At 34.2% G+C, this 126,735-nt stretch overlaps 13 protein-coding genes and 1 long non-coding RNA gene across 22 annotated transcripts in view; 8 read left to right on the top strand and 6 right to left on the bottom strand.

Annotated features, from left to right (window-relative positions):
- Nucleotides 1-5,768, bottom strand: part of LOC109709930 — a 10,638-nt gene extending 4,870 nt beyond the window's left edge. Inside the window, exon 1 of the long non-coding RNA XR_002216239.1 lies at nt 5,582-5,768. This is a non-coding gene — a long non-coding RNA (uncharacterized LOC109709930). The remainder of the gene's footprint in view (nt 1-5,581) is intronic.
- LOC109710751 lies at nt 10,553-14,479 on the top strand. Its single transcript, XM_020233493.1, has 2 exons — nt 10,553-10,681; nt 12,137-14,479. Exon 2 carries the CDS (start codon nt 12,211-12,213, stop codon nt 14,146-14,148), a length of 1,938 nt encoding a protein of 645 aa, XP_020089082.1. The 5' UTR covers nt 10,553-10,681; nt 12,137-12,210; the 3' UTR covers nt 14,149-14,479.
- LOC109710724 (probable aquaporin NIP-type) lies at nt 16,317-29,315 on the top strand. The gene is made up of 10 exons (XM_020233463.1): nt 16,317-16,402; nt 16,573-16,794; nt 19,037-19,234; nt 20,521-20,582; nt 23,249-23,396; nt 25,765-25,890; nt 26,809-27,030; nt 27,695-27,892; nt 28,203-28,264; nt 29,096-29,315. The coding sequence occupies exons 1-10, from the start codon at nt 16,325-16,327 to the stop codon at nt 29,313-29,315; spliced, it is 1,536 nt and encodes a 511-aa protein (XP_020089052.1). The 5' UTR covers nt 16,317-16,324.
- LOC109710725 (probable aquaporin NIP-type) lies at nt 31,070-34,341 on the top strand. The gene is made up of 5 exons (XM_020233464.1): nt 31,070-31,195; nt 32,040-32,261; nt 33,201-33,398; nt 33,733-33,794; nt 34,140-34,341. Exons 1-5 carry the CDS (start codon nt 31,070-31,072, stop codon nt 34,339-34,341), a joined length of 810 nt encoding a protein of 269 aa, XP_020089053.1.
- LOC109710081 (protease Do-like 7) lies at nt 41,233-60,966 on the top strand. Of its 4 annotated transcripts, XM_020232500.1 has the most exons (25): nt 41,233-41,658; nt 41,759-41,829; nt 44,681-44,815; nt 46,150-46,208; nt 47,211-47,247; nt 47,649-47,774; nt 48,680-48,769; nt 51,212-51,277; nt 51,472-51,528; nt 51,640-51,705; nt 52,747-52,854; nt 53,017-53,097; nt 54,115-54,164; nt 54,291-54,456; nt 54,950-55,459; nt 55,557-55,739; nt 55,813-55,915; nt 57,368-57,538; nt 58,052-58,131; nt 58,249-58,362; nt 58,478-58,705; nt 59,317-59,532; nt 59,643-59,800; nt 60,105-60,216; nt 60,370-60,966. In XM_020232500.1, exons 1-25 carry the CDS (start codon nt 41,367-41,369, stop codon nt 60,541-60,543), a joined length of 3,453 nt encoding a protein of 1,150 aa, XP_020088089.1. In that variant the 5' UTR covers nt 41,233-41,366; the 3' UTR covers nt 60,544-60,966. The 4 variants fall into 4 exon arrangements, with proteins under 4 accessions (XP_020088089.1, XP_020088091.1, XP_020088090.1 ...); XM_020232502.1 differs by lacking the exon at nt 58,249-58,362 and having other exon boundaries at nt 60,370-60,712; XM_020232501.1 differs by lacking the exon at nt 51,212-51,277 and having other exon boundaries at nt 60,370-60,712.
- Nucleotides 66,032-73,084, top strand: LOC109710874 (protein WVD2-like 7). Of its 2 annotated transcripts, none has more exons than XM_020233662.1 (9): nt 66,032-66,293; nt 67,736-67,810; nt 68,326-68,982; nt 70,176-70,403; nt 70,586-70,629; nt 70,712-70,808; nt 70,935-71,006; nt 71,538-71,648; nt 72,390-73,084. In XM_020233662.1, exons 2-9 carry the CDS (start codon nt 67,775-67,777, stop codon nt 72,648-72,650), a joined length of 1,506 nt encoding a protein of 501 aa, XP_020089251.1. In that variant the 5' UTR covers nt 66,032-66,293; nt 67,736-67,774; the 3' UTR covers nt 72,651-73,084. The 2 variants fall into 2 exon arrangements, with proteins under 2 accessions (XP_020089251.1, XP_020089252.1); XM_020233663.1 differs by having other exon boundaries at nt 68,329-68,982.
- On the top strand, nt 73,573-75,040 carry LOC109711097. Its single transcript, XM_020233997.1, has one exon. It carries the CDS (start codon nt 73,669-73,671, stop codon nt 74,896-74,898), a length of 1,230 nt encoding a protein of 409 aa, XP_020089586.1. The 5' UTR covers nt 73,573-73,668; the 3' UTR covers nt 74,899-75,040.
- Nucleotides 77,422-77,874, bottom strand: LOC109710726 (leucine-rich repeat extensin-like protein 3). Its single transcript, XM_020233465.1, has one exon. It carries the CDS (start codon nt 77,872-77,874, stop codon nt 77,422-77,424), a length of 453 nt encoding a protein of 150 aa, XP_020089054.1.
- On the top strand, nt 85,743-89,765 carry LOC109709966. The gene is made up of 2 exons (XM_020232364.1): nt 85,743-85,899; nt 89,118-89,765. Exons 1-2 carry the CDS (start codon nt 85,845-85,847, stop codon nt 89,561-89,563), a joined length of 501 nt encoding a protein of 166 aa, XP_020087953.1. The 5' UTR covers nt 85,743-85,844; the 3' UTR covers nt 89,564-89,765.
- On the top strand, nt 93,895-94,615 carry LOC109711062. Its single transcript, XM_020233953.1, has one exon. The coding sequence runs from the start codon at nt 93,929-93,931 to the stop codon at nt 94,433-94,435; it is 507 nt and encodes a 168-aa protein (XP_020089542.1). The 5' UTR covers nt 93,895-93,928; the 3' UTR covers nt 94,436-94,615.
- Nucleotides 94,770-99,759, bottom strand: LOC109711063 (uncharacterized protein At1g26090, chloroplastic). 2 transcript variants are annotated; one of them, XM_020233956.1, is made up of 7 exons: nt 99,371-99,759; nt 96,991-97,134; nt 96,813-96,887; nt 96,536-96,723; nt 96,291-96,456; nt 95,523-95,924; nt 94,770-95,194 (listed from the first exon to the last, which is right to left on the bottom strand). In XM_020233956.1, the coding sequence occupies exons 1-7, from the start codon at nt 99,479-99,481 to the stop codon at nt 95,063-95,065; spliced, it is 1,218 nt and encodes a 405-aa protein (XP_020089545.1). In that variant the 5' UTR covers nt 99,482-99,759; the 3' UTR covers nt 94,770-95,062. The 2 variants fall into 2 exon arrangements, with proteins under 2 accessions (XP_020089545.1, XP_020089544.1); XM_020233955.1 differs by having other exon boundaries at nt 98,526-99,759.
- Nucleotides 100,015-106,385, bottom strand: LOC109711064. Of its 4 annotated transcripts, XM_020233957.1 has the most exons (9): nt 105,566-106,382; nt 105,256-105,418; nt 104,161-104,459; nt 103,580-103,732; nt 103,378-103,508; nt 102,850-102,947; nt 102,620-102,711; nt 101,002-101,138; nt 100,015-100,643 (listed from the first exon to the last, which is right to left on the bottom strand). In XM_020233957.1, the coding sequence occupies exons 1-9, from the start codon at nt 105,674-105,676 to the stop codon at nt 100,574-100,576; spliced, it is 1,254 nt and encodes a 417-aa protein (XP_020089546.1). In that variant the 5' UTR covers nt 105,677-106,382; the 3' UTR covers nt 100,015-100,573. The 4 variants fall into 4 exon arrangements, with proteins under 4 accessions (XP_020089546.1, XP_020089549.1, XP_020089547.1 ...); XM_020233960.1 differs by lacking the exon at nt 100,015-100,643 and having other exon boundaries at nt 101,004-101,128; nt 102,620-102,685; nt 105,566-106,385; XM_020233958.1 differs by lacking the exon at nt 100,015-100,643 and having other exon boundaries at nt 101,004-101,128; nt 105,566-106,385.
- Nucleotides 109,168-112,346, bottom strand: LOC109711065 (cell division cycle protein 123 homolog). Its single transcript, XM_020233961.1, has 2 exons — nt 111,186-112,346; nt 109,168-109,597 (listed from the first exon to the last, which is right to left on the bottom strand). The coding sequence occupies exon 1, from the start codon at nt 112,274-112,276 to the stop codon at nt 111,215-111,217; it is 1,062 nt and encodes a 353-aa protein (XP_020089550.1). The 5' UTR covers nt 112,277-112,346; the 3' UTR covers nt 109,168-109,597; nt 111,186-111,214.
- On the bottom strand, nt 116,600-119,931 carry LOC109710727 (benzyl alcohol O-benzoyltransferase-like). The gene is made up of 3 exons (XM_020233466.1): nt 119,727-119,931; nt 117,358-118,055; nt 116,600-116,852 (listed from the first exon to the last, which is right to left on the bottom strand). Exons 1-3 carry the CDS (start codon nt 119,898-119,900, stop codon nt 116,600-116,602), a joined length of 1,125 nt encoding a protein of 374 aa, XP_020089055.1. The 5' UTR covers nt 119,901-119,931.

A 126,735-nucleotide genomic window follows, 5' to 3' on the forward strand; every position in this document is an offset into this window, starting at 1 on the left:
AAATTCGAGTATTATTGATGTTATAGTGCAATACGCGCCTTATAATGGTGTAAGACCCAAGTGAACTATAAACAACTAACTATTGGCGGATCCATTAAGTAAACATATCCAAAAGCAACACATCCACTGTTAAAGCCTGCCATAATGAACACAAAAACTGCATGGACTTAGTATCACTTTGCATTTTCAAGGCTTACTACAAGCCCAACATTAACAACAAGAGCTTGATGCTGCACAACTGGATGACGAGAAGTAGTGGACACATGACAGCTCGCAAGGGAAAATGTGTACCTACCAACTATGCTTCTTACAAAGAAAAAGTAATAATAATCATCTGAGAGTAAATAGGAGGGAGACCAGTCTAATTGGAACAGCTTGACCACAATGCAACACTCTTCAAAGTGGGAAAGCCTCTTATCTAGAGCTCCGATCCATCATAAAAGTCAAGCAACAATGTTACCTGTACACCCAAAAAGTGTCTTTTCCTCAATCACATGCATATATCAGGAACAACGTTACCTGTACACCCAAAAAGTGGGTGTACATCTTACACCTCTCAATCCAACGGTTTAAACAACATCTTCTAGATTTTTAACTAAAAAAATATTGATAAGACATGTGAAATATCGGCCCTTAGATAAAAAGGTGTAAGATTTACATCCACTCTGTGGGCGTACAGGTAACATTGCTCTTTTATAAATTATATTATGATCAAACAAGCATAGAAGACGAATGTCTCTAGCCTGAGAATAGATCTGAAAGCTCCATTCCGACCTGCTATAATATCAAATCCAGAAGCTAATGCTTATATGTCACTATTCAAAATAGTCCATTAACCTAAAACAACTTCAAGCATCTAAAGGCTGTTGGGTTAAAATCCAAGTAGTTGTCCCATAGCACCTTACCTTATTCAAATCCAAATCCATTGGGGATCCAATGCCAATAAAGCCTGCTGACACCCATCTCCACATCTAAGGAACAATGTTGAACTATAGCTTGAACTCTAGGATGACGTAACCTGGCCTTCTATTCATAAAATCCCTATGTTGAAACCCCTTATGCAAGGAACAATTAAAGCAAACAATTGAGAAAAAATCACATAATCGAGAGAAGCAAATAGTCCTCTAGTTGGCTACAATATCACACTATCTCAATATTGAGCTATATTCACAATACCTAATACTACAGGAAGAGGGAAACAAAGGGAAATAACCTAACACAAATTTCCTACCAAGTCTTGGCAGGAAATATTTTAGATACTTTCTCTTCGGCCTCATTCCACCTGTTACGAGTGAACTCTTTCTTCCTCTTTCTATTTCAATATTCGTAGTCAAATAATTTTAACCACTAAGAAATTGAGAAAGTATACTCATCTCTTACAAAAAAAAAAAGAGTGACAAGGAGAAGGCAAGGATATTCCATCAACGAATTGAACAGCAGCCGCTATGTCACAACTCAAGAAATTCTTCGATTGCAATCCCTTTCTGCTCTTATATTTACTCTCTTCTTCCTATCTAACTAATGGCCGGTGATATTAACAGAGCAATTTTTATTACTGACAGAACAGATACATTGAACCTGATCATATTCACAAAGCAAATTTGATCAGATTCAATGCATCTACTCTGTCAATAACAAAAATTGTTCTGTTAATACCAACCCTTTTTACTTAAGACTACCAATTACTAAATTGAATCTCATCATTATTCAAAAAGCAACATTAACCAAATTCAACTCATCTACTCGAGTCAATAAAAATAATATTGCTCTATTTATGTCTTTGGCCTTTATGAAAATGTGCATGCTACTCTTGGTTCAATCAAACTAATCTGTACTCGTCCATTCTACATGGGCATAAAATATCGTGTGTATAGCATTTTTCTTCTGAAAGAGCAATTGCCCACAAGCATTTATGTGCACACCAATTAGATGAGGTTGTCTGCCTGTACTGGCCCTAGCATTTTAGTAAAATATAGCTTCATGATGTAGTGGGTCTAGTATTTTCCTTACTACAGAGAATCGCTAAAGTCATGTGCATCTACATGCACATTAATGTGCACGTACATGAGGTGGTGTTCTCTTATTTGGTAGTTAGTGATTCACAGGTTTGCGAGTAGAGGTGTCAAATAGGCCAAGTGGCCTGTAGGCCAATAGAACTAGGCACAATCATATGCATGTCAAACCTGCACCTTTTGTTTTCTATTATTTTTCTTCATATAATATAATTAAAACTGTTCAAATTTCAAATGATTTTTTAAAAAACTATCTAATAACTATCTAAAACTTATCTCAAGTAAAAATAACTATATACTTTTTAGAAAACAAATATTAAAAAAACAAATTAAAAATTTATAAGATTTGAAAAATAGAAAAAGGTTTGGATGGCCTGGCCTGTCCTGGCCTCCCATCCCTATTGGGCCTCCTGGAAACTAGACAAAGCTACTTTGGAACTTCATCCCTCCACTAAGTAGGGACTAGGACCATGTGTTTTTTTTAATCTTGGACCAAAATGGCCCTTCGACAACCAAATTCTTATGGTTGTACGTGGGTATTTTAGTTTTTTATTTATTTTAAATTTTAGAAAATTCTTTAAAACATCAAAAAAAATTAAAAATTAAAGAATCGACATGGAGCTCAGCCAGGCCCCACATGACTTAGCCCGACCTGAGCTGGGGGGCCGTGGTTGGCCATCGTTTCGAGAAATAAGACCTAACCTAGCTCGGCACTACACGAATATAGGGCCATGTCGTGTCGGACTAGCCGCTAGCTCATTTCAGCCCAAGTACATATGGATCGTGCCTACATTACACCCTTAGATGCAACCCTGATTCTACTAATCTACTAGCTTCTAGCTCTACATGCACATAAAGTCTTTGTGGCGTAGCATTTTTGAGATTTCATTAAAGTTAGTCTTCGTAGCACAGCATTTTCAAGATTTTATTAACGTCCATCTCTTGTTACCCCTTATGATCCTAAGATGCTCTTTTGCAAGGCCACCACACAAATAATCAATATTAATAAAAACCACCAACCAAATGCACCTAATGTTGATCCATATAGCACTACATTCCTTAGATATATTATTAAAATCTAACATTGCTATAAGAGCAAACACCACACTATGACATTGACCAAAATCAAATTGCAAGTCCCTTGTACAAGAGAAAATATCCCTACCAACTATACTAGCAGTCAAAAACCTTGAGACAATATCATTTCACCAATCAAAAGGTACATATTGACATTCTACCTTTCTCAATTCTTTCTCAGTGATTGCAAGCTCAACTTTTAAAACAAATTCTCTCTCAAATGCAAAAGTTTGTCTAGAGATCAAAGCTTTCTTCATCTAAATTCCCAAAATAATGCTACTATCTTATACATTTGCAGCATTATTGACAATATTATATCCTTATTTGGTCTATTACATGTTAAATCTAGGCTCCTGAGTTCTTTACCATGAAAAAGATTCCCATTATACTTTCAAATCATTTGCAGATACATTATAACCTTAAAAATACATATGTAAATACAAATATACAAGCACTCTTCTTTGCAGATATAAACAATTAAGTTACTATAGATAAAAACGAACTACAGTTGTCATCACAAAAATATACATAAATATACATAACAATTCCTCGACTGCTAGCACAGTTGGTAAGAATACTTTCCTAAGTACCAGAGATTCACAATATAATTTCCATCAATGCCAAAGAACGATGAGCACCCCCACCATAGTATGCGAACTTACCTATTATAATGACTTAACAATCATTACTAAAAGCTCACTAGTCACTAGAGACCTAGAACTGACCACAAAAGCCTATTCTATACAAATACACAATTCTTGCTATAAGCTACAACTATCTACAGGAAATGTCGCATCACTAACAAGTAACAACTACATAGTACGTGCTATACAATCCCTAGTTCATATCTAAGAAAGAGAAAGAGTTGTCTTATCCTATGTAGGAGAACTCAACCTTGATTATTAGACCTACTTACAATGGACTATGCATTTGAGAAAAGGAAATAAACATAGAAAAATCCAATTAAAATCATATGTTGCTCTTTATATCATGCATTTATCAACAATCTGATATGAGATACACCAAACAACATCTCTTAAACAAATAGAAAAGTAATCCCTAAATATTTATATTTTCCGAAATGTTCGTCAACTGCGCCTACTCTTATGTCCAAGGTACACATAGTTAAAAGCACTATGAATGATTGTGGTGCGATTGAAGTACCAATCGATCATTGCTCCTTGTTAGACTAAATGGCCTTTCTAAAAGTGCTCAAGTCTTCATCTACAGGTATAAGAGTTGCTATAAAAATACTGATAACAAAATAAAAAGTTTGCAGAAGGTCCCTCAACTTGTTTGCAAAAACGCGGGCCCTCATTACAGGGAGCTAAATGGATAGTATATCTTCATTTAGGATTGAGAAAAGTTTCAATTTGCCCCTTGTGGTTTAGCATTTTTTTAGATGGTACTCTGCGGTTTGAAATATTTCACTTTGCTACCCGGTGGTTTTACTTTTATTTCGCTGTTAAAACCTATCATTAAGTAAGATACTAAAGTAATAAAATTTATAAACCACAGGATACTAAAAAAATAAATTTTACAAACCACAAGGTGGCAATTATAGCATTTTACCAATCTATATTTTCATATAGTTACCTTGCGGTTTGTAAAATATATCAATTTAATACCCTACTTAACAACGGGTATTAATGGCAAGACAAAAGTAAAACCTTAGGATAGTAAAGTGAAACACGTAAAACCACATAAGCCAAATTGAAAACGTGTAAATCACAGGGGGCTAAGTTGACGCTTTTTCCTTTAGGATTTTCAACAGCTTAGAGAACCAATATGATTGTGACTTGTTACTTCACATTTTCACTGGCTTGTGACTTGTTACTATTCAACAGGAATTGAGAAAGTGGTAACAAGGTCCTGAGAGGGCATAAATATAATTTATGTTCATCAGTTGAACAGTCCATAATCAACTAAGAAAATGAAGGACTCTACCTTGATTGCAATGGAAAAAAAAAAAAAAACACTTTTCTTCACAAAAAATATGTATATATATAAATATAAAACTTTGCAATGGAATTACAGTGTCTAACCAGATTTTAATTTCAAAATTCATACTCTTATTCTGCAAAATTCTAACAACCATGATCATTCAATGAATAAGTTAGACATATATTCTAAGCTTCTTTTAGCTACAGAAACAAATATATCTTCCTAAAATCCCAAAAAACATCTCAAATAAACTCTGGGCTATATTTGAAACAATGGGTACATATAAAACTCAGCAACTTTTGCAGGGTACATAGGCAATTACCTGTAATTAGAAAAAGGGCATCAATACATAACTAAATAGTAACAACCAAAATCCAACCCAAAACCCCCCCATTAAATAAGATCTTGAAGCTCATCAGCTCACATTCTTATTCTAACTATTCAAATCACAAGAAAAATCAAGGATTAAGCACCATACACAAAATCAAACCTCAAATATTCAACCCAAGTCTCTGAAAAAAAAAAAATCAATGAAATTACTAACTCACCAAATACCCTGAACACACTGACATCAAAAAATACCATCAATTTTTGTGAGCAAAGGGTGAAGATATGATGTTGTGAAGGGAAAATAGGATGGTTTTAAAGCAACAGAGAGAAGAAGAGAGAGAGAGAGTGAATGAAACAAGAGTGGGGGTGTAGGTTCAAAAACAAAGCAGGATTTTGGGAAATGGGGAGTGGTTTTCTGAAACCACTGTCAGGCAGCCCCTGTTTCTCTGAATCAACTGTCGGTGGTTGACAGAACAATGATTCAGATTCTTATACTTTTTCTTTTTATGGCAGGAAGTGTTAAAATTTCCATGTGACATCAATCTACATGCATTCATGCAATGTACAAATATCTCAATAATATATATTGCATGGATTGAGAGAGAATATATGTAAAAAGAAATTAAAAAATAAAATCAAAATAAGCACTCAGACTAATACAAATTATGAAACAGTAAGCTAATAAACAAATATTTTGGAGGGTGTGAATTTGCAATTTCATCTAATATTAAAGTTATTATATTTAGATGTTGTTAAACAAGGTAGAGCAGTTATATTGGTTTTCTTACTATTTAACTAAAGAGTACATTATGAAAAATTAAAAATATTGAAATGAGTCCACATCTCGTTTTTTTTTCCTTTTTTTTTAGGAGTAAAGCCACTAGACATTTCACTAAAAAAATAGAGCTTGATTACAATATTTTATAGAGTTTTCGAAAAAAAAAAAAAATTTCTGTAGGGAGTTCCCTAACAATATCTTGTTAAGGAGTTATGATCCACTGTCTTATATCAGTTTTATTTCTATCCAAGAGTTACAATTCTTTTTTCAAATTTTTTTTTAAAAATAGGCTTTAGTATTAAAAAAACACTTAATGAATTTTTTAGATAGAGATAAAACTATTACGTGACGGCGAATCAGGGACTCCCCAATGAGGCGTCGTTAGAAGCTCCCCACTAAAATTTTATTCAAAGTTTTGGGAAATAAAATAAACACATTTCCATACGTAAAGAGAAGGGATTAACTTATGTAGAAAATAAGAGTGACAGCCCAAACCAAAATAAGAAAAGAAAAAGATATGTAAATCATTCCTCAAACTTAATAAAGCTTATAAACTTTAAGCTCATAATATAGAAAAATATAGAAAATATGATAGACTCCTAGACTGCACCCCGGTTTAACTTTCCGTCCTTCAATGCACAACAGAATGTCCTAATCTCTGAATCCGCTGAGCCATAATATGATGGATAGAACTGAAGTTGCTGGTGCTTGACCGATCAAGGGAGAGAGAATTTTTTAGTAGCAAAAAACCAGAGCAAAAGGAAGGCAAAGATCTAAATAATTGTGGTATAAATTATAGGAAAGAACAGCACAAAAGTACTAACGAAGAAAACTATAAAGAAAAATAAATAAAAATCCATATCTATTGGCCAGATTTTTGCCGAATACCTGACCAAAATCCAGCCAAGAGGCCGGCAAGGAGGAAAGTTGGTGGAGAAGTTTAGAGAGAGAAAAGAAAGAGTCTAGAAAAAGCTAAAAAATTTGTGTTTTTTTGCATCGCTTTTTAAATAACAAAATAAAATGATATAAAAGAAGGACTAATTGCATATAGATTCCTGCAAATATAATAAATTGTAAATATATCTTTACAAGATTCAACTTTCATATGTTACCCTACAAAAGTCCTGATATTTTTAAATATGTTCTTGCCGTTAGTATCCGTTAGAAAAATTTAGTTAATCATAGATTAAATAGTTAATCCTAGTTAGTTAATAAGGTGAATTGACCTTTTTATCCCTCTTCAATTAATAGTTGGGACTTTTGGAGGGATATATTTGTGATGCCAAAAAGATTATTTTACTTATAAAATAAATAGTGTTTTAACAGTAACAAATCATAGGAACATATTTGAAAATATTATGACTTTTGCAGAGACAACATATAAAAATTAAACTTTATAGAAATATATTTACAGTTCACTATATCTGTAATCTGTATAAAATTAACCCTAAAAAAGTCCATTTTATTCAAAACAAATAATTTATTACTATTTGAAATGAATTGAATTCTTTATAAGTAAAATCAGTAGAATAAAGAATTTCATTTCGACCTACTTTTGCTTTCAATTCAGTCGCAACAAATGGATCATTTGTGAAAAAACAAAATTCCTGAAGCGATTGCTATGGTGGACAACTATGATTAAATTTTAGTTCCCAAAATCAAAAACTCCAATATAAGAAGCAAGCACCTTTAAACAGTACTCACTGGTTTAAATTTTTGAGCTAAAAACAATATTACGAAAACACTAGAGAAGCACACTGATTTGAATATTTACTAGCTAGTCAAAATTTTTATTTTTATTTTTATTTATAGTTATCCAAAGTGTTAGGAAATCACTAAAAAAAACTTTCCGAGGTCTCAATTTTTACTAGTCAGAGCTTTTATTTATTATTAATTCAAAGTTAAAAATAAAAATAGCATTATGAAACCACTAGCCAAGCACACTAGCTTGAATATTTATGGGTCAACATTTTCTTCTTCTTTTTTTTTTTTTTGTTTCTTACAGTGATTAATTAAGAGTTAGTAACAGCATTGTGAAATCATTAACAGTGCCTACTAGTTTGAATATTTAGTGGTCAAAGCTTCGATTTATCATTATTTATAGTGAATCAAAATTAAAAACAACATTATAAAATCGCTAACAAATTCCACTGGTTTGAATATTTATTAGTCTAAGTTTCTATTTCTTACCGTTTATAATAATTCGGAGTAAAAAACGGCATTACGAAACTACCGGCAATCACCTGGTTTTTGATGCGTCGGATTGTTGACACCGACCATTAATCCCAAAAGTTCAGACGGTTAGAAACAACCAATTCATTTAAAATGTACAGACACAGTGCTTGCGAGTTTCGATTGTGACTCGGTCAACCAGCCTCACAACACTTCGAAAATGACTCGACCCAATTAGTCTCACACCATTGCGAACGTAATTCGGCCCAACCTAACCTCCCGCCAAAGAGCAAGATGCCAACTCATTGAAGCCAATAATCTTCCATCCAGCACCTACACAAATTCGCAGCATGCAGAAATTGAATCCGTGACCTCTTGCTTTGATACAACTTATCGGATTGTTGGCGCTAACCATTAATCCCAAAAACTCAAGTTGTAAGAAATATACAACAAATTTACTTAAAGTGTACAAATACAGCGCTCATGGTTCTCGATTCTGGCTCAGCCCAATCCAGCCTCATGCCATTTCGAACCTGACTCGGACTAACCTGGTCTCCCGCCATACAGCAGAATGCTGGCCTATTTAAGCCAACATAATAGACCATATTATGATTTGAGCTTAATCTAAAGAGACTTGCAACCAATGCAAATCACTTGGGTTGGCCCTAGCTCATACCGACTAGGTCTAGACTCGAATCACACAGCTAAATCACAGCTGTGCAACCAATTCTCAAGCAGATTCCTAATTTTTCAGATAATTTTAAAATAGTCTTTATTTTATATCTCTTCATATAGGGATATATGCACTACAAGTCCCTAAATTTTAGCTCATTTACATATAGCCACACAAATTAAAAAATTTTATATTTGACATCCAAACTTTTTGAACTCCATCAATTTTTAGAGCAACTAAAATATTAGTCAAATAGTGAACGAACAATAAAAGGCCGTTTTGGTTCCGTTAAATTGATTTATCCTTAAATCAAATATCATTTTGAAAACAAAAATCATTATTGTTAGTGCTTCTATTTTTCAGTGTTTTAGATTTTTTTTTTTAATTGAGTTTGACTGTAAATTGATTCATATAGTGTTGAAAATTTGCTAGTATTTCTTTTCTAATTATAAAAAATGAAACAGAATATTGCAACTGAGTCAAACCAAATAGCTTGAATTGGTTTTGGTACTGCTCATATTAGGAATATCAACGGATCGGATTCGAGGTGGATTTTCAAAAATCCGAATTCGAATCCGAATCCGATGGATTTGTAAGATCCATATCGAAATTATAAACCTGAACCCGACCCAAAATCTAAAACACTAATCCAACCCCGAACGGGAAAAAATTATTTTTTTAATATTCAAAATATATTATATTAAATCTAAGTTGTTTAGAATACAAATTCAAGTATATATATTATATACATTATAATGTAAAATTAATTTGGGTTAGGGTCGGATACAGTCAAAATCTATGTCTTAATTCAAATTTGTCTGATTTTTATTTTTAATATTCATATCTAGAGTCAGGCTACTATACTCTTATGATTACGATCGCTCTCGTACTCATAAGTTGTTTCCGATGATAGAGCTTCCGAATCGATGATCCATACCGTTAAACATTATTTAGAGCATTTACAATTTCTAGAAATCAAATTTTATAAATTTTCGACATCATTTAACTTACGATCAAAAGCTCACAAAATTGATACTTACTAGTTTAACGTGTAAAAAATTTAGAATAAAAATCGGAATAGGTTGAATTTTTTATCAAAAATTCTATTCACTATCTAGATAAAGATCAATAACTCTGATCTTAAATTGAAGAGTCCGATCATCCATTTTTAGAATGTCGTTCGATTTTGATCGTTTATTTTATGCCCGCTTGATAGACTTCATTATAATTTTAAAAAAAAACAAAATTATTTTTCAAAAGTTTCAAATATTCTAAATTATATTTAACGGAATGAATCGTTGATTCGGAAGCCCCATCATCGAAAATAATTTATGAATACGAACGGCTCTATATTCATAAGGGTATAGTAGTCCTACTCTTCATATCTAAAAATATATCCATTTTGTATCGAATAAATCCACTTCGTTCATATTCGGATAAAATTATGGGTATCCAAACCCATCCACATTCCAAGTTTAGATGGTTGTTCGCTTCGGCTCAATAAAATTTAACCAAACCGACAAAATTTAATTTTAAACCGAACCGAACCGAACCGGACTAATTCTTCCCCTAAAATTAAAGTGCTCCAGACTTCTGGAAACTCCTCCGAGAAGTTGTCTCGTCTTTCTTCTCTCGAGTGCAGAAAGTCGCCCTCCCTCCGCACCCCCGCCCGTCCGCCGGGCTGTCTGCACTCCGGTGAGTTTGTTTTCTTCCCTCCCCCTTCTCTTTCTCATCTCATGAAAATTTTCGTTATTATCGAATTAGGGCACTTTTTCAACACACAAATTTCACCCCAATTTTTTTTTTTAAAAAAAAACAGCAAGAGAAAAACAAATAATATTTCTATGATAGGTTACATATAATTGTCAATTTGTGATCTATAAGAAAATTTATTTAGATTTGTGCGAGTTACAGTATAATTGAAATTGGTCGTGGAGACGAGATTGAGATATATGCGAAGGATTTTAGGACTTAGGGCTTGGTGTTGGTAAAGAGAAATACATGGATTCATATAATTGTGGCCAATGATTTTTAGTATATGATATAGCACATTTGATAGGAAAAAAAAAACAATTACTTTACTTTTGTTTTAATAGTTTCTGTTGAATTTAAATATTAAAACATCGTTGTTCTTCGGCGGCTTAAGCTTTTAGAGAAGACTGTTTTTTCATATAATTTAACATGGCATCAGAGCAGAGCAGAGTCCCACTATGCTACTATCATTATTAATTTCCTCTTATTTAGTGTTAAATATAAATATTAAAAAATTAAAAAAATGGTTGTTTGGTATAATTTAACATAGTATCAGAGTAGAAATTCCTGAGCTCGAGCCCTGCTAGACTACTAGCATTATTAATTTCCTCCTATTTATTCCAAATACACGCCTTGGGCCTATCAAAACGTCTCGAGGCCAGACGTGAGGGAGAGTATTGAATATATATATTAGAATATCATTCTCTGGCAGTTTAATCTTTTTGAGAAGAACGGTTGTTTCTTGGAAGTTGGTGAGATATGTTGTTCGACTTAGTTTAATCGAGCTTATCGTGCAGCACCGATGTCTCATCCGATGCATTTTATATAGTTAGAATGCAATCGGAGAAGTTGAGTTTGTTGTAGAGTTGAATGAAATTAAATTAAATAAGCAGAGAATCAGATCACAATTGATGCCCGTGTCATCGGAAAAGAATCTAAACATGCAAAGGAGTTCAAATGAACAACTTCAACAAGGGAATTGTCTAAGCGCGAAGGAAAAGGAAAAAAAGAAGAATTTTTTTGATAGGGTTGATTTCAAGAAGTCAAATCTTTATCATTGCTTTCTTAAATTTTAAGGCAGCCGCGAGTATTTAACATTTACTCCCGTGTTGCGTGTTTGACTCATTTGCTAGTCTGCCAGTTCTTTTTATTTTTCTTTCCAGCCTCAATGAATGCGCTCGTGCTTTCATTTTTTGCTTTATTTCTTGATGATAATTGAGAAATTGATCAGCATGCGTTTGATATTCCAAAGTATCAGATAACAAATAACCATATAATATGGATTTAGGATGCTTCTCGTGTTAGCTAAATCAATGCCGTTCCATTTACTTGCTCCGTCTACATACGAAATTTTATAGAGGTTTTTGGATTGAAATTTATTCCTTATTTTTCCTGTAGATCTTTGAGGGGCATCTGGCGTATCTTTGATCTTTGATGGGCAGATCATTCTATGTAGATTTGGTGGTAAACACATGGCTTCTACTTTCTACTCCCACTTGCAAAGCTATTGGCCGTTTTCCATTTTCAAGACCGATGATTTGAAGATCTCAGCACGGTTGGTTCGGAAGCTTTCTATCCCGGAAGCGACAAAAGAGTTTGTTTTTGCCGTCCACGAACCTGATTCGAAATCCGTGGTGTATATTTTGGCCGCTCAGAACTTGTCGCACCAGTCCGCCTTAGATGCGGAGTATCTGATAAAAGAAGTTCAGCCTAAAGCCGTAATAGTTCAGGTTGCCCCGTCCGCACTACCTGATATCCAGTCCGAGGAAAAGTGCTTAAAAGATGGGCGGGCAAATAATGTGCCCGCCTCGGCTTTTGAAGTGCTTAAAAAATCCTTCTACGAGAAGATGAACAAGGAGCAATATGAGAAACTAGCGGGGTGCCAGGTCTTACAAGAAATTTTCGGGATCGGATTTTATGGTCACTTTTTGTCCGCGAAAAGAGCTGCGGAAGAAATCAATTCATGTTTCCTCTTACTCGAGTCTCCGTATGAGAGCGCTTGCTCTGAAACTCATCCGAATGATGCTAAAAGCGAGGATGCAAGCACAGGGTTGTACCTACAAACGAACTTCTTTGTCCCTCACCCTGGGAAAGCGGCTTCAGCCGTGAGCTCAAATTTTAAGCGGCTTTGCTTCACCGACCCACTGCAATTGCGCAAGGTGAAATCACTAGCCCCATCTCTTGATCTGTTAGCAATGGAAACAGCTTCGTCGAATTACGTTTCGGAGCAAAAGCCGGAGGAGTGTAAGCCAATGGAGGTCTATGAGGCTCCGCCTTTTGCACAATCAGTATACCCTCTACTCTCCGATCTCTACAATATTTTCATCGATCTTCCGTCTATGGGAAAAGCTCTCTTTTCCGCGCAGACGATGCTCGCTCGTATTAACGAAGGAGAGCCGGTCGATGCCCAGATTTTGTCAGATGTATACGCCTTCAGGATCGCAATCGAAGGTCTCAGAATAGCCCTGAACAATGCCGCTCGATCTCACATCGACAAGGTGGAGAATGGCAGCTCACCGAAGCTGGACTTCAATGCCCTTCCCCATGAAGATAAGTGCCATGCGCTTTTTGCAGAAGCACTTAAATCTCAGGCCAGAAAGTCCGGATCGGTGGTGGCTATAGTTGATGCCAGTTGCTTAAGTGGTATTAGGAGGCATTGGAACACGCATCTGCCTTTAGAGGTCGCGGGTTTCGCTGACAGTTGTTTTGCAAATTATGATTATAAAACTAACGACGATCACCATTCCAATGACGGGAAATTGATGCAAAATACAGATAAAAGAGGGCTTTTAGCCGATAACCCTGTGGTTGCGGTCGGTGCCGGAGCAACGGTGATTCTCGGTGCTTCTTCTCTATCTAAAGCCGTCCATGCATCTACTCTCTTCAAGCTTGCCGCTTATAAAGTACCCGTTGCCCTAAAATACAGTTTAACACAATTACAAAGAACGGCCGCTATTGGACTTAGTAAAATCCTCGCCCCCTCGAAACTCATCTCACCGGGAATCGCGAGCGCGGGGGCAAAGTCTTCCGCTTTGAAGTTCACAGCTTCCGCCGAGAAAATACGTGCGGTGACCCACACCGTTGTAGCTTCAGCCGAAAGAACTAGCTTGCTGGCGATGCGGACCGCATTCTACGAGATTATGCAGAGGAGACGGACGCAGCCGGTCAGGTTCGCTCCGTGGCTCACATTCGGTTGCAGTGTGGGCGCCTGCGCTGGGCTTCTATTGCATGAGGATGCGATCGAGTGCGTGGCGGAGTCGATTCCTGCAGTCCCGACAATCGTCTCCTTGGGTCGCGGCCTTCAGAGCTTAAGGGACACCTCTCTGGAGGTGAGGGGGACGAGCGGCACGAAGATCCAGGAGGCTTTGCAGTCACTGATGTACAATCTAAAGAAAATGAAAGTTCAGTGATGTTATGTAAAGAGCTACATGTTTTCCGGTGCAATTTTTGAGACATCTAAAGTGGAGTTTGTGTAGCTTCGATGATTTTGATATTGTCAGATAGATTCATTGAACCTGATCATTACCTAGTAATTGAATTTGATCAGATTCAATGAATATAATCTATGATCTATTTGTGGATATAAGGTACGTGGGTCTAAAAGAATAGTGACCACATCTGTGGATTGAATCATGAAAGATACATTGTACATACCATTTTTGTTTACAAAGTACCTTCAATATAGCTTTGTATTTTTTCGTTCCGCGCTTGTTGTTAGTGTTTTAAATCTCTTTTATCGAACTGCAGTGTGTTCTCTAGTTGTGATTTAGTACTCAATTTCTACTTTTGTTGTTAAGCTAATACCGAGTCATTGTCGATTTTTCTTTTTTTTTTTTTTATGTAATTTTTGTGGGTGAGTCAAAAGGGGCTTAATACTTTTTTATTGATTTGTTGTTAGAGCCAATTTGTGGTAGTATTGATGGAAGGCACTTAGGATTCAGCAAAAAGTGAATGCACTAGTAATGTGTGTCATCAAAGGTTTGAAACCTAGGTTTTTAGTGTCGATCCGCACAAAGCTCACTGTATGTCTGTATTGTACCGTGTCAATAAGATAATAGCGTGATACAATTCCTGTGCTCACTGTACCATGCCATGTCAATAAGATATTGGCGTACCATATCAATAAGATATTGACGTGGTACAACTCCTCTACCAACGGCACGGCTCGAAGCTCTATTTTAATTGGCCAATAATAATCTCAATAAAGTGCAAACGATTTAATAAACATGTATAATAGATAATTAAAATATTTTATGTTATCCTGTGTCTATATGCAGATATTTTTTCTGATCTGCATGTATCGGCACGACGAGTTTTCAACAAGGTCCTATACCAAGACACTTAAATCCTTGCGTGAAACTTTTTTAATTATTGATTTGTGTTAGAACCAATATATGGAAATATTGATGGAAGGCACTTGAGGTTAAGCAAAAAGTGAATGCACTAGCAATTTAATGTGAATAATAAAATAATAAACAATCTCATTATTCTTAAAAGAGAAGAGTAATGAGTACATAATCTTGAGGTGCTGCTTTGATGATCTTATTAATCCCCCTTTTGTCCCCTACTTTTAAATGATTGTTATATAAAGCCAATTAGGGAAAATTGTATGTAGACCCCCTCAACTATATAGGTTTTTGAAACAACCCCCTACCTCAGCTTTTAATCATTCTTATTTGAGTTTTATACTTAGTTAAGCTAAAAAAATTATGAAATACAATGACTCTATTAGCTATTAAACATTTGGTCTACTTTGTTTGCTAAAAGTGATTAAAATTATTAAATTCGGTTCTAATTTATCTAAATATGAAAACTCAAATAAAAAGGATTAAAAGTTGAAGTGTCTCTATCAAAAAAAAAAAAGGGTAAATTATACAAAACCCTCTTATAAATACCCACTTTTAAAATTTTTTTTCCCTAACTTTCAAAAATTGATATTTTACCCCCTCAACATTTCACGTCTTGCATCTAGCCCCCCTTCGTCTAAGGCTTCGTTTGAGATTGCGGGGAGATTGCGTTACGTGCGGTGAGAAACGACGATGAAAAAATATCATATTTGTTTCCGTACATAATATTGTGTTTCGCATATTGTGGTTAGTCGGTTACGATAATTTCTACGATCCCATCGGAGAATACAGAAGTATATTTCTATATGCTTTTTCTCAACTCCATTCTATCTATCCATCACTATTTCGTCTATTTTTTATGATTTATATTGAAAATATCATTCAAAATAATAAAAATATACTAAAATTTTTCCTTTTCTTATAGAAAACATAAGGGTAATTTAGTCAATTTGCCCTCCCTATTAACGTCATAACTTATTGAAAATATTTTTAAAATTTTAAGGAGGCAAAATATAGATTTTTGAAAGTCACGATGATTTTCTATAATTTAGCCCAAAAAAAAATCAAAGTTGTGGGCCCCATTTCAAAATGTCATATGGTTGAGTAAGTATGTAACATTGCTTCACACATTGATTCTCCTCTCTCTTTATATATTTCTATAAAATCCTTTACACTCACTACTCACACTCTATTCCATATTTTGCAAAATATGGCTTCATTTGAAGAAGATATCAGCAAGATGGAGGATAGAAATGATTCAATCAGCACGAAAAACTCAAGTTTTTGCTCAGTCACAATTGTTAACATCGCGCAGAAGGTACGGTACGCATTCATTTCAGGGGCGAAGCCACGATTCTATCTTAAGATGATTCAAATATTTACTCCATATGACACAGCGAATTGCACCTGCATCTAGATAGATAGATAGATAGATTGATAGAGTCTATATCAATTATTCTAAATTCTCGTCTTTTACAATGCCGATAGTTGATCGCGGAGATCTTCGGAATGTTCGTCATCATCGTTATCGGGTGCGGGTCGGTCGTGGTGAACAAGATGTATGGCGCGGTGACGTTTCTCGGGATATGCATTACATGGGGTCTGGTTGTGATGGTCATGGTCTATTCGCTTGGTCATATTTCTGGAGCTCATTTCAACCCTGCAGTCACCTTGACCTTTGCTGCCCTGGGGAGGTTTCCTCTAAAGCAGGTTTTTTTTAGTAATTATTCTTCAATTTTTTTTCCACATAATTGTTGGATATTTATTATTAACTAAAATAGATTTAACTTTTGATTCCGCCCCGTGATTATAGACCAAGGAGATTAATAAGTTGGGTGGGGTTACGGTCCAAAATAGACCTAACGACATCCGACAATAGACCTAATGTCCAAATATGTTGAGTCAGGTCGAAACCCGTGAAGTGTTGTGGTTAAGCCCTCAAGTGCTATGGATACACGCTTCCCATCAGCATGTGCTTTTGGGATTCTTCGTTAGCGTTTACGATCCACAAGTGGTACCAGAGCCAGTAGTGTGGGTGGTTCAATTTCCACATACTGCATAACAGTGCAGGTGCTGAAATAGACCTTACGGGAGATAAGTGCCAATAAGTTTGAGTAGGACTATGGTCCACAATAGACCTAACGGTGATAGACCGAGTAATAAACCTACCGTTCGTGTGGGTTGAGTCAAGTCAAAACTCGTGAAGCGCTGTGATTGAGCTCTTAAGTGTGATAAAATGCACCATTCCTATCGGCACGTGTTTAATTATGAGATAATTGATTAGCGTTTAGGATCCACAATAATTACCTAAGCTTTAGAGAGCTAGGTTAGGAACAATTATGAGTTTTTCTTTCTTTCTTTCTTTTTTAAAAAAGCAAAGGTCTTGTTTAGTTACGCCTATCATTTTTTTTTGTTTTTTAAGATTAAATTGTATACCATTGAATGCGCTAATAAATGCTTGAGTTTTTGCTATCAACAATCTATAACATTTGTTTCTCTAAATAAAAATTGAATGATAATTTTCCAAAATTAACTTTTTTTTTTTTGAGAGATAGGTAGCACGCTACCCGCTTCGTTTATTTCATTTAGAAATAAACTTAGCTGGAAATATGAATCAACTAGGATTCGAACCTGGGTCTCGGGTACCAACCACCAAGCCCTTTACCACTTGCTCTAGGGACGGTCGGTCCAAAATTAACTTTTAATTAAGATTGTTGTTAGTAATACAATAAAGCATGCCATTCCATGATAGTTTAAGATTTTAGAAAATTAGCTGCTTCATATATTAAAATGCCTCTAACACTTAGGGAATTAAATTATTTGATAATTGTGACCTAGTTTAACCAAAAACTGAGGATGTTTGGTGAATGAAATATGAAATACACATCCAGAGATTCATCATCTCTTTTCAAAACTAGGTATATATGAATATGCCTCTAGCTCTGTGCTTTTGGAAGCACAGAGGTCTCTAGATTTATAAGTTGTTTTCGCTGGTGGGACATTGAATTCGACGATCGGCTACATTAAGCATGATTTACACTATTAGAACTATTTAAAAATCAAATTTAATAATTTTTCGACATAATTTACTAAGTGATCAAAGGGTCTAAAAAATGACTATTTTAATAACCGATGTGACATGTTTAGAATAATCCATATTAGGTTAAATTTTAGAAATTTAAGTCTTTTATCAATATTTTTATAGAATTTTTATTTTCAGCTGTTTATTTTAAAACTATTTGTCCATTAAGTAACAAATTCCAAAAGTTATGAAATTTGATTTCTAAATAGTTCCAACACTGTAAATCATATCTAACAAAACCGGTCGTTGAATCAGATGTTCCATCATTGAAAATAATTTCTAAGTGCGAAAGCCTCCGTATTTTCGAAATTATAGTAACCTTGTTCCTGATAAATAAAGCTAAGCGATAATTGCTTATATACTCCTCAAAACTTCAAAAACATCTAATTTACTTTCTTTTTTATTTCTAATATATCCCTTATATGTTTCTCCATTATTCAAAAATATCCCCGCAGTTACCACCTGTTAAGTTATCTCAGGTTAAACGTGAGTTAAATATCTACAAGAATTAAAAAAGATCAAAATACCTCTTTTACTTTTAACTTAAGTACAAATAAGAAAAGTTGGTGTGGTAGAAGGGTATATTTGAAAAGAACAAAAATCAAAATATTTCTTTTGCCCCTAATTTGATGGTATATTTAAAAAGGTAAAATAGTAATTTCACAGAGATAACGGCTATTGCTAACGGTTGACTAACAGAATTTAACTCTAAGGAGTATATTTGAAATAACTTGGAACGTGAAAAAAAGTATTTTTAATATTAGCTTTCTAAGAGGCGTAAATCAGAAAGTCAGAAATATTCTAGGAGTATATAAGCATTTGCCCCTAAAACTAAATATGTAACTCGAAACTAATGCATCTGCTATGCAGGTACCTCTTTACATATTGTCGCAACTCGTAGGAGCAACTCTGGGAAGCTGGGTATTGTTCTTGTTACTGAGCCCAGGACCTGAGCACTTCTACGGAACGACTCCGATCGCGTCGGATAGACAATCCTTATTTTTGGAGATTATAATTTCTTTTCTTTTAATGTTCGTCATCTCCGCCGTGTCCACTGATGCTAGGGCAGTAAGTTCTTCATGCTAAACTGCAGAAAATCTCTTATAACTATCGATACTTTACTTTTGTTTCTTCTGGCTTTTAAAAAGTTATGTTTTATCTTTAATTTCAAGTTGATGCATTTAACCCTCCTCCATCGGGCTTCTGTCACTATTCCGTTACCCTTTAAAATAATAAAAATATGGTAATTTTTTGAGTAGGTCTTGTGTGCTATTAGGAGCACTGAGGTCTCTGTACTCTTAAGTTGTTTTTTTATGATGGAGCTTCCGAATCGACGATCAGCTCCGTTAGACTTGATCTAGCGTATTTAAAATATGTAGAAAATAAATTTTGTGATTTTTCGATATCATTTATCTAGCGATCGAAAGGGTTTAAAATCAATAATTTTTAATGGTTTATATATACCGTTTGCAAGTTTAACAGTATAGAAGTATTCAAATTAGATAAAATTTTGACATAAAATTTTTTATATTATTTACAGTAAGATCAATATCTCTAATCAAAACTTTTAGTGCTATATCACTATTTTTTGTGAGATTTTTATTTTCAGCCGTTGATTTTGAACCCTTTCGATCGCTAAGTAAATGATATCGAAAAACCCCAAAATTTATTTTCTAGATACTTCAAATAAGCTAGATCAAGTCTAATGGAGCCGATTGTCGATTCGGAAGCTCCATCATCGAAAACGACTTAGGAACACGGAGGCCTCCATGCTCCTAATAGCACACAAGACCTACTCAAATATTTTTTCTTATTGAATAGATAAAGGTAATTTCATTAGTTCGCCATCACCGTTAACGTCGTGACCTTCTGAATTGCATGAAGCATACTGAGTAAGGCATATAAAAATAAACAACATATTCAAATTTTAAAGTTAGAGTCATATTGACCGATTAAATTCAAACAAATTGAAAGATTGGATAGTAAAGTCAAAGGGCTGGAAAGTTGATTAGCCAACTCAAAATGGTTCATAGTTCAGATAAGTTCTATATGTTTTTGCTGGTTGTCAATTCTACGAAATGGAATTTGAGATTTATTCTTAAAAAACTTATTTAAGTTATTTGCAACTAGATCACTAGCTACAATTCCATATAGGAACCAAGAACTATACCTCAGGTTGTGGTTAGTTTCGGATTCGAATAAATCTTACCAGATTCTATCTTAATTGGATCCCTAAATCAAAATTTAACCATTTCAACACTATGGATTGGCTTAACAAAACCATTAATTATTCGCGTAGAAATGTAACATTCTTATTGTTCATGTTTATGTGTATGTAATTACTTGTGCTGCAGATAAGGGAATTAGCAGGAATTGTTGTTGGATCTGCAGTAGTAATGCTCTCTGTTCTAGCTGGGTAAGCTTTGATTAGTTATATATCTTTAATTTTGCTAAATTTTACTACATTAGAGTTAAACAATTTAGGATTCGTTTGAGATTGTGGGAAGATTGCGTTACGTGCAGTTTATCTTGATTATTTCTGTACGTAATATTGCGTTCCGCATATCGCGATGAGTCGGTTATGATATATTTTCTGTGATTCTACCTGAGAACGCAAAAATAAATCCCTAAATTCTTTTATCCCAACTCCATTCTATCTAATAGCGTCAGATAGGCCTTAATACCAAACTAAGCCTTAGTAAATTTGGTCTACAAATTCTTGTGATTTACAAAATTTTAGCAAAATTCTGTGTAGTATCGAATTCTTAGACCTCTAGTATTGGTTCGACTAGAACCGCTAGAAAAGTGTTGTTTCGATGATGATGTTAGAAGAAGCAATATCAAATTTTTATTATTAAAATCCTCTCTTAGTTTTTTTTACGGCAAAAGCAGAAGCTAGGAAGGTTGGAAACTTCAACATTTGAAGCTCTAAAAAAGCTCATTTTACTTTTCTACGATGGCAGAAGCTTTGAACTTTTTTGTTTAGCCGACACTCTAGTGCAAGTGCTTTAACTAAAAACAAAAGAAAGAACAAAAATAGGGAAAATTTTATAAACCTACCCGGTGGTATACATTTTTATTTTAGTATCATGTTATTTTAACCGCGTTATTTAAATACTCTCTGATTTAAATTTTTTGCTTTATGTTACACCCTCTGTTAAAACAGTCATATACCACGCACTTGCGCACGCGGAAATAGATTGCCACATTTTCACCGTTGGGGACCCACCAAGAATGATCAGGATTAACCCTTGTGGGATATCTCCAACACACGTACACGTAGGGGTGGAAACGAGCCGAGCTCGAGCGAGCTTACCTTGGCTCAAATTCGGCTTGAAATTAATTTCGAGCCTAAATTTAAGCTCAAGCTTGGATTGAAATTAATTCGAGCCGAGCTCGAGCCTAATTTCGAGTCGAGCGAGCTCGAGCCCTAAACGAGCCGCTTGAAATTCTAAACATCATACGATCAATAGTTTAATTTGTATAGAATATTATCTATAATTTGATACAAAAATATGTTTAATAGTTCAAAGTACAAAATAATTCTATGAAATATAGTATTATAATATGAAGAAAAATAATTTATAAGTTGAATACTTAATCTTTTCAGACTCACATATCTTCTCTTCCGCCTTCAATCTCCATATTATTTATTTTTATTTATACAGTCAAAAATAAATAAATTATATAGATAAATATTGGATTAAACTATCCAATCATATATAATTAAAATTAAAATTTTATATAAATAATAACTTTTTACTTTAAAATATTATATATATTTTCTCAAGCATACAATTAATAGTAAGGTAGGTCAACGGGGCATATATTGTTATTTGTTGGTAACTTGAAGGGTTTTTCGGCTTGGCTACTTAGGGTGAGAGACAGAAAAAAAAAAGAGAGAAACATATTGAAATTTTAGAGCTCTGTGAAAAAAAGATAAGAAAGAAAAATATATAAATTTAATAAAATCTTGCTCGTTTTTGTCTATTGGGTTTTTTGGTTTTTTGGCAACAATATGACCCAATTTTAACTAAACTCAGGTTATTCACTCGCAGCTATATATAATTAAAAATATATTATATTTAATATATTTTTAATAATATATATATATTATATATATATATATATAATATATATATATATATATATAGAGAGAGAGAGAAAGTCTGACTACTATACTATCGATAATACCAAGTCCTTGGTACTAATGAGTTTTCTACCGTTAGATTTACCCTTTGATTATTTCCACCCGTTAGATTATACTATTAAACAAACCACCCACTCAATCTTAGATGACAACTATCATCCTAACCGCGCATCTTTTCATCCAACGGACAAAAACTCAATAGTACCAATGACTTGATACTATTTATAGTATAGCAGCATAATTTATATATAATAATATATATATAATATATAATATAGTGTAGAACTACTATGCTATCGAAAATAATTCATATATATATATAGATATATATATAATATATATATTGTAGAACTACTATACTATCGAAAATATAGAGGATTGATGTTTCCGAATTTTTGACCCTTTAATTAAAAATTATATGGTTGCGATGATTGCGGTCCCCCCTACGATTAAATAATACCCCTATGATTGAGTGGTCCCTGCAAGGTAATAATAGTATTAATCCAAACATAAAAAATGATTAATGTATGTATGTATATTTTCGAGCTTTTCGAGCCTAATTCGAACGAGCCGAGTAATACTCAAGCTTGACTTGAAATGAATTTCGAGCCTTTTTTTTTTGTTCAAGCTCGGCTCATTTAATTTCGAGTCGAGCTCGAGCGAGCCAAATATCGAGTCGAACACGAGTCGAACGCGAGCCGGCTCGCTCATTTGCCAGCCCTACGTACACGGGCACGTGATGGGTTTAACAGAGAAGTTAACAGAAGGCATAACGGAAAAAGTAAATAGAATCCATAGGGTATTTAAGTGATACAGTTAAAACTACAGATTATTAAAGTGGAAGAAGGATAAACCATAGAAGGATATCTGAAGTATTCTTGTAAAAGTAAGTGGACACTTACTGTTCCTTTCTTTTTTATTATTTTTCTCAGATTGATTTCAGGGGCGTCGATGAACCCTGCAAGAAGTATAGGTCCAGCCATCGTAATGCACAATTATAAGTCTCTCTGGATATATATTTTTGCTCCAGTAATCGGCATGCTCGCTGGAGGTTTTACTTATAACTTCTTTGGCACTATGTCAAGGAACAACAATTTATAGAATTGTTGACTGATGAAGTTATCTTCCAAAAATCACTAGGTTTGCTTTTTTTTTTTTCCATAATAATTTTGCCATGTATGTTGTATTAAGATTGATCTGATTATAACAGACATAAAAATATTTTCAATTATCCCCTTTTTTTTTTTTTTCAGATTTCATGAAAATCTAGTGTTTTCAGTTTCCAGCTTTCTTTAGGAAAACGAAAGCATTAGTTTTCCATAAATTTTGTAAAAAAGAAACTTTTCAAAAATAATTAGTTTCCAAACGTGAAAAGACCGGAAAAGAAGCTTTTCACAAAAAAAAAAAAAATTTGAAAATTTTTTTTACGCTTTTTCGAGAAATCAAACAACAGGCGAAAGCTAGTTTTCCAACCAGAAAACTATTTTTGCTAAAGTATTTTTTGAAAAACCAAACACCCCCTTACCTTTATAAATTACTTATTGTAGTATCAGTTACCAAATACCAATCCCACACACATGGAAAACTCATCAGCATGATAGAAGTGTGGCTCATCGTAACAACCACTCATTTTTCATGCATGCATGCATGCAAAAAAAAAAAAAAAAAAAAAAAAGTCTTTTTCAAATATAAATAAATTTCTATCCTCAAATTTTATGGACAGCAACTCCGATAATAATTTGGCTTCGTTTGGAATTGCGAAAAAAATTACGTTAAAAATACTCTATTTGTTTCCATACGTAATATTCCGTTCCGTATATCGCCGGTTACGATATATTTTCTGTGGTTCCATTGGAGAACGTAAAAATATACCCTTATACACTTTTATCCCAACTCTATTTTATTTAATAGCATCAAATGAGACTCAATACCAAACTAAGCCTAACTAAGCCTTACTAGTCTTGCACTTCCACAATAATGTGGCTTGAGCCCTCGACTTTCTTAGCTTAAAAAATAGTATTAGCTTGTAAAATTTGATGCTACTTTTAATTTTAACTAAAAGTGCGTTTAGGTTCCCAAAAAATATTCCAGAAAATAATTTTTTTTGTTGAAAAAAATATTTTCCGTCTATTTTGTTCATGACAAAAAGTAGTTTTCTTAGAAAAGTTGTTTAGATTTTATGGAAAGCTAGTGTTTTTGTTTTTTAAAAATTTTTATTCAAAAAACAAAAATTGTGAAATTTTTTTTAAGAAAAGCACAGTTTTTCGCAGTTTTGAATTTACAATTTTTGATTCTACCTTTTGTTACGAGAAAAAAACGATTGGGGGCAATTAAAGCGAGCTATTTTCAAAAGTTCGGATCTTAAATGTCGAATTTAAAGTTTGAATATGAAAATAAAACTTGGACAAAAGTTCAGGGACTAGCGGTGCAATTTTTCCATTTCAAAATGTTATACAATTGAGGAGACGTACACCCACTATATTTTTCAAGGCTAAAAACCCATTTAGTACTCAAAACTTTAATAAATTATTGCAACTAAGTTCTATAATTTGATTCAGTTTACTAATCATTAATATAATAATGCTAACATGAAAATTATATAACATCTTAATCAGATCACTTCCATATTAGCGGCATACGAAACAGTTCGTTAATTAAATTGGATTGTGGAACTTAATTACAACAATTTAAAGAGTTCAATTTGAAATTTGTAACAAATTATAGTTTAAGGAGCAAAGTCACAATATTCCTCATTGTTTGAGGACTAAAAGTGCAATTGAGCCACATTTTTTATTACATTTTTGAAATTTCAAATTTAAATAAGTAGAGAGAGAAAAAAAAAAAAAAAACTCACGCTTTTGTGGTGGAGTTTGTTATTTTGTTACGTGTATGAGAGAGAGAGAGATAAGCGTAGTGAGGATAAGAATTATCCCACATATTCAAATCCAATCCCGAATAATTCGTTCTTATCCACAATATATTTTTAAATTCTAATTATTTGAAATAATTTAGGCAAATTGATTGACAATTTCAACAAATTTAAAAATTTTACTAACTTTTTAGCAAATAAAATTGAATCAATTAACGGCTAATAACTAATAAAGTTATTAAATTTGATAAAATTCTTAACATAACAAACCAGAAAATCACAAATCAAAAATATTAAAAGTCGAGCTAAACCGGTTTAACCACTGATTGAACCAGCCAACCTTGAACCAGTAATTTTTTTTTCCTTCATTAATACTAATTTTCAAAACATTGTTATTATTCCCAACTTTGTCTCTCCTCTTATTTCATTTCATTATTAAATCCCAACTAAATCCCCACTATTTTCTCTCTAACTTAAAACTCTAAAATACAACATCTCCTCCTACAAAAAATATTTAAAAAAAGCTCAAAGTTTGAATTTTGTTCTTCTTTGTTTTTTTTTTTTTCTCGCTTCGAATTAATGGCTTCGCGGTCCGATCGCATCGAAGAAGATACTATAAGCAAGATGGAGGAAGGGGGTGGTTCCTCCGTCGGCATCGAGGGCTCGAGGGTTTGCTCTCCGACAGTCGTCGCCTGCATACAAAGGGTGCGTATATTTTGAGTATTTCGTGTGCACTCTCATTTGATTCATTCTCAATAGCCATGGGATAATTATCTTAATTAGGCTCGTAGTTTCTGAATGATGAGAACTAACTACATAGCATCTACATCGATAATTCAAGCATTGTAGGAACTATCTGTAGTAACGAACTTATAAAATGGATCTCTTTATCATAAACAGATTCGTTGTTACTTATTATTTGAATACGAAAGACACAATAAACTTTTGATAAAAGTTATATCTTAGTGAGAGTGGGGGTCATATTAGTTCTTCAAGTTCCATGCATACATTAGATCTTGATGTGCATCTTATGGATTTGAATGGATATTTTTTAAAATAATTCTGTAAAAATGTCTAATTATCAAATAACTCTTTCAAAATTTTATTTAACCAACTAATCCTTTTTTTTGCCAGCTCATACAGTACTATATTGGACACACAAAAATGGTGAATTTTTCACTATATTAGAAAACGGTGAATCACAGTTAGATTATTATCGTTTTTTATTGAGATTGCTAGGATTGAATATGATTATAAGAATTTTTGTTTGATCGTTAGGGTTGTCGGGATAGACTGTTAGGATTTTTTCGTTTGTTGGAATTATATGTGATTTGTTGAAACTTTTATACAATTGTTAAGATTAAAAATATACAAAATAGAAAGAAATGGCAAAGTATTGATTCATTTTTTAATGATTCACCATCTTTTAAAATTTATTAAAATTACCGTCTTTCAATTATTCTTCCACCTTGGCTAAAATTATTTACCCAAATAAAACTTCACAGAATCATTTGACAAATCATACATTAAAAAAAAAGTAAATTAAAAATATCCAAATTGAACGGATCTCAAAGATGGTTAAAATCTGAATCATACGCTTTTTTTTTTTTAATGAAAATTTAGTTGATTGCCGAGGCCGTGGGGACTTTCTTCATCATTTTTATCGGGTGCGGATCGATTGTGGGGAATAAGATATACACCACGGTGACATTTCCGGGAATATGCATTGCTTGGGGCCTCGTCGTGATGGCCATGATTTATACAGTCGGTCACATTTCCGGAGCTCACTTCAATCCAGCCGTCACCATCACTTTCACAGCCCTCAGAACATTTCCCGTGAAGGAGGTACAACATTCTTTTTCTATAAATATTTATTTTTTTTATTTTTTCTTCTAATTTAATATTTTAGTCTCCGTTCGTCGGGATTCTATTGTTATTCTGTATTTTTCTTACAATTTATACCACAATACTCTTAAATTGCAAGTTCTATCAGTACCAATAGGGTTAATCTTATACAGGTCCCTGCAAGCATAATAAATAGCAAATATATCCCTACAAAGTTCAACTTTTATATATTGTTCTTGCAAAAGTCCGGACATTTTTAAATATGTCTTTCTGATTTGTTACTATTGGATAACCGCTAGAGTATTGTTTATATTTTTAATTTTGTAATCACAAATATATCCCTCACAAAACCATAATAGTATAATATAAAAGGGTAAAAATGTCAAAAATTAATCAGGATTAAGTATTTAACCTATGGTTAACTAACGGATTCTAACGATAGGGATATATTTAGAAATATTAGGACTTTTGTACGAATAATATATAAAAGTTGAACTTTGTAGGGATATATTTATCATTCACTATATTTGCAAGGACTTGTATGAAATTAACTTTTTTTCTTATTGTGAGGATTATGTGTAATACACGATTTATCAGAGGGATAAATTGCATTTTCGCCGAGTGTTAAAAAAAAAATTTAATTAGCCTTATTTGTCTTGTGCAGGCACCGCTTTATATAGTAGCGCAGTTGGTAGGAGCAACTTTTGGAAGTGGGGTTTTGTATTTATTACTAAAACCTAAGCCCGAGCAATTTTACGGAACGACCCCTGTAGGATCAGATATTCAGTCTTTCGTGTTAGAGATTATTATTTCATTTTTATTAATGTTCGTTATCTCCGGCGCATCTGCAGATACAAGGGCAGTAAGTTTCTGTTACATTCAAAATATAGAGGCAAAGTATTCGTGAAAAGACAAAAATGCGGTTTACGGAAAAATTTAGACACTTTAACCATATTATTTAGGAAAATAAAATGTATATATATCTGTATTTTTTCTAGCGCAATATATACGATATACCGATAAGAGTAAATTGCATTTGAGCCTAATAAAAAATTGATATTATTAAAATACATATAGATTGGTTTTCTAGTAGAGACCAATATTTTTATGAAAATATTATTTTTTTTTTGTAACATCTTTAAATTTGTTTTATTAATTCATTTTTAATGTAGATTGGAGAATTGGGAGGACTTGCTGTTGGCGCTACAATACTAATTGCCTGCCTTGCAGCTGGGTAAGCTTTAAGTTGGAATAATTGCATATATATCCTCACAAAATTGGCATATTGCATATTTACCCCTCTAAGCTTCAAAATATTATATAGATGTATTCTTGTAAACTTAAAAATTTTGCAAACATCTCCCTCGATATTTAACTATATTAACTATTCCCCCCCCAAAAGATCGGTGGAGGCGTTACTGCCGATGCGATCAGATTGAGCTCTATCTATATTTGCCATCCGTTTAAGCTCGCCCGATTTTCTAAGAATACAGGCAAAAAGGTATACTCAATTTAATTTCCACCATGTTTGAGCACTTCAGGATACATTTGTAATTTTTTACCATCCACTCAACTCTAGAGGGCCCACATCATCCTAACTGCACATTTCTTAATCCAATGGCCAAAAACTTGGTAACACTAATGACTTGGTGCTATTATAGTAGCCTATATATATATATATATATAGAATTAGGCTGGAATACTATTAATAGCAAAACGCTCTTTTTGCTATCAAGTTTTTAACCCTTGGATAAAAAATTGTAGGGTCAGAATGATATTAGTCGGTTAGAGTTGACTGGTCCCTTAGGGTTAAGTGGTCCCCACTGGATTATAGTATTTAATCCAATGGTTAGAAATAATGAAAAGAGTTGATCCAAAGGCTAAAAAACTGATAGCAACAATGGGATTTTGCTACTAATAGTAGCCCAATCCAACTATATATATATATATATATATATATATATAACATTCTAAATTTATTCTAACAATATAGGGTTATATTTTTTACTTGTCCCTACCTAAAGTATATATTAAGTTTGCGAAATTTTATTATTTTTATTTTCAGGCCTATTTCGGGTGCATCGATGAACCCTGCAAGAAGCATAGGTCCAGCTATTGTCATGCACAATTACAAGGCTCTTTGGGCGTATATTTTTGGTCCGGTGATCGGCATGCTCGCAGGCGGCTTTACGTATAAACTCATCAAGTTTACAGATAAGCCGTCTCAGAATGTTACGAAAAATAGTCCCTTCCTTAAAAACATTAATTCGAGTAACGATGATTAGTCAAGAATTATCAATGAAACAATTTGTCTCTTGTTTTTTTGTGAGTTTGTAGTTAATTTTAACAAATAAGTTTAACAAAAATAAGTATGTATCATTAGACTCATGGGGAAATAAAGAAAAATATAATTTCTTAAGCATGTATTTGTTGATGTACAACTATTATGCTCAATTATTTATTGGATATAGTATATTTTTGGCCATTTTGTTATTAGTGCAACTTTTAGAGCCCGGCTAAGTATGATCGCCTTTATACTTATAAATAGTTTTTAATGTTGATGTTCGAATCGACGATCCATTTCGTTAAATAGAATTTAAAATATTTAAACATTCTAGAAACTAAATTATGTAATTTTTTGACATTATATATCTTATGATCAAATGATCTCAAATTTGATATTTTTAACTCTTGTTAAGTAGCGTTCTCTATTTAACGGTGTAAAAGGATTGGAATCGGTTAAGTTTTTTAGGATCCCACAAAAAAAGTGAAGCACATATCTCTTTGATGGAGAGCTCCCCAGTAATCCTTCATTAAGGAGCCATAATCTGTAACCATGTGTTACTTTTATCTTTATCCAAGTTATAATTCTTCTCTCTAGAATTTAATATTTTTTTTTAGTTTTAGTATTAAATACACCAAAAGAATCATTAGATGAAGGTAAAACTAAAAAAAATAGGGAGTTTCCTACAAAAGTATTATCCATATTTTTGTTGTTTTTTTTTTTTTTTACTTGTTTCAGCGAAAGTGAAGAGGAACGAAGTTATTTTTCTCGATGATAAATAATTAATTTTTTTCGTTTGATTTGTCATAAGTTAATTCATCCGCGACTCCACTTTTTCATGGCGTCGTAATTGACTTCATCTTGAATTATAACAAAATCAATTACAAAGCAAATAAATAAATAAATAAATAATTGATATAACTTTGTTCAACCTTTAATGTGCTTATGTGAAAATTTGGATAAAAATAAACAAGAAAAATTAAATTATTATGGTTTCGAGAGACTTCACAAAAGTCTCTTTAAAACCTTGTTATTATCCCCAACTTGGTCTCTATATTTTTTTTTATTTATATTTTATAGGAAAAACTTTAAAAACCCCCCCTGTGGTTTCATAGTTTCTCACTTTGCCCCCCTGTGGTTTAAAGTGTGTATCAATTTGCCCCCCTGTGGTTTCGTTTTTATCTTTTCGGTAGCTTTTTCATTAATATTTCGTTAAATTATATACAAAAAACTTGAGATATCTATCTAGATTTATCAAATATTCACTTTAGTACCCTTTAATTTTAACTTTATTACTGATTTAAGGAAAAAAAATAATGAAATTGATAAGAAAAAGAGAAAAACAAAACCACAGGAGGGCAAATTGATACATTTTAAACCACAGGGGGGCGAAATGAGAAACTACAAAACCACAGGGGGGGTTTCTGAAGTTTTCCCTTTTTTATAATATTATGCTCACATCGATTAGTTGAATTGGTTTAATCACTGATTGAACCAATGAAACTTGAACTAGTATTTTTTTCGATTCCTTAATTAATTCTAATTTTAAAACATTGTTATTATCCCCAACTTTGTCTCTCCTCTTGACTAGTACTCCATTACCAAATCCTACATATAATAACCCAACTAAAAAATCCCCTTTATTTTTTCTTAACTTAAAACTCTAACACAACATCTCCTTCTACAACAAAAAAAATTTAGAAGAAGCTCAAAGTTTGAATTTGTTGTTCATTTTTCTTTTTTTGATTCGAATTAATGGCTTCGCAGTCCGATCACATTGAAAAGGATAGTATAAGCAAGATGGAGGACGGTGGGGCTTCCTCCGTCGGCGCCGAGGGCTCGAGGTTCTGCTCTGCGACGGTCGTCAACTGTGTACAAAGGGTGTGTATCGTTTTTTTAGAAAGTGGTGGATCATTCACCGTTTTCAGTAGGGTGTGTATCGTTTTTTATATGGATTATGAGAATTTTTGTGAGTTTGTTAGGATTGTATGTGAATTATTAAAATTTTGTTTGATTGCTAGGATTGTATGAGTAAATATTTAGGTTTATATGAGATTTGTTAAAATTTTTATACAGTTGCTAGAATTATATGCAGAAAATAAAAAAATAATAAATAATTTATTTTTTTGTTAAAGCAAAAAACGTTCTAAAGTCGGTAAACAATTTACCGTTTTTCAGTTGTTCTTCTCCTTTTGCACTGAGTTGGATGAAATAGAATTATTTGGCCAAATAAAATTTTCACCTAGCCATTTGATAAAGATGGTCAGAATTTGATTCGTACTTTTTTTTAGGGTTACTTTCGTACATGTCTTTACAAATATAGTGAATCGTAAATATATTCCTTTAAAGTTCAACTTTCATATATTGTTTCTACAAAGGTCCTGATGTTTTCAAATGTGTCTCTGCCGTTAGGATTCGTTAGAAAAAATTAGTTAACCATAGGTAAAATATTTAACTCTAATTAGTTAATGAGATGAATTGACATTTTTACCCCTCTTCAATTAATAGTTGGGGACATATTTGTGATGGCAAAAATATCATTTCGCTTATAAAATAAATAGTGTTTTAACGGTAACAAACTAGAGGGATATATTTGAAAATATTAGGACTTTTTTAGGGATAACATATAAAAATTGTACTTTATAGGAATATATTTACAATTCATTATGTTTGCAGGAATATGTATAAAATTAACTTCTTTTTTTTTTTTTTTATGAATTCTTAGTTGATTGCCGAGGCCGTCGGAACTTTCTTCATCATGTTCATCGGATGCGGGTCGATTGTGGGGAATATGATGCACAGCACGGTGACATTCCCGGGAATTTGCACCGCATGGGGCCTCGTCGTGACCGCCATGGTTTATGCAGTCGCTCATATTTCGGGAGCTCACTTCAATCCGGCTGTCACCATCACTTTTACTGCCCTCGGAAAATTTCCCCTAAAGGAGGTGTAACATTTTTCCTCGTCGGTTAATTTCATACAGGTTCCTGCAAATATAGTAAATAAGAAATATATCTCTACAAAGTTCAACTTTCATATGTTATCTTTACAAAAGCCCTAATATTTTCAAATATGTTCCTGTCGTTAGAATCCATTAGAAAAATTTAGTTAACCATAGATTAAATACTTAATCCTGATTAGTTTTTGATATTTTTACCCTTCTTATATTATACTATTTTGGCTTTTTGATGGACATATTTAGGATGGCAAAATTGAAAATATAAACAGTTCTTTAATGATTCTCTAACGGTAACAAATCAGAGGGATATATTTGAAAATATTAAAACTTTTGTAGGGACAAGATTTGAAAGTTCAAAATCGTATATTTTTTCATCCAACCACCCACTAAACTTAAGAGACTACTATTATCCTAATCGTATATTTTTTTATCCAAAAATCGAAACTCTAATAGCAATAATGACTAGGTGCTATTAATAATATCCTAGCCTACTTCTAATACCCCGTTAAATGATATAGTAATTACACTAAGCGGGGCTAGCACTAACAAAATGTTATCAAATGATCATCTGAGTGCAAATTACTAGTTTTATTAGTATCAGATTATGTCCGTGCTTTTATTTTTCTCTTTTTGTTATCTCTCCACTAATTTTTTTTCATTAAATTAATGACAAAGTTAAAACTCAATAGTACTAAAGTGAATATTCGATAAATTATAGGTGAGATATCTGAAGTTTTCTGTATGTAATTTAACGAAAAATTAACGGAGGGGCTAATGAAAAGAGAAAAATAAAACATAGGGTATTAAGTTGATATATTTAAACTATAAGTTACTAAAATGAGAAAGTACAAAACTACATGGGTGAAATTTAAAGTTTATCCAAAAAAAAAAATGAACAACTTAATTAGCCTTATTTGTCTTGTGCAGGCACCACTTTACATAGTATCCCAGCTAGTAGGAGCAATTTTTGGAAGTGGGGTTTTGTATTTGTTACTAAACCCTAAGCCGGAGCAATTTTACGGAACAATCCCTGTGGGATCAGTTATTCAGTCCTTCGTACTAGAGATTATTATTTCATTCTTATTAATGTTCGTTATTTCCGGCGCATTTGCAGATACAAGAGCAGTAAGTCTTTGTTACATTCAAAATATAAAAGCAAAGAAGTATTTGTGAACAGACTAAAATACAATTTACCTCCGTGAATATATAAAGTTTCGCGCATAATTTGAAAAAAAAACTTTAAGACACTTTAATCTTTTTGAATGAGGAAAATTTTCTTTTTAGCACAATGTATGATATACCGATGGAGTAAATTGCATTTTAGCCTAATAAAAAATTGATAATATTAAAATACATATAGATTGGTTTTTCTAGTATAAATAAATATTTTTGTGAAAATATATATATATATTTTTTGTAACATGTTTAAATTTGTTTTATTAATTCATTTCTAATGTAGATTGGAGAACTGGGAGGAATAGCTATTGGAGCTACAATACTACTTTCTTGCCTTACTGCTGGGTGAGCTTTAAGTTGGAATAATTGCATACAAATCCCTACAAAGTTGGCATATTGTACACTTACCCCTCTAAACTTCATAATAGCATTTAGATATATTCCTGTAAACTTAAAAATTTTGCAAACATATCCCTCGAGTAGTATTTAAGAGAATACGGGTGAACAAGTATTTTCAATTTAAAATTTGATTGTTCGAATACTCCAGGATACATTTGTCATTTCTTAAAGTTGATAAGGATATATGTAATATTTTAAGTTTATTCTAACTTTGTAGGGATATATTTTTGTCTGTCTCTATTTATTAAAGTATATGTTAAGTTTGCCGAATTTTGTTACTCTTATTTTCAGGCCTATTTCGGGCGCATCGATGAACCCTGCAAGAAGTATAGGCCCAGCTATTATCATGCACAATTACAAGGCTCTTTGGGCGTATATTTTCGGTCCAGTGATTGGCATGCTCGCAGGCGGCTTTACGTATAAACTCATCAAATTTTTAGATAAACCATCTCAGGATGTTACGAAAAATAGTACCTTCCTTAAAAACATTTAAGTTAAGTAATGACGATTAGTTTAGAATTATCAATGAAACAATTTGTCTCTTACTTATTTGGTGAGTTTGTAGTTAATTTTAACTATAATAAGTATTTATAATTAGACATGGAGAAATAAAGAAAAATATAATTTCCTAAGCATGTATTTGTTGATGTACAACTATTGTGTTCAATAATTTATTGGATATAGCGTACTTTTGACAATTTTATTTTTAATGTAACTTTTATAGAGTCCACTATTATACTATTATGAGTATACTCATGAGTCATTTTCGATGATATAGTTCCGAATCGACGACCTACATCGTTAAACATAATTTAAAATATTTAAATATTATGAAAACTAAATTATGTAATATTTTGATATCGTCTGCCTTACAATCAAATGATTTCAAATTTGACATTTTTAACATTTGGTAAAGGAGCGTTTTCTATTTAACGATGTAAAAAAATTAGAATCGGTTGAATTTTTAGGATCCCACAAAAGAAAGAAAAGCATATCTCCTAATGTTTTTTTAGAACAATTTCAATGGGGAGCTCCGATGCTTCGTTACGAAGCCTTAATTCACCACTACATATCACTTTTATCTCCATCCTATCAAATGAATCATTGTATGAAGGAAAAACTAATGCGTGGCACCGAATCTTAATTTTTTTTGCTTGTTTCACCGAAAGTGAAGAGGAATGAAGTTATTTTTTGATAGTAAATAACTACTTTTTTTGTTTTTTTTTTTTTTTACTTGTTTCATCGAAAGTGAAGAAGGATAAAGTTCTTTTTCGATAATAAATAACTATTTTCTTTGTTTGGTTTGTCATAATTTAATTCATTCATGACTCCACTTTTTCAAAACGCCATAATCGATTTCATCTTGAACTAGTCTAGGGACCCGTGCGATGCGGCGGATAAAAATATTTTAGTAAAAATTTATAGATTTAATAAATAGATAAAAATGTGAAAAAAAAATTAATAATATGAAAAACACAGAAAAAAACTTTTAGATCGAAATTACAATCTAACGGAAAATAATGTAAGAAATAAAAAAAAAGTAAGAAGTATAGAAGTAAGAAAATGATTATATAGATAGTCTGAAGAGATATTTAGAATATCGTGAAAAAAGTATAACAAATAATAAAAGATAAATTGAAGAGGCTCAAATTTATATTTAAATAATCATATAAAAAGATTTATCTGTTCTATTATCTTTCCTAACTCAAATCAGATTTCTCTTAAATACCAACTATTATTGTGTTTACCTATGGATATCAAAATTTTAATGCCACTATACAATTAGTACAGAAGGCAAAGGAATTGAAGAAAAAGTAGCAAGAAATATATGACAGCCATGTAAATAAATTTTGAAAGTAATAATAGTTAGTTTTAACTATCTAAATTGTAAAGACCCATTTTCATACATCCATGAATCAAACAACCTATATATTATTTTTAGTATGTTGATACAACATGACAATTTAATCAGTGTTCTTAATAATTTTACTCTGTCAATTTTTATGTAACTCAAATAACTTATTTATGAATAGTAGTGTACAATAACGAAAAAACTTAAGGAATAAAATTTTCTTTCTTTATCATTTATTATAAGACAATGCCTTGTAAAAAGTAGAAATTAATGAGGCAAGAAGCCGAAGAGGTAACGATTTTACGGAGAAGACGAACGGGCACAGTGTGGAGGAGCAAACAAAGAGCGAAGTGATGGAAGAGTAACATTTAATAAGAGGGAAGCCGAAGAGGCAACGATGTTACGCGGAAGGTGAGCGGACACACTGTGGTGGAGCGGATGAAGAGCAAAGCAATTGAAGAGTAAAAATCGGGAAAGGGAGAGGCTCTAGAGGTGGGTCCCATGGGCAACGAGAAAGGGAGAGGCTCTAGAGGTGGGTCCCATGGGCAAAACTTAAGGAGAGCATGCCACGTGGACTAGTAAATAAATTTTAAAAGTAATAATAGTTAGTTTTAACTATCTAAATTGTAAAGACCCATTTTCATACATCCATGAATCAAACAACCTATATATTATTTTTAGTCTGTTGATACAACATGACAATTTAATCAGTGTTCTTAATAATTTTACTCTGTCAATTTTTATGTAACTCAAATAACTTATTTATGAATAGTAGTGTACAATAAAGAAAAAACTTAAGGAATAAAATTTTCTTTCTTTATCATTTATTATAAGACAACGCCTTGTAAAAAGTAGAAATTAATGAGGCAAGAAGCCGAAGAGGTAACGATTTTACGGAGAAGACGAACGGGCACAGTGTGGAGGAGCAAACAAAGAGCGAAGTGATGGAAGAGTAACATTTAATAAGAGGGAAGCCGAAGAGGCAACGATGTTACGCGGAAGGTGAGCGGACACACTGTGGTGGAGCGGATGAAGAGCAAAGCGATTGAAGAGTAAAAATCGGGAAAGGGAGAGGCTCTAGAGGTGGGTCCCATGGGCAAAACTTAAGGAGAGCATGCCACGTGGACTAAGATTATGGAGAATAATAGTGTTTTATAGATAGATTATGACGAAATCAATTATGAAGAAAAAAATTAATAAAAATTAACTGGTATAACTTTGTTCCGTCTTTAATATGCTAATATGAAAATTTTTACTTAAATAAATAAAAAAAAATAATTATGGTTTCGAGATCACCAACTTTCTATCAATTAAATAACGATGAAAAAATAATTTTCTCGTGAACTTCAGTTCAATTCTAATCTCATACCTAACCCAAACGCGGGAGACTTTAAAATCCTTTTAAGGTACATCGTTTTCCACATGAAGGTTTTAGATTAGGATTAATTTTGTACATGTCCCTATAAACATAATTGTGAAAACAACTGTTGTACTCTAAAAGCTTAAGCTGTTAGAGAACGGTGTTTATATATTTTAATATTTAACACTCCCCCTTACGTCTGTGCTGGAGACTTTTTAGTCGGCTTATGATGTGGGCTTGAATTAAATGGGGGAAAATTAATATGCTAGGAGCCTGGCGTGACTCGAACTCAGGACCTCCTCTCTGATGCCATGTGAAAACAATCGTTGTACTCTAAAAGAGAACGGTATTTATATATTTTTATATTTAACAATAGTGAATGATAAATATATTCCTACAAAGTTTAACTTTCATATATTGTTCCTATAAAAGTTCTAATATTTTCAAATATATCCCTTTGATTTGTTACCATTAGAGAATCATTAGAAAACTGTTTATATTTTTAATTTTGCCATTACAAATATGCCCCTCCAAAAACTATAACAGTGGTAAAAATGTCAAAAACTAACCAGGGTTAATTATTTAACCTATGGTTAACTAAAATTTTCTAACGGATTCTAACAGCAGGGACATATTTGAAAATATCATTATTTTTGCAGAAACAACATATAAAAGTTTAATTTTATAGGAATATATTTATCATTTACTATATTTGTAGGGACCTGTATGAAATTAATCCTAGATTAAATTAGATTTTTATTTGATAATATTGTATGCTAGCCTTTTATCTATATATTTTTTTAAGCAAATGATTTTATCTTTTTTAATTTACGTTGTTATTTTAGGTAGTCATTAATTAATATATTTTTATTTACCAAGCATAATTAAAGTTATTGAACTTAATTCAACTATTTTAGCTTACTATAATATTTTCTTCCATATAGCACCCCGATCACTCTCAAGGTTCCACTCAGGGTTAAAGTCTTTATGTGGTTAGCAGCAAGGAATAGGATCTTTACAGCTGATTCACTAGCTAAACGATGTTGGCAGGGACCATCCATATGCGTGTTATGCTCCGCCAACGAAGAAAATTTGAATCATCTTCTCTTTGGATGTAATTATGCGAGGTCCCTATGGAATCTGCTCCTATGTAGCACCCCGGTCACTGCTGAATTAATGGTCAACCGAGTTGGGGACATCTTGACCAGATGGGTGCGCGGCAGAGAGTCGTTGTCAGGAGCATCAAAAGCACTTTTCAACCGCTGCTTTGTTGGAGCCTGTTGGGAACTATGAAAAGAGCGAAATTCATGGATCTTCAGTAATCCACACTCTACGTATGAAGAAATGGGAACGACTGTTGTTTCAGTCGCAGTAAAGCTCTAGAAGTCTATTTTGAGGTCCTAAGTGTGCTTCGTCTGATTGATTTTACCCTTTGTTTACTAGTGATTCCGATGTATCTCCGGAAGGCAACTCAATGAGCCTTCTTGGGCAAAACCGGGCTAAGCTTAGCTGTTTTAAATTGTACTCCCTTTGTCAAATAGGATACAATCCTGTTTAATCAAAATAACTAGTGTAGTTAACCGCACGCGGATAGATATTATCAAAGCAATTATTTTTTTAGTCATTGTTGATCATCGATAATATTTTGGAGAAATAAGTCTAAAATATACAGTTCATCAAATACATAGAAAATGATACTCTAAATATGAAATGAAGAACATTAGTTTAAATAGTTCGCAAGAATTGGTAAAAAACTACTAAAAAATAATTTTTTATCTGTATTCACTCAACAATCTATACAATTAAACTCAAAGTCAAGAAGCAAGATATAAAATCTTTAGAATTAAACAGCATACAGGAAACATGAATAACGTAAATAATCGTACATACAAATAAATCACAGGATATGTCCGAAATTTACGGGTTCTTCCTTGTAGGGAGGAGCAATAAGGGTACCAAAGGCTGAGATCCTCCTTGTCGATGATGTTGAACCTCTGGTGAAAATACTTGTGAAGAACCTCCCCAACGACATTTGATGCCTTGTTCGCCACCTCAAGAATCTGATCTATAGAGTTGAAAATTAGATTGATCAAAGACGAAATCAATAGAAAATAATGCGAAACCCTACCAATTCAAGGCGATTTTGAACCGTGGGCGAGATTTGCCAAAACTTCTTGAGCATTCGTAGAGAGAGAGATTAGTGATGGATAAATACTGCTAATAATTCAATAGAGATGAAACGATTATATTAACAAAATCTCTAAAACAAGGTTCTTATCAAGGGTCTTGATGAACTGGTTCAAAGTGGGGAGCACCTTCAACCTCTGCTTGAGAATCCTACTCTGCCACTGGATCTGCATCACCTTCGGCCACTTCACGAAGCAAATGAAGTCCCTCTTCGGCTACAGGGCTCTGCCGATCCTGAAGGGGATCATTCCATGACGCCGCTTTGAGTATAGCTTCGGGGGGTACAAAAGAGGCAGAAATCCTAAAAGAGGGAGTGTGAGAGATAAAGAAAAGAGGGTTTATAAAGAGCGTGTGGAAAAAGTGCCAACAAATCTCACATGATCTCGACCATTGGATATATTGATGAGGAAATGATCGGTTTATGTCGATCGTTCGATTGAAGATTTTAAGGGTTTGGATTAAAAATGATGTGTGGTGTCTTTTTGCTAAGACTCGTAGTAGTTAGGGAAGAATGGGGAGTTATAGAAAGGGGGGAAGACGGAGGGACGCGAGGAGAAGAAGGGAAGAAGGGAAGACGGGAAGACACATGAGTTATATAGAGAGAAAAAGAGAATATGGTGGCTGTGGAGAAGAATGAGGAGTCATAGAGAGGAGGAAGACGAAGTGACACGAAGAATGAGAAGTTATAGAGAGGAGGAAGACGAAGTGACACAGGGAGGGGAAGAGAAGACGGGGGACACTGGGGTTACATAGAGAGAGAGGATAAGCAAGCCATCTAAATGTGAAAAAAAAAACTCTCAAAGCAAGGATGTTGCGCCACGTCAGCAAAATTATTGGGAAATAATATATGTTTATAGATTATAGATTATAGAGAGGAGGAAGACGAAGTGACACAGAGAGGGGAAGAGAAGACGGGGGACACTGGGGTTACATAGAGAGAGAGGATAAGCAAGCCATCTAAATGTGAAAAAAAAACTCTCAAAGTAAGGATGTTGCGCCACGTCAGCAAAATTATTGGGAAATAATATATGTTTATAGATTATAGATTATAGATAGATAGATAGATAATAATAATAATAATTTTTTCTTCCATTGATTTAAATAATTAAATACAAATTTAAAAATTAAAGAAGAGTCCATTTTTAAAAAAGCAATGTAAAGGGAGTCTCATACATTTTTTTTAAATTTTTAATTCGTGATCCAACAGATTTTGAAAATTCATATCCAAAATCAAATCCGAACAAAAGTTCAAAATCTGAATCTGGACCCAAAAATCTATAAATTATTTATAAATAGTATATAATATAAAATTAATTTGGGTTCGAGTTCAACTTGGGGTTTGGGTTCGGAACGACAAAATTTAAATTTATTAAATTTTTATTTTTTATATCTGTATTTAAAATAATTCTGTTTAGTATGGAATAAAAATGTCCACTGGGGTGAAAAAAACAATTTTGAGACCATACTTTTTAATATTTTATTTAAAAAAATATTAATTAGTAAAAATACTTTTTATATTTTAATTAAAAATATTAATCATAAAATAAGATATTATTAAGTGTAGTTCATGAAGCAGGTGGGCGGCGGGGTGGAGTCAATGATATCTAATTAATAATAATTTCTTAAGGCTCAAAATGCATGGAGACACCCTCAACTATTACAAATTCGAAAATTCCCCCTACACTTTATATTTCGTATTTATTCTTTTAATTTGAATTATTCTGTCCATTCAAATTAAAAGTTTTATCGAACTTTACACACTTAATTATTTTAATGAATTTAATTAACTAATAGTAACTAATAAAATCATTAAATTTAAGCGAAGAAATTGTTGAATGGTGTATTTCAAAATAGACGATAGGTGAAGGGTAGGAGTGCATTTTTACCTACGAGTGGCATTTCCGTAATAATAACATAGTTTAGGGGCACTATTCATTCCCCAAACAAGAAGCGTCTTCACACTTTATTATTATTATTAGTGTCTTCGAATTGAGCTCTCTCTTCGTTGTACCACTCTCTCCCTCTTCCGCTCCGGCGATCGCCGAAACCCTAGCCCTAAGCCTAGATCGAATTCGCTGATCCATAACCCCAAGCTCTCGCTTCCGCGTGCCGCGGCTCCATGGGGGAGGGGGCGGCCATGGAGATGACGGGACCGGAGGTGGCGGATTCGTCCTTGAAGGAGGATATCGCCATGGAGATCGAGGCGCCGCCGCTGTGCCGGGAGGAGGGGGCGGCGACGGCGGAGGATTGGCGGAGGGCGCTCGCCAGGGTCGTCCCCGCGGTGGTCGTGCTCCGCACCACCGCCGTGCGCGCCTTCGACACGGAGTCCGCGGGGGCGAGCTACGCCACCGGGTTCGTCGTCGACAAGGCCCGCGGGATCGTCCTCACCAATCGCCACGTCGTCAAGCCCGGTAACGACCGCGATGTCGCGGGGATTGGTTCGGGAGCTTTGGTTGGGTTTCGCTTGTTTCGTGTTCTTGATCGGGCTCTTTTTGGTTGGTTTCTATGCAGGGCCGGTGATCGCGGAGGCGATGTTCGTAAATAGAGAGGAGATCCCGGTTTACCCTATATACAGGGATCCCGTAAGATTCATGCTTTTGTTCTCGATTCTTGATGGTTTTGATCCTTCTCATTCTCATTTACCATTGGTTCTCTTTGTGATCAGTTATCTTTCTTTGTGAGAAACCTTTGAATGATAAAGTGCAAGATAACAAAGTTAGTTTGCTCGGAGATTTCGCATTCAAGATTGGTACTTGAACCTTTTACGCCTAGTTTGGGATTGCGGTGCCAAAAGCAGCCGCTTGTGTGCTTTGAAAGGTCCAAGAAATTCAAAGCTGCTGTTCCTTCAGTGCCATATTTACGGTGGAGCATGCAAGGAGGGAAGATTGAAAATGCTTTTGGATTTTGGAAACCTTCCAATGTATAAAAGCGGGTGCTTTTGACAACACAATCCTAAACTAGGCATTAGTTGGTGAAATTGGGTAGTAAATAGTTCGGAATGATCGACTAACTGTACTTCATGTGTGACATTAAAGCAATTGGGTGAGAAGATAGTCTCCATCGGGGGCACTTGTGCAGCTCTAGTTGAGGCATGTTTAAAATTGGTTCTTTAAGAGTTGTGCTTTTGTTCTTGATGGTAGATTCATGCTTTTGTTTTTGATTCTTGATCGTAGCTGGTAGATGGTTTTCTTGAATTTTGATCAGAAGTTATTTCCATGCAGTGCTGATGTTTCTCGTCACAATTGGCTGCCTATGTGATTGGTGGTTCTAGTTTGGAATGATTGACAAACTGTAGTTCATGTGTAAGACCATTCCGCTAGAATGCAAAGGATAGTCTGGTGAGGCTATTCTCAAGTTGTTTTGTATGGTCAACAGTGGCAGTTCTGGGGAGCTGCAGTTCAGTTTTGAAGTATGATTTTGTTCGGAGATCATGTGTTTAAATTTAACATGTTGAGCTAGTGTAGACTTGTGTGTTGGTTTTTTGTTATAACGAGATCAATTTTGTGATTAGGCTAGGTAAGCCATCAGGTTTAGTTCGAGTTTCCAATAACTGATGAAACTAAAAAAGTTTTATGAGGGATAATTGGCCCTTGACACCCTTTGTTCTTGAAACGTTTAATTCACCAATAAAAGCTAATGAGTAGAGCTTGTTCAGACAACATGTTGAAAGTCAACATCGTTATACAAAGCGTTGAAACGTCTAGGCAAGCATGTGTCGATTAGTCGGTGTGTTATACTATTTCACATTCTAAACTTTTGACAAATTTTCATTATTAGTTCTTTGATTAGTTAGAGGGGCTCTGTCTAAGTCAAAAATCTTATTGGACAAACTTGGACTTAGTTATTTTGATTATGTTTTGTTTTTGTGGAAGTTTGCTACCCTTTGTCCTTTTTTTGGCGAAAAAAGAGCTATTCTCAGTCAATCCTTTTTTTCAAATTAATTTACTGATCTATTTCGTTGCTTGGACCAAGAATGACTCTTGGATGAGCTGGCTTTTCATCTTAAAAAGCTTACTCTAAGATCGACTGATTGAGTTATCTGGAAAAGGTCCCTTGTAGAGTGAGTAGTTTGTGAAAAGTCGCTCTTAATGTGAGTTTTCAGTTGGTTTTGCTAATTGGAGAGACATCATAAGTTATGATGCACTCTAGGAGAAGTCCCAAAGTGAGTTTTCTTAGATGAGTCGAGCAAGTTCAGCAAATGCTGTCTTCGACGGTGAATATCCTTGAAAACTCGCGTGCAGCATATTTTTTTCCTGAAAATTCGTTCCTAGAATGTATTTCCATTTAAAACTTTCTCCAAAAGTGCCTTTCCTGAAAACTAACTCCTAGAATGACTTTTCCTTGAAAAACACTACTCAATTTGAGTTTTGCTATAAAACTTAAAGTCAGCTCATCCAGAAACTTAATTCTTGGAGTGAGTTTAAGTCAGGGAAACGGAGGATAGATAGCAAATAAAATTATATGGAGGATGAAATTAGGCATAATAATTGTAATAAAGGAGAATATACCTGACAAATTGTCTAGAATCTTATTGCAGACTATATAAAGACATATTTATAGTTTTATACTCAATAATAGAAAGTTATGTACTTGATGAAGTGATTTGTGAAGCTTTCATTCTAGGCCGTGGCCATCTATTTTTCCTTCTCTCTACCTCGTTCTCATCTTTCTAAATCTCTCTATTTGTAGCATCCTATCAAAGTGGATTTGCGTCAGAAGATCATAATGCTAATTGGTTATTGTTGCGTACTCCCTAGTTGGTTCATGTATATGAGCATGAGCTTGATCAAGTATTTCTTAATTGCAAAAGTACAAAATATTGGTTTAGAACAATCAGTCTAGCTTATGGGCCATGTTGTAAGGTCTATATGTTTATTATTTATTTCCAAGGCATGACGTTGTCAAGAAAAGCAAGTATACAGTAACAGTTGGTCTTCTTCTATGGTATCTCTTTTCACTCTTTTGTGTTTGTTCTCTTTTAACTATATTTTAGTCGCGTAATAATATTTTTGTTATTCTAAATTTTCTACTTGGAGGTACCCTGCATATTATACCAAGCCAGATACATTAGCTTATTTTTTTTTGTTTAATATGTCATTTTAGGTTTTCACATTTAGCTTAAGATGGTTGAACTAACTTTTAGTGATAAGGCAATAGTTACAGGAAAAGATGACTCTTTCCTAGAGTCTATAGCAACCTCGTAATGCGTTAATAATAGATGTAATAGATATTGAGGATGAAGATGAGCAGACCTGCTTATTCTTTACCATTTTATTCACTTAGAGTAGGTTAGTTTAACATGTGTTTTTTTTGTTCTTTTCATGATAATGTAGCTGTTGGCATATTCTTTTCTTGTTGTATGCTAACATGTGCCCATTTATTTTGTCCTGCTGAGTAATTTGTTTAACCGGTTTTGTGTTTTCTTTCAAACAGGTGCATGATTTTGGCTTCTTTCGCTATGATCCTGGAGCAATCAAATTTCTAAAGTACGAGGAAATTCCTCTTGCACCTGAAGCTGCATGCGTTGGACTGGAAATTCGGGTTGTTGGTAATGATAGTGGTGAAAAGGTAACTATGATATTGTTAATTGATTGTATGCTTAAGAGGAATGTATGATAAATGCTCTAGAGGAATGGGTATTGCATGTGTTGTTCTGGTAATGCTTGAGAGGAATGTTTGCCCTCTAAGGTGCAGGCTGAAAGTGCTATGGAGGAATCTGGTTCTTTGTTTTCATGTGTTGGGTTGTTTCACCAAAAATGGTGTATTTGGAGAACACACCATTTTTGGTCACCTATGTGCCAAACTAAGCACAGGCTGTGTTGACTATTGGATCATATTTTCTTAACTTTTAATGAGTTAGGGTGTGTTTGGTTCCACGTAAAATTGTGAAAAAAAATTTCGGTGGAAAAAAAAAATTTCGGAGGGAAATAAATTTTACACTCTCTAGCGTTTGGTTTGTAGGAAAAAAAATAGTTTTCCATTATGGTTGTTTGGTTGAAAGAAAAAAAATATAAATAAAAAATTATTTTTTATATATATATATATATTTGTTTTCTCTTATTGTATATATTATATATTATTGATATATAATAATTATCATATTACATATACTAGTATTATAATTTATATTTATAAACAAAATATATTTAAAATATATTATACATTAATTAAGTATGTAATATAATATATAATAGTATATATTTAATACTATAAAATAACTAAATAAGTTATTATGTATTTATAAATAATATTTATATATAAATATGTAAAATATTACACAATAATATATTTAAAGAATAAAATTATATATATATATATATATATATATAATGGAAGAGGGGCAGAGAGTCCATAGGTTCGCCGTGGACTCTCTCTCACGCGGTCCACGAGGTGAGGATGACCTCGTGGACCACGTGCTCAAAAGGCTCATGAGCTGCGATTTTTCATCAATGAGTTTTCATTTTTCGCGGATGGCAGGCGGAAAACGAAAACTCATTTTTTTCAGAGAATCTGTAAAAAAAAAACGGGCAACCAAACATCGGAAAAAAAATTTTGAACCGAAATTTTTTTTTCGGAGTAGTTTTATAGGGAACCAAACACACCCTTAAACATTTTGTAGCTTTGGTATGTGGTGTTGAATGGAACAATGCTCTTTGGTCAATTATTGTGTCAAAGACTGAAGAAGGTTTTTATTTTTTTAATATTTACCTATATGGTTGTACATTCTCCCATTCTCCACTTAGTTTGGGTTGTAGGTTGTGTTGATAATTGTAAATTCTATCACTTTCTCCATACATGGCAGCATGGCGCTAACTTGCCTCCCATTCCAAAAAGCCCTATGACTCTCTCATTAAATATCTGATTTGTATTTTTATTGCTTATGTAGTTTCAATATTTTGCAGGTTTCAATTTTGGCAGGAACACTTGCTCGGCTTGATAGAGATGCACCTCACTACAAGAAGTATACTTCCATTTGTTTTATTATCCTTAATTTCACTTGTGTCTATATGATTTATCTTTGTTTTCATATATTTTGCTGTGCATGGAGTTTTTCTTGTTCTATGATTATTGGTTTGGTACTAAGAAAGAAATTTGCTAGTGCGACATTGCAAATGCATTTCAGTTACAGACATGTAAATACATTATCAAAACTTGCTGTGGAGGGAGTTTTTCTTGTTCTATGATTATTGGTTTGGTAGTTAAAAAGAAATTTGCTAGTGCGATCATTGCAACTGTATTTCAGTAACAGACTTGTAAATACATTATCAGAACTTTTGATTTGCATAGTTCAGCTCTGCTTATTTAAGTGTAAGTGCTTGCATGCTTCAAGCATGCACTTACAGACAGATACAGTTCATAAGCTTCATTTGCGAACAGAATGATCAACATGCCAGCATATCAAATAAATGCAAGTTCCCTTGGGATGTTCTATATTGTGCTAATACTGCTAGTTTATCTAGATAACAATGCAAAATGAAGAGAGATTAAAATCTTCTACGGTCTAGACCTTTCCAACCATGTTGATCATATTTAATGATGTTCTACTCATAAACTTCCTTCAAGGATGCACACATTGATGCTTGATGAGCTAGAGAAACATTCAAAGCCTTTTAGTGGCTGGTAGGGCCTTACTTCCATTTCATAACTTGTCCTGATAAGACTTGCTTCATTGTGATAGTTGTGTGCATGAGAAGTGAACATCTAAAAACAAATCAAATTTTTGTATAGTCCTTTTGGATCTTGTAGGTCATTTCAATTATGTTTTCGGTTTACGGCCATTATCCTTGGTAACTTACAAACAAGTGCATCTGTTATGTATTTCTTGGCAAACACATTTACAGTTTCTTTTGTATTTTCACTCCTGTCTTGCTTTATAGTATCTGTTTTATGACTTCCAAGTTCATCTTATATACAGAAATCTCTTACTTTATACCTTTTGATCTACCTTTTTTTCTAATGACAGGGATGGATACAATGACTTCAATACTTTCTACTTACAGGTATGTCATTCTAGCTAATCAAGAAAATCTATTTTCTTTTTTAACTGTAAAGTTATTTTATTCGTTCTTTTTTAATATGCATGATACCCATTCTCTGTATATTTTCTTAGATAGATTCTATTTATTTAATCTTGTTTCATGCTTATTTATTTTCACTTCTTTGCCGTTCCATTTATTCTTTTTGACTTATTTTACTTGTTCATTCTCTTTGTATATGCATCATCTCTGCAGTAACATAGTAGTGAATGATGTATATTATTGACCAACAATCCTCCCTTGTTTTTGGATATGGTCTTATGGAGGAGTTTAGCTATTGCATACTTGGTTATTTTAGTGCATGAAATTTTTGCTCCATTTTTGCTGGTTTCGTTTAGTCATATGCTGGGAACTTTGTTTTGTAGGCTGCTTCTGGCACTAAAGGTGGTTCTAGTGGTTCACCAGTTATTGACTGCCATGGAAGAGCTGTTGCCTTAAATGCTGGAAGCAAATCTTCTAGTGCTTCTGCCTTCTTTCTTCCTTTAGAACGAGTAATTCTTCCTTTCTGAATAAAATTTGATTCCTTTTGACATTCAGCATTGGGAGCTTCGTTTTGGGCTGCCAAATATTATATATCTGCAATCTTTCTATAGATATGACTTTATTGTGATATGTCTGCCCTCGGTTGTGATTATGGTAATTTCATTCCTCCCTCCACCGTGCACACTCTCATCGCTCTTTTTCGTATATCACTTTGTATGACAACAATTGCTACTTCACTAGACAATGAAGGTTCTATCATTTAAAGGTTTCTTGCAACTTTTGACAACCAATATGAACTTATATTTGAAACTGGGAGTTTTACTTTTCAAAGTTGCTTCAAAATAGGGCTTTGTTTGGGAGCTTTTATTGAGATCAATTTGCTAGTTTAGTTGTATGCTTCTGTAGAAAATCTTGTTTAATACTTTTCTCTATTATTTTTCTTTTTATTCTAGTAGCTTAGCTAGATCAACCTTTATGTGCGAATAGAAGTTTAGAGATATTTGCTTCAGAAACATGTAACTACCTTAGTCGTCTTCTTTGGCTTATACAGATTGTGAGTAGATGGTTTCAAGTTACAATAAAATTTAGCTTTTTTGGTGATATATGAAGTACTGTTTGATTTTAATGCACTTTAGCAGCTAGTTTATGATGATGTTATGATGATGGTATATTGCGCCTTGTGTTCATTTTGTTTTTCTCTTGTATCTGTTTCATACTTGTCCCCAACAAGCTCTTCGCAACCTGTACATATGTAACCTATTCCATGTTGTCTATTTTAAGCGCGACATAGACATTTTAGCTCGGCAATTTATTCTTTTGAGCTTTGATAGATAAACTACTATGTCTTTATTGAGTTTCGTTCATTTGGCTATACAAAATGTTCTGATTGCTATTTCTTTCGAGCTGCATATAGGTTGTGAGGTCATTAAAATTAATACAAGATAGTTGGGATGCATTTCGAAGCAAGCCAGAAACTATCTCAGTTCCTCGTGGTACGCTTCAGGTTTGTTTTAGCTCATTAGTTTTCCTTTTTGACAATGTTGTAAGGGAGTAGTCATTTTGAAGCCAGCCAAGGCAGTTCCCTTGTAAAAAATTAGTAGTTAATTCTTGGGTAACAAACTGTCAAATTTTATGTGAATGTTAAATATTTTCAATTGCATAATCATTTAGCTAATTGTTTCTCTTTTCCATTTGTTTACACGTTAGTTGTTAGTCTTTTCATCCTAAAGAGATGAGGAGGGGCACGTCTGTAAAATGCTAGTCCTAGATATGCTATTGAGTTTGTGCTCGTTTGGAGACCAGATACATAGAACTAGGAAGTGCTATGACATGACATTAATGTACACATGCACAGGCAGGTGGATAAAAATTATATGGGCATTGTCGATTCGGAAGGGCGCCGTGTGGCGAAGTGGCGCCCGTCCATCTGCCTAAACTGTATGGAGTGGTCCCTCAACTATCAGCCATTTTGAAATATACTCTTCGGTTTTTTTAATTCCTTTACTTTTTTACTTTTTGCTTTAATTTTTTTAAAATCCAAAAGGATTGAGACAGCCCTTTTGGATTTATAGTATTAAATTTAATACTAAATTTGATTAAATTTTACTATTAAATTTGATATCTAAATTTGATTAAATTTTACTGTTAAATTTGATAGAAATGATATAATTATTAAATTTGATAAAATTTTTAACTAAATTAAAGATAGAATTCCAATAAAAAAATAAAAATGAAGTAATCTAAAAAATTGAAGGGCATATTTCAAAATAACCAATAGTTGAGGGAGGTCTCTATGCATTTTAACCTAGAATTTTGCTGGATGGGAGCCGCTTAGCCATGTGGCACCTATCCGCATCGTCCCCAAGCTATCTAGTTTGGGGACGATGTCCATATAATTTTTATCCCAGACAGATGCACGTGCACACTTCTTCATGGTCAGGAGTCCCTGCAACAAAGAACAGTATCATGTAAGGCACTTGTACACATGGACAGGTAGTAGGTGCCCATGGGCATGCGTGTGAGTCAAGGATCAAAGTGCCGCCCCGTGCTGTACGGGCATGTGTGTGAGTCAAGGATCAAACTGCCGCCTCGTGCTGTACAGCACGGGGCGGCATGTACCGTGTCCCCAAGATAAGGGCACGGTACATAGGGGGCCTCGGACCCCCTCTGTTCCGCGGCACGCTGTGCCATGTCGGATGAGACAATGCAACACGACGCAATGTGCCGCGGCACAGTGCCGTGCTGTTTTCTTTTCTTTTTTTTTTTTCTTTTTTGCTTTTTTTTTGCTTTCTGCTTTTTTTTTCTTTTTGTTTTGTTCTTTGGGTTACCTAAAGTATTTTGGTTACCCCGTACCCCCCCAAAGACATTGCAAATCGAAGATCTACTTCTTCATAAATTATTTTATTAAAATTTGTCGCACTGTGAATTTTTGCTGAATTAGGGGAACAAAATTGAACTCAATAAACAAATTTTAAGGCACATCAAACATAAAAGTTTATTTTGCGTTAGAAGATTAAAAATACTGATAAAATTAAAAGCTAAATTAAATCAATTGATACTTAAATTTATTTAATTTAGTAAATTTTTTTTTTCAATTAATTTTTAAAATTAATATTTTGTATTTTATAAAAAAAAGACTATAATATGGTCAAAAGAAAGAAAGAAAGAAAGATGTCTTTGCATTTTAAAAATTCTAACTTATAGAAATTTCTATTATACATCAGATATAGTTGTATTTTACATATAAAAAAGCTTACAAGTATGTTAATTGATGAGTATAGTAAGCTATACATAGTAAATATTTATAATTATTTGATTAAATCTTTCAAAATAATATTATAAAAGCTTATTGGAATAAAAAAAAACTGAAATAAGTCCGTGTCAAAGCGTGCCAGTAGGAGATCATGCGTATCCATCAGCACGCAAGCGTACTACTATGTCTAGGCATGGAACCGTGCCGGTGCCGTACCGTACTAGGTGGACAGTGGCACGCCCACGTGCCACGGCACTTTAAGCCTTGGTGTGAGTGCCTGCATAGAACACACAATAGGTACACGTGTGACATGCATGCATGCACAAATGCTTGTACAAGCACACACTATATAAAATGATTGTATTAATCTTTATACACATTTAGATAAAGCATTAATTTATGAAACCTTCTGCACTTATAAATAAGGACACTACCTATTGGTTCTGACTTCAGTGCATAACAGAATTTTGTCTTAGAAGCATGATGGAAGCTAGAACATGTTAACTAGTCCTTGACAAGTTTCTTGAAAAGTCACTTCATTCGATCTGTTCTCTAGTAGGTCCAGATTGGTAGTGTTTGCTTCTGTTCTAGTGTTTGCCACTGCTGGCAAACCAGTCTTCCTAATATGTTTAGACTCTGAACTTTTATCTTTTTGCCTTTTCGTTTCAATGTATCTAATCTCTTGATATTTAGATGACATTTGTACATAAAGGGTTTGATGAAGTACGACGACTTGGACTTAGAAATGAAACAGAACAAGTAAGTTTCTTTTCATTGAATATATATTACCTTAGGTTGACTTTCCCCCCTTTTTATTGTAACTTTTAAAGAGTCCACCTGTCTGTAAAGCCTCTAGATGGTGATTTCCTATTTGATGTCTGTTTAAATAGCATGTTTTTTTTTTTTTAAACTTAAACCCATGTTTACTCGATTCTTTCCTTCCTACCTTTTAGATGGTGAGGCTTGTTTCTCCTATTGACGAGACAGGAATGCTGGTTGTCGATTCTGTGGTGAGTGTTTATTTTAGCTATCTTTTAGTTCTCTAAAAATTCTCATGTTTATTGTGAAATAGTTCCTCTCATGTACTTAAGAGATTTTACAACATTTTACAACTTTTTTAGGTGCCTGGTGGTCCTGCACATAAGCATTTAGAACCTGGTGATGTTCTAGTCTGTCTAAATGGGGAGGTAAGTGCTTGATTGCATATGTTATTTGATTACTAACCTAGCATATTCCATAATTTAGCTAATTACGAGGTTTTATAGTATATTTTCGTTCTAATATTTTTGTTCATAGTGCCATTGAGATTGATATGAATGATGATCTACACACACACACACACACACACACACACACACACACACACACATATATATATAGAGAGAGAGAGAGAGTTTCATTGAGCTATTAACGGTAGTAAACGGCTTGGGTTACTATCGATTTGTTTTTGATGATAGAGCTTCCAAATGGACGATCGGCACCGTTGAACATAATCTAGACCATTTAAACTATCTAGAAACCAAATTTCATGCTTTTCTGACATCATTAACCAAATCAAAGGGTCACAAAATTTGTAATTTCAATGGCCTATATGGTGCGTTTACTCGTTTGATGATATAGAAGAGTCCAAATTAGCTGAATTTTTATTAGAAAGTTTTTCAACCTATTTAAAATAAGATCTCGACTCTAGATCTTGAATACAAAAATCATATCACCACTTTTTGAAGAATATTCATTTACAGCCGTTCATTTTTTATGTCTACTTGATGCACAAGGGAACAACATCGGAAAAGTATGGAATTTGGTTTTTAGAAAGTTTAAATGGTGTATATCATGTTCAACGGTGCAGATCGTCGATTTGGAAGCTTTGTTATCGAAAACTAATTGGTAGTAAACCAAGCCGTTTACTATTGATAGTAGCCTAGCAAAACTCATACATGTATGATAGTAGCCCAGCAAAACTCATACACACACATATATATGCAGTGTATTGTGTCTGTACATGAAATGGCGATGCATATGCTTTTATTATATCCTTTGTTTTGATATTAGTAGCAATTATTATGGTTTTTATGTTAATGTTGGAAAAGTAGCTTGTATATATAGCTGCATGCTGTGAACATAGCTGCATCCCTGTTCTTCAATTTACTTTGTAGGGTTATATTTATATCTATGAATAACTTGGAGAAAAATTTGTTGTTTTGTCAATGTTTGACAATCTAGTGCAGGTTGTTACCCAATTTCTTAAACTGGAGACTAGACTTGATGACACCGTTGACGGGGAGTTGGATTTGCTTATTGAAAGAGGAGGAGTTCCATTAACGGTGAAATTGAAGGTATGTTTGAAATTCCTCATGTGAGGTGGTAGAATCTCCTTTCACAAACAACAAAATTTTTTGTTAGGGTTGGAGTAATGGTTTTGTAGAAGTTAATGCTGGTTATTTTTTCTGTTTTTTGGGGTTTGTTATGCTGACAATGCTAGTCTTTTGGATCTTTAGGTTCAGGATTTGCACTCGATAACTCCGAACTACTTTCTGGAAGTGAGTGGTGCCATTATCCACTCGCTCTCTTATCAGCAGGTAGAAAGATGTCATATTTAAATTTATGTTTCCCCATACTACCAAAGTGGTATTTTCTGCTTTGTTTGATATTGTTGCAGTTCTTTTGCTATATGTGTCAACAGGTAGACTTACCTATTCTTGTCATTGTTGGCTTGCAGAGTAACCAGGCTAGATGCCAAAGGGCATTTTCTTCAAAAATCCAAAGAAGAAAAGTTACTATGTTCTTGGTTTCTTTTGTGAAATAAACTTAGTAGATGTATAGAATGCAAGCACTCCATTCACTTCTACATTCCGTTGCGTAGAAATTCTATTTAACAAAATAAAAGAACAGCCACATTCAGCTCTCTTTTTTTAAGTTTAGTTTTTTATTTAGTCATTACAATATACAGCAACTTGTTTGTTGTTTCTGAAAAATTCCTGAAAACTGTGAAGTGTTAGGCTAGGAAATGACAGGAGAGATGGTTCCTAAAGATTCTAAACAACCGGTATAGTGAACATTATTTTACTAATATAACAAAGAACTATCAGTCAGTATTATGGTGTCTTGATTTTTATTTGGTTAGTGCATCTGCATGATCAATGTTTCACATAGAAGTATCACCCCACATTAAAATCATTTGGATCTAGGGATTTAAAGATCTTTCTTTGGTAATGTTTTGTTTCTTGAAGATGTGACTTGTTCTTTATTACTAATGATGTTTTCTTTTATCAAATCAAAAATTTCTGTTTATCTGTTATATGACTACACAAAATTGGGCTTGCGTTTGATTTGTATTGTGGGAACTGAGGATAACTTCTGAAGTTCTTATCTTCTGTATGCTTCCTTGCTTTAAATATGGAAACTTGACTAGAACTTCACTAGACTAAGTCTACCTTTTGTATTAGTTCGCTTATATTTCATAAATGTTAATGTATTTTTGAACTTCAATAACATGATCATTTTCTCTTAGCTCCCTAGCTAATCTATTTATCTTTGCATGAAGACAAAGCTGCATTTCTCGTTTTATTCAGTCTTTCCTACATATTTCAATGCAGGCTCGAAACTTTCGCTTCAAATGTGGTCTTGTATACGTTGCTGAGACAGGGTAAGCACTCTCAGAAAATGCTGGTATTTCTCAAAAAGATCTTGTTAGTTAATTGTTTTGCGTGTACTTATTTAGCATGCTTTGCTTCTGCTGATTGTGCAAGTATGGTCAATCTATGAATTGCAGGTATATGCTTTCTCGAGCAAGTGTTCCGCGCCATGCCATTATCAAAAAGTTTGCAGGAGAAGAGATATCAAAGTTAGATGATCTTATCTCTGTGCTCGCCAAATTATCTAAAGGTGCTCGAGTGCCTTTAGAATATGTAAGCTACACCGATCGCCATCGGAACAAGGTGGGCTAAACGGTATTGAGAACCATTTTTGAAAACAAGCAAATACCATTTACCTTAACTTTTGGTTAGTAAATTGAGCTGGTTATATGCTGGGTGATGGCTGCCGTCACTTACAAGAGCCTTTGTGTATGTTTGTGCCAGTTCTGCCAAGAAGCTCATTCCTTTTCTTTCTTGCTTGTTCCTCTCTCTCTCTCTCTCTCTCGCTGTGTGTGTGTGGGTGGGTGTGCGTGTGTGAGAAATCTATCAATACTGGATGTGGGGTTTGGCAGACCCCTACTTGAGCTTGGAAGAAAGAATAAAAACGAAGTTGACAGTTTGCATGTATCAACCTATCAGATGTACACATTCCACCCTTGAGAGAAACTCTTGACTTTTGTGTTTTTGTTTTTCCTTCCTTTCGTTTTGTGCACAATTGGATCTTTCTTTGGCTATCAGCCTTGTTTCCATCCCCAACTTGTTTCTACTAACACTCTTTTCAAATTTCACTTTGCAGTCAGTGTTAGTGACCATTGATCGTCATGAATGGTATGCCTCTCCTCAGTTGTATACTCGAAATGACAGCACTGGATTGTGGACTGCTAGACCGGCAATACCATCAGATTCACCTCTATTAGCTTCAACCATTCATGTGGGACCAACAGATCCAAACTCAACCCAAGTGTACCCAATGGCTGAAACTGTTCTGTTGGAAAATAAACGGCAACATGGGGATGCAAATTCAGCAGATGGATGTAGTAGAATGCAAACCGATGATGAAAGTTTTGTTGAGGGATCACACCCTGGTGAAGATCCTGTTGTTGAGAAAAAGAGGCAAAGAATCGATGAGGATTCAACAGTAGAAGAAAGTATTTTCTCTAATCGAGATTTCATTAACAGTAAAGAGCAGACTTTTGAAAATCGTGCTAGTGCAGAAAATACAGATCTTTCACATGATCAAGGAACACCGCTGAGTAATGCATCAATGGCTGAACAAGTGATTGAGCCCTCCCTTGTAATGTTTGAGGTCGGGAGCAATTTGATTTGTTCAAATTGGACTTTTAAGAAATTCTCTTCTTTTTCTTTTTTTCCCTTACGTATGTAGTACTTTAAATGTATTGCAGGTTCATGTGCCTTCATCATGTATGCTTGATGGAGTGCATTCCCAACACTTTTTTGGAACTGGGGTTATTGTATTTCACTCGGAGACTATGGGTTTAGCTGCTGTTGACAGAAACACAGTGGCTGTGTCTGTTTCTGACGTGATGCTTTCATTCGCTGCATATCCCATTGAAATTCCTGGAGAGGTAAAAACTTGCTTTACAAATTCAAAATATTACCCACTGATTTTAAGAATTTGACAGTATTAATGGCCCTCAGGTTGTTTTTCTGCATCCTGTGCACAACTATGCACTAGTTGCTTATGATCCTTCTGCCCTTGGAGCAGGGGCTTCTATTGTTCGTGCAGCTAAGCTTCTTCCTGGTTAGTTTACATTCTGCAGATAAGATGTTGTTTTTATTTGTGCTGGCTATATATTTTTACCTTGTGTGTATTCTTTGCTTTTTAAGTCAAGAGCAATGCTAAATTCTTCTGCTCAATTTCTCATTTAGAAATAGGTGCCATGCTCATATAGATATCAAAATATCAACGGTTACTAAATTCAATACTACACTAGAATAGTTTTTGCTGATTTTGGAACTATAGTTAAACAACATTAATCAGGTCACTGTTAGTTGTCTGAATATTCTCTCTTCTTTCCTATATAAGTAGTTATGAGTAAAGTTTTATTAGGTTCTTTTGCTATCAAGATATTGCAGTTATCTGCAAATAATCATCATCATCATTGGGACCATCATGAAAGCCCTTGTGCTTCCTCATTCTGATGACTCTACTTCTTCAGTGAGTATTTAATGATAGGCATGTTCAAGCAGTATGATGTTTCAAACAGTTTGTTAGAAGCATGCGTATCATGTGATTACTTATTTTCTTTCGAAACATGCAAGTCTAATTCATGCTCGTCTAATTTTGAACATGAATTCCCTTCTTTTTTAGGGCTATCAAAAGAGCATAATTTTATCTGTTTCAAATCTTAGCTCTTGAAAAGCAGATTACGGTGAAAATTAGATAAATTGGTTCATGTCTTTTTGCACCCTATGGTCTTCTTGGTCAAACATCACAAGGGTGGGAAAATGGTTTGTCCTTTGTTCTTTTATTGATTACTTGTGATTTACAAGTGCCTCTGGATTTCGCTCTAGATTAAATATTTTTCGAAAATTTTCATAGTTGAAACTTGAAACAATTAATGACTGGATTTGGCCTAAGTGTGACACTAGATAAAACTCTTTAAGAAATAGTCTCATAGTTGAAACATGAAACAAAACAAGGTTTAGCCGGAATCATCTTATTTAATGGAATTTCATCCTCCTTTGAATTCATGGGTTCTGGTTGTCTTTGCCTTTATCCCTAGTCATTCGGTTGCATCGTGCCAAATATTGGTCTTTTATTGTACTTTCACCAATCAAAATTTATCATCACATACTGATTACAACTTATATAGGACAGATAGGTGCAGAATTTTCTTAACTATCACATACTGATTACAACTTATATAAGATAGGCAGGTGCAGAATGTTCTCTTTGCCTTATTTGGAGCAATTACTTTTGTCAACAAGAAGTTGGTTATATTCCACTCACAAAACCTCATAAACATTGGTGTCTGGTCATCAAGTGTAAAGCTTGTTTAAGAAAACTTTAGACTCAGCTTTTTTGATCTTTCTTCACGAATGGTTTGTAACTTGATTGATTAGCTTCTTATTGGTTGAGTACAGTGTCTGCACTTTACATAATTGTAAGACTAACTGGAAGCCTATTATAATTTAGGATCTTCTGAATTATTGATATTTGATAGATTATTCTTTGTAATTTATCTTTCAGAACCTGCTTTACGTCGGGGAGACTCGGTTTATCTAGTTGGATTAAGTAGGAGTTTACAGGCTACATCAAGGAAATCGATTGTCACCAATCCTTGTGCTGCTGTAAATATCGGATCAGCCGACTGCCCACGTTATCGAGCAATAAATATGGAGGTTGTTGAGCTTGATACTGGTAATAATCTTGTTTTTGGTTCATTCCTGGATGTGAGTATAATTAGGTGTGTGTATTGATCAGTGTTTTGTGTGTGTGTGTGTGTGTGTGTGTGTGTGTGTGTGTGTGGTTTTCCTGTAAACTGAACCAGACAGAACAAACCAAAATAGTTCAGTTCTGTTCTGTCTAGATACTGAATGAAATCCTCTCTTTTACATAAAAGTTTATTAATTAATCTTGTCCTGTCTATTAAAGCTTTGACCTGATAGATATAGTAATTAAGCATTGTGCCAGTCCGATCATTGTCTAACATCTAATGTCACTCAGGTTGAATATTTTCGGTTAATTCATTTTATTTGTTTTCTTTCAGTTCTCAATATGCAAAACCAAACTAGGCCAACTTTTTACTAATCGAACTGAACAGAATCAGCTGATTGACCTGGTTCGGTTTGGATCGAATAGTGCGCATCCCTAGTTATGATTTTAGTACCTGTCGAAAGTTGATCATCAGTGCTGACCTCAGTTTTATTCTAGATTTTGGAAGTACCTTCTCTGGAGTTCTGACAGATGATCATGGAAGAGTTCAAGCATTATGGGCGAGCTTTTCTACCCAAGTATGCACTTCCCGACATCTCACACACTACATTTATGGATTCATGGGTCGCTTGTTTTGATCTTTTCTTGCTGACAAATTGCAAACGCAACATATTTGGCACCGTTTATTGTTCTAGAAAAAGTGCCGACGCCGAAAGCGAGCTGTATCTAGTGTCACTGGTAGTGAAGACTTTGCACTACTGAAAGCTCGCAAAGAAATAATACAAGTTGTGAGGGAAAAACGTAAACAAGTGCGTGCTAAACTTGTTTATTTCCTCGGATGAAAGAGTAAACATTAATTATTAGTAATTATTGATTATTTACTGTGAAGCTCACTTGGAAGTAAATTCAATGATACTATTGCAGCTGAAGTACGGCTCTAGCTCTTCGGAGGATCATCAGTTTGTTAGAGGCATACCTATCTATGCAGTTAGTCAAGTCCTTGAGAAGATAATTGTTGGCGCATCCGGACCTGTTCTACTAATCAATGGAATAGAGAGGCCAATGCCACTTGTCAGAATTTTGGAGGTGGAACTTTACCCAACTTTGCTATCTAAGGCAAGAAGTTTTGGATTATGTGATGATTGGGTTCAGGTATACGATATGCTTATTCTTTTTATTTTTTTTCGCTGGTATTCTTTATTGTACTTCCATGATGAATCTTTTATAGTACAAGGACTTGCGTCTCTCATTGTACTTCCACGATGGCTTTTTGTCAGTTTCTTCCTCGTATAATATGCGGACCTTTAGAAGTATATCCTTGCAAAAATTCTTTTCTCGTTTTAGCCCTTGTAAATTCTGAATTTTCATGTATACTCCTAAAAAATTGGAACTCTTGACAGAATACCAGTCTTATGATGCGGGAGTAATCCATTTCATGATAGGAAGTTGATTTTTGCAGCCAACAGTTTTTTGTAGTACGTGGGTATATAGGTGAAGGGCATACATGAAAATAGTGAATTTTCAGGGATATACAGGTAAATAGATAATCTTGCAGGGCTATGGAAACGTAGATATGTCAACATAAATTGCATCTAGTGCTTTTTATTTAATATAGTAATGTGTATTATTCGTTTGTTCGGTGCTTATTGTGTGCTTAAATGTTTAAAGTGAGATGTCCCTAACCAATGATAAGTAGCTACTCGGAATGTTAAATTCATATGAAGCAAAATGCTCTCGGCTACTGATCAATCCTCTTGTTGCAGGCTCTTGCCAAAAGGGATCCAATTAGAAGGCAAGTGTTGCGTGTCAAAGGTTGTTTGGCCGGATCAAAGGCTGAGGGCCTCTTGGAACAAGGGGATATGATTCTGGCAATTAACAAGGAGCCGATTACCTGCTTTCATGACATAGAAAATGCTTGCCAAGAGCTCGACATATCTGAAGGAAATGATGATGGGCTCCAAATGACTATTTTCAGACAGGTGCAATAGGGCTCTCTCTCTGTCTCTCTCTGTTTGTCTCTCTCTCTCTCTCTCTCTCTCTCTCTCTCTCTCTCTCTCAAACCATTAACATTTGTATTATTTTCACATAGGGCAAAGAAATTGATCTAGCAGTTGAAACGGATATCCGAGATGGAATGGGTACGACCCGCATGGTGAATTGGTGCGGCAGCGTTATTCAGGATCCTCATCCCGCAGTCCGTGCACTAGGTTTTCTTCCGGAAGAAGGTCACGGTGTTTATGTGGCTAGGTAACGTATTCTTTCCTGCATTTTGGATATTGTGATCTTTCCAGAAAAACTTGAATTTATTATATTGCCGCTTTTAGACTTTCACTAATTGTGGGAAGCACCTGAGGATTTCTTGAACCACATCAGTTTGTTACAAAGAAAATTTTACAAAAATAGTACTTGAACGTCGAACATCTTTCTCAGTGGCTCATGTCTCAAACTATTCTCCCAAGTGGCATATCTCACTGTTTCAAGATGCGTTAATAATTTTTTTAATTAATTAATTTGTTTGTATATTTATTTATTTGGTTGTTTATTGGTTCAGATGGTGCCATGGAAGTCCAGTACATAGATATGGCCTCTACGCCCTCCAGTGGATAGTTGAAGTCAATGGAAAGCTCACACCGGATCTTGAAACCTTCATACAAGTGGTAACGGTACGTTCATTATAGGTGACTAATAGTGATCTTTCATTTTCACTTATTTATGTTAGTCGATGTCTAATTAGCAGCATCGTAAACTAGAATAAGATTAACCGCTCGAATAAACCCCAAAATTAAGAGGATGTTGCGACACTTTTTTCGTCACAGGGGTTGGAACACGGCGAATTTGTCAGAGTAAGGACGGTTAGTCTAAACGGGAAGCCCCGCGTGCTTACTCTGAAGCAGGACCTTCACTACTGGCCCACTTGGGAACTCAGGTTTGAACCTGAGAGCGCAGTGTGGCGCCGAAGGACGATAAAAGAGATTGATCCTAGCGTATAGAATGGTTTATTTCTATCTGGTGGTAAAACCATTTACCACAATCAGCTCTCAGATCATGATATGCTGAAAAATTAATTTTAAAAGAAAGGCAGAGATGTGCTCCAGTGCATGGAAGGTGTGGCGGAGGTCATCATCGACTACAACTCCGGCACGAGACATCACATTCAGGTAATATATTACCTTGCCATGGGCATTTACGCCAATCCAATATTATTTCGGCTGGTATTCTATTTTCCTCTTTCCTTTCGTTTTGTCTTTCTATCGCCGTTCTTCGATCATGTACAATAAATTTTAGGTTTTGAAGGTGTGAATCTCTATGCCATTGTTGTATGCTTAGATTGTATGCTTATAATTTGTAAGTTTGGTCCAATAAGGTGACAAAATGTAGCAGGATTAATTAAACGACAGCTTATCTTTTGAAGATGATTTGTTTGCGGGTAAGTTGAAACCAAATGAGTAAACTTGCACCAGGGTTCCTCAAATCTTTTCGCGCAGTTTCAGTTTGGTCCTCAAACCGTTCAGTTGTTGTGATTGAGTCCCTGATCTTTGCATTCTACTGCAATCCGAGTCCTGTAAAATTGCTGTGCTAAAATAGTCGGAGGTGCTTGCGGGCGGATAAGTCACCTTTACTCTAATTGTGTGTTTGAATTGTTAAATGTTGTTGCTTTTAACAAGCAATTCAATGCAGGGATTAAGCCGGTCAGGGACCTCGCTGGTAGTAAACGTAAGGTTGAGGACTAAACTGAAACTATGCTAAAAGTTTGGATGCCTCATTTGGTTATGCTTTTATGTATCCATTTTTGTTTTGAACTAAAATTTTATACAGTTGAATTGAATTGTTGAAATGCTGATTGCAACCAGAAGCTATAACTAAAATCTTCGACATGCACTGCACAAATAGAAGCTGTACCATCACAAAAATAATTTATTATTGCAGGAGAACAAAAAATGCAAAAAATTTAATAAAAGATTACTTCTTGTAATTTTTATTTAACCCTCTTGTGTGCTTGTTCGGAACTTTTCACCGTAACAAAGCATAGAAAGTGGTAAAACATTTGTTCCGACGCTTGTTGGCTTTTCATCAAACAAATCGAAGTCAAAAGACAAATTTTTCATGAATTTTACTTTCAACTTAAAAAGTCATTTTCCATTTGAAAATTTGTTACGGATAAAAAAAACACGGCACGGGAATGAGAGGTGGTGTGTGGAGGGTTGTTTAGTTGGATGTAATTATAATAATAATAATATAATTAAAAATGCATGCATTGAGAATGTAATAGTCACAATTACATATATCTCGTTTCGGCGGATATAATAGAAATCATTATAACTATAAATAATTCATGTAGATGTGTGCGGTTCCAAACCGTATTTTATAAATGGGACGGTGATATCACTCAGATGTAAAAGGAAAAAAAAAAATAATTTCTCATTTGAAGGATGATTTTAACAGGCAAGGTTATGTACAATGTAAAATTACCTTTTCCGACTACTTCAGTGGAAGCTACGATCAATTTTAACTACTGCAGTCGAGTCTTTCTCGTGCAGTTTTGGTTGTAGCGGTTGAATTCAAATGAGCCAAATTAAATACTGTAAATAGATCGGCAAATAATTAAAACTGCAGTATAGTTGTAACTACATACATACGGTCGGACAGAGTCTCCGAAGGGAGCATGTGAAGTCGGCAACAAGCACATGGTTTGGCCGAAGAACTCGGCGATTCTCTCATCTGTAACCAAAGCAGTTAACAAGATTCTCTTATCAAACTATTTCTGAACAACAATTTACATAGATTTCGAAAAAAAAAAAAAAAAAAAAGTCTATCGTTTTTATTGTTAATCTCTCTCTCTCTCTTTTTTCTTTTTCTTCTTTTTTTTTTTCTGAAATACAGAAATATGCCTTACAAAAGAGTTTGATATGTATATTGTATATGTAATATGTATACTGTATATGTATTTTCGATGGAGAGATGATTTTATCATATTTTTTAAATAATAGATTTAAATCGCAAAATTCGTGAATTTTTCTATGTGCAAAAAAAAAAAAAAAAAAAAAAAAAAAAAAACTTTATCTTAGCTCCGACTCCAAGCTAAATTGTGTACTGTGGTAAGATGGTAATATTTGTACAATTTTTTTTTTTCCTTGTTAGGTAGGTAATATTATGTCGTGAATCTTCTAAAATGTTTTTTTTATTTATTATTACTGTGTTGACATTCATGACGCATTGTGCCTTGCGTTAAATCTCGCATTCAATATAAATTCGAATACTAGGTTGCATGTGATGTAATGCTTTTCCTTACCTATCATTTTAATCTTTTGTTTTGAATTTGAATTCCTAAGTATGATGTTGAAGTTGAAGCTACATCTCTCTTACGATTCGCAACGTATCTAATTTTTCATCAAGTATTTCGAGGTAAAAATGTTTGTGATCATGATTAGATTATATTATATTATTTCAGGCATATCGCAAAGTTGGCCGCGAAATTTTTAGTGAAATTTCGTTTAGGTTACTGAACTTCAATTTGTTTCATCCTCAACGACCGTATGATCGATCGTCACCGTATGATTGATTTTACCTCTACGTTGTGGAATTTTGTTCCGGTCCGGCCATTGGCGGTCGGTGCGCCGACGTTCCCTCGACATCTCCCAACACAACCAGTCCTGGCTCCGGCGATCCCGCCGTCATCGTCTTCTCCGCCCTTGCCACCACCACCGCATTGTCGCTGGTTTCCTTCCTTGCTGGACCATGCCTCTCTTCGCCTGATCGTTTTATCGGTATATTTCTGGGCCGACTATTTTTTTTCCTCTCGATCTGCACCATAGTTAGCTAATTCGGATTCGGCAAATATTCGATACGGCCAGGTATAATTCGAATAAAATTCGTATCTCAATCTTCGTTGAAAAATACGGCTTAAAAATCGGATTCGCCAATTATTCAGATACGCGATGTATACGAGAATTATGCATTCACCTATTAAAAATTCAGATCAAAACTTCGGCTATTAAATTAAGTTTTTTTCTTTAAATTTATGCTACTAGCATACATAATTATAAATTCTTAATAATATAAAAATAGAGATTCACAAAATAAAGTAAATTAAGTAAAAAAAAAATTAATAACAAATTTTGTTGTCACCTTCATCTTCATCTTTTCGTGATCCATATATTCTGAAAGTTCATGAAGTTTTTTAATGATTCGTGAATAATTCAACAATAATCCGGAAAGGGATTTTATCTAAAAATTTTGCGCATTTTTTGGCCAAGTAGGTCGGCATACGCGAATTATTCGCGAATAATAAAATCTAATCCGAAAATGCACGCTTTATTTTGAATTTTTAGAAATAAGTCTCGTACGAATCGTTTTATTTAAATTTTTAATAATTTACGAATAATTCACGAATTAACTGACTATGATCTGCATTAGTTGGTTGTACAGATCTCTCCAATCTTTGGGAACACTCCTTCAATATTGTTTGTGTTCAGTCAACGGTGTACTTTGTTTGACCAATTGCACTCTTTTTTTACCGATTAATAAAATTAATTAAAAGAAAAATAAAAATATGATAGATCCTCAAATCATACGAGGGTCACGTGCATTGCCCCACACACCCCCCAATTTTAATTAATTTCCTCATGGGTCCCACCGAACACCCCATCAAACGGGTAAAATTGCATGGAGACCCCTCACCTATACCCTTTTTTGAAATGGACTTCTCATTTTTATTTGAGCTATTTTATTTAGTTAAAGGATAAATTACAGAAAATTTTAATACTTGTTTTTTCACTTTCTCTTCTTGTCATTCAAAAATCTATATTTTATTTTCTTAAAAAATAAAAATTATTTATAGGGGGATACGCTGTGATAAAATGACTAGATTATCTCTCATCTTCTTCGGGGTGGGCGTAGACAGAGAGGCAGGCGAGTGCGAGACGGCGGAGCGTGAGGCGGCGCGGCCGAGAATGAGGAAGGAGGAGGGTTTCAGAAATATTTTGGATATAAAAAATAAGATATAAATGGAACCCTAACAGAATATTGATGGCGTGGTCAAAATGAATATTTTTTATTTTTTAAGAGGACAAAAAGTGTAGCTTTTTGAATGACAGGAGGAAAAAGTGAAAAAACGGTTATTGATGGGAAGGTTTTTTTTATAATTTAACCATTAATTAAATTAATATTTTATTATATTATATATTTTTATTTAAATAATTATAATTAATTAAATTATATTTTGGTAAATTGAGCAATTGTACTATCTATTAGCCAATAATTATTTTAATTTTAGCTTCTAATAAATTTAGTTGATATTTAACTTAAACTAGTGTAGGGCCCGCGCTTCACGGCGGATAGATAATATTTTATCAAATTTAAATATTTTAATTTATACAAATTTTAATAAATAGTTTATAGTATTTCAGCAAATTTAAAAATTTTAATTTATACCCAATCCAAACAAGCCCTAAGTGTATTAAATATGATGCAAGAGATTATTTTCTGCCTATATAAAAATATGCACTATATCATATATAGGTGATAATAAATTATCTGTAGATGAACATATCAAATCTTAGTGGCATAGTATATTAAAAATTAATATGGTCTTTGCTGAAATACTATAAAAAAAAAAAAACTAATTGGCTATATTGGGAAAGTAAGAAAAAAATAATATTATAAACAAAAAATCTGACAAATTTTTCACTCTACTCTAGTCGATATTTATAGTGTACTTATAATTAAAAATTTTATAACTGTTATCTATGAAAAAGAAGAGACAATATCGAAGAGGTGCCAAATTTAAAAAGTATTATTGAAAACTTTATTTAAAAATTTCACTCTTAGAAAAAAAAATACGGTCAAATTAAATGTGCATTAATTTAGAAATTTTTATTTGTTTAAAGTAGAGCATGAAACTAATTACTTTTAGTTACTAATCATGGAACCCAAAAAATTTATTATATACATGAAAACATTGGATTAATTATATGGATTAATTATATATTAAACTATAGTTATTATTGTGATTATATATTCATATCAGTTACTAATCATTAAGTTTCTCATTTTGTTCTTTCTAAATATGGTAAAAGTTATAGATTATAGAAAAGAAGTGGTTTAATTCGAAGAGTGGTTATAAGAATGAAAGATAACTTTCCACGTGACAAGAAATATTGTGGTTTCATATAGGTTATTTATAGATTATTTAATTTTAACAAAAAAATAATGATAAAGTGCCAATTTCAAATACACTATAGTTGAGGGGGTCGCAACACATTTTTCACCTATCCACGTTCTCCAAATCAAAAAAAAAAAAAGAAAACTACATTAATTAATCAACGACTCGGATGCAACAACCGCTCCCTCTCACCCTCTTTCAACCGTGGGATCAACAACGCCGTTTTAAGACCGTTATTGTAACGGTTACGGAGAAACGGATTAACGGCGTTAGCGAAGCGAAATAAGACAAAAAGAAGAGAGAGAGAGAGTGTAGCGAGAAGAGAGAGAGAGAGAGAGAGAGAGAGAGAGAGAGCGATTTCTCTCTCTACACCCTCCCCCGCCCCCTCTCTCTTGCGCTCTCTCCACGCATCTTCGTGGAGATCTCGATCGAGATTGGGATCTGAATCCGTAGATTCGAGTGTTTTCGTGGTAGATCCGAAGTGGTTTCGGATTCGGACGTGGTTTTTTGGTGGAGATCGAGGGAGAGCTTTCGATCGAGCTCTGAATCGTCGGATTCCGCCGAGATTAGGATTATAAGGTGAGATTTGTAACGAAATTTGTTCTTATTTGGGAAAATTTAGGGTATTCTCGTGTTTTTTTTATGAACTTTGGGGTTTATTGTGAGGGTTTTGCTCGGGGTGAGTGGGTTTTAGTTCAATCCTTGCGCCGCATTGCGTGTGTTGGTGGTTGGATTTGGTGTTCTTCGTTTCAATTCTCTGTTTTCGAGTGATTTTAAAGAGTTTTTGGTAAATTTTGGGATTTATGTGGTGATTTTGTTTGATCGATCGGTGGGAAATGGAGATTCTTAATGCACTGTGGAATTTTCCCTTAAAAATTGGATTTTGTTTTGCTAAGTATCTTTCTTTTTAGGTTAAAATGTGTGGAGACCCCTCAACTATACCTCATTTGTAAAGGGACCCTCCATATGTAACTTTTTAAATTAAATTTATTACCCCTCAACCTCTTAATTTGTTCCTTTTGATTTGATTTGAGCCAATTCCATTTGCTAAATTGGGAATTTTGTTAAATTTAACTGTGAATATGAATGTATCCTTCAGAGATGAAACTATAAAATCAGTTAACAAATTAATGGTTAATAGCAAATATAGTCGTTAAATTAATTATAATTTTCAAGTTAACTAATTATAATAACTTAAAAAAAAAACAATTAAAAATTTTAGTAGTATCAATAAAAACAAAAAATTTGTTGAGGGGCATGTTTCTAAATGACTTTGTATTTGGAGGGGTTCTTACTTTCTTAGCACATGTTTACTATTCTTTTTCAATTCAAATTATTTTTCCAAGTCCAACTAGATGTTCAGCAGAACTGGCTTAATCAAGGATTTAAGCGCCGCGACATAGGACTGTGTCGAGCACTTGCCAGTAATGTACGGTGCATACCGTACCATACTGATATGTGTCGTTCGCAAACATATCTATTTGCTGACACATTATGGCATAAAATATTTATTTTCTTTGAAATGTAACTTCTTGCTAATTTCAGAAGAAAGAGAGTTTTGAGTTGTGTCATTAGCACAGTTGTCATGTCGTGCTAATATATTATTGGTGTCAATATATTGTCGGCTTGGTACGGCACAGTAGGCACAACCCATGCCGATGAGCACTTAAATCCTTAGATGTAATTAATTTGGCTTTTGCCAGTAGGAATGGAAGATTCGCAGAAAATACTGTGAATGTCCAATAGTCCTGTATCGGACATTGCCGGGACTGTAATTTGGAATATAAAAACTAGCGCATTAGTGAAGATGATTAGCTCTTAAGAATTTTGGGCAAATGATTTAGGCACAACAAATTGCTAAGACTATTCACCTCAGTTGAGTTTTTATAGATATATTGTGTAGAAATTGGAAGTGATGTAGATTGATTCTAGTTGTTTACTTATTTATAATAGAACTTCTTGAAATCCATATGAAGTGTTTAAATTAATGGCTGGAAATGTTTGTTCTTTTGTTCTTGCAGGCATTCTTAATATATGTAAAGTTCGTTTCCGATTGTCCGATGGCTGGGGAAGTTCAAGACTGCCTCACCTATCAGGTATTTTCTTGTCTTTCTTTTCTATTGTATGGAAAAAAATAGATCAAGAATTTGTTAAGAATCAAAATGGAGGAACAGGAGGAGAGAAAGCATTGATTTTTTTTTTTTTTAATTTCTGTTCTTTGCTATTGTTGATGTTCTTATGCTGTTTGTTTATTTGTTTTCGTAATTGCTCAACTTTTCATAGAATATTGGACATTAACGTTGTAGCCATCTCTGATTAAATCTTGAGATAGATAATTGATGGGATTTACTCATAGTTCGTTCTATATGTTTTTACCTATGCGCAAAAAAGAATTATCTTTTGTAACTGCTACTGACTAATTAGGTTTTGGTAAACATGTACGGAGAACCCACGAACTGTAGGCCATTTTCATTCTGAAATAGGCTCACAAACTGACTTGTTTTCATTGATAAGCCGCAATTTCTGGCCATTTTCTTGCTTCAGCTATTTCTTTAAGTTATAGCCTATCATTCATTTTGTCTCTTTTAGTCTGTAATTTTATTGAAAATAGCAGGCTGATAGTTTACACACTGGTTCTGTATCATTCGGACGCTTTGAATCGGAGCCCTTGTCATGGGAAAGAAGATCATCGTTTTCGCACAACAAATACCTTGAGGAGGTCGAGAAATGCTCGACACCCGGCTCAGTCGTTCAGAAGAAAGCGTATTTCGAAGCCCACTTCAAGAAGAAAGGGCTTCTGTATCCGGCTTCCCCTGGGAGCCTGTACGCGGTCGGAAATAACGCTACTGAAAATGGTAGTCACGACCATCCAGACCACATTGAAGACTGGGAAAATGATGATGATGGAGACGAAAATCATTTTTCTCATTTTGACGAGACGCCAGCTGTCTCAGACGAGCACGAAGAGATGGGAGGTGAAGAAGAAGAGGTGATCTCACCGGCGATGGCCTCACCATCCAAATATTCACAAAAACAGGATTTATGTTATGATAAGATACGTGAAGACGCTGCAATCGATGCACAAAATAAGAATGATACAGTTAGAAGTCAGCATGAAATTTTTAGCATTCCTTCAGATCAGAAGGCCGGAGACGAGTCTGGCGGAATTGTGGAAGAATCAACTGAAAGAAGGGACATTACATCTAAAAATACTACAGTTAGCAGAAAGAAAGATCCTGGTATGGAGAAAAGAGAAAATTCTCATAGGGTAAGATTGCGAACACCATTCCTCACTTTTTTCCTTTTTTTTCCTTCTTATTTATTTGTTTAATTTTCTTTTGAAATATTCAGCTTTTTACCTATCTAATTTAAACCACCATTATCTAAACAGTCCATTTCCTCCCAAATTAGTGCTGGGGCATTTTTATTATACCAATCCATGGATTTCTCGCAAACACCCTACCCTGCAACTTATTCAGCAAATCCTTAGGCTCTAGGATTCACTATCTGAAGTATATAAAAAGCGAGTTGAGCTAGAATGCTATTGGTAGCAAACGGACTCCATTGCCACTCATTTGTTTTCAATGGTAGAACCTCCAAATCGATAATCGGTACCGTTGAACATGAACTATACCATTTGAAGTATCTCAAAATCAAATTTCATACTTTTTCGATATTATTCTCTTGTTATTCAAGTGGACATAAAAATGAACGGCTGAAAATGAGTATCCTCTAAAAAGTGATGATAGAAATCTTGTAATGAAGATCGAGAGTATAGAAGTATACATCTTGTTCTAAATAGTTTAAAGAATTTTCTAACCAAAATTCAAATGATTTGGATATCTTTACACCGTTAAACTAGAAAATGCCTCATATTTATCATTAAAATTACAAATTTTGAAACCCTTTGATCATTAGGTCAATGATATCGAAAAAATTTGAAATTTGGTTTCTAGATACTTCAAGTAGTATAGATCATATTCGATAGTGCCAATCGTCGATTTGGAAGCTCTATCATCGAAAGCAAATGGGTGGCAACGAAGACAGTTTGCTACCGATGACATTCTAGCTCAACTCTATAAAAAGCATTAATTCTAGTGGCCTCTCTGCCTCTGTTGAAGCTTCTGTAGAAATGCCTTTTGTGTAGAGCTGTATCGGAAAAAAGCATAACACCTAGCCGTTGTCTTTTCGTTGGCAAAGCTACCGAACACACGTCAGTTGCTTCTCTTAGTGGCGAAGCAGAATCTTGAAGCAGGTGAAACAGGAAGTAAATGTATTTTCTTTTCAAGGCCAAGTAGGATTAGTTAAAATCTTCATGATGTTTAGGTGCTCTAGTTTAAGGTTAATAAAGAGAGATTCGTGTTTAATATAGTTGATATTCTAGAAACAACAAGTTCTTTTTATCTTTTACTCCTAAATTTTTAATGCATTTGCGTTATCTGTTTTGTACTTTTATTTCAGGAGAAGAAAGCAGTGGAACTTCGATCTTCAAAAGTGAATCAATGGAGCCAAATTCCGGTTACAAAAGGTTCAATTGGGCCTTCGAATGTTAAGAGTTCTCTTTCTTCTTCCAAGCTCAATAAAACTTTGGATAAAGTAGATGGAGAGAATAAAGTTAAAAAAGAATCCGAAAAGCAATCATCGTTGAGGATCTCACTATCTTCTAACTCCAAAAATCAAAAAGCAATGGTAAGAAATTGATCTGCCAATATATGCAATATATATTTTCTAGTGTTGAGATGAATGGATTATGTCTCAGTAGATTATGTCTCAGTTCTTACAACAATTTGCTTGTAGAGCTTGTTTTAGTTGAAGCTACACAGTGTCTTCGACTTTTCCACCATTTATGAATAGTTTTTGAAAACTTGCAGGATTCGTCAAATGCGAAAGCTAAAGTAAAACCAGAGAATAGAAGGTGCTTAATGTTTTATTACATCTCAGAGAACTTGTCTTTTCAAATATCTATTTTCTCCTGAGTGTTTGCGTCCGTTGGCTAGGTCTATGCATCTTGCGAGTTCAATCAAGGCGGAAGTCAAACAAAGTACTGCTGCTTTTAATTTTAGAAGTGACGAAAGGGCCGAAAAGAGAAGAGAGGTAAGAGATTTTAGATTGAAATGGTTGTGCTCTTTGTTTGGACTATGTTATCTTTGTGTTTTGTTGCTGTCAATTAACTTTTGTGTCGTAATAGAATGGCTTAAATGTTTCTACTTTGTTATGTAGTTTTACATGAAACTGGAGGAGAAACTTCATGCTAAAGAAGCAGAGACGAATGAGATCCAAGCCAGAACACAAGTATGAGAAATAGTTTCTATCAATTATCCAATATTTATGTCCTTACCAATTATTATGTCGCTGAGAATCCTTTGTCGGCTTTATTGTTTGTTCTACAACCTGTTTCAACAGGGGGGGTGTTTGGTTTTCCGCAAAATAGCTCAGAAAATAGATTTTTGGCTGGAAAATTGTTTTCCACCTGTTTGGTTCCTAGGAAAAGCATTTTTTGGATTTTTTTTTCCAATTTTATTGAAAACTAGTGCTTTCGTTTTTTGAATTTTCTATCTGGAAAACAAAAACTTTGGAAAATTGTATTTTTCATTAAAAACTATTTATCAGGAAAACGGTTTTCCATGCTTTTCGAAGGAACCAAACAACCCCCTACGTGTGATTATGGTGAATATATGAAGATAGTTTGCCAATTATTAGATCTTGAAAAATTTAAAGATTTTCTTGTTATCTCATTGGTGAATATCACCCTTGCATCATTCTTTTAGCTTCAAGTTTTTACATTTTTTAGCAATAAGAGGTATTATTATTTATATCTTATAGGAAGAAACAGAAGCCAAGATAAAGCAGCTTCGGAAGAGCCTAAACTTCAAAGCAACCCCTATGCCTTCTTTTTATCACGGAACTACTCCAAGAATTCCCGGTGCCAAAAAGGTATCTTTCTATTATCAAAATTTACACAGCCTACATATAACTGTTCAACTCGCAAGAGAATCTTCACTTTACCCTTTACCCTCTCACAGAAGTGCTATTATCAAAATTTACACAACCCGCATATAACCTCTCGATTTACAAGAAAATCCTTCACTCTACCCCCTCGCAAAAGGGGAGTTGGAATAAAGTGCTAATAATGTAGGGGCTGTTTGGTTCCTCGGAAAAGTGTGGAAATTTTTTTTTCAAGAAAAAGCTTTTCATGAAAAATCCATTTTTTAGTTTTTTGTCTGTTTGGTTCCAAAGAAAACTAAGCTTTTTTGGAATACTTTTTTCATATTTCATGGGAAACTAGGGTTTTCGCTTCCCCAAAATAAAAAAAAGTTTTACAAAAAAAGCTAGGTTTTCATGAAATCTGGACAAGGGGTTTTCCAAAAAGCTAATTTTCTTCGGAACCAAATGGGTGAAAAAAAAGGAAAACGGGTTTCCCATGGAAAACTTTTTTCTCGAAAAACATTTTTTTCATATTTTTCCGAGGAACCAAACAGCATAGATAAGGGAACTTGGTTGCACAATCTCCGCGTTCCACTAAGATAACTGCTATTTACTAATATTTCATTAGTTGTATTTTAATTTCTTTTGGGACAGATACTGATTTGAAACTTCCTGATCTAACATGCACATAACTTCTATCTTTTTAGCAACCAACTACTACTAACCCAGTTGTTAACTTACGAACCTCAGATGCCTGCAACCGCGAGAAGTTCTTCGAAGTTGCAAACGAGAAGTACAACTTCCGGAACTAAACCTTCACCCCGAGACAAATCCGCAGCACATCCAGAACTGACAAGCAAAGAAAGATCTTCAAGTGGTGAACCTATTGTTGCAGGGAAAGGAGACGGCAACACGAAGAGGGGGGAACGTAGTAGAGTAAGGAGCAGCGGTGCAGGGAAGGCGATGAAGAGCATCGGTAACGGTGATCTCGCCGTCGATGTTTCCTCCTGAGAATGAATGCTCTGGTCCTCGTCGTCAACCATTTTTCTAGGGTTTTTCGCATGCATACTACCCCCTGAAAATATTGGAAATGTTGCAGATATCCCTGCAAAGTGCGTATTTGTGCGCGTAGCTCTAAAATTCTTATTTTAAGTAGGTGTGGTTGTCGGAGGCGCGCATGCAGATACCAACTTCGCGGGGGGGGCTTACACGATGCGATTTCTCGTATTTGCTGGGGTTATGTATGTATGCGAAGAACGTAGGAGACAATAAAAGAGATTCCTAGTCATGTTAGAGATTCTTAGTCATGTTATTTGTAGCCAGAATAGAGAGAATACAAGTAGAGGTGATCATGTTCAGGTGTTGTGTTTGTACTTATTCCATCCTGAATCTAAACTCTCTTCTTGAATTCAATCTTTTAGATCTTTCATTTATCTTCTTTTCAATATCAATATCTACACTGATCTTATTGATTTTAGGGTCTTTTGCTTATTTACCTCTTACTATTATTTAAAATTTTTAAATTTATTAGAAAGTTACCAAAATATTTTTCTAAAATCCAATCCTATTGGTAAACCCTAGAAAAATGGGGATATTGTCCCCTGATTTTATTCAGGGATTTTCTTTCGGGTTTACGATCTACGAGAAGTTTTGAGGAAAAGCTGAGGAATTTATTTTCATGAATGTTTAAATTAGGAATTAAATTAGGAATTTTACTATATTTATTAATAATTTTTGATTATATTTTAATAGATGAAATTAAAATATTTAACTACTAACCACCTAAAAGAGCCATTAAATTTAATAAACTTTTTGAAAAAAAAAAGACCTTGCTGAAGGGGTTATTTCAGATTATTTTTGAAGTTGAGGGGGATCCATACATTTTCNAAAAAAAAAAAAAAAAAAAAAAAAAAAAAAAAAAAAAAACCTTTTACCTCCGACTATATATAACGGTGCTCTCCCTAGTCCTCGGTTCCTCTTGCTAAAACCCTAACCCTAAAATCCCTACACTCTCCAAAACCCTAAACCCATGACCCTCCTCGACTCGATCACTGCCGCCGCCGCCACCGCCGCCGGAGATGGCGCCGGTGAGGCCCTCTCCGCCGCCTTCGACTTCCCTATCGTCCTCAACCCCGACGACATCATCCCCCACCTCCCGCCCCTCCCCCAAACTCCCAGTGGCGACGCCTCCCTCGTCAAGCGCGTCTCCGGGTGGCGCATCTCCCCCTCCGACGCCGACCTCGCGGACCTCTCCGCCCGCCTCGCCAAAACCCTAGTCCGCAAGCTCGGGAACCCCAGATCCCTCGACCGCGCCGACTTCCTCCGCCTCCTCGGCTCGTTCCTCGCCCGCTGCGCCGAAAGGATCGGCCTTTCGATCCAATCCGAGCCCTCGGCAACTTCAGATGAGGCTTTCGTGCGTTTGGGTGTCGGAAAGTTAGGGTTTTTGATCGGGCGGGAGCTCGCAAGGCTCATCGCCGAATCCTGCATCGTTCTCGATCTGTGGGGGGTGTTGGAAACTCTAATTTCAAATGGTATCTTGGGGCGTGTCAATTCGGTTAATTTGGTCGAGAAACTCGTTGAGAAGAAGCAATCGGAGCTTCTCGCTCTCTATGTTAAGCACGTTTCGGACCTTCGATCGTCGGAACTTGTTGCATTATTGAAGTATTACCTATCCCCCTCTGAGGATTCTTACGAAAGTATGATTGGGATGAGGAAGAAATTGGAAAAGGAGGCTTTTTTAGCCATCCAGAAGGCGACTACTCAAACGGGTTTGCCTAAAAAGGTATCGAATTTGGCTAGAGACGCTTCAGTTGTTCTAATGATGGCCCATGACGGGTTCTCCGCTCCAGAAATTTGCTTACATTATGTGCTCGGATCGTCTAATGTCGATGGGCTTGTGATGTCCTCAGCGATCTCACAGCTCGATGGCTCGGAAGTTTTAACTTTGATTAGGTATTGTATGAAGTGGTTGGAGAAGTACAAGAAGTTTCCGGAAGCAGGGCCGTGCCCTTCGGCGGGGGCTGTGTTGGGATTGAGCGTATGCGAGAGTATTCCTTCGCTCGAGAGTGTCGTGAGGGTTTTAGGGCTGGTTTTGGATGTGCATTTCTCGTATTTGGTGTTGAATTCAGCATTCCATGATGAGGTGAGAGCTCTGGAGGAAAAAGTTAGCTCTTTGGCGTTGGAAGCTGATTTGTGTTGTTCGTTGGATGAGGTTGTCAAGCACTTGCAAGCTGAAGCAAGTAGGGAAAGAGGTTTGTGACTTGAGTTGTACCAGAGCTTGTTCTACATCGGTAATGATTATTTCTTTGAATGAAATAGTTTTCTTTTTACTTGTTCTCATATCGTATATTATTTCTAGTATATTTGCATTATTTCGGCGAATCCCACCTCTACATTAGCAACTCTAGCTTCTTCTCACTATTTAGGTGATATGTTTATTTCCGTCGGCTTCGCCATGCAAATGAAGTGAGTGCTTTAATGGTAACAGGTTAATGACTTTTAGGTTGATTTTTTTACTTAATTCTCTTGTACTAGTCTTACTCATGATGAGGTATCATACGAATAATCAAAGGATTATGTACGAGTATTGTAACAGGAATTTGGGTAAAACTTTGGAAAGATAATGGATATGTGATGAAACTTGTTAATATACCGTCGAATATTTGAAGGAGGTCGGATAGAGCACCAATTTGAAAGAATAGTTTAATCTGAGTTGAAGGTGCCGTGAGATGAAACAGAGGACCAAAAGATAGGTTTAAGTAGTAAGAAAAAGTTTATAATAGCCAGACACTTTTGTCAAAATCTTTTGTTCTTCTACGTTGCATGATTTGGCTAATTAAAAGTACAATTGTTCAGTAGTTGATCTGGAAGCATCGACTGTTTGTTAAAGGATAAAATAATGACAATGAAACACCCTAACATGTGTTTTTGAAGTTAATAATTAGTGTAAGCTCAATCTGGGAATCATGACTGGGCATCTAATTCTAGTGAAGCTTAGATTGCTAAACTGAATCTTCTTCTGTGCAAATTATGATCTGTTGAATACAGTATTTCAAATGCTTACTATGTTTATATGAAACTCCCAAAATTGCAAGATTGTATCATCTCAAAGGAACATTTGATTTAGGCTCTCTCATATATGTCAAACATTTTAGTTTACAAATCTGTATTTGTTATTCTCTGAAGTGATAGTAATGTAAGGTCCATTCCTGGTCCCATCTGGAATTTATCGATTTCCGCCGTGTTTCAATTCATTGGATCAGTGACATAGGATAACTTAGAGATACTAAGTAAGATGCAACTCAGGATTGGGAGGCGACAAGAAGTAATAGGTTCGACATGTAACACTCTTGGGAGCGAAAAATAATAGATTTTTCGCACTTCCGCACCAGTGAGTAGGTTAGGTCACACTTTTGTTTCTTTTGCATTTGATTATGAATGGTGAGGTAGCTGCAGGTGTCTCACTAGAAAACATACCAACTTAAGGTTTAACCAGTTTGACAAGCTGAGAAATCTCGTAAAACTGTTCAGTAGACATTGGAGAGTTCAGCGACTCAGAGGCGTAGTATCGAGCGTCCACTAGTCATAATTTCCAAAGAGTTCTTTTGCTTCTGATGTCTGCGAAGCCCTTCTCGACGCGACTTCATTAAATCCTTTTGGTTTCTGATATATTCAATGATCAAGAAATTCACACCTTTGATGTAATCTTCTGTCACTTTTGGTCCTCAACTTTTTTGATGTGTCGCTGATGTGGCAGAAACATTACAGTATTGTGATTAGTGTCAAAATGTTGTATTATTACCACATCATCGACACATCGGCATTAACTCAACTAGATTAGATTATGGGACTTAGATTACCGCAATCTACAAAGCTCGAGTTAGAGATTGCGGCAAATTAAAGTTTGAGGGCTAAAAGTCGAATTTAGTCAATTTTTAAACTTAAATGTGATGATGATTCCTTGTGCTAATATTAACCTTATGATCTCCAATTTTCTTGTATCATAGTAATAGGGCAATGAACTATAATACATTTAATAATTTCTAACAACTTATATCCAGGTGCAGTTGCACTTTGAAATTAGTGCTGATCCCCCCATGTGCCTGAGAAGTACATGGTCAAAAATGTGCATGAAAAGGTGGGAAGTGAAGGTGTGCATTTCCCATCTACAAGCAATTGAACAGTGTATCAGAAAGGTAAAAATGCATGGAGACCCCCTCAACTATAGCGCATTCTAAAATAGCCCTTTATGTTTTTTTTTTTTTTTTTTTTGACAAAAATTTCCCTTGATTGAGGTCTCTTCAATTCTTTTTAAATAACTTGAAATAGCTGGGGGGCTATTTCAGAAAGGAAAACATGGTTGAGGGGGTCTCTAGATATTTTCACCTAATAAAAAATTCACACTTATCTCATATCTCATAACTGTACATAGCATACAATAATGAAACTTTCACTTTTCAAACTTGTACAATAAACTCTTCATTATTATTATTACAATTAAAGAAGAATATAATTAACAAAAAAAAAAGTACCAACATTTTCCCTTTACTAATTCATCTGCTCCATCATTTGCTTTATCATAAAATTATATTTATTTTAAACTTTAGTGAAAGACGCATTAACAAATTAAAAACTAAAGCCTCATTCTTGGCAATTTACCATTTCATTTAACAAATGATAAACGGTGGAGATTAAGTTTCTATATGTAATTTGTCAGAACACCTTTCACCGGAGCCAAATTTAGTGAGAAAAAAAAAAACGAGCACAGTAATAAAATAGAATGCTAAAATAGAATCAAACTCGCAAAAGCGGCGGCGAAGATCGCCGTCGTTCCACCGAGAGCACGGTCGACGGTGGCTTGACCCGTCGAAACCGAATCCGGCGTCCTATAATACCAAGGGAACCAAGGCAGGATAGGGTTAGGAGGAGGGGGCGCGGGGAGCGTGCTCGATGGAGGCGTGTAGTACGGGAAATATCCAGGCGGCGGCGGAGAAAAGCCCTCGCACTCCGGTGCGCCTGGCGGAGGAGGCGGGTAGCTGTAAATTGGCTCTGTCGGGGCCGACGGTGGCAGCGGAGGGCAATTCGTGACCGCTGACGGCGGCGGCGGCGGGGGCAGGCAGGGATACGGACATTCTACGGGAAAGTCATCCCCTGATACAAGTACAGAAGGTATGGAGATTGGAGCAACCACGAGGAGCGCGAGGCTAAGGGTGAGATAGGAGAGCACAAAAGCCATGAGAGAGAGAGAGAGAGAGAGAGAGAGATGCAATGTGGAGAAGGGTATAGTTGGGGGGTGGTGAGCATTTTTTTTGTCTTATAATGCATTGGATCAGGGAATGTATTAATTGTTCAAAATGTGCACCAGCTAGTAATGTGTAAACGGACCCGGAAATTCAGAAACTATGTTGCTTGCACCAGGTGTATACGTACGCTACGTGAACCACAATTTTAAAATATAATCCAACAAATTTAATCTACAATACCTAAAAAATTTGTATATAGAGAGAGAGTTGAGCTGGAATGCTGGATTTCGTTGCCATCCGTTTATTTTTGATGATAGAGTTTCTAAATCGACGATCGGCACCATTGTACATGACCTATGCCACTTAAAGTATCTAGAAATCAAATTTCAAATATTTTCGACATTATTGATCTAATGATCAAAGAGTTTCAAAATTTATAATTTTACAGTCGATATGAGATATTTTTTATTTTACGGTGTAAAGACATCTAAATCAGTTAGAATTTTCGCTAGAAAATTTTTTAAACTATTAAAAATAAGATGGAATGGGACACATATGATATTGTGACCACACAGTTCCTAGATCAATTTGTGTAATAATAAAGCGGTGGGGTCAATTTGAGGCTCAAGTTACAGGGTGAGGGTATTAATTAATTTATTTATTAACATGGAGGGGAACCACTTTTGAGTTAGGAGTTATATCAAATTGGGTGTACATGATTGTAGTAGTTGCATGTTATTACAAGCAACGTAACGTACACGTGAGGACACGAAGGATATGAAGGGAATGGGGTCAATGGAGGTTAGGTTTTTCTTTTTTAACATTTCTTCTTCTTCTTCTTCTTCTCTTTCTTTTTTTTTTTTTTTTTTCAATTTTTAAGAGATTGTATAGTAGTTACAGTTATATACATCTTGATCTGTTTGATGTAGTAGAAACCGCAGTAGTTATAGATAATTTGTTTAGTAGAATGCAGTTGGGATTAGAGAGTTAAGCTTACCTTCTGTTTAAAGCTGCTCTGTTCAATTGCTTGCTGTAGTTGAGACTGCGTCCAATTTAGGCATAGTTCCAGCGGTTGGAGTCGAGCCTTTTTCTACAGTTCCACATACATCAATTGAGCTCAACTGAATCAAACCAAACATCGTATATAGATTTGTATACAATTATACTACAGTGCAGTTACGACAACATGAAATCAAGCAGCCCTTGCTGATAACTAGGGAAGACAGAATGGGTCTCCCACCTCCCGCTCAATTTCTTGTCGGATTGGAGCGGATTTAGAACAGGTTAACTTTAATCCTATTTTTGACCTCCACTTATCACTTTATTTGGACGGATCAGGGCAGAAGTATATTTTTGGCTGATTTTTGACGGATCTGGACAGATCAAATGAAGAAAAGAGTTCTCCACCTCCTGCTCCATTTACTTGGCAAATTCATACGGATTTGTGGCGGGTTACATTTTTTTTATTTTTGGTTCTCACTTACTGCCTTATTTGCAGCAAATTAGGGTGGGCGCTCCACCAACCCAGATACATTTGCATCAGATTGCAGATATTTTCTCAACAAATGTTCTCACATATCATTGTGAAGGGGCATTGCCAGGGTAAAGTATATACGTTTTGAAGGTTTCTTCATGCATTAAACAAATAAAGCAAAAGTGAGCTTTACTTAAACAATTATGTGGACTTCATCTAGATAAGTCCATGTACGAGATGGGTTAAAAAGGATTTTTTTTTCTCTTTTTAATTTTGACCATGTGATTAATAGGAAGATCTTAACTAATTCAAATTTAAAACCTATTTAATTGGAATAATTTGTTTGGTATTGTTAAATTGGGTAAAATTCATAGTCAAAAGCTTGGCATTTAGGTTAAATTTGCCAAGATTGAAAGGCTCTTCCATTTGGGCGAAAAATTAGAGAATTCGAAAGAATTTAATGAATAAAGCATCAACATATAGCACTAAAACTATATGAAATTGCAAATTTTAGTGTAACAAATTCAAAGCGTAATGGACACATAATTAATAATAAATATCATATGAATTATTTGGATATGTTGATTAATTTTCAGGAATTCGCTAACTGTACAGAGATGCTGCTTCAGAAGCTAGAAATAAGAAAAAAGAATAGTTATAACAATAAAAGCTTCTTTATTCTAAGTAAGTTAAGAAATTAAATTGGAAGTGTTTGATAACAAGAAAATAAAAGTGAAGGGGTAGTTAAGATTCATTAAAATTAAGTAAATTGCAAGTTTTTGATAACAAGAAAACAAAAGTGAAGTGGTAGTTAAGATTCATTAACATTAAATAAGTGGGGATATTAGTTTGGGCTAATTGCATACAGATTCCTATAAAAATAATAAATTACAAATATATATTCTACAAAGTCCAACTTTCATATGTTGTTCCTGTAAAAGTCCTGATGTTTCCAAATATATTCCTACTATTAGAATCCGTTAAAAAAATTTAGTTAACCATAGGTTAAATACTTAACCGAAGTTAGTTAATGAGGTGAATTGACCTTTTTACCACTCTTCATTTAACAGTTGGGACTTTTAGAGGGACATATTTGTGATGGCAACAAGGTCATTTCACTTACAAAATAGATAGTACTTTAACGGTAATAAATCAAAGGGACATATTTGAAAATATTAGGACTTTTGAAGGGACAGCATATGAAAATTAAATTTTGTGAGGATAAATTTGTAATTCACTATGTTTGCAGGAACCTGTATAAAATTAACCCGATTAGTTTTGTCATTGATTTGGTGGGTTGGCATTTGTTGAAGTTCCCCAACCTTAGCCCCATTAATACTCCTATATAACCAAACTCACATTTAGCTTCCACTTAAGAATTGTAGCGATTCGGCTCGCTAGCACTCGACAACTTATTTGGTTCAAACTACTAATCCAAAATATTTAAACTAATATAATAACATTTAGTTCTGCCGTTAGATCTATTCTTTGATTATTTTCATCTGTTAGATTATACTATTCGACCAACCACCCACTCAACCCTAAAGAGCCATTATCATCCTAACTGGAACCATTATCATCCAAACCACACATCTTTTCATTCAACGGTTGAAAACTCGATAGCACCGGACAGTGACCGGACTCCCGAAGCAAACCGAGCCTTCGTACTACCCGACAAAATATAGCCCGACCCAATATGGGACCGGATCTGGATGCAAAGCGGGCCGGATCTATTGACTACTGTACCCGGACCCATCAAAATATAATAATAGAGGACAAAAAAAATGCTATGCTTTTCAGACAATTAATATATAAAGTTATTAAAATTTTAAGATTGAAAAAATTATAATTTAAAAAAATACAAAAAAATTATAAAATAGTCTTATGTACATTATAGAAAGTGAATTTTTATTAAAATTTTCTTAATTTCCAGTATTTGTCAAGTTAAATTATACTAATAATGTTATTTTCATCAAATTAGTTTTAAAAATTATTCTATAAATAAATTTGTTTAACTAAAAAGTTAAAGTTTGAGGGCTTATTTTAAATTGAAGAATAAGTGATTGTGTCTTTGCGTTGTTAAAATTGATTGGAGAAAGAGATCATTATTTCATACACCTAGTATATATTAATACTCCATACATCGCAACTTATATTAAATGATTAATGTTCTAATATCAATTTTTAATTAAATATATATGATCTACAAAGCCTAATGATTTAAATTACATTGGATGAATTGATTTTAAAATCTATATTAAAGGATTTCGGGGCAAGTTTTATATATATAAATATACACTTGGTGTACATAGAGAATGTATAATAGGATGTACTTACAATTCCAATAGAGCGGAGAAATTTTTGCTTGCACCTAGTACATGCCAATACTTCACATGCCGCACAGAATATTAGATGATTAATAAAATATTTGATAACTAATATTATAAAATAAAATATGATGTGATATATATGATATAAAATATCTAAGTAATTTATTATACTACACAAATTTATCTCTGATGTATATTTTAAAGTCTGTTTACGATGTAATAATCACGTCCAAAATTTCTATTTAATATGCAGCAACTTTTGTTGATTTATACCTTACTACAACAAAAACGGTCTATAGCGACACTTTTAAATATCGGTACAGGTCAAAAAAAGTGCTGCTGGCTAAATTACCGACATTTTTAAAAAGTGTTGCTATATGTGGGGTTGCTAGGTATATAGTGATAGTTCAAGAGTGTCGGTATAATCTAAAAGAGTCCTGTTAATTTACTAACACTTATTTAAGTATTTAGCAACTGCCGGAATTCTACCTCGTTGGCTGCGGTGGCGGAGGATGAGGAGAGGAAAGGGCTCTTCGTCTAGAATTTTAATGGATTGAGTGAGGGGAGAAGGAGAGATGGTAATTGATTTTTTTTTTGTTTTGTTTTATGTTTGTAATCGGATCGAATGGGCTGGGTGGGATGGATTGAGTAGAGTAATCTTTTATTTTTGGTTGGATTAGGCTTTATATTTAGGCATTAGTAGATTTTTTTTTTAAGTTTTGACATAAATGAAACACTTACACAAAAATATCTCAAATATATGTCGCTATAATCTAATTCGGTTGTAGTGTGGCAATATGCATGGCTCTCTCACAAAGCATTCTTTCCATGATTTCGGACCGTCAAATAATGTTTGTATATAGAAGATCACTTTTCAAATGGCCAGTTATGATAAGTCACAATCAAAAGAAGACTAAATCATCTGTACTATAAAATAATAATAAATGAACAACATCTTAAAAAAAAAGAAGAAAAGAAATAACATATTGGAGCAGTGCCCTAATAACAATAGAACTCAGCTGGAGCTTTCACATTTATTTTATTAGTGGACACTGTATCTGGTTCGAGCCCATCAATCTCTCACTCCATATATATATATATATATATATATANAAGATATTTTAAAATAAAATAGGAAAATATCTTTTATAGGATTTTCACACCCGTAATCTATTATAGAAAACTTACTTTTGAAATTAAATAGAAAAATTTATATTTTAGAATTTTCACATCAGTAATCTATTATAGAGAACTTACGTATTCATTGTTGTTTCTATTTTTATTTTTATTCTTATATTTAAAATTTTTCGTACGGAAAGAGAAAAATGGGCGCTAATTTTTCCGCCGAAAAATGGGTCTGTCGACAGACCCAAATTTGAATATACGTGCTTTTATATATAGTATAGATACATACACCACACACATACACTTTAGTGTTGAATATATAAAATATTAATACAATATTATTTTTTTTAGTAGTTTAAATTTTGATGGTTTATTTGCTTATACTTTTTAAGATTTTGAAAGTGTGGGTTAGGAATTGAGAATTTCGATAATTGGTTCGGTACAGGAACTTTTTTTTTTCCCACCATAGCTTGATTTTAATGGTCTAAAATATCCATTTCAAGTTTGACATATCATCTTATTTGATATTAAATATACATAATATCACTTCCTATTAATAAGGCATAGTAAACCATATGATGTGACAGATAGATAATTGAAAAAAAATAAAAAATGTCGACAAAAAAAAAAAACGACGATAAAAAAATGATGATAAAAGATGGGATTTATTTTGCTGATGAACGAAGATAACAGCTGAAAAAAGAGAAAGAGAAAGGACTTGAGCTGGTTTAAGATGGAGTCCATACTCAACAATGAAGAAAAAGTTGCCATGTGACAATTTTAGGAGAAATAATGTATAGGTATAGATTAGAATAAACTTATATATTGATATAACCCAATTCTCCCAAATTTTGAGATGCGAATCAAACACAAATATTCCTACAATATTAAATTTCTATCTAAGATAATAATTTATAGAAAATTTATTCTGTGGAAGTTTTAAATCCCTTAAATCAAATAGACTCTTAGGAAAATTAATATAATAATTTCGTATGGTATCAGAGAGTATATGTTGACTCACAAAACTCCTCACAATTTAAACAAAAAATCATAAAAAATGAAAATAATAACATGGAAATAGTGAACGATTCACTGCTTTTAAAGACGATGAATAATTCACTGTATTTCACTTCTCCCCTCACGTGACATTGAGTTGGATAAAATAGAATTAATTTGCCGATTAAAATCTTGATAGTGTCATTTGACTACTTATAATTTTTAAAAGGTTATTGTGAAAAAAAAAACCTTATTTTTTTTCTAAAATATTAAATTTAATTATTAAATATTCACCAAGAAGAACCCTAGAAATATTTTGGGTGCAAAAGAAAAACAATGTAAGTGTTTAGTATTTATAAGTTTGGATTTGTCTAAATTTGTTTTTGAAAGGAGTTTAAAAAGAGATCAAGGGCTAATAAAAAGTGGATTTGATTTGATTTCTAAATATATTCTCACCTTGCTCATGAAGTGCACTAGGAATTGTTCCTTGTTTTGACCATGATGTGATGTGCTATATATAATAAATGATACATGTGAAAAGGAATTATAAGGATTAAGAGAATTTAAAAGGTGTAGAGTTGCATGTGATGAGGCTAGTTATTAATTAATTGAGATTGGAACTAAAAAATGCTTCTGATTAAAGGTACTCTGTAGAAGAAGAGAAGTTGATGTGTTGATTAATTTATTATTAATTAGCTAATCTCTTTTCACCTGTAAATCTTGGTTTCTCTTTCTTTTTCTTTTTTCCTATTTGGAGGGGTTTGTTTTTCACTTGAACTAGTTAATTAATATTGTGTGGATACATTTTGGTACAATTTCAACTTTTTCATAATATTTCAAAAAAGAATTAATCATCCCCCTTGGAATTTGAAAATTAAACATTCCAACACTATTTATGGATAAAAATGCTCTAATTTCTAGTATAAGAATTCTCCATCCAAACACTGCAGCTTAGGCAGTGTTTGGTTTGTCAGAAAAGCGTGAAAAATTTTTTTCGATAAAAAAGTTTTTCATGAAAAATTATTTTTTTTAATTTTTTGCTTATTTGATTCTAAGAAAAATAACTTTTATAGAAAAATTCTAAAAAATATTTTATGATAAGATGACAAAAGTAGGCTGATATGATATATCATAGAAATATTTTCAAAATTGCTTATTTTCTTTCAAACCAAACGAGCGAAAAATTAAAAAAAAGTTTCATAAAAAACTTTTTTTCTTATAATTTTTTTTCACACTTTTTTGAAGAACCAAATAGTAGCTTGTAGCAAAAGAGAATCTATTTGAGTTATTAAAGAGAGAGAGAGAGAGAGAGAGAGAGAGAGAGAGGAGTCAAAGGGAGTTAGACAAATTAGGTATGGACACAAAAAAGAAAAGTAAACCTCATTTGCTGGTCTCAAACTTTCAAAAGAGAACAAATAAATTTTTCATTAGAGTAGTGTAATTTCTAAAAGGAGAGAATCTAAAAGGAGCTTTTAGAGAAAGCTCCACACAAGAATATATGCTTGTAGCTCTACTTGTTTGATTGAAGTCCTTCCATGAAATGTTTGGGCCACCCCTTTCCTTATCACTTGGTTCTCTTTGCTTGGAATATGGGCCCATTTAGTTTGGTGCTCTCTCTCTTTTTTAGATTCTATTTTGCAACCCTATCTCTTTTCTTCTTTATAATTAATATTGCCATATCTATATTGCATGCCTCTCATATAAGAGAGAGAGAGAGAGAGAGAGAGAGAGAGAGAGAGAGTGCCTCCCATGAAGAAATGAAGATGTAATACAATTAATATCTTTGAGAGAGAGAGAGAAACCAAGAGAGAGAGATATAGAGAGAGATACCACAAGAGAGAGAGAGACCAAGAGAGATAGAGATATAGAGAGAGAGAGGCACCACAAGAGAGAGAGAGAGAGAGCTAGAGACCAAGAGAGAGGCACCACAAGAGAGAGAGAGAGCTAGAGACCAAAAGAGAGAGATATAGAGAAAGAGAGAGACACCACAAGAGAGAGAGAGAGAGAGAGAGAGAGAGAGAGAGAGAGAGAGAGAGAGATGGGTTGCTATCCTGTAGGCAAGATGGTGTCCAAGGTGCTTGGAAAGTGCAATGGTATTGACTCTTACTCATAGATATATTTTCTTTTTCTTTTTTTTCCTTTTCTTTTTGTTTTTGTTTAAACTTTTTCAAATTGATTTCTTTCATTAAATTTATGTAGAGTGCATATATAACTAGGATAATATTTACACTCTTTGGACATGGTTTGAAAATTATATTATGGTAAAAATTTATGGACCTTACTTGGGCTAAGTTTTTAAAATTTTGATTTTTAGATATGAATTAATAATATGTTTGATTTTTGTACTCCCTACTAGAAATTTTGATTCTTTTAATGCAAATCTTTAAATTCTAATAAAATTTGAGTTTTTTTTAAAAAAAAAGTAAAAAATATTAGGTTTAGTAAAGTTAAAATACTTAATGCGCGCTCCATAATTTATTTCAAAAATGCATTATAATTTTACTTAAAAAGGTTTGTATACTTAACCTTTTATCTAGCTTGATTTATTTATGGCATCAATTAATATTATACCAAAACAAAATTTTATAACACATTAAAAGTAAGCAAGAGTTTCAAGTTGTTATATATTCACCTCCTTATAATTAAGTATTTAGTGGAGTAAAAAGGTGTTGGGCCATTTTGCATTTTTTTTTAAATTCTCACAAATCAACTGCAAATCCTCTCTTTATATTATTAAATCTAGAATAGTGCTGAAATACTTCTAAAATTATTGCTGTTCACTTGCTTACAACTTTTATGATCTTTGGATGCCTAGAGTTTAGCGGCGGCAGATGAAATAATATTTATTAAAAAATTAAAAATATGCGAATAGTTATACTCGTAGAAGTATTATAGCTCAACTCATTAAATCTAATATGTTAAATTACACTTTTGGTCCTCGAACTACGAGACTCGTGATATTTTAGTTGTCTTTAATTTGTAGCAATTTTTGGTTCGAACTTTCTAAATTATTACAATCAAGTCCTAATACCTGATTTAATTGATAAATATCGACAAACTGCTGACGTGGAAGTATGTAGTGTTGCATATATATTAATCTATTATTGTGTCATCAATTGTAATACTATAAAATCACCTTTATATTAGCGACACGTTAGAATTTAGTTAATTAAATTAGATTTTGAGACTTGATCGCAATAATTTAGTAATAAGTTCAAGCCAAAAAGAGCTGCAATTAAACTTTTGAGGACCAAAGGATCACACGCGCGCCTGATAGTTTTAGGACTAAAAGTATAATTTAGCATAATCTAATTCTATTTTGGTAAAAACTTGTAAAACTTACCTAAACTATATATAAATCATTTTGATTTTACTATTTGATCTTGTAAAATTGTGATTTCAATATTCAATCTTTCAATTTATTTGATTTAAGTAATTTGATGACTTTTAGATACAAAATTTAAGCTTATTATTTATTTTAATAAATTTATAGTCACACGAGTCACATAAAATATATTAATTAAATCCGTAAAGATAAACGGTGCCTTCAAATTTTGAAGCTAAAGGATCACTAACTATCCAGATCAAAAAAAGTAAAGGATTACACACTAACATCACAATTTTTAAAGATCAGATAATCTGTTGAAAATGGATAATAGTTAAGATAAATTTTACACATTTTTACCTTCCACTTTTGGCTAAAACACACTTTACTGCTTCAATATAATACGCATTGCACTTAACTCCTTGGATAAAAAAATATATATATGCACTTAATTTTTCTGATAACTTATTTCGTGGTCGGCACTTAACCTCTTAAGGCTGCGTTTGGTTCAGGTATAATAAGTAAGAACTGCTTGTTCCAGGGACAGGTACAAATTCAGGTATAAACAGGAACTAGACTAATTTTGCGTTTGGATTAAATTGAGTTGTTCCTAGGAATAAGATAAATAGCGTTTGGATGGTTAAATTGGAACAAGAGAAATAAAAGTTAAATTTGAAATTAAAATTATATTATCTAATTAATTAACATCAAAATATTACTTAAAAATAAATAATAAATACATTATTAATAAATAATTATAAATAATAATAATTATTAATAATTAATAATAGTTATTAATAATTACTAATAATTATTTATAAGTAATAAATTAATTAATAATAATTATCTAATTATTAATAATTAATTATAAATCATTATTAATAAATAATAATAATTATTTAATTATTAATTATTAATAATAAATTACTAATAATATCGATTATCTAATTAATAAGAATAATTATTTTATTATTAATTATTAATTAAATAATAATATTAATAATTAATTATAAGTAATAAATTAATTAATAATAATTATCTAATTATTAATAATTAATTATAAATAATAAATTAATAATAATATCGATTATCTATTTCTTAAGAATAATAATTATTAATAATTATTATTTAATTAATAATTATTAATAAATAATAATTATTAAATTAATAATTATTATTATCTAAATTATTAAATTAATAATAATTATTTATTTTATTATTTAAGCAATAGATAATGATTTAAATATATTAATTAGATTAATTAATAATTTACTATCATTAAAATTTAAATTTAGACTTTAATTAACCTTGTTCTCATCCGGGAACAAGCTTGTTCCAGGAAAAAGGTGGAACAGCAGTTCCAGTCAGTTCCAGCCTTATACCAGCTAGTTCCCGAAACCCGGGAACTACTGTTCTCGGGTACCAAACGCTGCGTTTGGGAACAAAAGGGGGGACAAGGGCTTATTCTCCTCCTTGTTCCCGAACCAAACGCTTAGATTAAAAAAAAAAAAAAAACACTTCACCTACTTAAAAAGAGAAAACAAAAAATAAAAAATAGAGGCCTATTTAATTATTTGATAAGATATTTTATATTTAACAATATTTTCTGCATTTTAGCTATTTATTTTATTAGGGTAAACTTCAAATACCATTGATGTGGTTTCCTGTTTTCTCAGCTTAGTACTCTGTGGTTTAAAATATATCACTTTCTGTCAGTACCGTATATATATATATAATTTATCGAATATTTACTTTAGTACCATGTGGTTTGCCGAATTTTTACTTTAGTATTATGCAGTTTTAACTTTGGGACTGATTGAACAGAAAAATTATCGGAGGAGATAACAAAAAATAAAAAAATAACAAAAAACAGATACTAAAATAATAATATATTTTAAAGTATGAAATACTAAAGTGAGAAAGCGCGAAACCAGAAGGGTCCCGGTAATATTAAAAACTTATTTGAAAATTTCTTTTTTATTTCAGGGAGAGATAATAATAATAATAATAATAATAATAATAAGAGGAGAAGTAGTAGTAGATCGGTTCACACAAGGGTATACTCACCGCCCCCAACGAGATCCGTGTCCCGGTCCGTGACCTTCAGCGACAACAACCCGGTTTACATAATCCCGCCCGAACCGGCGGCCCAGCCAGAACCGGCGGTTCACCGCAAGCCGGCCCAGCCCGAACCGGCCCAGCCCTCTTCGCCCGAACCGGACCCGGTCCGACGGCCCGGGTACGGTTACCGCTACGTGCCGTCGCCGCTGGCGAGGTGGGAGAGGACGCCACGTCGGCAGGAGTACTTCAGCGGGGAGTATAATTACTATCCTACCCCCGTCCGCGAGGGTATTTACAGCATTGCCACCGACGCCAACCGCCTCACCACCATCTTCAGCGAGGAGAATCCGAATGCCTGCAGCATTGCGTGAGGAAAAAGAACGAGAAGGGCAGACGGACGGGCTGGGCTGGCGGCGGCTCAAAATTAAACATTGTGTGCAGTTTTCTTAGTTGTTATTATTTTTTACTTGGGTTAATTTCGTACATGTCCCTATAAATACAGTGAATGATAAATATATCTCTATAAATTCAACTTTCATGCTGTCTCTATAAAAGTCTTGATATTTTTAAATATATCCTTCTCGTTTGTTACCGTTAAAAAATTATTTATATTTTCAATTTTGACATTACAAATATATCTCTCTAAAAACCATAACAGTATAATATAAAGGAATAAAAATATCAAAAATTAATCAAGGTTAAGTATTTAATCTATGATTAACTAAATATTTTTAACGGTAGGAATATATTTAAAAACATCAGGACTTTTGTAAGGACAACAGATGAAAGTTGAACTTTATAGGGATATATTTGTCATTCACTATATTTACAGAGACCTGTATGAAATTAACCCTTATTATTATTATTATTATTTTAGAGATATGTAGCACGCTATCCACTTCGTTTATTTCACTTAGAAATAAACTTAGCTGGAAATATGAATCAACTAGGATTCAAACTTGGGTCTCGGGTACCAACTATTAAGCCCTCTGACACTTGCTTTAGGGACGGTCGGTAACCCTTTTTATTTTATTGCTGGCTTTGTGAATGGGAATACTATACATAACCTTTTTTAGATATTAGGAAAGCCTCAAAAAATTTAAGGGTGTTTTTAATTTTTCTTTCTCTTTGTTCTGGTTTGGTGATAATGCGGAAGCTAAAAGTATTATTTTTATACTATAAAAGCTTAAGAATTTTAAAAATGCTTTTCTACTTTTGCCTTTTTTTTTTACACTATAAATTATGATTGCAACTGTCCTCGCAAAAGTATATAGTTATATACTTCTCCGATGGCGGTTACAACCGTAATTTTAAAGCAGCATTGGAGAAGGAAAGATCATGAGCCCTTTGAGATCTTTTAAACTTTCATAGTTAAATTTAATTGCAATTGTTACCGTTGAAGCATGTGACTTCATACTTTTTTTTTGTCACAGTTGTAATTATAATTTTATAGTATTAAAAAATAAAAGTTTGTAAGCGTTTTCTGACCTTTTATAATATAAAAGTAGTATTTTATTTTGTTGGAGAGTAATATTGGAATTAGACTTATCAAAATGTTTATATATTCTAGCAAAACAGAGAAAATGTTTTCCCCACAAGAAGATCATTGCAATGGTGTCAAACTGACATTACCTTACCCTATATATTCTCCCTATAGAGTTGCTTTTTCTTTTCCCCCCCCCAAAAAATTACAATTGCAACAAATTTTTTTACCTTCCAAATCAATAGTCATCTAATGATTAGGTACCTGTCCTGGAAGTCCTCTTCTAAGTTTCAAACAGAAAAAAAGAAATAAAAATTCTTCTTATCTTACTTTAGCATAAATGTTTTGCTCAATCAAATTTTCATCAAGTCTCACTAAATAGTATTTTTGTGTAATAGTTTTGTTATGTTGTGAAATGATTGACCAAGTTATAAGGTCATTTGGATTGATCACTTTGTCAAGTTTAGGTGCTTTGTGGACTCAAAAAAGTTTTTATAGTTGGGGTTGAGCTACAATGAAATTAGGGTTTTAAGAGAACTCATGTTCTCTCTTGTAAGGGCTACTTCAGATGCCACAGCATAAGCTAGCCATCAGAACCAATCACTGATGTGGTGATTATGCTTTCCACTGTAAAATTATTATTTTGTTCACTAGTATTAGAAGATTATGAATCTTGATTTGTCTCCTATCAACTTTTACGAGTTGTTTGATTTAGCATATTTATAAATACAGTACAGTTGGAGATGGAACACTTGTATTTGCAATTAATCCAGTTGACAACATACAATTGAGAGCGATACAACTATAAACTTTTTTGTTTGGTTACTCATAATTCAAAGCATCAATTACAAATTTTGTTACCTAATATGTAGTACAATGGGATTTCTTCTGAAAAACCAAACAAAATTTTTTAGATTTGTTTTTTTACAGTTGCACCTGCAATGCAACTTGAAAAGCCCAATCCAAGATTCAATTGAATAGTACTCTTGATCTCCCACAAGAGGTCCTAGGTCCAATTACTAATACAGTTGTCAACGAGCCGAACACGTGCAAGTTAGGACCAACTTGTCAACGAGCCGAACACGTGCAAGTTAGGACCAACTTATTTTCGCTCGTTTATCGAACGAGTCAAACACGAGGTAGCTCGTTAAAATATCGAGCTAAGAAATTCAGTTCGTATTCAGCTTAGTGAACAAAAAGTTAGATTATTAGCCCTACTACTACGTGAAAAATTAAAAACAAATTAAAAAATTAGAATCTTAAGGTAGTAATTAAAAATTATAAAATATAGATTGTTTTACATTTGGGCCGACCTATATATACCCGAGCTATAACGAGCTGCACACAAGCCAGCGTAGCGTACCTCAGCTCTTGTTGGAATTGTTCAGTTTTCGAGCCAAACACGAGCCGGCTAACCTATATATACCCAAGCTATATCGAGCCGCACACAAGCAAGCCGACCTCAGCTCTTGTTGGAATTGTTAAGCTTTCGAGCCAAACACGAGCTGGCTCGTTTCCAGCAGCAAGCCCGATTGCTGATGCTAATTCCTAACACTATAATTAAAGATCTTATGGCAGGTCGATTTGACCTTCAGCTGGAATCTATTGAATTAAAGCCCAAAATTAGAGTACTGCAATTGATAATCCAAAGTGCTAGTACTAGTCTGCCTAGATGCTGATGCGTCACAGACATAAACATTACAAGGCTACGTATAAACAATAACAAAAAGTACTTATACCAAAAGTATTTTCTTTACATTTATGTAAAGGCAATCCCTTACCTAATAACTCTCTGGAGAAAAAGTAACAAAACCAACCGAAGTAAATAAACAATGCATTAGTTAGCTTTTTTTGGATTGAGCTGCTTCTTCCCTTGAAAGCATCTTTAAGCACTTCCTTCACACCCAAACCACAGGAAAAGCACTTCTTCAACCAAACCCAAATTACGGACCACTTAACCATCTAAGATATAAAAATAACCCCCTGCATTTATTCCCCACAACACTTCAATCTTATTATTAACAGAGCTAGTTATACTATTATACTTCTCTCATATGCACTCTATGCATGTACATTACTCTACATCTCATATATCAATCAATACAGCTAATTAGTTGTGTTTCGAACGGGCTCAGCTTAGTACAATTTACTAAAGTACTGCTTGAGAAATACTATTAGGAGAAACGAGATACGCTAAACACGCATTAACTTCCCTCTCCAGCAAAATCAGAGCCTGAAAATTACATTTCTACTTTTTCCCGCAGCGATAGATACTGATATGTTTTGGTTGTCACATACACTGTCCTTATATTATAACTAAAGTCGAAAGTAGAAATAAAATCAGGACTGAGCAGATCGATTTGAAGTGGACTAATATCGACCAAAGTCAGTAATAAAGAGTAAAATTGGGCGACGTCAGCAACAACCCACATTTATGGCCACTAATTTTGACTCCAATTGCATAATTGCCCTTAAACACCAAACTACTAAGCATAGGACCTTCGAGCCCGACTAGAGATGCAACACTCAACAATTCGTAAACACAGCAAAAATACTTACAATTCGTAAACACAGGAAAATCCTATATTAATCAATATCGTTACTCATAAATTTACAAGGGCTATTTTTAGTATACGCAACCGGATCTATTAAATCTGATCAAATCAGATTAGCAAATGACAGCGATATTTAATGAATCACACGGTTATTCCACCTTACACACGAAAAACTAAAAGTTCAGTAGTAAAATATGCACGAAAATCAATCTTAAGGTAGGAGGATGAATAGTAAATTTGAGACTCGTGCCCTCGTCTCGGGGTTTAAAATAAGTAGGTTTATGGAGGGTTTCTAAGGCCAACACTACAGGCATGTGCTAGATGTCTTCAACCTACTAATAGCACAACAACCTACTTATGTCTTTAAAAATAACGACAAGGAAAAGAACAATCTATACCTAAGATATTTATCTATCATATATCATATCAGCCTACTTTTGTCTTCTTATCATGACTAACTAACAAAAATCAATTGGTGTTTGGAAGCACATCAAACTCATAACATACCATACCATGCCCTACCAGTATGTCAAACCTGTAATTATGTTGAAACTTCCCCATTGCTTTTCCATTTTTGCCCTCCGAAGTCTTCTCTCTCTTCATCCTACTCAAAACCCCCTCCTCCCCCTCTTGAAATCCAATGATCCAACATAGCCACACCATCCCCACTCTCTCTCTCTCTCTCTCTCTCTCTCTACATGGCAAGGCCACTTCCACTACAGCTTGATCCCTCCACACCCTTCACCACCACCACCACCACCACCGCTTACCTCCTCCTCGCTGTCATCGTTGCCACTATTGCCGCGGTGATCATCTCCCTCTGCACAACACACAAGCACTCCAAGATGTCAGCAAAGCAACAACCAAACAAGAAGAACAACATCATACTCCCAACATCATCCTCGCTGCGAGGAGACGTCGACAGCCGCCGGAGTCTGCTTGCAAGTCTAAGCAATGTGGGAAGCAAAGCCGCGGTTATCACAAAGCTGATATCATGGAAGAGCGATGACTGTGAAGGCGGTGGTGAGGTGGCAGAGGAGCAGGTGGTGGCAGAGGAGAGCGACGAGGAGGCGGCGCTTTGGAGGAAGAGCATCATCAGGGGTGGGAGATGTCGGCCGTTGGATTTCTCCGGGCAGATTCTTTACGACATCAACGGGAATCAGCTGCGGCCACCACAGGGCGGCGGTGGTGCTGGAAAGGTTTGAAACTGATGGAGTCTACCACGTCATCAGGGACCGAGCCAGTTAAAACACAATGCATGATAAGGGATTATATTGTTGAAGAAGTGGTTAGACTAATAACCTTTCTGCATCAACATAGTCGCTGAAGAAGTGCGAGCGTGGAGGAGTATAGTCTTAATATATATATATATATATATATATATATATATATATATATATATATATATATAGAACTAGGCNATATATATATATATTTCCTTTTCCTCCTATTTTGACAAAAAATTCAAAAAAAAAGTGATCCGCCTATTAATGTAGGATGGCATGTTAGCTTGTTCTAAATCCATGTTAAACTCGTGCATAAAATAAGTTACTATCTGAAATTAAACAGATATAGTATGTGACTACAATTTTTAACTTTCATTCATTCATTCTATAAACAGAATGTTTACATTTTTTGGAAGTGACTAAGTAACAGAATCTAAACATAAAATTACGTATAGAATGATGAAAAAGGAGGGAAAGATAAAAGAATTGTACTTGTCATCAACTAAATTGCGATTGACGATCTTTTGATGCATGATCTTCTTTTCCTTTTCTGAATGGAAAGCGGAACTGTTTTCCTCGAACTTCTTTGTCAAAGTCCTTGAAGTTTTACCGGAGCTTCACAACAAGGTTTCTGTCGATGAATTTAGCACCCGAGACCTTTCCCTGCATGCCAAGTGGCAACTTAATGATGCGCCGCTGGTCCCCTGCTTCTACGAGCAGCTCCGATCCTCCTCGATACTGCATTTTATTTTAACATAAGGAATCAATTACTATAAAAGTTACCGATACACCAACATTTTTCTTTTTGAAGGGCAATATGCCACAAATTAAACCAAGCAAGAAATGAAAAAAAACAGAACAAAGGATCCTTTCAGCGTGTTAATCCTTGAAAAAATGGACCAGCAAATCGGAGCCTAAAAGCTCATTTTAGCTCCCTGCAACAGCAAAACCTTTAGACTACTTGATAGCCAAATGCCTTGTCATCAGGTGCTTCAGCTTTATCAAGTGCAGAAACTGTTCTAGCTGTTCGGCTGAAAAGAACAGACAAATGGATTAAATGGCATACCTGGTACAATTTGATCTCGGACTTATCAAAGCCAGGCATAAAAAGTTTCACAGACTTCTGGGAAGTATCAAATGTAACAGAAGGGTGCGAACATTTGTGCGTAGTTGTAAGGAGATCTTCTGTATCTTGGCTCAAAGAACTTATTGCTGCATCCCAATCTAAAGAGGAATCAATCAAGAGATATGGCAGAGTTCCAACGGATAAGGGGGTGAATTTCCCAGCAACTTCTTGTGATATTGAAGAAGATTGTGGAGCAAAACCAAGTGCTCCAGAAATCTGTGTTCCAGCTTGAATCGCACAACCCCAATAACGTAGTGCTGAAGTTATTGTTATTGATCTTTTTGGGTCCATCACAAGGTAGCATCTGAACTTATTAGAGTCGGTGAATGAGGTTGAAGCTTTCTGCAGAAGATTGAAAAGTACTAATGATGCTCAGATATGGACCTGATATGGCCTGCTTAGAGCTTCTGTAAAAATGTCGTTTGAATAAAGCTGTTTGAAGAAGCACTAATTGTTTATTTCCTAAATTATTCTTGACAAACGTACACTACAGCAAAACAGAATAAGAAGCTTCAAATCAGATATGTAGTTGTTGGGACACAAAAGTTCATTTTCAACTTGCTACTGCAATAAAAGGTTTAATTTTTAAACACTTGGTGTCATGAAGCTTCTGCTTCTGAATTTAGACCAAACAAGTTATAATAATGAGATACTTGCAATCACGACAAGATCAAAAGGAGATGACTGTTTCCATGGTCGAAGTAGTACCCCTAGAATTTGTTCGATCTCATTCCAAATCTCTGTGCTCGTTTTGCCTTCGCTGGTTCTGCCATTTGGCCTTGCAGAATCATAAGCCAGTTTTAGCATCGAAGGAGAAGTCAATCTTCCAATTTCTGTCTTCTCCGCCAAATTCCTCATGTACTTTAAGTACCATCTGAATTTTGATAGCTACTCTCATTACTTCATTTCCAATTCTAATAAAATTACGAGCGGTGAATAAGTAAAACAACTACCTTACTCTCTCAGTGGCACCGACCAGTCGCAGTGTCTCCTCAGCACTAATCCCGTCATAGACTATAATATCAAACTCAGTCGAAGCACCATCTTTTCTATCAGGAAGAAAATTAACCAGCTTTTGAAGGGTTAATGCCGAAAATATCGAATCCATTCCAGGAAGAACTCCGAGCTCTTCTCCTACAACCTAATTCTTGGAGAACAACCCACTTCATATTTTCATCTAAAACAAGGAGAAAAGATAATGAACACTAGTCTTATGTGTCGCATACGCACCCCTTCAAGGATTCCTTGAGTAAGATTCAAACGGGCATCAACTTTCTTCACTCGATTAAGAGGCTCAAGCAGCAACTATGCTTTTTAAGAAGCAAAGAATCGAAATCAAGACCCAATATTTTTTTTTTCTTTGAACTCATATATAGAGAGTATATGAAGAAAGGTTAGAGGGCTTTACTTTGCTTGTTTCCAACTTAACCGCAGAAAGATTGTTACCGCAGTCAGTTGGAGAATTTCCGAAATTACAACCCATCAGCTGTTCTGCAGTCGGGTCCTGAGAATGTACTACCAAGCATGTGCGCATTCCTTCCCTTGCATAGTACTGGCACATAGATAAAGCACTAGTGAAGGTTATAAAGCTGTTGAGTAACACAAAAATAATCTGGATATCTATCAGGGGCTAAATGTGCAGATAGTCTTTGAACTTTGATGATTTACAATATGAGCGCACAATTTTTGGCTAAAGATTAGTCCTCTTGCATGTACCGTCCAAAATTATTGCAGTAATGCCAGAGCATGTGCTTTCCATGTGCAAAACAAACAAATGATTTACTTGGTGATTTGGTTTAAAATGGTAATTTCACAATGTCATCACTCGGTGGATGTACTATCCAAAATTATTGCAGTAATGCCAGAGCATGTGTTTTCCATGCACATATTACAAACAAACTTATGATTGCACACATGATTTACCGGGTAATTCACTTTACAAAGGTAACTTAGCATGCTAACTATCTCATGCCATGCACAGTTCCTAATTTACATAATGGACATTTGGCAAAAAATACATGCAGGATCGGATGGTAGGAAATTGATAATTTTGCAAGCAATTTTTTTTTAAAGAGTTTAGGAGCAAGTTGCAATTCATCAAAAGTCCATAAACTATCCATAATAGTTCCATACATTTAACCCTAATTCTTAACTAGAATAGATGCTGAATTGCATACTTTATATATTGATTATTGACAAAAAGAATACTTCTCGTCATTTTGGCAATTGTTAATGGTTGCTAAAATGGACTAACATAAAGGAATTATCTTCGTAAAATTGTTCAACAGAGCATAAAAATACCACAGTCTATAGGTCACAATATCAGCATAAATCATCTGCATTGAGCATCTTTCTCCAAACAGACATACAGAATTTTTGGGCAGAAATGCATGCAGTGTCGATAAAGTAAAACAAAGAAATGATAAATAATAGAAAAGATGATAATCCATTTGGTGGGAAAAAAAATCAGGACCAAAGTACAATTCCTCAAAAGTTCATCTATTTTACATATTTCCGTACGTCTAACCCCAATCCTTTTGTGGATTAAACACATAATATACTTTTGCACTTGGAATAAAACGTTTATGTAAAACAGTCACACAAAATGCCTCCTAAAGCTAGACAGATTGAGTATGTATTGTAAATTGGCAAACCTAAATGCATTATATCAGTAAATTTACTCATGAACTACTAGGATTAGACTAATATTACAGCAAAGAGGACATGAACACAAATTATTCAGAAAAAAAGAGTCTAGACACATTAAATTCACACAAAAATACACACCAAGTATAGTTATTACGATCAGAACGGTGTAGATTTAGCACTTTAGCTCCGCGAAATCGAGCTCGAAATTGGTTTAGCTACTAAGATCGACGAAAAATGCAGGTAAATTGCTACAAGAGAACGCGATTGAAACCCTAGAGAGAGAGGTGAGGTGACCTTAGCAGCGAGAACGGCGGCGGTGGTCTTCCCGGCGCCGCCCTTGCCGAGGAAGGTGACGAGCTTGGTGGCGTCGCGCGAGGTCGCCATGAGCGGAGCTCGAGCGCGCCTGCGAGGTCGCCTGGTTGCGGTAGCGGGGGTTTTGGTGGAGGGGAACGGGGTTAGGGTTAGGGTTTGGGGGCAGAGGGAAGGGAAGAGAAGGGAGCGAAGGAGAGCCATGGAAGAGGTGCAGAGGTGTGGGGGAGGGGGAGGTCGGTGGGGCTTTTATAGTGTTGCTACGGCTCTATGCTTCTTTTTTTTTTCTTTTTTTTTTTTGAAATTGACCCCTCGAAGTATCTTTTATTTCATTAACACCCCTGGACTTATCAACTATTTGATTTAGCTACCTTTTTTAATAATTTTTGAAATACAATTAGAATCAAAACGCCGCGGAGAGAGATGCACTTGACCACTTTTTAACTAAAACTATACTTGATCGCGTGCATCTCTTATAATCGTTTATTATGATACGACCAGAATCCCTAAAATTGCTAGCAAAAGGAGCCAAATCACATGTTAATAAGTAGGAAAAATATAAATCAAATAAAAAAAAAGAACTCAAGGAGTCAATTTTAAAATAAAGTTATACGAAGTGTCTATACATTGTAACTTTTTTTTTCTTTTATATTTGGTGCATAGTTAGAGGAAAGTTTAAAAACAAGGGCGCGGCGCAAAGAGGATAGATCCATAGGGACAAACTTACGAGAAAAATAATGTTTATTATATTTTTTGCCCTATTTAAAGCTTCAATCCGAAAAGCCCGGACGGTGATCGAAACAGATCAAGAAAAGAAAAGGATTTCCTACCTCCCGCTTCATTTTCCCTGCTGGCTTTTCCCTTACTTTTGGGCCTCCGTTTACTTTCCCATGCGGCCCTAATCGGGATGAGAGCTCAATCAACTCCGGATCCATTTGCATCCCTCAGTAAAATGTTCGAAAGGTTGGGAGGTTTATGAGTGATGAACCGCAAGCGAGTGTCTGTTTGGTCCAACTTTTACCGTACATTGCATGTGCAGCATCCTATTTAGCGCACATTTTTTGAGTGAAGTGATGCAGGGCAGGTCGCAATCGCAAAATAACACGAACAACAGCAGTTTCAAGTCTAAAGTTCCCTCGCTGTGGTAGGTGCGCAGCTGCAAAAGCTAAGCCAAACAGACATTTTTTCTGCTGCCGAATACGCTGCAGCGGAGGCTCAACTGCAGAAGCTAAAACAGGTAAGTAGACGCGCACGAGAATGAGAGTATAGAGAACCGAATAATATTAGTCATAGCAGGACAAACCGGAAATGGAAAGCTATTGATGAATTTGGACACAAATACTACTCACTAGTTTACTTGCATGTAATGAGGTTTGGTTCCACTGTTAGCTTAAAACATGAGATAACATCTCTTACTATCAACTTTTTCTGAAACAACTTTAAGATGCCAAAACAAAACAAAACAAAAACAAAAAATTCAAAATTTAGGTATATATATAATATGAAACCCAAACAGTTGATTCACAGTTGCCAGTAAATCAAAGTTTGGTAGTGAGTTACAAACATCAGATGCTACGACAGCCGAGGCCGCACACATCTCGAAGTGTTTATATGCTAAGTAGACGGAAAAACAAAAAACATAAAAACCTTGAAGAGCCACTCATTGTGACATCTCCAAGGATATGTACTAAATACTGCAGAAAAATAAATCTATGTATGATACAAGGTAAGTTACAAGGAACAATACGTTTTGGAGAAACACTTAAAGCCAAGTCGTAATACGCCAAAAGGTCAGAAACCTAAGGAGCTATCGCTCGCCATTGAACCTCTTAAAGATGGACTCTTCAATTCATGCAATTTATATCAATCTTATTGAATTACAAATTTTACAGTATGATTACTTAGTGAATTAGTGTCCTCAAAACATCTCTCAGTTAGATCTTCCACATTTTGCAGATTTTACGTCTCTGTCGAAGCAAAATTGACCAAAAGAAGCAGCTAACTCACCTTCGCACATGGCATGGATGGACTAGTTATGCCATTACATTTGAAAAATATGTACAGAGAATGATCTTCTCATCTTCTTTCACCAGAACTTCTTTCCTGTTCATAAGAAAATTTGTGTTTGTTACTCTTGAACTCTGCAAATGTTTACTTCCTCATTCTCAGTCTACACAAAATTGTCAATCTCAGTTTGCTTCAATATTTATCAAGTAGAAAATCACATAACACATTAAGAAAAGCAGTATAGCACGATCCAGATCTAAACTTTATGTATCTCCTGGGTTTCTAACCAAGTCTGAGCATATATTTGCAGCATCTGTTTACATGATCATCATATTTAAAGCATTATGTGTTAATATGTTAATGGACATCATGAAAGTTGGAATAAGAATAGCGACTAATTATATTAAACAAAGCTGATGCTACAGAATCAAAAGAAAGGGTATAAAGCACATACCATGGAGGGTACATGCGAATGAATTTTCCTACTTCAATATCCACATTGCCGCATATCTTCGAACTAAATATTACTGTCCTCTTCACAGTCCCTCCATCTACAACACATTCGATTGGGCCCTTCACGCCTGAGGAATACTGCAGCAATTTATAGACATCATATTAAACTGAGAAATTACTGGACAAAAAGCCAGCTTTTATAAATTCATTAGATATGTACAAATTACGAAGTATCTCTATCAAAGTAAGGGATGGAACTTCAAAAAAAGCAGGGGAAGAAAAAGAAAGATATTGTACTCGGCTGAAAGGTGAATCAGAGATATAATCCTAAATTACAAGTTGAGAATCTGCATACACACGAAGAACTTAAAATGTTCAGTGGCGAAGCAAAGAGTAAGTCCAAAAATGAGATGATGCACCAAATACACTACCGCACGATTGCTGCTTGATAGGCAAAGCTTCAAGTCATTAAAGGCAACAACAGGGAAGGTAAATATCAAGTTTGGTGCTTAAGAGGTAAAGTTTCGAAGCACCCACAAGAAAGAGATGCAAAAAAATGGACTAAAGTTCTGAGTTAGGATCAAAGAATGTGGGAATGTTAGCGCAACTTCAAAGCACATCAGGCCTAGTAGTAGTGAATATGTTATCCAAAAGCTCCCAGTTTGATGATTTAGAGGGCTCAAAAAGCTTCCAATACGCTTTAGGGCTTCCATGCGATAGTACAAAATGCTGGTCAACACCGCCACCAGAGAAACATATTACCAGATGCTTCTACAGTGTCAATTCAATTCATACCTCAATGCATCAGAGGATAGAAGTTCTAGAGCGCTCTCAGAATTTTATGAACCCTCTAAAGCATAAAAGGGAATGTGTATGGACAATGCGTTACTAAACTAGGCCTCAGTTTCACAGAGCTCATACTGTTTCGTTAAGATCAAGAGCTAAAACTTTCAAAATCATCAAGGATTGTGGAGCTGCCTCAGTCCATTAGACACAGAAAAAGACTAAATTATTACAAAATAGACTCAGCTACCAGCAGTCGACACAACAAAACATTTACGACGGTGCAAAGAAAAGACAAGAAGAAACAGGAGTGAAGAACGAACCACATTGAGATGGTAAGAACGTGACTAAGGCATTGTTTTTTATTTGGTAGTACTAAACATATTCTTGGCTTTGCAACAATAAAGTACTCATCTTTATCAAAATAACTATTATTCAAAATCAAAGGCCATATCCTACTAACAAATCTATGCTCAAGTGATTGAGCATGAAGCACCTGTATGATTTAGAACTGTGTTCAAAGAAAAACATCAGTTTTCATAAAGAAAAATGAATGGACATCACATTTGCAAATGATCACTGTTCTATCAAACACCAAAAACTAAAGATTAAATTTGTTTCCTTTAAAATTTGTAAACAGGAGACCAGATATCTCCGTGATTAGATGTATCAGTTTTACTGAAAAATGGCCCTTAAGGACAAAAGATCTCCGGACCAGGAACAGAGCAAGTAGAGTCGATGCTACACTGAAAGGAAGTGTTCTTAAAACTATTCCAAGGTAATAATCAGAATGTGACGGAAATTTAAGACTTAAAATGAAAAAAAAATGTACATACCTCAGTATCTTCCTCAAATGAGCAATGGCAAACGGTCAGCTTGCCTTCCAAACATCTTGATAAAATCTGCACAGTAAAGCCCCTAAAATCATCTGGAAGTAGAAAAATAGGAGGTTAAAGCAACATGGGCTAGCAAATGATGTGTGAAAGATTGAGACAACCAATACAAAGTAGTTGGACAAAAACTTCCTATCAAAAGAGGATAAATAAAGAATGTATGAAGAGCATACTTGAAGAGCTTTGACCTCCACGAGATTGCTTTAAGAATTCCAGATGCCTATCTTTTTCAATCTGCATAACTCGCTGTAGCCTCCCATAATAACCAGCTCTATTATTCAGGTAATGCAGGGTTAAAACTAACACATTTTCCCGCCATTTTCAGTCCAACAGTTGAACATATAAAACAAGAGGCCAAACGATACAGACACTACCATGGCAACATTTCGATTTGAAATGTGTACTTCAACTTTAAAAGTTTTGACTTCAGTATCATACCAGTTTCAATACTTTCTATTGCAGTAGCTCCTCAATAGATTTTGTCAAAACTCAATTGTTTTCTTTAAAAAAGCTTATTTTCTGTCAAGTAACAGAATACTCTCTTTTCTGTCAGAATATTCTGACATAAAATAACAATTACAAATAAATTCCGAGGAATGATTTGAAGCACTTCTTTTTACATATAGTTCAGGTATTCGTTTGTATGTTTTTTTTTTGCTAAATACTATTGGGGAAAGCTAAGCAATATTATTTGTGCCTACCCTGAGAACTTAGCTGCCTGAACCATAGGCTCCTCCAAAGCTGATGCAGTAAAAGCATCTTGGAACAAATCTGTCATAGTCTGCCCTCTAATTTTCTGACTTGCCAGATTTAAATCCTGTTGATCAACATCCTGTAAAAGGAAACAAGTAAGAAAAATCACTAGAAGAAAAGGAACTCATTAGGTGTACAGTAAGGACGAACTATGTTAAGGATTACTTCATCCTCCGCAGACGCTTCACCATCCACATACTCGAGAGGGTCGTCATCGTCAATATCTCTATCACCTAAATTAAGCACTATTGTCCTTCCAAAAGAGGTTGTCTTTTTCTCCTTCATTTTTACATTATGCAGAAGCTTTTACAGCAAACACTTACATTAGAAAGAATGAAGTATAAACTATAAAAAAGGCTTTTACATGCACATAGCCCTGCAAAATCATCTATTTATATATATATAAACCCATGTAAAATCTGAGTTTTCATATATGCACCTCAAAAGTGCAAGTTCTTACAGAAATACCTTTATCCCAAATTATGCAGCCATCCGATTGATGGGGAGAAGTTGATTTCTACTGAGACAAGGTTTTTAAAACAAGGCAATTGTTGTTGATTTTCTATTAGAGCAAGTTTTTTATAGAGGGGCATTTTTGTAAGTACAATGGCATATAAATAAGAAATAAAGCTTTCGGAAGAATATAAGAAAATTCAGATCTTATGGGGGAATATATGTAAAAGCTGATTTCACAGAGTTATATATCAAATAAAAAGGAAAAGAAATTATACCAAACTTAGGGATCGGTTAGAAATGCCATTTTTCTCTTGCAGATCTTCAAGCATTTCAGCCATTGAAGGGAGTGCTCCTCTCATTTCAGCAGTAACTGACTCAAGAGGATGCTCATCAATCTCTTCATCGACATTTTCAAACATTTCAGGCCTCGGATGTTCTGACATTGTAGGGTGGGATATATGTCGTCTGGAAGAGCCTTCGTAACACTTATCATTCTTGTCCTTAAATCTAGAAGGTGAGGATTCACATGAATGTGTGTGAATAGAAAACTTGGGCTTGGCCCTCCCTCTACCACCTATGACACAAAATTAAGTCATATGAAGATATGTCATATATATATGGTGTTAAAAGTGAAAAATTCAAAGTATTATTGGGTTAGTTTAGGGTCGGGTAATTGACGTTAGTCCAGGGCTCCAAGCCAAGTAACTAAAGGGCCACCAGTCTACCACTTCATACAGTGACAACCCTCTGTAAATGTATCAAGAAATCTAAACAAAATTTCCTATATAATGACTCTAGTAGATGCTAGCATAAAACATGAAAGTCCTTTGGGAAAATTCAAATCCTAATGCTCTATGTCAAAAAGGTGATATAACATTTTTTTTAACTTGAATTTATAGAAATTACATGATCTTCGACATATCTTAGGCGCAATAGACATGAAATCTAGTGTAGGTTTAAAGTGCAGAAGACAAAGGAGGAGCAAAGGCATAACAGGTGAAGCACAAAGCTAGTGTGTAGCGCACTTTCACAACTATATAGAACTGGTTGTTTAGTCATGACCAGGATCAACAGTGTACTGCAAACTATAAAATGAATCCAGGAGTATATAAACACAGGAAGGTAGAATAAGCAACATTTCTAACAAGCAAAGCTTAAAAAACAAATGCAAAACAAGAGGTCTTTACTAATTTGTCCCGCAAAAGGTGGTAGAGCAACTCGAACAACAATTGAAAAACGGAAAATTCATTTCACATGCATAAGCTTCCTGAACATGACTTTCGTTTCCTTTTAATCCAAATAAATATTAATGTTCTATCAAAGAATGATAGATACGTGAAAGAGAAATAGCAAGAACTATAAAAACGTACGTCTACTCAACGTGTTGCGCAAACAAGCTAACTTATTGGCCTCCTCCAAAGCTTCACTCCATGTGGGTGCTCCCTTTTGCCTCTCCTTTTCAACACTATAACAGTTTTCTTGAGGTTTGGGGACTCCACGAGCAAATGAAAGGTTGGTTGGTACAAGAGTTTCCTATATAAGTGATGAAGGAAACTATAAAAAAAAACCCTAATCTTTGAGAAGGATATTTGATCGGAGCCAAGTCATATCACAGAGAGAGAGAGGAGAGAATTTACTAATATCCTCCGGAACCATAATCAGCAAGAAACCTGTTCTCACCATATGATGATGGTCATCCAAAAAAGTTGTACACCAAGGTATTATAGTATCTCGGAATTCCAGAATTATCAGAGAGACGATAAAAATAAATAGTGAATTATCCCGGAACATGTGTTATAATGCAATCAGATACAGCAGAAAAGACTTTTCCATATGCAAAAAGAAATAAGTCTGAAATTAGAAAAGAAAGTTATTAAATGATAAACCTTCATACGAAGTAATAAATGTAAAAGATATGGCCCATATGAATTGAGCTCCTATGCTTTTAGAAACACAAAGATATTGGTGCTTGTAGGTTTTCGGCCTTTTTATGAAGATTCACAGGGTTAGGATAATAGCGATCCTCTAGAGTTTCAGTGGATGGTTGGTGAAATAGCATAATCTAAGGGGTGCAATTGGTCAAAGAAATTGATCTAACAGCGGAAAACTTACAAGCATCAAGTGCTTGGTGCTTTTAAAGCACCATAGCCGGACTCTGGCCTGCATATGATGACATAGTTATGTACAGTATTAAGTGTAAAAATATTTAAACACTATTTTCTACTAGTATAAGCTTTTAGAGAATAAAAGTTTTTATCTGAGCAAGAGGTCCTGAGTTCGAATCACGCTAGGCTCCCGGCATTATTAATTTCCTCCCATTTAATTCAAGGTCACGTCACGTGCCTTGCGAAAAGCCTCGAGTCCGGACGTGAGGGAGAGTGTTAAGTATAGAAATATTCAGAGACCATTCTCTAGTACAAGTTTAAGCTTTTGAAGAATAACAATTTGTTTTGTATTATTTAACATACAGAAAATAAAATTGAATAGATTTTAACTTGATCGGAGTACCTCGTCGGAAATAGAGTCATCAGCAGAATCACTGTGGTGCTCCTCTTTCGGCGAGGATTGAAGATGTTCCCTTTCATTAACAAAGACCCTCTGGATTCTAACCCCATTATCAGATGAGGAACACCCTAGATTCTGGCATTGCAGTTGCTCAAATTAGAGTTATTACGAGAACAAGATGCATCAGACAACTCTATCAAGCCAATTAGGTCACTTGAGGCGAGAATCGGGACCCATTACCTTCTTTCCACGGGAACGATGACACAATCGATCGCTTCCGCAGCGGCGATCGTAGGCGAGGTGATCCAACTCGTCGTCCTCCTCCTCTGCACCAACAACCCACATTGATCTCAACATCGCCATGAACGAATCTACACAGAGAGAGAGAGAGAGAGAGAGAGAGAGAAACCTGAGAAGCTCCGATCGGGTTCTTCGTCTCCCTGAGAACACGAAAATGGAGAGATTTAGAGAGAGAGAGAGAGAGAGAGAGAAATGGCGAGAATGGGGTGGACGTTAGGGATATCAATGGATATATATGGATATCCAAAATTTGATCCGAAATCGAATCCGAACCCGAACGAAATAGATGTATTTGATACTAAATGGATATGAATTCGGATATGGATATCAAAAATAGAAATCCGACGAATATGAATTCGAATATAAATTTTAATTGTACCCGACCCGAATCCGAATTTATTTTGTATTATATATAATATATATAAAAATTTAATATTATATTTGAATTTGTATTTTAAAAATTTAGATTTAATATAATATATTTTGAAATATTGAAAAAAAAATAATTGTTTCGGATTTAAATTTTCAGGTTCGGGTTCGGATTCGGGTTTGGGTTCGAGTTTCGGATTTTTGGTTTGGTTCGGATTTGGATATGGATTTTTAAAATCCATCGGGTTCGGATTCGGGTCTCGGGTTTGAAGTCGGGTTTGGATTCGAATTTTTGAAAATCCTCCCCTGAATCCGACCCGTTAACATCTCTAGGTCGAAGAAAGGATAAACTTTCAATACCACTCCCTAGTTTGGCACTTTTTAACTTTAGTACCCTATAATTTAACGTATAACAATTTAGTACCCTACAAATTTTTTTTTTTTCCTTTTCATCTGCTCCTCCATTAATATTTCGTTAAATTATATACAAAAAATTTCAGATACTCCACCTAGGTTTATCGAATATTCACTTTAGTACTTTTTAGTTTTAACTTTGTTACTGATTTAACGAAAAAAAATTAGTAGAGGGAATAATAAAAAAAGAAAAATATAAACATGTGATACTAAATTGATACACTTTAAATCACAGAATATTAAAATAAAAAGTGCTAAACACAGGAGTGGTATTTGAAATTTTCTTAGAAGATGAACCGTGGGGATGGGATTATTATAGGGTGATACAAAAAGAGCTAAATTACAGAAAATTCATTTATAAATACTTTTTTTTATTTTTTTTTTCTTTCTAACTTTTAAAAATTATATTTTATCCCCTCAATATTTTAAATTATTACATTTAGCCCTCCCTCCGTCAAAGTTTTATTACTATTCTGTTCATTTCTTATAATTTATACTAAAAATATATTTAAAAATAACAAAAATGTATTAAAGAATTATTTTTTATAAAAAAAGGGTAATTTGATTATTTTACCCTCGCCATTAATATAGTATTCCTTTAAAATATTTCTAAAATTTTAAGGTCACAAAATATAGACTTTTAAAAATTAGAAAGAAAAAGTAAAAAAAATTATATTTATAAAAGAATTTTCAGTAATTTAACCTAAAAAATACATAGAAATCAGAGACCCTCACAACTATAGGAATTTTTGAAATTCCCCCCTCAACTATACGTAGTTCTGAAAAACCCCCTCAATCAACCTCTAACTTTTTTTTATTTATTTAAATTTTTAGTAGTTCTGTTAGTATGTCAGATATACACCGGTTTATTTGCTAAGAGAAATTAAAATTATTAAATTTGGTAAAATCAATAATAAATTTGATAAAATTTTTAAATTTCTTGACTAGAATTACTTTTAGTTCCGAAAATTAAAGTTGAGAGAGCCTCAGCTAAAAGAATGAAAATAATAGTTGAAGGGTCTATTTCAAAATGGCCGAGTGGGGTTTCTATACATTTTTACCCAAATTTTATTGTTACAAAATTTAAAATTAAATTTTCATACATGCCGCTTAAATATAAATCTTATATTCTACCCTTCCAAAAATCCAAAATTTGTATCTATTCATTGGTCTTATCAATTATTTTTTTCTGAAAAAAGAGATTTTCGATCCTTGGGTGGAAGTAAAATTTACATCCTATGATCGAGAATGATAATCCAGTTTGATTACACATAATTACAACTGCACTGTAGTTATAATTATATATAAATAGATTTAAATATAAATATTCCAGTTGAAATTGTATGAGAAAATTCAACTGCAACAGTTAAAACTATATTTAAATTAATTATTGTTATAACTCCAACAATTGAAGAAAAAACTTTAAAGAAAAAAAAAAGCTGCAACTCCCTAATCATTTTATAAACAGAAAATATTTTTATTTTCTTTATTGTAGATAATCTTACCACTATATATATATATAAATAATACAATTTTGATAGTGCGTTCTCAACTACATGCATCTTCAACTACACTGCATTTTTAGTTACATCCAATCCAAAGCTCTAACTGAGTTTTCTAGAGTGTAATAGCAAAATTGTCATATTTCTTTCCCCAAAAATGGAATTAAAAAACAAAAAACAAAACAAGAACAATGAAACTTTAATGTAGCTTATCTCCTTTGAAACAAGATGATCTACAAGCAAAAATGATGATAAATAATTAATAAAGTCTTCAAATAATAAACAAGTAGCTTATCCCCTTTTGGGGAAAAAATAAACATTGCAACATATACTACAAAATGATACAGAAACATGCTTCGCTCGATAATCTATACAAAAGTTTGACATTAGTGAGCAATTAAATTTCTAAGTTAAGACGAATTACTTGATTAACGAAGATGAACAACAGTACGATTCTCCGGCAATTCTGTAGTAACCGTGCTCGATAAGCTTACACCAACTATACCCTGTATACAAAGGCTTGGCGAAAACCCTAATTATATGAGTTTAAAGTGAGAAAGGTCGAAGAAGATTACCATCCACTACCATCACCATCCAAGCAATCCATGGATGGGCATAAAACCTGCGGCGAGTAGAAGCGATTTAGGAAACATCAGACACACCCAACTGCTATATGTAAGCAAGAAAAGAATACTTCTTGTTGATGATAGGAGCATATGAAAGATCAACTAATGTAAATAAATATCATAATGAGAGAATAGAAGATTCATCATAATGGTGACGAATAATGTTGGCGGTCCAAGTTGTAGCTTACCCTACAGAATTGGTTATGATTGACTATTAAATTTTCTATGAAAAACTGGCCACATAAAGATAGTAGGATGTAGGCGGTCGATCTAGCGCGCAATTCGCGAGCCAGTTCGTTTTTTATTTGAAATTGGCTCAAACTTGCCTCGCTAGTTTAATAAACGAGCCAATGACAAGCTCACTTTTTCAGCTCGAAAGATAAGCAAGTCGACTCCAGCTCGTTTGTGTGTGGCTCAATACAGCTCAAAAATAAATAAATAAATGATATAATATAAATATTACTTTTAGATTGATATGTGCCACATTTGAATACTATTTTAAGTTTTTGCTTTTTTGTTTAGCACGACTTTTTAATTTTAATACGAAAAGCAATAGCAAGCATCCATAATAATAATAATACAAAATATAGTTAGTATTAAAATTTTATAGAGTTGAATTCAAGCGGGCTCGAAATAAAATTTCGAGCTAACTCGAATTAATTTCTAGCTGGAAACAAGTTGGATTACCCTATCTCGTTGTAATTTTGAGCTGAACACAAGCTGGCTCGAATTACTTTTGAACCGATCTTGAGCTAGCCCCAACACACTTGTGTTCGGCTGCTTAACAGCCCTAGCAGGATCCATGCTTATTGATCTTAAAAAAAAAAAAAAAAAAATTCTACTTAACAAAGCGAGCAGGATCAATTGCATCTGATGAAATCTAACTAAGGGCTGACAAGAGCTACAGGGGGAAAAAAAAAAAGCATTAAATTAAGAAATGTTATGTAGCTTCAGTTTTGATTTGTTAATACCAAACCAAATCTATAGAAGCTATTTTTGGCCTTATGAAGCATATAAGAAGGGTTTCTCCTTTTCTCCCCAGTTTGTTGTACTTGTTGTAATTTAACTCCGGTACGACTCAGAATCATTTACAAAAAGTTCTAAACTCCGAAATGTTTCTAAGTTACAAATTAATTTTCCGAAGTAGTGAGTTTCGACACAAATATTGTAGTGGTTACATTTCCATAGTGGCAATAGCATGCCCTAAACTAATTCTAACATAAGTTCATTCTTTCACATCCACAAAACAACTTGCTATCTCCAAACAAGAAGCACAGGTTAATTGCAATTAACCTACTAAATCAGATTTTTTTTTTTTTCGTTTTAATCTTTTGCGGCGAAAGAATAAGCATCAAATCGGAGCTGCTTCCGCTTTCGGGCTTAAAATGTTATTTCATCTTTCCGCCGCAGAAAAAGCTTCAAACTTTCATGTGTGTTGGAAAAAGCTCTATTGAAGCATAACCCAATGCATACAAACACCAAAGCAAGAAGTGCTATAAAAAGATTCATCAGGATTTCGATAATATAATAGCAATTAAAGGAGTAAAGCAATATAAAGCAGTGGTGTTTCCTCGAAAACTTTACCTGTTAGTGGCTGCATGAGACCTTTCAAATCAGTAATCTCCGGCGCCGGCATCCGAATTCTGCGAATTCTGCGCCTGCCGCCGAATCTCCTCCTCGGCATTCCGCAAGAACTGATCCCACCCACTCCCCTCCCCTGTATCCAAGTAATCATACGGCACCGCCGTCTTCAACCCTGGTCGCACCCCGCATTGGCTCTCCAAAACCCTAATCTCCACCTCCTCCGTTTCCTTCATCTCCTCCAGCTCCTCCCAGGTGAACAGCAGCGGAAGCGTAAACGCGCCCCAGGGATTGAAATCGACGATCTTCACCCTCATGTCCCGCATCACGTAGACGTCGACGGTGTAGTCCTGCGACGCGAAGCGCGGGGCGACGACGCCGTCGAAGAAGGACCGGATCGCGGCAAGGATCTCGCGGCGTCGGTCGAGGAGCGCGGGGTAGAAGGCGGTGGCGTCGCGCTGGGAGACGGCGACGAGGCGGCGGCGGCGGGCGAAGCAGCGGAACTCCATCTCCGGGCGGAGCGAGGGCTTCCACCTGCGCAACGCGAGGTAGTAGAAATCGTCGTCGGAGGAGGAGGGGGAAGAAGCGTCGTCGCCGGGAGGGTTGCGGGGGTCGTAATCGGAGCAGGAGGGGAGGGCGAGGGAGAGGTCGTGGGCGGCGGAGTCGGAGGCGCGGAGGAGGAGCGCGGCGTCGGCGAACGACGCGCAGCGGAGGGCCACCGCCGCCTCGAGCTCCGGGAACGACGGCGCGTCGCCATCCCCGTCGTCGTCGTCGCCGCCGTCGGAGGGGGGAAAGGAGGAGTCGAGGAGGGAGAGGGGGTCGAGGGAGGAAGGGGAGGGGCGGGGGAGGGGAGTGGAGGAGCGTGGGAGGAGGAAGAGCGGAGGAGGAGGAGCGTCGTCGTCGTCGTCGTCGTCGTCGTCGTTAATGGCGTTAATGGCGTTAATGGGGTTAGGGTTAGGGTTAAGAGGGGGGAGGCCGAGGAGGTAGCGGCGGAAGGGGAGGGGGAGGGGGACGAAGAGGGTGGGGAAGGTGTGGGTTTTGAAGATCGGGTACCATTCACGGATTTGGCACCGTAGCAGCTCCTCTACCAACATCTCCCCCTTCCAACCCAAAGGTGCTCTCTCTCTCTCTCTACTCTCTCTCTAAATCTCTATTGTATCTCAATTCTTCAGCTCCAGATCATTCTACTAGTACTTTTTTTTTATTTTAATGTTTGTTAAATTATAAAAAAAATTTCAGTTTTTTTTTTTTTTTTCCTGTCATTCAAAAACCGTTAGGGTTCTGATTATATCATATTTGTTATACTCGGAACACCTCTAAAATCCTCCTCCTTCCTTATCCTCGGCCGCGTCTCCTCACCCTCCGCCGCCTCGCTCTCGCCCATCTCTCTGTCCATGCCCGCACACACATCGTCGCCGGCCTCCGTCGCCTCGCCCTCCGCCTCGGCCTCGCCCTCCGCCTCGGCCTCGCCCTCCGCCTCTGCCTCGCCCTCGCCTACCTCTCTGTCCATCCCCACCACACACACGCCCTCGCACGCCTCTGCCGCCTCACCCTCGGCCTCGCCCTCGCCCTAGCTCACCTCTCCGTCCACGCCCACCCCAAAGAGATGAGAAAAAATTTGATCATTTTGTCAGAGCATACCTTCCTATAAATATTTTTTATTGTTTAAAGGGTAAAGTGTAGGTTTTTAAATGACGGGGGGAAGTGAAAAAACGGATATTGATAGGAAGATTTTTTATAATTTAGCTTTTAGTATTCTGTGGTTTAAAATAGAGTTGAGTTAGAATGCTATCGATAACAAACGAGTTCCGTTGTCATTCATTTGTTTTCGATGATAGAGCCTCCAAATCGACGATCGACATTGTTGAATATAATCTATACCACTTGAAGTGTTTAGAAATCAAATTTCATGCATTTCCGATATTGTTTTCTTATTCATTAAGTGGACACAAAAATTAACGGGTAAAAATGGATAATTTTTAAAAAGTGATGATAGGAGTCTTGTAATCAAGATAAAGAGTATAGATCTTATTTTAAATAGTTTTAAAAAAAATTTAACAAAAATTTAATTGATTTGGACATCTTTACACTGTTAAAGGAGAAAACGCCTCATATCGACCATTAAAATTATAAATTTGAAACCCTTTGATCATTAGACAAATGATGTCGAAAAGATTTGAAATTTTGATTTCTAAAAACTTCAAATGGTATAGATCATATTTAACGGAGCCAATCGTCAATTTGGAGGCTCCATCATCAAAAATAAATGGGCGGTAACGAAACTCGTTTGTTACAGATAGCATTCCAACTCAACTCGTTTAAAATTTATCACTTTAGTATCTTGTAGTTTTATTTTTCTTTTTTCGTTATTCCTTATATTAATTTTTCTATTAAATCAGCAACAAAGTTAAAACCATGGGGTATTAAAGTAAAAATTCGGCAAATTACAGTATACTAAAGTGAATATTCGATAAAACATAGGTAGGGTATCTAAAGGTTTTTTGTATATGATTTAATAAAAAATTAACGGATGTGCTAACGGAAAGAGAAAAATAAAATCATGGAATACACAAAATAATACACTTTAAACCACGTAGTACTGAAGTGCGAAAGCGCGAAACCACATGGGTGGTATTTGAAGTTTATCCTAACATTTATTATGAATAAGAGTTCAAATAAAAAATATTTTATTTTTGATATTAGTGTTTATATATAGTAGTGAAATTAAAATTATCATGCTTCTCCTATTTGCTTAATAGAAAGTAAATAATATTTCATTAATTTTAGTGTTCTTTTCATAATTAACTTTGGTTAAGGATGGGTCCAAGCTAATTACGTTATTTTTAAGAATTTGAATTTCAACCAAACTAGAATCAAACAACGAAACTAAGCGCTTATGATCGAAAATTATTTCACCCATTAAAATAAAAATCATAAATTTGGATAGAAATGTAAATAGATTGGAATCAAATGTTGAATGATAAAATTCTTCTCACGCCCGCGTTTGAATTAGAAAATTTTGATTACCCATTAAAATATTTGAACTACAATTTATTCTTAAAATCTTAAGATATAAAATTAAATTTAAAAGAGAGTTTATAATTAAAAATAAATAAGTATATTTATAATACAGTTTCAAATTTAAGCTAAAAAATTAAAATTAAATTTTAAAATGATAAGTCATAGTTTAAAATGTAAGTTGTAAATTAAAACTTAAAACTAATTTACAAATTGAATTCAAGTTTGAATATTAAACTTACAATTTGAATTCAGAATTTGAATTTCAACTTCAAATAAAATTTTAATTCACAATTTGAACAAAAACTTTTGAATTCAGATTGGAATTCACAATTCGACTTGAAAAGGAAAAAAAAATTTAAAATCTAATTTAAATTCACATGGAAGTCAAACTTCAAAATTAAAATAATTTGCAAATTCACAATTCGACTTGAAAAGAGAAAAAATAAAATCTAATTTAAATTCACATGGAAGTCAAAGTTCGAAATTAAAATAATTTGTCTAATCCAAGTTGTATTATTAGTGAACTAAAAACTAATACTTATTAATTTATAATCTTAATCCATAATTTAAGTTATAATTGGATAAAAAATTTTAAATTAAATTTGAGTACGCAATTGGACTTAAAGATTTAAATTTTATTTAAATTAAAATGTCAATAATTCACATATAGTTAAATTTTAAAATTAAAATTAAAACTTATTTTAAAAATTAAATTAAAAAATTTAAACTTATATTTACATTCAAATTTGGAAGAAAAAACTAAAACTTTTATCTACATTTAATCCCTTAAGAAGTCTAATACTCGAGCCCTAAATTTAAGCACATTCAGAAACTNCTACAACAAAAACGATCTATAGCGACACTTTTAAATGTAGGTACATGTCAAAAAAGTGCTGCTAGCTAAAATTACCGACACTTTTAAAAAGTGTTTATTCACTATAACAAAAATGGTCTATAGCAACACTTTTAAATGTAGGTACATGTCAAAAAAATGCTGCTAGCTAAAATTACCGATACTTTTAAAAAGTATTGCTATATGTGGGGTCGCTAGGTATATAGTGACAGTTAAAAAAGAGTGCTGCTAATTTACCAACACTTATTTAAGCATTTAGCAACCGTCGAAACTCTATCTCATTGGCTGCGGTGGCGGAGGAGGACGACAGGAAAGGCTCTTCGTCTAGAATTTCAGTGGATTGAGTAAAGAGAGAAGAAAAGATGGTAATTGATTTTTTTTTTTTTCTTTTCTGTTTGTAATCGGGCCAAATGGACTGGGTGTGGTGGATTCAGTAGAGTAATCTTTTATTTTTGGTTGGATTGGGCTTTATATTTAGGCATTAGTAGATGTTTTTTTAAGTTTTATGATAAATGAGACACTTACTCAAAAGTGTCCCAAACATGTGTCCCTATAATCTAATTTTGTTGTAGTGATTATCAACTTTTTAGCCTCTGGATATTGAGGATTCATTATTTGGTGGTTGTAGTAATATTGATTCAAAAACCGAAAAGTTAGTAGTAAAAACCACTTTTCTGCTGTCGATAGTATTTTAACTGAACTTATAAATACATATATATTTTTGAGTCTGTCTGGAATATTATCGATAGTAGATGAATAATATTTACTATTTACTTTCTAGCTCTTGCATCAAATATTATTCTACCTACCCCCACTAAACCCGAGATATATATAAGGACTAAAAATTAGGAGTGGGGCTACCATACTCTTATGAGCCCTTCGTACTCATAAATCATTTTTGATGATGGAGCTTCCGAATCGACGATCCATTTCGTTGAATATGATCTAGAGTATTTAAAATTTTTTAAAAATAAATTTCGTAGTTTTTCGAAATCATAATGAAATCTATCAAACAGGCATAAAATGAATGGTCAAAATCAAACAACATCCTAAAAATAGATGATTGGATCCTTCAATTTAAGAATGGAGTTATTGATTTTTATCTAGATAGTGAATAGAATTTTCTATCAAAAATTCAATCGATTCTGATTCTTTTACACCGTTAAACTAGCAAGTATCTCATACCGGCCATTAAAAATTATCAATTTTGAAATTTTTTGATTGTAAGGTAAATGATGTCAAAATATTATAAAATTTAATTTTTAAAAAAAATTTAAATACTCTAAATAACGTTTAACGGTATGAATCGTCGATTTGGAAGCTCTATCATCGAAAACAACTTATGAGTGCGAAGGCGATCGTACTTATAAGAGTATAGTAGTCAGACTCAAAAATTAGACAGCAAATACTATTCCTCCGTTAACGATAGTATTCTAGCTCCACTATTATTCTTTTATAAAAACTTCTAAATTTAAAGAGCCAATTGTCACGGGTCAATCGTTGGGACTTGACCGTCTTACTAAACATTATGGACTTTTATAGATCACAAAGCGGAGCGAAACGGCTTCTCCGATTCTACTTCCTCCTCGCTAGTGCCTTCTATCATGCCCCACACTTCCCGCTTAAATGCCTCCATTGCTTCGTCAGGAATAGAGAAGATGGCGAGTAACCCCTCCACGCCATCCTCCCGACGGTGCGCTGCCACCGCTGCCACCATCCCAGGCTCCGCCCCAGTCCCCGCCCTCCCCGGACCGCCATACACTGCCCGGCCCCAACCCATGTCGACATCGGCAAACCTGTTGTATACAAATATTAAAACAATATTCTCTGGTCGCTTAAGTTTTTGGAGAAAAATAATTAATTCATATTCTTTAACGTAGCATCAGAGTATGAGATACTATGTTCGAATCCCGCCAGACTCTTAGCTTTATTTAATTTTCCTCCATTTAATTCAAGTCAACGTGTTAGACCTATCTAGCAAGTTTCAGATCAAGAGGGGATGGGAAGTATTGGATATAAGTATTCAAAAATACCATTCCAAAAATAGTTATTTTTATATACTTTGAGAGAGTATCGAGAGTAGAGAATGTTGAATACAAATACTAAAGACACCAATTTATGGTAATTCAAAGTTTTTGTAGAAAATAATTATTCTATGTTATTTAATATGGTATCAGAATCAGAGCGTTAGGGAATCGATCCAAAAAGTCTCGAGCTAAAATATGAAGAAAAGTGTTGAATATAAATATTATAAATATCGTTCTTTGGTAGCTTAAATTTTTGAAGAAAATTAAACAGAACCTCAGTCGACTCTGATCCGACACGACGAACACCCCTTCCCCTCCTCGGAAGCCTACATTCCCTCCTTTCCCCTCCAAGAAGTCCACTACCGACGCCCGATACTCATCCTCCAACGCGATCTGCTTCGTCGTGGCAATCTTACTAGAAGCATAACGGAGCGGCTTACGACATAGGTCGAAAGTAAGGGCAGTTGCGCAGGGAAAGACGACAGCAGCGCCGTAGTAGCCACGAGGAAGGCGCGGGGTGCCGCGAGAGCGAGTGTCGAGAGGAAAGAGAAAGTACGCAGGATCACGACCTGAAAGGCAAAGGGCGCGAGCTCGTGCGCGCCAAAGACAAGCAGCGACTGCATCGAAGGAGGCCGCAGCCGCAGCGCGATGCTTAAGAGTCGAAACAGTTTCACGAGGTAGAAAAAGAGAGGCTTGGGCGAGGCGACGGAAGTGAGAAGGGGAGTACATCGGTCCAGGTTTGAGGTTAGTGATTGAATCATCGTATTCATAGTGAGGAAAAGAAATGCGAGGAGGGGATCGGGGCGATAGGGCTTCACGAGACCACACCGGACGTAGGGAAGGCGAGTTAATAGAGGGATCGCGCGCGGACTCGGCTACAGCAGTAAGAAATTGGAGGGCGCCGGCTGCGTCGCACATGCAGTGATTGAAAGTGTAGGCCAGAACAAATCCGCCGCATGCAAGACGGGTAACCTAAAAGTTGACAGAACATTTGGGTAAATTTTAAATTTTGGCTAAATTACAGAAAATTTTTCTATAAATACCTGCTTTTTTAACTCTTTTTTTTTAAAATTCAAAAACCTATATTTTGCCTCCTTAAAATTTTAGAAATATTTTCAGGGGGCTATGGCGTTAATGGAGAGGATAAAATGACCAAATCTACCCTCACTTCTCCTACAAGAAAAAATTTTTTTTTTAATATATTTTTGTCATTTTGAAGAATATTTTTGGTAAATTATAAGGATACGCTGAATAGTGATGGAACCATAATGGATGGGGAGTAAATACAACAACTTGAAATGTTGAGAGGGTAACATGCAGATTTTTAAAAGTCGGAAAAAAAAAGTGTAAAAACATGTATATAAAAAGGAATTTACTGTAATTTAGCCTACAAGTTTTGTCACAAACTTAAGAGCTATGGGCGTATTTCTCGTTCAGGATTAGACTAGATAATGATAATACAGGACTCAAATTAAGAAGCAAAGTTATGTTAGCAAGAAATTTGTATTTTCAATTTGTATTTTCGTTTTGCCAAAAAAAAAAAACTATGTAGATTAATAGATTACATATTATTCACATTTTTTTTTTCTTTTTGTTAGAAAGAGAGGGCCCGTTTAGTCTAGATTCTAGAAAAGTAATTTCTACATAATTGATTTTGATTTGGAGAATTAATTTTGGTTAAAAATTATAGAGCATTTGGTTAAATTTAGATAAAAGTGATTTTTTTGAAATGATTTTGTAAAGCTATTGGATAAAAAAAATTTTGATATTTGCATATAATAGTATTTTTACTAAATTTAATTTTAAATTTTAAATTTTAAATTTTAAATTTTAAAAGTTTAAATTTTAAAATTCAAAAAATTTAAAATTTAAAATTAAAATTAAAATTAAATTTTAAATCGAAAATTAAAATAAAAAACTTAAAGTTTGAGTCTAAAATCAGAATCAGATTTCAAAAAACAGGTTTTAGCTGCTGTTGATTTTGACCCTCGAAAATCAAAAATCTGATTCTAAAAATCAGAATCAAAATTTGAAAACAAAATTGCCAGACGCTCTATTAAGCTAAAAATCACTTTTGAGCCCAAAATCACTTTTCAAAAACTAGGCCAAACACCCCGAGAGAGAGAAAAAGAGAGAGAAATAGCAAGAATTGTATGAAGTAATTAGGCTTCGAACTTAGGATCTGAAATACTAACCATCAAATCCTTATTTGAAGCCTAGTTGTATAGATTTTGAGTTTAGAAAAGATATATACTAAATTTGGGCATGACCAAATGCAGCATAAAATCTTTGGTCTATTTACTTATACACCAAATATGTAAATCATAAAAAGAGGAAATTATAACATAGCCATGTGACCATGTCTCATTTCCCTTTTTTTTTTTTTTTTTTTTGCCACAGAGACCTCTCAAGGCATTGGCCATTTTAAATTGGCCCTCAACCTTTTGTCTTATGACTGAAACACACCTTTTTTAAAAAAACAAATTTAAAATTGTATTGTAAACCTAGCATTTCTGTTTATTTAAATTATAAATGTATACCTGCATTCGAAGTAACGGAGAATCAGTAATCAAAAAGCATCCCCAAATGTCATCCACCAAAAGTCGGTCCCGCCGCGGAAATGGCGGCACGTATGATTGGCACAGGGTCGCACCGATCCCTTGAACGACCGCGGTAGAAGTGAACAAAAGGGATGTGGTTACGGAGTCCGGCCTGGTCGTCGATGTTCGACAGATACTTTGTTTCGTAGGGGGTCGGTGTTTCTGGTTGTATTAGCTGTTGCTCTCCAACTTTTACGACGAACTCCAAAGAAGCCATTTTTTTTTGTCAATTCTCTCTCTCTCTCTCTCTCTCTCTCTCTCTCTCTCTCTCTCTCTCTCTCTCACACACACACACACACACACATAATTTTGTGAACCTTTGTATCCTAGGATTTAAAGGAGTAGGAGGCAAAAAGATAGGGTTGCAACTTGCAACAAGGGGCAGTTGTGCTAAGATTACGAAATTGCCCCTTGTTTATTCGATAATTACAAAAGTACCTCTCAAAATTTACATCCTTTTGCTACCATGCATAAATGAGCGGTATTTTGGTCTCAAAGATTCTCATTTAAGGCTCGCCATGCAACAGTGGCTTCTACGTAAAGCTATTGATCATGGTCTCATCTGCTTCTAACAAAAGCTTTTTTTCTCTTTCTTGTTAAAGTTTGAGCTCTTTTTCGAATTTTGTAACAAATTTTTGTGCTTCTACACTTTGTTTTATGACATCATAAGAACTCTTTAATGTAACAACCAAGTGAACTAATTAATTGGATTTGAGTTTAAGATTCATTCCATTTATTGTACTATATATAACTTTTGCTTTAATTCAATCTGTATGTTGACTGAGCGATCAGGATCAATAAAAATCGAAATATGCAAAAACGAGGAAAAAAAGAAAAGGTCAGATCACTACGGCGAGGGTAAAGCAAAGTTTTTTCTTGAAACAATTGATTGAATAAGATAATAAAGGCCATGTTTTTGGATGAAGTGTTGTTTAAATAGTGCTTTTTATTATAAAAAATATTGAATCTCTTCATCAAAATTTCTTTACAACAAAATTAATTAATGGCACTAAATTTGATCTTCTATTTTTGGACTTCAAGATCCCATTTCTCATCACGTCATAGCAGAAGTACTAAACCTCTCTATTTATGAGGCGCTCTACTTTATATTGTGATTGCAACGAGCAAAAGTAGAAGCTACGCTAAACTGACACTTAGATTTTAAAGCTTCTACTATTAAATTTTGCAATCAAATAGATTGGTCTACGGCCTTCCTAAAATATTTGATATTTTAGCTCTCGCTCCAAACAGAGATTTGTTGTTAGAAAACATGCGGATTATACCTGATGCCATGGTGAAAATATAATTGAGGATCATTCTAGACACCTTGATCTCCTCTACGAGCACCTTTCGATCATGTATCTTGGTCAATTCCTACGGTACTTTCAAATGACCGGAACGAATATGTAGTTGCAATAATTATTCCTCTTACAATGGTGGAATTATGATGGGTTTACAAGCTTGTATTTTTCACATTACCAAAGAGAAAAAGACCATCACAAATGTATGTCAGTAATCCTCCTTTCCCATTATGAGGATAACTACCAAGTAGTGAAAAAGGATAACTACCAATTAGTCCTCCTTGCATTTGGCTTATCAAACTCACATGCTATTTCCTTTTTTTTTTTTTTCTGTTTTTTTGAGAGAGAGAGAGAGGTAGCTAGCATGCGATTCTATTTTGTTCTTCTTTTTTTCTAAAAAAATAAACTTAGCTATAAATGTGAAGTAACTAGACTTTGAATCTGAAATTTCAAGTATCAATCATCTAATCCTTTGCCACTTATATAAAAGATTTCTTTGACTTTATAAAATACACTCTAAGGCCCCGCTTGGTTCAAGAGATAAGCGAGGATAACGAAAGTTATCCCCGCTATTCTGTCAAACGGAGTGAGCTTTTATCGGGATATTTTATCCCGGTCAAACATTGCTATTCCCGATTATCCCGGAATAGCAAGAGATTTTCTATTCCACCATTTTGGTGGAATAGTGCTATTACAATGCTTAATTTCAAACTTAATTAAAATTATAAATTAAATTAAAACTAAATTATATAAATATAATATGTTATATATTATAATACATTATTTTTATTATAAAATTATTAATTGTTAATTATTTTTATTAAATACTATTATTTAAATATTATAAAAAATTTTAAGATGAATTTGAATTTAAATTATTTTTCTTAAATAATATTATAAATTTATATTTATTATACATAATTATATCATGNTATAATTTATAATCTCAAAATTAAAGTTTATAATTTTAAATTTTAAATTTAAATTTTAATATTTTAAATTTTTGAAATTTAAATTTTGAAATTTTATATTTTTTTAAATTTAAATTTGATCTTAATTAAAGTTTGAAATGTAAAATCTAAATTTTTAAATTTAAAATTTGAAATTTGAAATTTTAGATTTTAATTTCAAATTTTGAAAATTTAAAGTTAAAATTTTAAATTTAAAAATATAAATTTAAAATTTTAAAATTTAAATTCAAATATAATAAGAGGGCAATATTATTATTTTTTATTTATAAAAATTGAATATTCTTCTTATTCCATCTTACCTAACCAAACGTTATTTTTTTTATTCCCAAAAATAACCCAATTTTTATCCAAACGCAAAATTGATCTAATCCCCGGTTATACCTCAATTTATACTTATCCCTGAAATAGCCACTTTTTTTTTATCCATGAACCAAACGATACCTAAGAGGTTGGTAGTTCAATTCTCACATGTATAGTTTGAAAATGGGATCTCAAGTTCCTACCTTTTTTGGCAAGAAAAATGCTAGCTTGATATATACCACAAAAGGAGGTGTAAAGTTTATTCTCCATCATCAAGGATTCACAAATTCCTTTTGATTTTTAATATTTTTTTTAAAATAATTTGACAAGACAAGCATAAAAAATTGATCTTCGAACGAAAGAGTGCAAGATTTACACCTTTTTGGAGTGTACATAGAGCATTGCTTATTGCGCAATAAATTAAATAAGAGTATATTACACTTTTTGTCCTCAAACTATGAGGCGCATAACATTTTGGTACTCCAAACTTTAATTTATTATAATTTACATTTGTACATTCTGAATAGCTGCAGTTGAATACCATAATTTAATTTACTTGACTAAATATTGACAAATTATTGATGTCGAAATAATATAAAAATACCAGATAAAAAAATGACAAGATACAAATATTGGCCCACTAAAAAAAAAACGATCTATCTATAAATAAATATATAATTTAAGAATTGGGTCACATCAATAAAACCATCCCTCATAAAACCACGTCTCCTTTTAAAGTACTAGTCAAGGGGGGATTGCCACGTGCCAAATAAATATTTTCAATGTACCCATTGCACCCTAAATCGTTTTTAAAATATAAATCGACAATAGAATTTCAATCAACAATAAAATTTCTATAATTTAATAAATTATTTAAATATTTTATATTATATATATTATGTTATATTTTATTTTACAGTATTAATCATCAAATACTCTATAAACTATATAATATTTTGTGTGGTATATGAAAAATTAGTATGCACCAAGTGCAAACAAAAATTTTTCCTCTTCTTTGGAATTATATGTGCGACTAATTAAGCATTCTCTGCACCGGATGTATTTATGTACATACACCACATACTTAACACCCTTTAATAGAGATTTTAAAATTAATTTATTAAACATGATTTAAATTATTAGATTTTGTAAATAAACTATATTTAATTAATTTTTGATATTGGAATATTAGTCATCTAATATAAATTGTGATGTATGGAGTATTAATATACATCGATCAGATTCATGTAATAGTTTCTTTTTTTCCAATCAATTTTAACAAGGTAAAAACCCCCTCACTTATTCTTCAATTTGAAAAAAGTCCTCAAACTTTAATTTTTTAGTTAAAAAAAAATTATCTATAGAATAGCTATCAAAACTATAAAATTTGATTAAATTTTTAAATAAAATTATTAGAATAGTTCAACTCTATAAACACACGAAAAGTAACAAAATATTAATTAAAAAGTTATTTTTTATAATATACATAAAATTATTTTATAGATTTTTATTTTTTTATATTTTTTTTATATAATTTTTTATTTTTTTTAAAATTTTAATAATTATATATATTTTAATTAGTTAAAATATTAACTATTCGTCACGAAGCACGGGTCCTTTACTGGTCAACACATGATGGTGTGGGTGAACTCCTTTCACTCTCAAATGGAAAGAGATGAGAAGATTAAACAAGCAATTGATCATGGGAACAACTAAATGTTTCTATTCTCTCTCTCTCTCTCTCTCTCTCTCTCTCTCCTTTGAAATTTCTCTCTCTAGAAATTTGAATGGAAACAAACTAAATGTTACTATTATCTCTCTCTCTATCTTTTCTTTGAAATTTCTCTCTCTCTCTAGAAATTTGAATGAAAACAAACTAAATGTCACTATGCTCTCTCTCTCTCTCTCTCTCTCATGTTTCTTTGAATTTCTCCCTCTAGAAATTTGATTGGAAACAAACTAATTAAGTGTTACCATGCTCTCTCTCTCTTTCTAATGTTTCTTTGAAATTTTTCTCTCTAGAAAAACATGCATGAATTTTTTTTTATGAGAAACATATTTTTTAGTTTTATATCCGTTTGATTTCAAGAAAAATTAATTGTTTTGTAAAAGTTTTTTAAAAAAATTTAAAAAATTAGTGTTTCTATTTCCGAAATTTTTATGAAAACGAAAAGACTGGTTTTCATAAATGAAGGAAAAAAAATCTCAAAAAAACTAATATATATTTTTGAAACCAAACGAGCGAAAATCTAAAAAAGCAATTTTCAATAGAATTAATACTTTTTTTTATATACTTTCCAAGCAACCAAATAATCTCTTAATAAGTGAACCATGACGATTCAATCCAACCTTTTACGCTAAATTTTTTTCATTCCTCATATCTCTTCATGCACTTCTCATGATACCACCAAATTTAAGTCAACACAATTATTTTTGACGGAATTTACTACTTCAAATTTAGAGTGTTGTATTTAGAGTTTAGGATAATAATGATGAAGAGTGTAATTAAATCAAACATTTACTACACAAGAACTACAATTTGAATTTTGCAGTTCAAATTATAGATTTTTAATAACATTTAATTGGATGTTACGTGTTCGAAAAATGTTCTTCATCGAATCAACAAAATCCAAACAATGAAAGGTATAACCACTTTTTGTGAATTCGATGGCTACCCAAATTTAAGATCAGGTACTTTTATAAGAAGCTACATTTATGAGGTGTAATTTACCGTTATAGGTTCCTTGCTTCCTATCAAGTACATCGATGCTTGTTCAAATACGTCTGTTAGAAGTCTCCTTCATGTTATCCAATCTTGAAATGTTGTTTCTTGATAAACATGTGTCGACTTAAATGAGCCAGCATCTTGTACTGTGGCGTGAGGTCAGATTAGATCGAGTCACGTTTAAAATAGCATGAGGAGTTGGGCCGAGTCATGGCCGAAATGGTGTAAGGCTAGTTGGGCCGAATCACGCTTTAAGTGATCGAAATGGTTAGCACCAACAATTTGATCGACAAGTGGTATCAGAGACAGAGGTCACGAGTTCGATTCCCGTATGCTGCGAATTTGTGTAAATACTGAAGGAAGAATTGTTGGCTTAAATGAGCAATCATCTTACCCTGTGGTGCGAGACTAACTCGGACCGAATCACATTCGAAATGACGTGAAACTAGGTTTGGCCAAACTATGTTCGAGGTGGCGTGAGGCTGGTTGAGCCGAATTGTACAATTAAGACCGTGACCACCACAAAAGTCGTGGATGAATCAGCAGACTTCATCGGAGGTACACATCGGAGGTAACTAACTATTCTCGACGACTTTTCCACTGGATGGATCATTCGGAAAACTCTAACCTGCTGTCCTCTTCTTGAAAAATATACTTGTAGCTGCTACTTTGGAGTTTTCTTGTGCCCCTTGTTTTTGCATGAGTGAAAAAAACCCTAAAAAATTCCATAACAAACTAAGCAACAAAATGGGATCAAAGGGGCTTATAAGTGCATAAAGCCCACCAAACTATATATATATATTTAGACATTGTAACACTAAAAAGTATAAAAGTCTACAGTTGAAGTACCCCTTATGAAAAATTAGTGTTTTTATTCTTTTGGACTTTTGTTAGAAAAATAAAAGACTAAAATTACATGAAATCTCTCTATCAGAATTCGATTTTTTACTTTTCCTTCCTGCCATTTAAAAACCTACACTTTACCTTCTTATAAAATAAAAAATGGTCATAAAAGTGTACGGTGTAAACTGTGATGACAAAATGATCATTTTGCCCCTCACCATTTTTGGCAACAAGAGAGAAGGCTGAGGGCATTTTTGACATAAAAAAATATAATAATATTTTATAAACGGAATCCTAATGGATCACTAACAATAGGGGGTGAAGTAAACATTTTTTATTTTATAAGGGGACAAAATATAGGTTTTTAAATGATAAGGGGGAAAGTGAAAAATTAAATTTTGACAGGAAAGTTTTCTGTAATTTAGCCAAAATAAAAAGACTAGTATTCTATAAAATTTTAGTCTTTTTTAGAAAAGTTATATTTAAAAAAAAAAACCAGACGAATGAAAATTTTAAAAAATAAGTTTAATTTGAGTAAATATTTTTTTCTCAAAATTTTTTTTTATATATTTTTTCTGATCAACCAAACAGGCCATAATAAGGCAACCATGACAATAAGCCAAATTTTTTATTTCTCATATCTCTTCCATGCGCTTCTCATGGTATGCTACCACCATTTTCAAGTGTATTGGGAAGCGTGCTTCTTTTTTACCATTGACCAATGAGGAGTTGCTTAGGTTGTGCTCTACCAATCCAAATTATAATATTATTATTATATATATATATAGAGAGAGAGAGAGTAGGGCTACTGTACTCTTACGAGTATTGGGCCCTTCGTACTCATAAGTTGTTTTCAATGATGGGGCTTCCGAATTGACGATCCACTCCGTTAAATATGATCTAGAGTATTTG

This window comes from Ananas comosus, linkage group 5, assembly GCF_001540865.1.
Source record: "Ananas comosus cultivar F153 linkage group 5, ASM154086v1, whole genome shotgun sequence".
NCBI lineage: Eukaryota > Viridiplantae > Streptophyta > Magnoliopsida > Poales > Bromeliaceae > Ananas > Ananas comosus.

Bases quoted from the DNA above. Each gene is read 5' to 3' on its own strand.
- LOC109710751 (XM_020233493.1), top strand. From the start codon at position 12,211: ATGGCTTCTACTTTCTACTCCCACTTGCAAAGCTATTGGCCGTTTTCC.
- LOC109710724 (XM_020233463.1), top strand. From the start codon at position 16,325: ATGGAGGATAGAAATGATTCAATCAGCACGAAAAACTCAAGTTTTTGC. The intron at 23,397-25,764 runs TCAAGGAACAAC...CGCTTCGAATTA, and splicing joins ATAACTTCTTTGGCACTATG to ATGGCTTCGCGGTCCGATCG. The intron at 27,031-27,694 runs GTACAACATTCT...TGTCTTGTGCAG, and splicing joins GAACATTTCCCGTGAAGGAG to GCACCGCTTTATATAGTAGC.
- LOC109710725 (XM_020233464.1), top strand. From the start codon at position 31,070: ATGGCTTCGCAGTCCGATCACATTGAAAAGGATAGTATAAGCAAGATG. The intron at 33,399-33,732 runs GTAAGTCTTTGT...TTTCTAATGTAG, and splicing joins CATTTGCAGATACAAGAGCA to ATTGGAGAACTGGGAGGAAT. The intron at 33,795-34,139 runs GTGAGCTTTAAG...TCTTATTTTCAG, and splicing joins CTTTCTTGCCTTACTGCTGG to GCCTATTTCGGGCGCATCGA.
- LOC109710081 (XM_020232500.1), top strand. From the start codon at position 41,367: ATGGGGGAGGGGGCGGCCATGGAGATGACGGGACCGGAGGTGGCGGAT. The intron at 51,529-51,639 runs GTGAGTGTTTAT...CAACTTTTTTAG, and splicing joins TGCTGGTTGTCGATTCTGTG to GTGCCTGGTGGTCCTGCACA. The intron at 58,706-59,316 runs GTATACGATATG...CTCTTGTTGCAG, and splicing joins TATGTGATGATTGGGTTCAG to GCTCTTGCCAAAAGGGATCC.
- LOC109710874 (XM_020233662.1), top strand. From the start codon at position 67,775: ATGGCTGGGGAAGTTCAAGACTGCCTCACCTATCAG. The intron at 70,809-70,934 runs GTAAGAGATTTT...TTTGTTATGTAG, and splicing joins GGGCCGAAAAGAGAAGAGAG to TTTTACATGAAACTGGAGGA. The intron at 71,007-71,537 runs GTATGAGAAATA...TATATCTTATAG, and splicing joins AGATCCAAGCCAGAACACAA to GAAGAAACAGAAGCCAAGAT.
- LOC109711097 (XM_020233997.1), top strand. From the start codon at position 73,669: ATGACCCTCCTCGACTCGATCACTGCCGCCGCCGCCACCGCCGCCGGA.
- LOC109710726 (XM_020233465.1), bottom strand. From the start codon at position 77,874: ATGGCTTTTGTGCTCTCCTATCTCACCCTTAGCCTCGCGCTCCTCGTG.
- LOC109709966 (XM_020232364.1), top strand. From the start codon at position 85,845: ATGGGTTGCTATCCTGTAGGCAAGATGGTGTCCAAGGTGCTTGGAAAG. The intron at 85,900-89,117 runs GTATTGACTCTT...TTTTTATTTCAG, and splicing joins GGTGCTTGGAAAGTGCAATG to GGAGAGATAATAATAATAAT.
- LOC109711062 (XM_020233953.1), top strand. From the start codon at position 93,929: ATGGCAAGGCCACTTCCACTACAGCTTGATCCCTCCACACCCTTCACC.
- LOC109711063 (XM_020233955.1), bottom strand. From the start codon at position 98,744: ATGGCTCTCCTTCGCTCCCTTCTCTTCCCTTCCCTCTGCCCCCAAACC. The intron at 96,888-96,990 runs GTAAAGCCCTCT...TAAAAAGCATAG, and splicing joins TTAAGTTGGAAACAAGCAAA to TTGCTGCTTGAGCCTCTTAA. The intron at 95,195-95,522 runs GTATGCCATTTA...AATAAAATGCAG, and splicing joins CCGAGATCAAATTGTACCAG to TATCGAGGAGGATCGGAGCT.
- LOC109711064 (XM_020233957.1), bottom strand. From the start codon at position 105,676: ATGTTCCGGGATAATTCACTATTTATTTTTATCGTCTCTCTGATAATT. The intron at 105,419-105,565 runs GTGAGAACAGGT...TCACTTATATAG, and splicing joins TGGATGACCATCATCATATG to GAAACTCTTGTACCAACCAA. The intron at 100,644-101,001 runs GTATGTGCTTTA...TCTTATGAACAG, and splicing joins ATTCGCATGTACCCTCCATG to GAAAGAAGTTCTGGTGAAAG.
- LOC109711065 (XM_020233961.1), bottom strand. From the start codon at position 112,276: ATGTTGGTAGAGGAGCTGCTACGGTGCCAAATCCGTGAATGGTACCCG.
- LOC109710727 (XM_020233466.1), bottom strand. From the start codon at position 119,900: ATGGCTTCTTTGGAGTTCGTCGTAAAAGTTGGAGAGCAACAGCTAATA. The intron at 118,056-119,726 runs GTGCCAATCATA...GTCAACTTTTAG, and splicing joins CAAGGGATCGGTGCGACCCT to GTTACCCGTCTTGCATGCGG. The intron at 116,853-117,357 runs GTTCTGTTTAAT...TGTATACAACAG, and splicing joins TCGGATCAGAGTCGACTGAG to GTTTGCCGATGTCGACATGG.